This window comes from Malania oleifera, chromosome 2 (assembly GCF_029873635.1).
Source record: "Malania oleifera isolate guangnan ecotype guangnan chromosome 2, ASM2987363v1, whole genome shotgun sequence".
NCBI lineage: Eukaryota > Viridiplantae > Streptophyta > Magnoliopsida > Santalales > Ximeniaceae > Malania > Malania oleifera.
In genome coordinates, this window is record NC_080418.1 from 62181373 (window position 1) to 62325551 (window position 144179).

Genomic DNA, 144179 nt, shown 5'->3' on the forward strand with positions numbered 1-144179 from the left:
AAAACTAGGGTGAGTGTATTATTTGAGCATTTTCAATATTACCCAGTTCATTTGAGGTTAGATTTAGTATTATATGCGAATATACTGGAGTTTTGTGAAGTAAAATTTGAGTATTATATTTTCAGGAATAGGGTGTTTTGGGACCCTGCTGATATGGGTTGGGGACCCCAGTGAGTATTTTTAGGAGTTCAGGTAAATTATAATTCAAAAATTTACGAGTATGTAGGCTCGGGGAAATATAGTCGATTTATTGGTAATATGCATATGTGTATTATTTCAGGATTTTGGGGATAGTACGCTGGGAGCAGAAGGATTAAGTTTGAGGCAAGCCTCCCGGCCAATTAGGTAAGGGAAATATGCTATGTTAGGAAATTCAGAAATATTATTAGAAAGATTATAGTATTTGTTTATTAAGGTATAGAGTATAAAATTATACAGTTTTACAGATTTCAGAATATGAGTTGTATTAATTATGTGGCCTGAGTAGATATTTGCCCGATATAAGATTTATGTAACTTTTCAGAATATCATGATTTACAGTATATATATATATATATATATATATATATATATATATATATAGACAGATATATTTACCAGACAGATATTTACCAGAAAAATATTATAGATATTATACAGACCAGTATTTTACAGTAATTATAGAATGTCATGCTTTTCAAAACCATAACACTCAGATATTACAGATTATTCAGTCAGATATTACAGTCAGACATATCGTTATAACAATCATATACTACAGCTATTTTATTCAGATATGACAGTATTTACATATCAGATTTATAGTGTTATGGTTAATTTGGAAACATGATGAAAACAGTAGGATAATTATAGAAATAGTATATACAGTCTTAGACCCTGATGATTCAAGCTATGTTTAGTTAGCAGAGCACGGTACCGTTGCTATTTTCATATCAAAGTGCAACCACATATCTCAGATAGTATGTGGATTTCGTCAACCGTGTCTATGGAGAGTTTGCAGTCTCCCCAATACTCTGGGTTGAGGAGGACAGTATGACAAGGTAGTTACTAGTTCCGTGCCTAAGAGAGGATGCGGTTTGGCCGAACTGAGGATTGGTAGAGTACAGTTGACTTACCTGGTAGGCCAACTAGGATTAAGTCCAACCTACGAGCCGCACAACCTTATCATGAAGGGTTAAATCATGACGTACAGTTTTCTAGGGTAAAATCTCAGTTATGTATATATATATACAGATTTACAGAATTTCAGCAAATATAGTATGATACTAGGAGCATGAAAAGTAGAAAACTCATATGTTACAGTTATACTTTAAACTATGATAAATGTGATTTATACCATATATTGATTTACCAGCTTATACAGTTTCAAATATTATCATTATAATATTTATGCAACTCGGTCGCCACACACTAGTAATAGCATATTTCTACTTACTGAGCGTTGTCTCATTTCAGCGATTTAACATTTTTTAGGTGAATCAGTTAAGCGAGCATATCAGGTTCACAGATAAAGAGATATTTTATTTTGCCCTATTTATAGGGTAAGTGTATTCAGGGGATTACATTTTTGAGTAGATGATACTAGTGTGATGTGTAATTATATATACATATATATGGTTTGAAAACATTGAATTCTGGTAAATATGGATGTATAACTTTATGTTTTTCACTGCATAGGTGCGTTGGTTTTTGTACAGGGATACCTCAGTGTCATCTGGGCCCTGAGATGTTATAGCAGATAATACAAGGGTATCAGAGTAATTTATATTTTATATGAAGAAAAAAAAAATGGTGAAATTTTTGGATCGTTAAAAACATAAATTAATGCAAAAAGACTGGGTGGTGGAGCTTGAAAGGAGAAATATAGTACAATACAAAAATAAAATTATCAAAGAGGGTTATTGGACAATATTGTATAAGGTAGATGCAAACACTTTGTAGAATAGGATGGCTCTATTAAAAAATCACAAAAGATATTTTAAGTGAATCCAAAGGATGATTCTCGAGCAATAAAGAAAGTTGGTGGTGAGATCAAGATGCCCCAAAAATCATAAAAACAAAAAGAATTTAATATAAAACATAACAAAATTGTAGAAACATAAAAGACCTTGAAAAGTATAAAGAGTCAAATAAATGATGCAAAAAAATTCCATTAATGAAGTTAAACATAGAGCTTACAATAATTTATATGCTAGATTAGACACACGATTTAATTAGAGCTAGAGGATACTTTAATAAATTGTTTAACAAAAATCAAATTGTAAGCTTAAACTTTGAAGTGATAAATGAAGAAAGACTAAAAATATGCGATTTATTCATAAAATCAAATTCACTGGATTTTAGGTGGCTTTAAAAAAGATGAAAAGTGGGAAGTGAAAGATAAAATTTCAATTGAAGTTTGAAAATGTTTCGAGGATAATGAAAGTACATTTTTAATTAATCTAATCAACACTAATTATAAAAACCAAAAAAAGGTCAGAGGAATGGAGGAAAAACACGTCATTACATATACATAAACAAAGGTGACATACCAAATTATCTTAAAACATATACTTCCAAATACAGCTCAACAAAAATTAAATGGAATGACAAAACTTTCATTCAAAGTAACGTGTGGAAAGTTGAAACAAACCAAAAGCAGAAAGTGTGGACCGGACCAACGGCTTCAAATTGCAACGCTTGCTGGATGCGCCATTCAAGAACGCTGACTTGTAAAAGGATAATGATTCTGGAGATGCTGCATACCTGGCATTACGTCACCAGCTAAAACTGTCCACACTTCTTCCCACTAAATTACAAGAAGTTTTGTCACTCCCAAAATATAAAATGAACAAACAAATATTCAGCAAAAAAATCGGATTTTTTTTAAGATAAAATATAGTAATACCTCCCGAGCTTTCTCGGGAAAATGACACTCCACCCCTTATGCTTTTAAAATTTATTAAAAAACTTTCTCGAGTTTAATTTTATTAACAAAATAAATGTTCCATTAATTAATTAATCGTTACTCAACCATTATGTATATGCAAAAAAAATTAATTTTAGTCATAATAGAATAATTTTTTAAAATGACACATATTTAATAAAATAATTTGAAAAAAACTGATCAACATAATGTTTTAAAAACTAGTTAAGTATCTCTAATTGAGATTCTAAATTTAATTGTTCTATCTAGTCCAATTGCTTTAAATCGGCCAATTGACGTCAAAATGACAAAAAAAAATATGATCATTTTAATTTTTTGTAATAAAAAAATAAAAAAATACTAATAAGTCATAAAATATCTAATAGTTTTAATATTATAAAATGTTTATTAAATGTAATTTTCATAAAAAAAAAAATTAATGACTAAACACATCATAAAACAAATAAAATATAGTCAAAAAATTTTAAATTCAAGTAACTTCTTAAACATTGTGTCAGAAAAAGATAAACTAAAATTTCAAAAATGTGAATGCTAAATGGATAAATAAAACTCAAATTTATATTATAAAATCCCTAAGCTCACAAACGTCAGTTTAATCAACTAATAATAATAATAATAATAATAATAATCCAAAATCCAATCTCCATCTATTCGAATACCCAGAAAACATATATATCAATTTCTATAATCACATATTAAAATTTAATCGGTTAATTTATAAAAATTCCTAACATAATTTATTTCCCTTACCTGTTCCTGAAAATATGCCTAAAATGATCGAGAGATAGAAACCCTAGATTCCTTAACTCGCCACAAGAAGTAAGCCGACGAGCCGAGAGAGAAGAGAAAGGCATTCAGAGGGTGAGAGCGGATCCCGAGAAGCCTCGAAAAAGAGAGAGACCTGCGGGAGAGAGAGAGAGAGAGAGAGAGAGAGAGAGAGAGAGAGAGAGAGAGAGAGAGAGAGAATTTGAGTTTTTATAAGAAAATTTGAGCTGAAATCTATTTATAGGCAAGCTACCCTGTGGGAAACCGTCGATGGTTTTTTTGGACTTGACGAAACTGTCGATGATTTGACACTTAAAATGCTCTCGATAGTTTAAATCGTCGACAGTTTTTCTGAGATGGCCTCAAATCGTCGATGGTTTGGTGCTGAACCAAACCATTTTCATTTTTTTTCTTACTTTTCTTTCCCTTTTATTATTTTTATTTTATTTTCTTGGTTCGGGTCTCTGCATCATTAGTCCTTGATTCAAACACAAAACAAACCAATTCTAAAACTGTAAATATGGATGAACCCAAGCTAACACTCGTTTTATATTCATGATTCATGAACCTTCTCTTTCTCTTTCCTAAATCCTTAATTAATGTTGGGTCATGCCATTAGTCCTTAATTCAAACACAAAGCAAACCAATTCTAAAACTATAGATATGGATGAACCCAAGCTAACACTCGTTTTTTATTCATGATTCATGAATCTGTGGATGATGAGAATTTACTCTGTGAGCCAGCGGGGATCGTGGATGATGAGAGTTGGCTCTGTCAGCCAACAAGGACCGTGGATGGTGAGAGTTCTCTGTGAGCCAACGAGGACCGTAGATGGTAATGGAGATGTGTCCCGCGGGTCGAGTTGGCCGAACGTCCAACTGATACATAGAAGTCATGTCCGCATTCTAGATTTTACCTGATCAGTGATACCTAGGGGGATGACGATGATCTGTAGGTTTGGTGCCGCACTAGGGGGTCCAAAGGGCTTGTTGGTTTCTATGTAATCAAAAATAAATAAATAAATAAATAAATAAAAATAAAAATATGTGTATATATATATATATATAGTTAAGATGGTCTTCAAGGATTTTTAGATATTGAACTAAACAATCGAAAAATTAAATTTGTTCCTGCACCGAAATATGAAGATGATTAAATCTTAATATTGTTTAATCTTGATTGAAAAAAAAAATTACTATTAGAAATTTGTATTAGTTTTATTATTTTTTATAAATTTTATTAATTTTAGACATTAAATTTAATCATATTGACTATTGATGATTGCTTTCTTAACTTGGAACCAACTAAATGACTTAGAAAATTAATTCTAACAAAAAAAACTTAATGATGAAAGTTGACTTATATTACATTTATTTAGAGGGATTTTTTAATATAAATTTAAATATATTGAAAATAAATTTAAAATTTAAAATTAATGAATTGGTCATCAAAAATTAATCATTGCTCTTTATGAAGATAAATTAATTTTGACTAAAATTTATTTAACATATCATAATTTTGGGGTTGCTACCAATTTAATTTGTATAGCAATTACTATTTTGACTATGAAATCATATAATATATATAAGCCAAATGAGAGGCTTTTTTAAGCCTTTGAAGTTCCAATAGTGTTAAATTCTAACTATTTTAAACTAAAAATAAAATAAATTTAAAGAAACCAAATAAATAAATAATGGCATGATTATAGTGACCCGGCCCATAAAATTTGAGATGTATATTTACAACGTGAGTTTTTTTTTTTTTTTTGTTTTCAAAGCAAACAAATTCTTAATTTAAAGTTTTATTGATTAAAATTTTTCAATGAGTCTATCAATCTTGGAAATGTATTAATTAGCATTTTTTACAAAGTAATGTATCAATCTTTATATTATAATTTTTTTTCCATCCCTTCATGTTGTGATATGGATCAAATAATCAAAATGCACAGCGGATTAAAAATAACAAGTAAATGAAACACAACCAGAACAAGAACAACAACAAGATTTACATGGTTTGGCAAAACCTACATCAACGGAAGTAATGACACACAAATTTCACTATGAAAATTACAAAATACACAATACACTTTTCAAATGATCACTCTCTACATCAATATATGCCCAAAATGACATATATAACACTCTTTCAGAGGTTTCCCTCCATTTATCCAACCACCCTAGCGTTCAAATTCAAAATTCAAAAAACTGCTTGTAGCCCAGAACTTCTCGTCGATGAGAATAGGAGATTTGTCAACAAGACCAAGAAGACCACTCGTCGATAAGAACATGCTTTTGTCAATGAGTCTAGAACTCTGAGATTTTACTGCTCTCGGTATTTTCTCGTCAACGATCATAGGACATTCGTTGACGAGTCCTTGTTGTCTTCTCGTTGACGAACACAGGGTACTCGTCGACGAGCTCATACTGTGCTTCCCCTTCATGTTTTTCTTTCTTCTTTCTTTGCTTAAGAAAACCAAAGTATAAGAGCTACAATCAATAATCTCCACCTTAGCGATTATACGCCCTTTAGAAGAATCCCGAAAAACATAAGCTGCTCCACTTTGAACTTGAAAACGCTTGGTTCGGTATGTCTCCCTTCTATCACTTGGAGACATGGAGTAAGTCCGAACAATTCTTGAACTTCTCTGAAGTAATTGATTCCATCAGAATATCCACTACATTTTCATACGTATAAACTTTATCTAACACAAGTTCACCCGAAGCAATCAATTCCTAAACCCTATGGAACCTCACATCAATGTGCTTGGTTCTAGCATGGTATATCTGATTCTTCGCCAAGTAAATGGCACTCTGACTATCACAATGCAACATCACTCCATCTTACTGTAACCCCTGCTCTGACTAAATGAGTAAGTCATAAGGCTTCCTTTGCAGCTTCAGCAACTACCATATATTCTGCCTCAATCGTGGATAACGCTATTAGAGACTGTACCATAGATCTCCAACACACTGGTCCTCCTACAAAGGTAAACACAAATCCCATTGTAGACCTTCTATCATCTATATTTCCAGCATAATCAGCATCAACAAACCCCATAACTGAAGGACAACCATGTTGCTCGCCGAACATGATGTCATATCCCGATGTACCCCGTAAGTATCTAAGTATCCATTTGATGGCTTCCCAATGTTGCCTTCCTAGATTAGAAAGAAACTTACTTACCATGCTTACCGCTTGAGCCAAATTTGGCCTCGTACACACCATGGCATAGATCAAACTCCCCACAGTACTAACATAAGGGACCTTTGACATGTCTCGAATTTCCTCATCCGTACTTGGGCAATTTGCAGTAGACAACTTGAAATGATTCTTTAGAGGTGTACACACTGGTATTGCATCAGCCGTGCTAAACATCTCCAACACCTTCTGTACATAACCGCCCTGAGATAGCCATAATCTCCTTGCAGTTCTGTCACGGCGAATCTCCATCCCAAGTATTTTTTTGGTTGAGCTAAGATCCTTCATGTCAAATTCCTAATACAATAAGTCCTTTAACTGATTCACCTCAGTTAAATATTTTTGTAGCTATCAACATGTCATCGACATACAATAATAAGAAAATAAGAGAACCATCCTCAAGCTTGTTCACATATATACAATAGTCATTCCTCAAGCTTGTTCACATATATACAATAGTCATACTCGCACTTCTTCTGGCCAATCTTGATCATGTAAGAATCAAACCATTTATACCATTGCCTTGGAGACTGTTTCAGCTCATGAAGGGTTTTCTTCAACCTACAAACAAAAATTTCTTTTCCTGGTTCAATGAATCCCTCTGGCTATACCATATAGATTTGTTCCTCCAAGTCACCGAGAAGAAATGTCGTCTTCATGTTCATTTGTTCCAAATGAAGATCATAATAGACTACCAATCCCAACACAATTCTAATAGAAGTATGTTGGACCACTGGAGAAAAGATCTCATCATAATCTATCCCCTTCTTTTGTGAGTATCCTTTTGCCACCAACCATGCTTTGAATTTCTCTCATTCCTTTTTTGAAATTGTTTCCTTCTTCCTATATATCGATTTGCAACCTATCGGTATTTTCCCATTTGGAAGGTCCACCAAATCCCAACTTTGGTTCTTATGTAGCGATTCCATCTCCTCAATCATCGCACCCATCTACCTTTCTTTCTCCTGGTCGTGCACTGCCTCTTGAAAAGTATTTGGATCATTGCAACTAGTAAGGAAAGCATAAGATACTAACTCTTCAAATTCATACCTTGGTGGAGGCCTGATAGTGCGTCTGGATCTCCGTATAGGAACATCGTTGACTTGCTGATTTCCTAAGCTAGGGCTCCCTACAACCATAGGACCATGATCATTTCCATTGCCCTGAGCTTCCAACTCTACCTGCACAACATGTTCATCACTGACCCAGCTTTCTGGCTCCTATTTCTGTTCATCATACTCTTGAGTACGCTTCACCATAGCCTTTTCATCAAAGACTACATCCTTGTTGATCACCACCTTGTTTGCCATTGGTTCCCATAGCTTGTACCCATTCACACCTTGTGGATATCCCAAAAAGATGCAAGAATGAGACTTTGGGTCAAGCTTAGACCTCTCCTCACTAGATACATGAACATAGGCTGGACACCTGAATACCTTCAATCCGAAGTAGTCTATTATATTTTCCATCCAAACTTCTTCTGTCACACTACCCTCTAGTGATGCCCTTGGTGATCAGTTTATAAAAAAACAAGTCATACTCACTGCCTCGGCCCAGAATTTCTTCGGTAGCCCTGCATTTAATCTGAGACACCAAGCCTTTTCATTAAGAGTCCAATTCATTCGTTCTGCCACACCATTTTGTTGAGATGACCGGCGAACTATAAAGTGTCTCTTGATGCCTTGCTCCGCACAAAACTCCATAAACTAAGAATCAGCGTACTTGGTCCCATTATTCGACCTTAAGTATTTGATTCTCCTCCCTGTCAAGCTTTCCACTTCAGCCTTCCAAATCTTAAACTTGGCAAACGTACTTGATTTGTGACGTATGAAGTAAAACTAGACCTTCCATGAGTAATCATCAATGAAACTCACATAATACACATGTCCACCCTTTGATGCAACTCTTACCGGACCCCAAACATCTGAATGCACATAATCAAGAATACCCTTTGTCTTGTGTTTAGCTGATTTGAACTTTGTCCTATTATGTTTTCCAAGAACACAAATCCTGCAAAATTCCAGTTGACATGATTTCAAGCCCTTCAACAATTTCCTTTTATGTAGTTCTTTCATGTCATGTTCTCCTATATGCCCAAGGCGCATATGCAACAAGACAGTCTAATCTGATTCAACATCTATGGCTACAGCTTCACTTACAACGGTAGTTCCCTACAATGTGCAGATATTCCCATATAGTTTCTATACTTTCATTACAACTAGATTACCTTTCCATACCGTCAGAACTCCACCTTTGGACTTATAATTAAAGCCATTACAATCCAAAGTACCAAGTGATATCAAACTTTTCCTCAACTCTAGTATATGTATTACATTGCACAACGTTCTTACAGCACCATCAAACATTTTTATCTTTGCATTTCCTATGCCAATAATCTTGCAAGAAGCATCATTACCCATAAGAACTTATTCAGAATTCACTAACCTGTAAGTACTTAACCACTGCTCATTCGTAGATATGTGATAAGAACATGCCGAGTCAAGTATCCAAGAGTTCGTTAGATTATCCGACCCCACTGAAACTGATAGAACATCACCATCACTACACGTTGAACCTCCTTCTTGAACAACATTCACAGATTTTGAAGTACCCTCATGTTTCTCAAAATTTCCCTTCTTCCAATCCGGATACTTCGATTTCATATGCCTCTGTTTACCATATTTATAACACCGAATTTCTTTCTTCTTCTTGGATTGATTTTGGGATTTCTAACTTGATCCATGTTTGAATTTTCCCTTGCCTCGCTCGTTATTACCCTTTATCACAAGTCCTTCTCCTTCATCACATATTTTCAATCTTTGATGAAAATTTAGTAAAGCACTTGTTACCTCTTTTAGATCAAGAGATTATTTTCCCCACGTAAGAGTGGTCATAAGATTTTCATAGGTATGAGTCGATGACAAAGAGTTTAACAACATCAAAGCTTTGTCATCATCATCAAACTTAACATCAACTCTCATCAAATCACTAATAATTTAATTAAAAACATTAATGTGTTGATCTAAGTTTGATCCTTCAACCATCTTAAGCCAATACAAAAGTTGTTTAAGAAAAAGTTTATTATTAAGAGATTTGGACATGTATCGACTCTCTAACTTTCGTCATATAACCATTGGAGAATCCTCCTCCATCACCCAATAGAGTACTTTGTCGGCCAAACAAAAGTGTATTGTAGAAGCAGCATTTGCTTTCAAATCTACCCATGTTGCCTTATCTATTCCTTCCGGTTGATTTTGAAGTAGAGCCTTAGTCATTCCTTGTTACACAAGAATGTCCTTCACTCTCCTCTGCCATAAACCAAAGTTCCTGATTCCATAAAATTTGACAATGTCAATTCTTGCAGAAGACGATCCCGATGCCATAACAACAATCGCTCTAATACCAATTTGTTGTGATATAGATCAAATAATCAAGATGAATAACAAAATAAAAATAGCAAGTAAATGAAACACAACCAGAACAAGAACAACAATAAGATTTACGTGATTCGACAAAGTTTACATCCACGCAAGCAATGACACACAAATTTTACTATGGAAATCATAAAGTATACAATACACTTCTCAAATGACCACTCTTTATATCAATATATACCCAGAATGACATATATAACACTCTTTTAGAGGTTTCCCTCCGTTTACCCAACCACCCTAACGTTCAAATTCAAAATTCAAAAAAACTACTCGCAGCTCAGAACTTCTCGTCGACGAGAACTGGGGATTCGTCGATGAGACCAAGAAAACCACTGGTCAACGAGAACAGACTTTCGTCGACGAATCCAAAACTCAGAGATTTTACTGCTCTCGATATTTTCTCGTCGACGATCACAAGATATTCGTCGACGAGTCCCTGCTGTCTTCTCGTCGACGAACACAGGGTACTCGTCGACGAGCTCTTGTTGTGCTGCCCCTTCATATTTTTTTTTTCTTTCTTTGCTTAAGAAACCAAAGTATAAGAGCTGCAACCAACACTTCCCTTATGCTCCGTTTGTAACTTGAAAAATATGAATGAAAGGAAAGGAAAACATAAAGGAATCCAATTTCTCATGTTTGGTTATCAAGGAAATTAAAAAAGAAAATAAACAATATATCAAACTAATGAACAAAAGTTCAGTTTAATACATCATTCATATTTAATTTTCCTTAATTTTAAATCATATTAGAATAAATTTTTATTTTTAATAATATTTGATATAAAGAGAAAAATGCAATAAAAAATGAGTTTTTTTCTCATTTTCCTTTACTTTCTTTTCTCAATTGAAATTCTTGATCCAAACAGAGTCTCAAAGAAAAGGGAAAAAAAAAAAGACATTAAAGCTACTTCTACCACTCACACAATTTTTACAATATTTTTGGGCTATTTGGTGTCACTATTAAAATTTATGCAAATGAAAATTAAAATTAGAAACATGAGATAAGAACTAAAATTCAACAATAAGTTGGTCAAATTTTCCAAAACTAAAATAAATAAAATAGCTAATTGAAAATACATTCATTTTATCCTTGAATGAATAGCGATTAAAAAAATACAAAAACAAAACAAACTAAAACAAAATTATAATAAAATAAAAGAAAATTTTAATTATTATATATTTAATTCAATTTCTAGTGCTCCAAAAATAGAAATAGAAAGTTTATTTTAACTTTCATCGCTCTCTATCTCCCTCTAAATAATTAGGCTATTGATCTAACCTGTAATCACTACCACCACCACCACCTACCACCACCACCACCACCATCGGCCAAATTTAGTATGTATCGAAAAGTTTAATCATGTCATTTATGTCATTCATAGCCAATATTTCTAAGTTGCTTCTAATTTATTTATTCTTATTTTTGTAATATTTTTTTCTATACTAAATATTTTTCTAGTAGAGCTCTTATATTCCCAGTGTTTAGGGCTATAAATCTTGTACACATTCACCTACATCATGTTTTCTTCTTTCCTAAATATTGCCACAATGCTTTGCATCATTTGGAATAAGTGTTTTCAATAATACAATTAGATGCATAGACTAATTGTATATTTTATTTATTCTAAATTGGTTGATTTAATTTTTTTTTCACTCGGGATCTTAAATATTCGATGACACACTACTAACTACTAGAATATAATAAAAACATTTTTAATAATTTATTTAAGGATTAATTAGTTAATGCTAATTAAGCAATTCACTTTTGAGATGGAATAAGATAAAGTAAGAATTGTCTTTGCAATTCATTTTCTTGTTAGTTTTAAATTATAATTTTATATTATTTTTTATAAAAAAATCATAAAATATGTATAATATATAATTATTAGAAAACTAAATTGTTAAGCATCTTGTATCGCATTAAGTCTATACTATTTTTTTTTTCTAATTTTGTAAGGCCATTAAATTCAATCATTAATTATCACTTCAGACTTAGTTTGGTTCCCAATGATTTTTTATAAGAAACTAATGAAAAGAAACTTTCCAAATAATTACAAAAATTATTTGGCCACTTCGTGAAAAAGAACTTGTTAATAAGAAAAATTGGTGTTAAATATTTGGTAAAAAAATTATAAGTTAACTAAAATGTTTGAAATGATTAAAATAAGTATGTCAATTTATGAGTGTTTTTGTTAAATTATTTATTAAAAACTAAATAAATTTAATATTAATAACATGAGTGTTAGAAATTAATATATAGGAATAATATGATTTAAAATGGTTATTAAATTGTTTATAAAAAAATTATTTACCATTTGGATCCAAAGTTTTTGATTTGAGTTACGAAAAAGGAAGGAAAAAAAATATGGGCAAGAGAGTTGAGTGAGTAATTTTGTAATATTAAATAATTATTAGGGACATCCATGGAATAGAATTATCTTCAAATGAAAAAAGTCAATTTTTTGTTTTTAAAAGTTTCAAATTTCTACATTTTAAAAGCTCCCCAAAAAGTTAAAAGTTAGTTTTTAAAAGTTTGAAAAATCATTTACTAAACACGATAAACTCAACTTTTACTTTTAGAAAGGAGAAATTGAGGCAAAAAAGGGAGCTAGCTCTCCTTATGACAAGCATGATCATTTGAAGCCCCGATGGACATGGTGCGGTGGAAAGACATCAACAATTAAAAAAGAGGATTGTGTGTTTGATTCTCGGTTGATATACTCAACAAGCCAGCAGTTGAAGCGTGAAACCGTTTCCTGTGGATGGGTCCTAGGCTTCAGATTTGATGAAAGCCTAACTGATGGACAACTGCTGTGTCCGCATTCGGACTTTACCTTGATCAGTGAGACCTGAGGGAGGCGGACGTTGATCTGTGGGTTTGGTGCCACACTAGGTTTGAGTCATAAGGGCTCGTCAGTGGCTAGAGTTCTTGCATCATCAAAAAAAAAAAAGCACGACCATTTGATATGTGATATCATGCTACATTAAAGGCAAAAGACACTCACATCCCCAGAGGTTCAATAAAAAGATAGGAACCTCCATTGAGTTTTCAAAAATTTCATTGATGTCCCTTGAGATTTCAAAAATGACATATACTTCTCCTAATGTTTGTCAAAAAGACACAAACTTACCCTTAAAAGATTTGTCTTTTTTTTTTTTTTTTGTAAAAATATAAGGAAATATTTGTGTCATTTTAATAAATCTCAAGGAAGGGTTTTCAAATTCTTAAAACCTCATTAGAGATTTTTAGGATTTTTGAAATCTCATAATAGGTCATATCTTTTTATCAAACTTTAAGAGATGTTAATGTCTTTTGCCCTTAATCTAAATTATTTTCATTTATTTTTTTTAAATAAAAAAAATCTCCTCCATGTTAGGCTAATCATCATAATATTTTTCTTAATAGAACTATGGCAATATCGTGTATCTTGATTATAACGTAGGTTTTATAAGTTGTACTAAATAATATTAAGTTGAACTAAATTGAAAAGTTATCTTGCTCTGCGATTAATCTATTATCTTTGAAGGAGAAAATGGAATATTATTTTTCAATTTTAGATTTTTATATCTTTACCTCTTTTATCATTGACGTGGTTAATTTTTTATTGGAGTAACTTTGACTCGTGTGATCAAGAAGGTTAAAAAATTTTCTTTTAATTAGTCTTATTTGTAATTTTGTAGCATATGCCCACTTAATGCATTTCACTTTTCAAAATAAACAATTCGGACAAAAAATAAAAAATAAAAAGAGATAATTTATGAAAGATTCTAATTAATGAAAACATAAAATTATACCAAAAAAGTTTATTTAACAAGAACACCTAATTAATTAATAAAAAAATTAAAATAAAAAAACTAAAATTCATCATTAATTAAAATTTTCATGTATTTTTTTTTTCTTGACAACCTGGCAAGATCAACAACTTCCTTTTTTTTTTTTTTTTTAATGTTTTCGTTTTGTTTAAAATACTTCTCGTAATAATTGGAGTTTGAAATATGAGAAAACGACGTCATTATATATATATATACATCGTTTCATACTCTTCTCCTCTATATTTCCTTCTCTCCACGTCTTCTCTTCATCTACTGGTCTCGGTTACAGCATTAGAAGTCACCGACTTTCGATCTACTCAGCCATGGCGCCTCCCTCTGCATCGCCGTCCGATCAGGTCTCGCGACGTGTCGGAGTTCTCACCAACCATTTCAACCAAACCACCATGCAGGCGCCACCACTGACCCTGTCTCGATCCCTATGCATCCAGTTCTCTCCCTCGGAGCTTTCCGAGCCCTTCGATTTCGATCTCTTGGAGATGCGCAAGCTCATGGACGGCCACAATTTCGAGGAGAGGGACTGGCTCTTCGGGCTCATGAGGCAGAGCAAGCTCTTCAATCCCAGAAATCGCGGGGGCAGAACGTTTGTGTCGCCGGACTATAACCAATCCATGGAGCAGCAGAGAGAGATGACTATGAAGAGAATCGAGTACTTGCGCGACCGAGGCGTCTTCCGTGGCTGGCTCACGGGTAAAGGGGTCGAAGCAGAAATGCGAAAGTTCGCGCTCTTTGACGCCATAGGCGTGTACGATCATTCGCTTGCTGTTAAGCTTGGTGTTCACTTCTATCTATGGTATGCTGATACCTGCTTCCTAGTTTTTAATTTTATTTTGTTTAGTATGAGATATTTATCTATTTCTTGGGTTCTTCCGTTATCAAATTGTTCATTTTATTTCATTTCCTGAAGTTCTTCTTAGAATCATCGTCAAATACACATTTTTGTACCTCTATCAATCCCTCACCCATACTTTGACTTTTACCCTATCACTGTTGACCCACACATGTGGGTGCAATAAATGTGAGGAAGTCATATATTGCAGCCTCCCCATGAATCACGCATCATCCAGCATGATTATTTTTGGGCACCAACTCCTCCATAGTCAAGATTTGTAGTCTATTCAATTTCCGTGTCTCCGCTCTCACCTATAAAATAGGTTGTGTTTGTAAAGGAAATAAAAATGTGAGAGACATACGAGTGTAAATAGTAAGTGAGCTGTGTTGTATTTGAGAGGCAGAAAGATTGAGCTGAGAGTTGAGTTTGAGTGTGTTAATCCTCCTCCATTGTATTTCCTATTGATATAGTGTGACTCCCTCTCTCCCATGGACGTAGGCCGAGTTTGGCCGAACCATGTAACTCTTGTGATCCTTATGATTGCTTGCTTGTGTTTGTGTTCTAAACCATCCCCAATCCCCAACAACTGGTATCAGAGCATTTGAAGAGGATAAGGAGTGTTCAAAGTGGTTTTTTGCACAAAACCTGAACACTGCCAGTGAAGGCCCAAATTTTTCAAAGTGCTCTAATTGAAAATTTGAGCGTACCATCAGGTTGGCGACGACAAGACGAAGCTGGGACAGCAAATCGCGTCATAAAACTCACCTTGGGAAGTCTTCACGCGCCCAACAGAAGCGTGAATGACATCAATTAATTTTTTTTTTCATGTACCAGCTCCTCATTGCTTCTCCACGAAGATCATACGCTGTTGATCGTGTCGAAACTCTCAACCGCGAGAGTGATTGCTGTGTGTGGTGAGGGTCTTGAGGAAAATCTGCATTTCTGTGTAGAGGCGGAGCAAGAGGTGAAGGAAGAAGACATAAATTGAGTCTTCCCACACCAATTACACTAAACAGCAAAAAGGTGGAGTCTTTTATTAAATAAAAAAAAAGGGCATCTTGACTTTTCCTGCCCAATTATTACATTGAAGAAGATGCTGAAGAGTGTAGAAGGATGCGCCACATCACTTAACATATGACAACATTTGATTTGTCCACATCACTAGTGGGGCCCATTTGCAAGTCACCAGTGAGGCCCATCTGTCACGTCATCAGTAGGGTCTACATCTACCGATTCAGACCCATTCCTAGCTATTTTGGCCATTCCAGACGCACTGGTGCTATCGATTTTGCCAAAATAAACCTGTAATGGATGATAATTTATCCAAGTCAGCGTGGAGAAATTTGACGGCCAAAACAATTTTAGTTTATGGTAGAGCACAGTCAAGGATATCTTGATTCAGCATGACTTGATCAAGCCGCTAATCGGGAAGAAGTCAGATAATATCAAAGATGATGCTTGGACAGAAATGGAAATGAAAACGGTGAGTACCATTCGTTTATGTTTGTCAAATGAAGTTAAATATTCTGTGTTAGATGAATCATCACCTATTGAGCTATGAAAGAAACTAGAACAGAGTTACATGTCAAAGTCTCTAACAAACAAGCTATTTTTGAAGAAAAAAACTCTATCAGCAAAGAATGGAGGAAGGGGTAAATATTTTTGACCACATAAATGACTACAACAAGATCATGACCTAGTTAATGAGTTTTGGTGTAAAAGTTGAAGAAGAAGATAAAATACTTCTTCTCCTAGCATCTCTACCACCTTCTTATGATAGTCTTATCACGACATTGCTTGTTAGGAAGGAAACCTTGAAATTAGAAGAAGTGATGACTTCACTACAAGATATTGACACTCTGAGAAAGCCAATCGTTAACCTCCAAGGGCGTGCCTTGGTCACACAAAGTGAGAAATAGACCAAGAGCAGAAATCAAAATAGAAATTTTCCTCACAACCTTGGAAGATTGAGAAGCAGATGGTCCAAATCTAGAGCTTTAGGAAATTCTAACACTCAAAGCAAAAGGCAGATCGAGTGTTGGAATTGTGGCAAGACTAGCCACTACAAAAATCAATGTTGATCCTAGAAGAAGGAGCCAGAAAATAAGACCGAAGCAAATGTCGCATCTTCTTCAGGAGAAGGAGATGCACTGCTATGCTCTTTGGAAAGGAAGGGAGAGTTTTGGGTATTAGACTCTGGAGCCTCATTTCACGTGCTAGGAAATAAAGAAATGCTTGACAGGTATATACTGGAAACCTTGGCAATGTTTATCTTGGTGACGACAAACCTTGTGAAATTGCAGGAAAAGGAGAAGCAAAAATAAATTTAACAGGTACCACTTAGAGTTTGACTGATGTCAGATATATCTCTGATTTCAAGAAAAAATTAATATCTATTAGACAACTTGCAAGTGAAGGTTACATTACAACCTTCTGTGGCGATTGTTGGAAAATTTTCATAGGCGCAATGACATACTTGCGTGGTAAGAAAACTGGTACTCTTTATATGACCACAGATGCTTGCATGTCAATTTCAGTTGCTGCAGGGAATGTAGATTCAAACCTATGACACTAGAGACTCGGTCACATGAGTGAAAAAAGTTTGAAAATCATGAACTCAAAGGGAAAGATACTAGGTCTCCAGTGAGCCAATATCAACCAATGCGAGAGCTGCATCCTCGACAAACAAAAAAGAGTTAGCTTTCAGACATATGGTAGAACTCCAAAGAAAGAAAAATTGGAGTTGGTGCACACCGATGTTTGGGGACTGAGCCTAATTTCATCCATTGGCGGGAAATCCTATTTCGTCACCTTTATTGACGACCATTCCAGGAAAGTATGAGTTTATTTATTAAGACATAAATCCGAAGTGTATGATATTTCCAGGAAATGGAAGGCCATGGTGGAAAATGAAACAGACTTAAAAATAAAAAAACTGAGATCAGACAATGGTGGTGAATATGAAGACATAAAATTCAAAAAGTTTTGCTACGAGTATGGGATCAGACTTGAAAGAACCATGCCAAGTACAACCCAGCATAACAGCGTAGCAGATTGACTGAACAGAACCTTGACTGAGAGAGCCAGAAGCATGCGATTACAAGCAGGTTTACCAAAGCAGTTTTGGGCAGAAGCAATTAGCATAACTGCTTATCTAATCAACCAAAGTCCATTAGTACCATTGCAGTTTCAGTTACTAGATGAGGTATGGAGCAAAAAGGAGGTAAAACTTTCACATTTAAAAGTTTTCGGTTGCATTGTTTATGTTCATATTAGTGATCAGGCTAGGGGCAAGCTTGATCCAAAATCTCAAAAATGCGCACTCTTTGGATATGGTGAAGATGAGTTTGGTTACCGCAATGACCAAAACAAGAAAATAATCGGGATTCAAGATGTTGTATTCAATGAAAAGGTTATGAAGAAATATGCAACATCATCAAGTAATCCCGCACTAAATGACCCCGATATTGTAGAGTTGGATGATACCACTGATAGCAATAGTAGGGGGTGCACTGAAGCACCACAGACTCCAACTCCGACCCCTACTCCAATACTGAGGAGGTCTTCCCGACCTCATGTACCGAATAGGAGATATTTGTATTACTTGTTACTAACTGATGCAGGTGAACCAGAATGCTATGATGAAGCATGTCAGGTGGATGAGGCTAGCAATTGAGAACTTGTCATCAAAGATGAGATGAAATCCCTCACCAACAACAGAACTTGGGAGCTAGCTAGGTTACCCAAGGGAAAAGAAGCTCTTCAAAACAAATGGGTGTACCCCATAAAAGAAGAGCATGATGGTTCGAGAAGATAAAAAAGCAAGACTCGTGGTTAGGGGTGGCAAAACGGGTTCACGGGCTGGGTCTGGGCGGGTCGCAAATAGGTCGAGTTGTAAATGGATCAGGTTATAAACGGGTCGAAGTTAAATGGGTCACGATCATGTAAACCCTAACCCGCCCTTTTAACAAATGGGTGGGTCATGGGTTACTTGTTTAAAAAATATAATTTATTTATTTTAAAATTTTAAAGCAAAAAATTACAGAACGAATCTCTCGATTTTTTTTTTCATGAAATTTTTGGTTTTAACATTATTTTATTTTGAAAATAAAGAAAACAAAATTAAAGTAAATTCCTTCCCTTGTGTTTGGGATGCAATTCACAAATTCACAATGTCGCAAACAAAATTGCAGCAGCAAAATTGCAAAATCAAATAATGATGGAACTTAGAAAACAAAACCTTATCCTCACGACCTTACTCATCCTTGAAGACCAGAATCCCTAGAAACACAAAGAATTCCCACTGTTTTGAACGCAGTGCAGCAGAAGAGGCGAAGAGCATAGCATGGCAGCTGAAGTAGTTCAATTATTGAAAGAAGAAAGATCAGTTGATGTTGGAGTCATCGAAGTCGTCCTCGAAGGAATTGAAGAAGTTGGACTCGGCAAGCTTGTTGCCGATGGGGAAGACGCCCTCCCTGAACATTTCCAGTGAGTTGACGTCGTCGACATCCATCGCCACCATCGATCCCTGCTCTTCTAGGTCCGCGAAGTAGCCTTTATAGATTGCCATCTGCCATTCCCCTTTTATTTTCTTCTCTATTGTTCGCAGCAGAAGCTGCAGAATCCATTTTAATTTTCAATTAATATGGCAACTAGGGTTCTTTACTGAAGTTGGAATAATCTTCCTGCAGATCTTTGAGCTTTTGAGGGTTGTCATGGAGGGAGAGATTGAGGAGGGGACGACGACTCGAGGAGTTGAAGTAGCGCTGCAGCAATAGGATTGGAGTTTGGGGGAGGTAGCCGTGGTGGATTTAGGGTTTCCTTTTCAAGTAAAAGGGTCACCCGGCTGGTGATCCGACTTGAATCCGGATTGACTTGTTTATAAATGGGTGGGTCATAGGTTGACCCATTTTTAAACGGGTTGACTTTCATAGACTCAGATCCATTTTAATCGGGCGGGTCACGGGTGACCCATCGGGTCTGGACCCGTTTTGCCAAGCCTACTTGTGGTCAAAGGCTTCCAATAAATAGAAGGTATTGACTACTCAGAAATCTTCTCACCAGTTGTGAAACACACGACCATTCGGTTTGTTTTGAGCATTGTTGCAGCAGAGAATCTATACCTCGAGCAGTTAGATGTAAAAACTGCTTTCCTCCATGGTGATCTAGAGGAGGATATATACATGCACCAACCTGAAGGTTTTGCAGAGAAAGGCAAAGTAAAACTTGTTTGCAGGTTGAATAAGAGTCTGTATGGTTTGAAACAGGCTCCAAGAAAGTGGTATAAGAAATTTGATAGCTTCATGTAGAAGAATGACTACCGCAAATGCAACGCTGATCATTGTTGCTATTCAAGAGGTACAAATCAAGCTACATAATTCTTTTGCTTTATGTTGATGACATGCTAGTTGTAGGACTAGATATGGACGAAATCAGAAAATTGAAAAAGCAGTTGTCCATTGAATTTGAAATGAAAGACTTAGGTCTAGCAAAACAGATGCTTGGGATGAGAATCACTAGAGACAAAAAGGAGGGAACTTTGCAGTTGTCTCAGGCTGAATACATTAGGCAGATTGTTAGAAAGTTCAATATAAGTGATGCTAAGGCAGTTAGCACACCATTAACCGGCCATTTCAAATTATCAAAGACTCAGTCTCCAAAGATAGAGGAAGAGAAGAAAGAAATGGAAAATATCTCATACACTTCAGCTGTAGGAAGCTTAATGTACACCATTGTTTGCATGAGACCAGATCTCGGTCATGTAGTGGGATTCGTCAGCAGATTCATGTCAAATCCAGGAAAAATCCATTGGGAAGCGATCAAATGGATATTATAATATCTCCGAGGTACAATTAACAAATGTTTATGCTTTGGCAAAAGTGATATGACATTGCAGGGATACGTAGATGCAGACTTTGCAGGAGAAATAGACCACTGAAGAAGCACTACTGGATATGTATTCACAGTAGGTGCTACTGCTGTTAGTTGGGTATCACAGATACAGAAGACTGTTGCACTATTCACTACAGAGCCAGATTATGTAGCCATGACGGAAGCCAGCAAAGAGATGATTTGGCTATAGGGTTTGTTGATAGAGTTGGGTTTCAAGCAAGTTAAGAGTGTTTTGCATATTGACAGTCAGAGCGTCATACACTTGGCGAAGAATTCAGTATTCCACTCAAAGATCAAGCACGTCGGACTCCGCTATCACTTCATCAGATCTCTTCTAGATGAAGGGGTGTTAGCAGTTGAGAAGATCTTTGGCAGCAAAAACCTGGCATACATGTTGACAAAGACAGTGACTAGAGAGAAATTGAAGCTATGCTCATATTCAATGGGTTTCCTAGATCTACTGAAATCATCCAGAAGATAATCACTGCATGAGCACCTTAGCAAGGGGATGCGGGCATTCTCGCAAGGGGGTGCAGTCGCCTAGAGACTAGGACAAGGACACAATGTTGTAGCACCAGAGCAGCCGACACTTGGTTGCCCCTATATGTTTGGAGGGGGTGATTTGTTGGCCCACACATGTGGGTGCAATAAATGTGAGGAAGTCAAATATTGCAGCCTCCCCATGAATCATGCATGATCCAGTGTGATTATTTTTTGGCACCAACTCCTCCATAGTCAAGATTTGCAGCTTGTTCAATTTCCATGTCTCCGCTCTCCCTACTATAAAATAGGTTGTGTTGTAATGGAATTAAAAATGTGAGACATACACAAGTGTAAATAACAAGTGAGCTGTGTTGTGTTTGAGAGGCAGAGAGGTTGAGCTGAGAGTTGAGTTTGAGTGTGTTACTCCTCTATTGTATTCCCTATTGATATAGTGAGACTCCCTCTCTCCTGTAGACATAGGCCGATTTTGGCTGAACCACATAACTCTTGTGTTCCTTGTGATTGCTTGCTTGTGTTTGTGTTCTGGACCATCCCCAATCCCCAACAATCACCTTTTCCCCCCCTTTTATGACAATTTTGATTTCCCTGTATACTTCTGGTTTGCAATAAATATAATTTGTTCCCTTTCCAGAGAAAAAAAAAAGAAAAAAAGAAAAAGCCTAGAGTCTACTTTGTATTGTTTACTCTTTTCGTAGTTTTAACAATTGAAAAATCCATCAGTCTTCAAACCTATTCAAGGCATAAGCACATGTTAGTTTTAGTTCAAAAACAGTCAATTAGAGATGATATTGTGGATTGCGAGCTAAAAAGTTAAATCCTTCCATTCTTTATTTATTTTTATTTTTATTTTTGGGAGGAGGCATTCATACCATGGAAAGGGGACCAGTTGTTATATGTAACTTGGTGGGATAAATGATTTTTAAGCCCACTTATAAGACTATATGGTCTTAGTGCTGAAGATGTTGGCATGTGGAGGGGGTGGACTGAAGCTGTTGCTTCTTGCAATCACCTCTTGTATCTTGAATCCGTACTCAAAATTATATAACAATGCCTATTTATTATATACTATTATCTTAATTGCATTCATGTTGTAGCTCTTAAAACCTTTTTTCCTACTTTGCCATTGGGTCACAGATTTTTTATGGTGTGGTTCTTGGTCATTTCTCTGTGTTTTTTTTTTTTTTTGCATCCTCTCGCTGAACTATTCCCTGTTTTATATCAGAAACTTCCTAAATTACTTTATAAGGCTGTATTCTTGTGCCATTTTCCTTTAAATTTTAGTTTTCTTTATGTTCTATTCTGAGGCTGCTAATTAAAGTTGTAGATACTTTAGAATGCAAATAATTTGTTATAATGGTAGATCAGCTATAAAGTGATGATTTGTTGGGGAAGATTGTGAATAAAATTGTAAATTGTTACAGCAAATCAATTTTGTAATGAACAATTCTCATCAGCCACAAAGCATCTAGTTGGCACACCAAAAACAGGAATTACTGATTATTCTGAACTTTATTTATCAATGGATATCAGGGGTGGTGCCATCCAGTTTTTTGGCACTAAGCGGCATCATGATAAGTGGTTAAGAGACACCGAAAATTATGTGATCAAAGGTTGCTTTGCAATGTCTGAGTTGGGGCATGGAAGTAATGTATGTGAAGGTTGTTCAATTATAGGGCCTGGGTTATCAGGCCTGTGTATTACTTTTCATTCTCCCATTTTGTTTAATGCTCACATACTGCTTCTGCCTTCTTGGGCTGTTTTTTTCAGGTTCGGGGAATTGAAACAGTTGCCACTTATGATTCAAACACTGGAGAGTTTGTCATTAACACTCCCTGTGAATCAGCTCAAAAATACTGGATTGGAGGAGCAGCAAATGTGATTTTTTTTTTCTCCTGAGAAAATATTGTTTTCTATACCTTTTAAGGGATTTTTTTTTTCCTGCTTTCTTGTTTTTGTTTCGACTTCAATTATACTGACTTGTTTTTCTTTTAATGTTTTTCAGCATGCGACACATACGATAGTATTTTCACAGCTTATTGTAGATGGGACCAGTCAAGGTGTCCATGCATTTATAGTTCAAATTAGAGATGAATATGGAAACATCTGCCCAAACATTCGTATAGCGGATTGTGGCCATAAGATTGGTTTGAACGGTGTCGATAATGGTAGAATCTGGTATGATTAACAGTTTTCTAATTTTAGTATTCATATTAAATTTCTATAATTGTCATGCCTCTGTAATAAGACAAAATTTTTACCTTGGAATATTTCTAAATCTGTGGAGGTTTGACAATGTCCGGATCCCTAGAGAAAATTTGTTGAATTCAGTGGCTGATGTTTCAACAGATGGACAATATCTGAGTGCAATTAAAGACCCAGATCAGGTAAGAATTGTTTTCCCCCATATGGGAAATTCCTCTCCCTTCCTTGCTTCCTCTCAACTTACATGTCTTATTTTCAGAGGTTTGCAGCATTCCTTGCTCCTTTGACATCTGGTCGTGTAACTATTGCTGTTGGTGCAGTTTACTCTGCAAAGGTAATGATTACTATGCATTATTTTCCCCCTTATGGTTTTTTGGTTTTGAATGCTGCATATTTGTGACAATGGCAGGAATAGGTTATTCGTGGAAAGCTTACTCCTAATTGAGTGTCCTGTCATTTCCTTCTCTTTGTCAGGTTGGTTTAGCGACAGCCGTAAGATATTCACTGACTAGACGGGCATTTTCTGTTGCACCAAATGAGCCAGAAGTGCTATTGCTTGATTATCGAAGTCATCAACGACGTCTGTTACCTCTTCTTGCGAAGACGTAAGTTCCCATGTGCTGGTATTAGCAGATAGCAACTATTTATTATCTAAATTTATTGAAACTCTTCATCTAAATATCTGATGTTCTCATTTGTGTCTTCTAAGCGTTATTGTGTCATATCTGGTTTGATTCTTTGCATCAAATTATCTATGGAAAAGCTTAAGCTTTGCTGTAGCTGTTGCCTCATAGTTTAATATCTGAAGGCTGAAATCTGTATTTTCAGTTGCAACTATGCTGCCTCTGATTACATCGTATTTTATACCCAACACAAAATAAATATAATTCAACTCAGAATAGGCTTGTGCATAGGTGATTTTTATAGGCTACAATGCTTGGAAAATGAGGAAACTACTTTTAGAAACTTATGTAAACTAAAATACTAGTTTCCTAAATAAAATTTTCCAAAATTTCAAAGTTATGGTTCCAAGAAAAAATACCATAAATAAAAAAAACGAAAATAACATTAATTCTCATGCTGATTGCATTATTTGCATCAATCTCCTCTAGTTGAAAAAAAGACTTCGACATCAGGTTGAAGTGACATGCACACTAGCTAACTTTACCCTTTTCATCTTCATCTCCGGAATACTTAAGTATGTTCACAATTATATTAACAGTGTAGCTCTTCCCCGTCTTAGGCTCAGCTTCTTGGTCTTCAGCAGTCTTCGCTATGAATCTATGATGATACGAGTCTTTGTACAGAAAATGCATTAAGAGATTTTTGCCCACTATAGCAGAAAGTGTTCAACTATCTTTGGATCAGGAGGCTTCGTTGGGGCTGGAGGTGGCTTGTCTGGAACTGACATTTTCTTACCAGTTCAGTGGTTTGATCAACAGAATTAAAGTTCTGGAATTTGAGCTCAATGATCGTAATGAAGTCTGAGTCTCCCAATGTAATGATGCATTGTTGTTCATCTTCATCAAAGAATAGAAGGCAACCAATTTGTGAAACTCAGCCTTTATCATTAACATCTTTATCAAGTTGTGCCAATGAACACAACTTGAAGTACATCTTTTGCTCATGGTTGATAGGGATGAGTTTTTCTTCCGTCGCATGCCCCATAAAATTCCTTTCAATAATTGGAACCTGCTTTTGAAGCCGACATTAATAAACTGGGCTACGCTACCAGTAAATGCAAAACCATTGAGACAAATAACTGCCATACCCACCAACCTCAATAAGTAAAAATATTTTTCGATTTAACTTAGCCAATTGAATAAAATATTTGGATCTCCTTCTCCAGTGAACACAGGCAAGTCACCTGATTTCATAACTCACTAGTGGCTTCTGATGGGAGATGCATATTATTATAGTTTCGGATAGTATTTCAGTTCCTAAGAGGAACCTGACATTCCCCAAGTCCCTTTTGTTTTATCGGAATCAAATAACATTTAAGAGTGGACAATTTGGAATCAAAAGCATCAAACTTATATTTGAAATTAGAGACAATTTGATTTTTAAAATTAACAACTTTAGAGTTGAGAGAAGCCACTTGAGATGGTAATCTGTGGATCTACTTTTCAGCTTGTTCCATATGCTCATACATTTGAGCAACTTTGTCAGCAACCAGATCAAAGTGGTCCTTTGTAACCTATTTTTTGGCGTCTCTGATTGGATCTCGGTTAGATTTGGTTTAATCAAGCTTGTTTGACTAGAATGGTCTGGTTCAACTTGGTTGAACTGGTTTGTTCCAGAGCTTTTAAAACTTAAACCTTTATTCTTCCAAACAAAGGTAGGGCTTGTGGTGTCATTCTTCCTCTTCATGCCTTTGTAGTTCTGGTGGACAGTAGTGAACTAGACTAGGGCAACCGCATGTCAGCTAAGTGACTCCAACAGCCTTGGATGACAATGATGCAACAAAATCAAGATCTTGTTTGCGCGAACACGGATGTCAAGTAGTGAAAAAAGACAAATAAGATCCAAAGAAGAATCAAAGATCATCAGTGAGGGGTTTTGGTTCTGTTGGTAGCTCTGATTGTGGAATAGTTGAGGATTAATCTGACATAGACAGGTCTTTGACTACAGCACTGGTGGGTTTGAGAGATGCTAGAGGTGACAACACTGAGCCCTCTGGGATTTTGGAATGATGCTGGCAACTAGAAGCTGAGATGACTTGATGATAATGCTAATTATCTAGTTGACAGCGAAGAAGATGAAGGCTTTTGATTGCTTAGAAGGACTTGAACTGAGGTGTTTTTTTTTGGTGTGTGTGCGCGTGTTTAGGTCTGACGTGGGTTGGGGTTCATGGATTATTGTTATTATTATTATTAGTATTATCAATGTTTTGAAAGGCTTAATGGAGGCTCGCGTTGAGGTGAGGTTAATGCATTACACACTAAGGCTTACGCATTTGCACAAAATGCATGCCTTTTGCGCCTTTTTAGTTGAGGCTTATGCATTTTGGGTTTTGATATCACATTAGATTTGGCTAGAAAATTTTAACTACATGTTTATATAAATGAATGTCATAATATGAGTTGACTTCTAAAACTCTTGAACCTAAACCTTTCCAAAATAACTGAGTTGTATCTTAGATCATGAAAATAATTTGAATTTTGTAATTACTAGCTATCTCTTATCATGATTTATGTCATGAATTCATGTTAGCAGATTTGAGTGGCCAACAAGTTGTTTGCAAAGTATGTTTAATTTTCTGTCCATTATATATGTGCTCTTCTTAATTTTTTTCTTAAATTTTAAAATATATGTAATTTATTTACATATTTTTTTTTATCTAAAAATAAAATTCTCAAAAATGCTTACGTTCCAACGCCTTAAGGCTTATGCCATGCCTCTTAAGGATTAAAACGCCTCGCCTTACGCCTTCGCCTTTTAGATTATTATTATTATTATTATTATTATTATTATTATCCTGTGGCTGTGAGTGAAGAGGGTCGAGAGGGAAGGCTAGAGAAAGGACAGTTGTGGTTTGGTGGTGAAGATGGTGGCAGAGAGAATGGTAGTGCAAGGTGATTTAAGTTGAAATTGGTTATCTCGAGAGTTTGAGTTGAACTTGCAGACTGTCCAGTCAACTGACACTGACTCTTGTATTGGGTCAAAATCTGCTCTGATACTTGAAGCAGGACAGTTGTGCAGCACAAAATGACTATAATTGAACTTTGTATAAAATAGTACATAGGAGGCTTTTCATGGGTTTACAATGCTTGGAAATAGGAAAACTACTTTTATAAACTTAAATAAATTAAAATACTGTTTTCCTAAATAAAAATATTATCAAATTTTAAATATGATCCCAAAAAAAATATTATGAGTAACAAAAAAATGAAAATAACACTAATTTCCCAATCCCTATGCCAACTGCATCACATGTATTTCTTGCTGTTCCCAGCTTTACGGTTCGAAAAAGCTTAGATATTATAATTGTTATCTGTGAGCCTTTTTTCTGAGTCAATTTTCAAAAATGATTTTATGGTTACAAATGCTGATAATGAGCTATGATTGATTCAGGGGTTATTTTGAAAACAGATCAAAGTTATGCCAATTAAAGAATTGCTGACTGTCCTCTTTCTCTGCAGATATGTTGTGAGTTTTGCTGCAAATTACTTGAAACTGATTTATGCAAAAAGGACACCTGAATCAAATAAGACAATCCATATTGTTTCGAGTGCATTCAAGGTTGCCTTGACCTGGCATAACATGCAAACTCTTCAGGTGAGGAATTAGTAGAATTATAGGCAGGGTTAGATATACTAATTGTTGACTTTTGCTCAATTTTGATAAATGTTTATGTCAGGAATGTCGTGAAGCCTGTGGAGGACAAGGTCTGAAAACAGAAAATCGAATTGGTCAATTGAAGAGTGAATATGATGTCCAATCTACTTTTGAGGGGGACAACAATGTCCTGATGCAACAGGTAGTGTTGGTATATGATCTCTCTGATGCAATCTACCGCAATTGTGGATTTTTGACAGAAGCACAAGTTGTCTAACAAGACAACTGTGAGTATTCATGGGTGAAACAGTGTCTAGCGTGTTGGTGTGTCAGACATTGTGAACTGTGGTAAAATAGGGGTTACTTTTGTTGCATAGGGTGATGTGTATGGTTATTTGGTGTCATTTATGGGTCAGTCAGAACTTTTAATGGCTAGTTTCTAGGAGCCGGGATAAGGCTTAGAGTTGTAAAAATGGTTTTGAATTTGGTTAGAAGTGTCATAACCATTAGTTTGTGAACTCAATTGGTAGAATACTAATACTTCCCAACTGGATAGTTGATACTTTGTGTTGATGCTGTCAACCAAGCAACAGTCTATGGGAAAACTAACCATTTAAATTTTTAGTTATTTCTTTCAAATTGTTTACTTTGATCAGCATAAATTGGCACCAATCTGTTGTTTTTTCGAATTTATTGTTGTCATTTAATTGTTGCTATATTTCATTTCTTGTACCTAAAAATTGGTATGGATCAGAGGAATTTATGGATTGGATATGTGAACTCAGGTTAGCAAGGCACTCATGGCAGAATTCATAGCAGCTAAGAAGAGGAGTAAGCCATTTAAAGGATTAGGATTAGAACACATGAACAAACCTTGTCCTGTAATCCCATCTCAACTCACAAGTTCTACCCTTAGGAGCAGCCAATTCCAGGTAATGTATTTTTGGTTTTGACAGTTGCAATTTCTAGATTAGTCCTGGAGAATGAGGCGGTTATTTCTTACATGGCTCTGTATCAGACTGACATATTCTGCTTAAGAGAGCGAGATCTATTGAATCGTTTTGTCAATGAAGTGTCACAGCTTCAAGCTCAGGGACAAAGCAAGGAGCATGCATTTATTTTGGTGAGGATGCTATTGTATAGCTGAAATCTCTCTCTCTCTCTCTCTCTCTCACATTTTGTTATTTTTTTTTCTCCTTTGTGGGATTAGAGTTATCAGCTTGCAGAAGACTTGGGCAGAGCTTTCACACACCGAGCGATTCTGCAGACCTTCATAGAAGCTGAGGCCAAAGTATCTGCTGGCCCAGTGAAGGTAAACCTCATTTACTGCAATGACATGGGCAAAATAGTTCTCTAAACATCTGAAACAAGTATGTGATAGTCCTGTTGTGCATTGTGGAGCAAATAGGAGCTATTATCCCTCTAAAGAGGTAGGCTGTGAAATCATACACAGTAAACACTTTGGCCATAATTGGATTTGGAGGAAGAGTTGTATGGCATTTTGAGTAAACTTGAATGTGCTTGTTGCATGTGTATTGATCATATTTGCCAAACCTCAATTTGTTTAGGATGTTGGGACAGCATGCATGCATTCTTCGTGCTCCATACCCCATTTTCATATGCTGACTTTCCTCGATGAAATAGGATATGTATTGGGGTTTGCATGTTGAAAATAATTACAAATTTTAAGCTTTTTCATATTGAGAATAATTACAATTTTTTCTATAACTGACTTTTATTTCCTAACAAAGCTTCACGGATTGCTATAATTACAGTTTATGCTTGGTAAACTATAAACGCAGTGAAGATTTGCATAGTGGGAGTTTGATTTGCCATTCCCTATGCCTCGCTTGGTACTTGCCTACAGGAAACGTGCACAACTAGAATTGTGTGTCCTATGTTTGCATGTGTGAGTGCATGAGAACAATGAAAACTTGAAAATCAAATTGCTGAAAATCTTGATTTTTTTGTTCGCAGAATGTGTTGGGATTGTTGAGATCCATGTATGTTTTGGTCTGCTTAGATGAAGATGCTGCATTCCTCCGATATGGGTACTTATCAGTGGAGAATGCTGCTGCAGTAAGAAAAGAAGTAATGAAACTCTGCGGTGAACTTCGACCACACGCACTTGCCTTGGTCAGTTCCTTCGGCATTCCTGATGCCTTCTTGGGCCCTATAGCTTTCAACTGGACTGATGCTAATTCTTGGTCCTCAGTTCAACAATAGGCAGGCAATCACAACAGTATTTTGCCATATGAAGTTTTCCTTTTAATCCCCCGTGTGTTGAATTGTATCGCTGTATTATCTGTGGGGCATTATGGACTTGCTCATATGAGAAGCCTGTAATTTATTCCCCTCCCCATTACAATAAATCGAAGGCTTCTTTGTAAAACCTTTTTGTTAATAAATTATTCGATGGGTTCTTTCTCTTGCACAATGCAAGTGATTTGGGGCCATGAGTGCGTTTGTTCACCCTTATATAACACACAAAGAAACTTGTTCATGCTGCATGCTGCGGATTATAGATTGATAAACAAACTAGATCTGGGTGGGGCCATGGTAAAAGGTTGTGATGACATTAATGATTTGCTTGGTAGCAAAGATGGAATGGACTAAAATGGATTGATCTTTATAATTTTACATGTTCACTATAATTTTTCTTTTCATTTCATTTCCCAAATTTCGTTCTATTTTAAGGTACTAAACATTGTGTAAGTGGTGTGATGAAAATTTCATAGTAAATGGCAAGTGGCTTTTGAAAATACAAAATGTGAGAAAATTGCATTTCCTTTTTTTGAAAAAAGAGGTTGGCACCTTTTATCTTTATTAGAAAATCCCTCATTTATGATGAAGGAATACTGTGATTCCAACTTTGAGATTTGGGGAAAAAAAAAATAAATAAATCTCAAGTAAATAAGAACTAAACAACTATAAGTGGAAAACAAACAAAATTTCGGAAGATCTCGAGAAATAAACCAAATACTTGTACAAAGCATTATGAGCGCAAGGAAGGAAATTCCAATAAATCCAATTGAATCATTCCCCTGACTTGTTGTGGAAGCTCATCCTAGTAATTATATGATTGAGATATACTAGATTTACCTTAATTGGCAAAGAAATCCGCACTTTGATTTGCCTTCTTGTAAACATGTTCCACTTTGTAATGTATGTCTCTCAATGCTAACACAAGCTCTTCCCACAATTTCCTTAGGTTCCAAATCGAACACTTCTTAGAATTAATCCACTGAACCAACAAAGCAGAGCCATAGGCATAGGCAATCTCCACTTGATCAAATCCGAGATCTTTGCACAGATTAATCCTTATAATAATCGCTTTCATCTTTTATCATGCATCCACCACTACAATTACCTGGGTTACCTCTACAGCTTCCATCCACATTCAAATTAACCCAACCTATCCCAAGTTTACACCATTTGACTACACAAGGAAGACGATCCCTCGCATTTTTTACTTGAATATCCAAAGCACGAAGGACTGCAATATCTGTGCAAGAAGCAGGTGCACATTCAGTTAACTTGTCCGAAATGGATCTCAGCTAATATTTAATATTAAGCCACACAGTTCTCACCGAATCATGAATTGATTCCATCCTGGCTCTACGTCGACGAGTCCAAAGTCTCCAAATTATGAGACTAGGTATGAGACCTACCAAAATGCCTAATTGAGAGGCTTGTCTTGCACAACTAAACCAGAAATTAACTCTGACTTTCCATGTATTCGTTACCATTCAACTAACACCCAACACCACTGCTGCTTGTTTCCATACCTCCTGAGAAAAAGATCCCATGTAAAACACATGGTCTAGAGATTTAATCTTGGCATCTGAACAACAATCACACTGAGAGGTCATCTGAACACCTACTTCTTGAATACGAGTATCAATCGGAAGACAAGCGAATTAAGACTTCCACATACAAATTGACACCCATTTTGGCAACATAGGATGTCATATCCATTTTGAAACTAAGAAATCCTCTTTATGCTCCCTTATAATTTCCCAAACACTTGCTGTGGTAAATTTCCCATTTGTTGAAGTTTCCCAAATTATTGTATCTAGACCCTCCTTGCAAGAAATAGTAAAGTTCATTACTTCCTCAGCCTGTTCTTCACCCAATAAATCCACTAATAAATCGACATTCCACCCATTTCTATCCCAACAATCTCGTGTTCGTAACTCATGGTTTCTGATTTCCTGAACCTTAGCACAAAGGGGACCGGAGGCTAACCATCGATCAAACCAAAAATAGGCCGACCCTTCTTTAATTTGAACACGAACATGCTCTAATACTTTAAGTATCACACGAGCAATCGATCTCCAAAATCTGATTCCTTTATATGAACTTATTTCTCTTAAGTGGTGTATATTATTCAAATGCTTGGCTTTAAAGAATTGAGTCCACAGATTATCCATTGTTGACTCTATGAGTCTAATCCGATTTTGATAATGAAAAATCATTTGGTATTTGATCTGTGCATTGAGTTTGTGAACATGAACTATATTAAGCTCACGGAAGGATAACGAGTCATGGAAGCCTTAAAGTAAAGCACACAAATTTTGGCAAGATCCATAGAACTCAAAGAATACGAGAATTAAGATGCAAGCGACAAAGTTCAAAGACATCTTGGGAATGGGTACTTAGATCTCATGTATTTACATTTTTGTATGATTTAATTTGAGGCTCAACATAACTTAGAAAGACTTTAGGACTCATGCATTTCATGTATATCATTAGGGGACCTTCATGGACTTAGAAATACTTTTAAAATCATGGAAAATATATTTTATAAAAGACCCAAGAAGGAGAGCAAAACAGAATTTTAAATTAGAAAATTAAAATTCAGAAAATGGAGACTTCGGTTGATTGAACTTTAAGTTCGGTCAGCTGAAGAATTTCCTCAGACGTCTGAAGAATAAGTTTAGTCGTCTGAAGATTTTTGGGTAAAAAATAGAAACTGGTAGAAGCACCTCAGATGACTGAACCTTGACCTCGATCGTCTGAACTCGACACTTCGGTCATCTGAACCTTGACTTTGGTTGTCTGACCCTGTGTCCAGGCTATTTTTTCGAAGGATAAAAGTGACTTCGGTCGTCTAGGCCTTAGACATCAAACGTCTGAACTTGCTGAAAGATTAAAAATTTAATTTTTATTGTGTAAACACACGAGCTATCTTTTGATTCAACGGTTGAGATCAATTCTAAGGGTAAGACACTATAAATACTGATTGTCTAAACCCTAGTACGCAAGCAAAACACAAGAAGATCAACGTAAAGCGAAGAACACATCTTGTTGAAAAGAAAACTGAGATACTTGAGTTAATTGTTATATGTTTGCCTACACTATAGTTTCTACACATCATCTTTGGGCAAATCATCTCAGAAAATCTAAAAAGATTTCTATTATACATCTTGTGCTTCAACTTGTTTGAGGTTTGGTTATTACATTTAGTTTTGTTAAAGAATCTCATATCATCATCTGTTTTGATATCTTTAGAGAAACTTGAATTTGAGTTTTCACATTCATATAAAGATCGTTTTTGACAAACTCAATACTTGAGAAAGTTTTTATTTGGCCATTGTTTAAAGAGTGATTGTTCAAGTGTGTTTAAAGTTAAAGACGTGATTTTTGGGTTACCTCTAAACTAGTTGATTAGATATCCTAAGAAGTGCATAACTAGATCTATGCATATTGAAGGATATTTTCTGAAAATCATATTTTAAGTATTTGATACTTGGTATTCTCATCACATAAATATATATTAGGGAAAATGCTACCAAGATCACATTGAGATCGAACTCTTGAGAGAAATATTGTTTTAGACAAAGTGTAACGACCCACTCCTTTTTCGCATATTATTTTTTTATATAAATAAATTATCATCACATCATACATTCCAGCTCAGTAGGTCACAATCCACCTGGACCCATGGGCACCAGGGATATAACAAAACATACAGCAGAAGCCTACGCAGCAGAAAGTACAAAATTATATACATCTCATCACAATGTGCATAACACATACCAGAGTCACTACAATTACTATCTCACAGTATATACATCCCAAAAATGAAATCTAGGGACAATCCCCACAAAAACCTAACTGTCCCTACCAAAAACTTACCCTTCCAAAGAGGGCAACCAACTGATCTAGATCAGCGGGGCTTTTCCCGCTCTCCTATCAGGGGCTCCTGAAAAATGTATAAGATTTAGGGGTGAGACACCTCTCAGTAAGGGAAATAAACTAATACCAGTGTGTGGCAACATGAGTATTCTGCGTTCTACATATACCATACATAACATATTCAATACTGTTTATCAAATCTGGGAAAACATATGCATATCAACACATAGCAGAATATACTGCATTTTCATAAACATATCTCATCTCATACACTAATAATAACATAAAACAATCCTGGTAGGTTAGCTGGCTGTTGTCATGTATTACCCCCACATGACTGGGTTGTGTGGCCCGAAGGCGGGACTTGACAATAGTTGGCCGACCATTGCCAAGTCAAACAGTAGTCTGTAGGTCCGATGGGTCTACCCAGACTGGTCCGTACACCAGGGGCGATAACAGCACACTTCTTGAAAATAACCACATCGACCATCCAATCTCACACCACTCCGTACAGCGGCGTTAACACAGATATCATGATCACGAAGACCATGGACACATAACAACGGTACCGTGCAAGTGCTAGCCTAGACCAAGCCAACCAGGTTCTGATATCATATACATATACTAAAATCGTGATACATAAATATCTCATATCATTTATTTTCGCATCAATCATATCATTTCACATATATACGTGTATCATAAAAATCATCGGCCCGTACGCTGGTATTACACATTTTAATATAGCACGGCCCGTACGCCGGCAAATCACATAGCACAGCCCGTACGCTGGCAATCCACATAGCACGGCCCATACGCCGGCAATCACATAGCACAGCCCGTATGCTGGCAAATCACATAGCACAGCCCATACGCTGGCAAATCTCATCCACATAGCACGGCCCATACGCCGGCAAATCACATATACATATAAAAATATCTCGGCCCGTACGCCGGTTTTCCATCATAGAAATCCATATCATCCCCATTCCAAAAAAAAAACAGTACAAAACATTTTTATACTCATGCCACACTAAACAAATTTTCCTCGTATTCAACATATCATCATTTAAATAGTATTTTTCAAATATAAATCATATATATAAATATATTTATTTTTCCTAAAACCAGATGCTACATATATGTATACATGCATTTTCTTAAACAAAACTAGCTTAGTTTATCCCCTTACCTGATTCCTGAAAAGCCCCTAAGAAAATCTCCCCCGTACCCACAAGGTTCTCAACTCAACACCCTGAAAATAAAAACTCGCAGAATTAAAGTTCAGTATTTTCGTACGTACAACATTTTCTATAACTACCACTAAGTCAAATTCGACTTTAAAAAGTCTTACCTCAACTTAGGGATGATTTCCCACGTTCCCAATCAAAACCCTGGAACTGAAAATTTCCAGTATTAAAGTTCAGTATTTTTACGCGTATATCACTTTCTTCAACTGTCAAAAATCCAAATATTGAATATAAAGCCTTACCTTGGATTTGGGATGAAATCCAATTTCGTTTTCCTGACGATCCGTTCCGGCAAACTTGTAGAGAATTTCGCCAGGAGCGTCGTGGTGGTTTCGGTTTGTCGATCCGGCGTAAAACTAACCCGAAATCGAAGAGAGAGAGAGAGTTGTAGGAGAGAGAGAGAGAGAGAAAGTGAGAGAGAAGAGAGACACGGCCAACAAATCCAAAAATTGGATTTCCTTCCAAAGCTTCTTAAAGAAGCTTGCTAATTTAATAATATATATATATATATAATAAACCTAAAGTAAAGTAAAGAAGCTTTCATAAATTTATATATATATATATATATATATATATATATATATATATATACACACACACACACACAAGTATATATATATATATATATTTGTTCCTTATCATACTGTTTATTTTATTTATTAATTTAATTAATTAATTTTATTTTATTATTTTATTATTATTATTATTATTATTATATTTTTTTTTTCGGTTACTACATTCCTCCCCCCTTAAAAGAATTTCGTCCTCGAAATTTACTGTTTCCGTTCTCGCCATCCTTTAATCAGGAAAAAAAAAGGTCTACTCATTTTATTACCTATCCTCACTTATGGCGGAGGAATACCGTGGTTACATCTCGAGTCTTGGAAGATTACATATAAAAAAAAAAAGAAAACCATTCTCCCAAAACTAAAGTACTACACTATTCAACCATTACATGTACCTGCAACAGAAAACTACTTAACTATTTACATTTATTCACTCAGACTTCTTGAAATAAATGCGGATACCTTTGCTTCATCTGCTCCTCAGACTCCCAAGAAGCCTCTTCTACTGCATGATTCCTCCACAAGACTTTTACTTGAGGAATCATCCTGTTACGTAGCTCTTGCACTTTCCTATCCAGAATCTGTATTGGTACCTCCTCATATCCCAGTGAATCACTAAGCTCTAACTCATCATAATTGATGACATGAGAAGGGTCTGGGACGTATTTCCTCAACATAGCTACATGAAATACGCTGTGAATCCTGGACAATACAGGTGGCAAAGCTAGCCTGTAGGCTACCGGTCCCACTTTATCTAGAATCTCAAATGGACCGATAAACCTAGGACTAAGTTTACCCTTCCTCCCAAATCGCATAACCCCTTTCATCGGAGCTATCTTCAAAAATACGTGATCACCTACGTCAAACTCTAAATTCCTGCGGCGATGGTCGGCATAACTCTTCTGTCGGCTCTGAGCTGCACTGATCCTGTCCCTGATAAGACGAACTTTATCACACGCCTGCTGAACCAGCTCTGGTCCCACTACTCGCCGCTCACCCACTTCATCCCAAAACAAAGGAGAACGACATCTCCTACCGTATAAAGCCTCAAATGGTGCCATGCCAATGCTAGATTGATAACTGTTATTATACGCAAATTCTACTAATGACATGAACTGAGTCCAACTACCCCCAAAGTCTAGTACACACGCTCTGAGCATGTCCTCTAATATTTGTATCGTCCTCTCAGTCTGCCCGTCTGACTGAGGATGGAATGCCGTACTAAACGATAACTGAGACCCCAGAGCCTCCTGCAGACTCCTCCAAAATCGTGATGTGAATCGTGGGTCTCGATCCGACACAATAGATACAGGCACCCCATGAGAACGTACTATCTCCTGAATGTAAATCTCCGCTAAACGGCTGAGGGAGTAGCTGATCTTGATGGAAATAAAGTGGGCCGTCTTTGTCAATCGATCAACAATCACCCAGATGGCATTATGACCATGTAATGCCGTCGGCAGTCCTGACACAAAGTCCATCGATATGTGATCCCACTTCCACTCCGGGATGAATAACGGCTGCAACTGCCCTGCCGGTCTCTGGTGCTCAGCCTTTACCTGCTGGCACGTCAAACACTGCGCTACATACTCAGCAATCTCTCTCTTCATACCACTCCACCAGTATGACTCTCGCAGATCTCTGTACATCTTCGTACTACCGGGATGAACTGTATACAAAGATCTGTGAGCCTCCTCTAGAATAGTCTTCCTGATCTCAGTATCGGCAGGAACACATAATCTGGAACGGAACCGCAAAGCTCCGTCATCTGCAATACTGAACTCCTCCCCCTGTCCACTCTGTACTCTGTCTATCACCTCCACTAGCTCTGGATCTTCCTTCTGGGCAGCTTTAATTCTCTCCTGTAGAGTAGGCTGTACCACTAGGCTGGCAATACATACTGGGAGATCACTCTCCACCAACTCTATGCCGAGTCTCTCCAGATCCATTATGATCGAATGCTGGATCCCCATAGCCGCCAACACCGGCTCCCTGGATTTCCTGCTCAACGCATCAGCTACCACGTTTGCTTTCCCTGGGTGATAACTGATGGTACAATCAAAATCCTTAATCAGCTCCAACCACCTTCTCTGCCTCATATTCAGTTCTTTCTGTGTAAAGAAATACTTCAAACTTTTATGGTCGGAGAAGATCTCACACTGCTCACCGTACAGGTAATGCCTCCAAATCTTCAGTGCGTGTACCACTGCAGCCAACTCAAGATCATGGGTAGGGTAGTTCTTCTCATATTCTTTCAACTGCCTAGATGCATACGCCACTACCCTGCCATGCTGCATTAATACACAGCCAAGTCCCTTCAAGGACGCATCACTATAAATGGTATACCCTTCACCCCCACATGGGATGATCAACACTGGTGCTGTGACTAGTCTCTGCTTCAGCTCCTGAAAACTCTGCTCACAACTATCGTCCCACTCAAATCTAACATTCTTCCTCGTCAATCGTGTCAAGGGCCCTGACAAAGTTGAGAATCCCTCAACAAAACGACGGTAATAGCCTGCTAGCCCCAAGAAACTCCTGATCTCCTGGACATTTCTCGGTCTAGCCCAATTCACTATAGCCTCAATCTTGCTAGGATCCACAGAAATACCGCCTCCAGATACAACATGCCCCAAGAACACGACCTTCTCCAGCCAAAATTCACATTTACTGAACTTGGCGTACAACTTCTTTTCCCGAAGTGTCTGCAAAACCTGCCTCAAGTGCGTCTCATGCTCCTCATAGGTCCTAGAATAGACCAGTACATCATCAATAAAAACAACAACAAACTGGTCTAGGTATTGGTGGAAGACTCTATTCATCAAGTCCATAAATACCGCAGGAGCATTCGTCAAACCAAACGGCATCACTAGAAACTCGTAATGCCCATACCTAGTCCTGAAGGCCGTCTTTGAGACGTCTTCTGCTTTCACCTTCACCTGATGGTAGCCAGATCTGAGGTCAATCTTCGAATACACCCGTGTACCCTGGAGCTGGTCAAACAAATCATCGATACGGGGTAGAGGATACTTATTCTTGATTGTCACTTTATTTATCTCCCTATAGTCTATACACATCCTCATAGTCCCGTCTTTCTTTTTCACAAATAAAACTGGAGCTCCCCACGGAGATACACTGGGCCGTATGAAGCCCTTATCTAGCAGATCTTGCAACTGATTCTTCAATTCTGCTAACTCCACTGGCGCCATTCGATAAGGTACTTTAGAAATCGGCGCTGTACCGGGAGGTAGATCAATAGAGAAATCCACCTCACGGTCGGGTGGCAAGCCTGGTAACTCATCTGGAAAAACATCCACAAACTCCTTCACTACAAGCGTGCTAGCAAGTTTTGACTCATTCTCTGACATCTCTTTCACAACCGCCACAAACCCCTGACAACCACTCAGCAGTAGTCTCCTGGCCTGAATAGCTGAAACTAGCTGAGGCGGGGATTGTACATGTGACCCTACAAACTTGAATTCTGCTTCCCCCGGGGGTCTAAATATCACCTCTCGTGCACGACAATCTATGCTGGCAAAATTAGCTGCTAGCCAATCCATACCAAATATAACGTCAAACCCATGCATGTCTAACACTATCAAATCAGCAGACAATGTTTTCCCCTGAATCTCTACTGGGCAGTCGCGGAGTACCCTACCACACCTCACTACCGACCCAGTCGGTGTAGATACCAACAGTTCAACATCTAATGATTGTGTTTCAGCCTCACATAATTTAATACACCCCAAGGACACAAACGAGTGTGTAGCTCCTGAATCAAATAATGCAATAACTTTAAAAGAAAGCATAATGACCATACCTGTCACCACGTCACCTGATGCCTCAGCCTCACCCGGCGTCAGAGTAAACACCCTGGCTGGAGCCGTATTCCTCTGCTGGCCCCCCCGTGGTGCTTGATAACCTCCCCGGTATGGTCTAGGAGCTGGAACTGCATCTGGTGGAGTAGGGCAGTCTCGTACCATGTGCCCCGATCTACCGCAGCGATAGCACACCGGAGCTGCATCTGGCGGGGTAGGACAATCTCGCACTATATGTCCCGATCTACCGCAGCGGTAGCACACTACACCACCAGCTCGACACTCTCCCCAGTGCCTCCTACCACAAGTCTGACAAACTGGAGGACCCTGCACTGTCTGCACCTCGCGTCCTCCCGTCTCCTGTCTCCGCCCTCTACCATGATTACCTCTCCTCCACTGACCCGGCCTGTGACCCTGCTGGTAGCTCGTAGATGCAGATCTCTTCCTCTGTCCCTGCTCATCCGCATCAAGACGCTCACCAATCTCTGCCAAGGACGCCCTGTCGACCAACTCAGCGAAGTCCTGGATCCGCAGCACCACCACCTGCCTAAATATACTCCGCCTCAAGCCTCTCTCAAACTGCCTCGCCTTCTTCACCTCATCAGGAACAATGTATGGGGCAAATCGAGAGAGCTCGATAAAACGTGCTGCATATTGCTGAACGGATAGCTGTCCCTGCTTCAGACTCAGGAACTCTTCTACCTTAGCCTCCCTCACAGTAGCTGGAAAATATCTGTCAAAGAACAAATCTTTAAACCGGTCCCATGTCATAGCTATTGGAGTCACCCTTTGCTGCTCTAATAGTTTCACCGCAGTCCACCACCTCTCAGCCTCTCCTGTCAATTTATAGGTGGCAAAGAGGACCCTCTGTTCCTCAATACATTGCAGCACAGCCAAGATTTTCTCAATCTCCTGCATCCAGTTCTCAGCGGCTACAGGATCAACTCCACCTGAGAACGCCGGAGGATTCATCTTCGTAAATTTCTCTATAGTGCACCCATGGCCTGTAGATGGACCACTCTGCTCCCTCGAGCTCCTAGCAATCTCAGCCATAACCTGCTGAGCCACGCTACGTAATACCGCATCAGAGTCGGTCCCAGCTGCACCTGATGGTCCTGCTCCATCACTGCCACTCGCATGGGCACTATTTCCTTCTGGATCCATCCTGGAAAATAGCAGTTGCAATTCAGTAATCCTATCCTCATAATTTACCTACCTAACCTCACCACTCATCTCAACATTTCTAACTCATTGTTAATCCCCAGTCCTACATTCTAGGAACACAACCCGATAATAGCTTACTGTGGTTTTCCTGAAATCGTCACCCCAGGAAAAACACAGAAACTACCACGGAAGTCCTGCTTCTAGACTGTAGAACAAAACCTCAAATCATTTCCTAAACTCTGGTATTGTTCCTGCTGCACTCTAAAGTCTACAGAACCTAGCAACCTAGGCTCTGATACCAACTGTAACGACCCACTCCTTTTTCGCATATTATTTTTTTATATAAATAAATTATCATCACATCATACATTCCAGCTCAGTAGGTCACAATCCACCTGGACCCATGGGCACCAGGGATATAACAAAACATACAGCAGAAGCCTACGCAGCAGAAAGTACAAAATTATATACATCTCATCACAATGTGCATAACACATACCAGAGTCACTACAATTACTATCTCACAGTATATACATCCCAAAAATGAAATCTAGGGACAATCCCCACAAAAACCTAACTGTCCCTACCAAAAACTTACCCTTCCAAAGAGGGCAACCAACTGATCTAGATCAGCGGGGCTTTTCCCGCTCTCCTATCAGGGGCTCCTGAAAAATGTATAAGATTTAGGGGTGAGACACCTCTCAGTAAGGGAAATAAACTAATACCAGTGTGTGGCAACATGAGTATTCTGCGTTCTACATATACCATACATAACATATTCAATACTGTTTATCAAATCTGGGAAAACATATGCATATCAACACATAGCAGAATATACTGCATTTTCATAAACATATCTCATCTCATACACTAATAATAACATAAAACAATCCTGGTAGGTTAGCTGGCTGTTGTCATGTATTACCCCCACATGACTGGGTTGTGTGGCCCGAAGGCGGGACTTGACAATAGTTGGCCGACCATTGCCAAGTCAAACAGTAGTCTGTAGGTCCGATGGGTCTACCCAGACTGGTCCGTACACCAGGGGCGATAACAGCACACTTCTTGAAAATAACCACATCGACCATCCAATCTCACACCACTCCGTACAGCGGCGTTAACACAGATATCATGATCACGAAGACCATGGACACATAACAACGGTACCGTGCAAGTGCTAGCCTAGACCAAGCCAACCAGGTTCTGATATCATATACATATACTAAAATCGTGATACATAAATATCTCATATCATTTATTTTCGCATCAATCATATCATTTCACATATATACGTGTATCATAAAAATCATCGGCCCGTACGCTGGTATTACACATTTTAATATAGCACGGCCCGTACGCCGGCAAATCACATAGCACAGCCCGTACGCTGGCAATCCACATAGCACGGCCCATACGCCGGCAATCACATAGCACAGCCCGTATGCTGGCAAATCACATAGCACAGCCCATACGCTGGCAAATCTCATCCACATAGCACGGCCCATACGCCGGCAAATCACATATACATATAAAAATATCTCGGCCCGTACGCCGGTTTTCCATCATAGAAATCCATATCATCCCCATTCCAAAAAAAAAACAGTACAAAACATTTTTATACTCATGCCACACTAAACAAATTTTCCTCGTATTCAACATATCATCATTTAAATAGTATTTTTCAAATATAAATCATATATATAAATATATTTATTTTTCCTAAAACCAGATGCTACATATATGTATACATGCATTTTCTTAAACAAAACTAGCTTAGTTTATCCCCTTACCTGATTCCTGAAAAGCCCCTAAGAAAATCTCCCCCGTACCCACAAGGTTCTCAACTCAACACCCTGAAAATAAAAACTCGCAGAATTAAAGTTCAGTATTTTCGTACGTACAACATTTTCTATAACTACCACTAAGTCAAATTCGACTTTAAAAAGTCTTACCTCAACTTAGGGATGATTTCCCACGTTCCCAATCAAAACCCTGGAACTGAAAATTTCCAGTATTAAAGTTCAGTATTTTTACGCGTATATCACTTTCTTCAACTGTCAAAAATCCAAATATTGAATATAAAGCCTTACCTTGGATTTGGGATGAAATCCAATTTCGTTTTCCTGACGATCCGTTCCGGCAAACTTGTAGAGAATTTCGCCAGGAGCGTCGTGGTGGTTTCGGTTTGTCGATCCGGCGTAAAACTAACCCGAAATCGAAGAGAGAGAGAGAGTTGTAGGAGAGAGAGAGAGAGAGAAAGTGAGAGAGAAGAGAGACACGGCCAACAAATCCAAAAATTGGATTTCCTTCCAAAGCTTCTTAAAGAAGCTTGCTAATTTAATAATATATATATATATATAATAAACCTAAAGTAAAGTAAAGAAGCTTTCATACCTTTATATATATATATATATATATATATATATATATATATATATACACACACACACACACAAGTATATATATATATATATATTTGTTCCTTATCATACTGTTTATTTTATTTATTAATTTAATTAATTAATTTTATTTTATTATTTTATTATTATTATTATTATTATTATATTTTTTTTTTCGGTTACTACACAAAGTGTGTATCAAATCTTTGCAATCTTCAAAGCTATTTTTATATTCAAAGATTTAACCTAAGTTTCTCCAAAATATTGATTCATACAAACATTTTGGGAGATTTGATAAAAAGAGAATTGTGTGTTGAAGCATATCACACATAAACGATTGTATCGTTTCATACATTTTGAGTTTCAAGTTATATCATATGTTAAATGTATTAGGAATTTGAATTGTACTCACGAGCTTTTGTTTGGAAGCATTTTTGAGTATTTATACAGATTCTATTGTATTCATGGTTCGGTGTTTAAACCGGGGTTGAGGAGAGAGCTGTATCTCTTATAAGCAGTGGAGTAGGAGGGAGCTGTGCCTCTTGTAAGCAGCGGTTTGTAAGGGAAGCTCCATCCCAATTTAAGGAGCAGAGATTTTAGTGAAATCCTTGAGTGGTTGCTCAAGGCGACAACGTAGGTCAAGTTGGCTAAACCTCGTAAAAACTGTGTTTGTCTTCTCTCTTCCCTTTACTCTTTACTTTTAGCATTACATTTAAATTGGTCATATTGCATGTGTAGGTTGAATAACATTGCACACAATTAATTGGGTAATAAGAACTCATTGGTAAATTAAATTAAATTTTGTAATAAATCCCTAAAATTGATTAGTTAAATATACAAATAGGGATTAAGTGGTAAATAGATTCAAAGAATTTTAAAATACCCAATTCACCCCCCTCTTGGGATTACATCTAATTCAACATCCATAGTTAACAATCTCCACGCAAACTTCATATGCAATGGTTTTTTTACTTCCTCAAAATCTATAATACCCAAACCACTCTCACAAACAGACTTACATATATTAGGCTAGGAACACAATTTCCTTTTTCTTTTATCATTTACTCCACTCCAAAAAAAAAAACTAATAACATAGAATTTAACTTTGTGAAAACAATATTAGGAATGTCAATTACAGCCAATTGATGAACCGCCATTGATGATAATACATGCTTAATTAAAACTAAGCGGCCCCCTTGAGATAAAAACTTAAATTTCCAACCCGCTATCTTTTTCCTTAATTTAGCAACTAGAGGCTCTAAACTACGGGCCATAAGACAACCTGATACCAAAGGAACACCCAAGTATGTAGCAGGGAACCCTCCTTCCGCAAAGCTAGCCATCCTTAACAAGGATCGCTTCCAAGCATAAGCAATTTTCTTTGATAGAAAAATACTTGACTTGTCTTTATTTATCATTTGGCTAGACCAATTCTCATATTTATTAAGAGTCTTGATAAGTATTCGAATGAAGCTTCTCTTACCATTGGAAAAAATAAGAATGTCATCTGCATAGAGTAGGTGAGATACCAAAGGCGCCCCACGAGGATGATAGCAAACCCCTATCTTATTTTCCATAAATTTTTTCTTTAGAAGCCGAGAAAGAACTTCCTATAAAATAATAAATAGATAAGGAAATAGAGGGTCTCCTTGGCAAAGCCCTCGGGAAGGTTTAAAGAAACCTTTGTAAGTGACATTCATCATAATGGAGAACCAAGAAGAGGAAACACAATCCGAAAATAACTAAGCCATAGCTAAATCCAATCATGGTAGGGAGGTGAGGAAGGAAACACATCTATCATAATTTATGTTTGCATTTGTCTTTCCAAAGTAGTAGGAGGTATTACTAGGGTTGGGAATAAATCGAGTCACTTACAAGAGATTTGGGAGATCGACTTAATAAGAGCTCGTTTAGACATTTATTTTCTAAGTAAGCAATTCTCAAGTTTAATTTTGCAACTTGTTTAGACCTAAAAATGAATGGGTTAGGCTTGTGAACGATTTGATTATAAGATCGGTTTGGACTTATTAAAAGCTTGGATTAAACTTATTCATGAGATAAAATAAGATCGAATTAGGCTTGATAGAGTGAAATGGATTTAAAAGTAGGGACTATTTGGGTGTGGTCTTATTTAGTTCAAATTCCTTAACCTCATTTTTGTGACAACACCAATATCGAAGGCCAATAGGCTAGCTTGGTGGAGATAAAAATTTTAGGGCTACATTATTAAGAATCCCTTTTTACTTGTTTGTCCATCTTAAGAGCCCTTTGCCTTTCAGAGTAAAGAGGCTCCAAAAGAACAAAACAGTTTGTGAGCATCTTGATAATTCGATCGGGTAAGGGATCCTAAGTTCTTTCATTTGCATAATAAATGAGATTGAGCAAGTATATTGAATTTTTTTTTGAGTTTTACTTCGAGTTTGAGTTGGGTTCAAAATTTAATAAACATGCTCCACCATGGTAAAAACTCTAATTGATTTGACTAGTTTGTAGTCCTAGGTATTATAAGAGGATGAGGTACAAGCCAAAAATACAGAATGGTTCTAGGTTGTGAATTGTACACTTAAATAAGTGCAATAATGGATTGAAGCATCCATGAGCAATACCTTCAGCAGTTGATTCCGAAAACTGTATTTAGTACCAGTACATGGTGTCTGTAAAAGTGATGCAATGCAGTGGGTTTTGATGGATGGAGGCTGCCTCCCAACCCTACGGATTTTATTTTCCAAGCGGAGGGATTGGGTTGGAGTCAAAGCGGATGGGGAGTTTTGAAAGCAAACCCATGAATCGTTGGGGGTGGTTGGTGGATTAATTGCCATCTACATAGGCGTTTGTTCTTCTCTTGCAGCGAAACTGTGGCCTATAAAAATTCTAGGCATTGTAATACTACCATGCTCAAGGATCCGATGGAAAGAAGTCCTTGAATCAGATTCTGTCTCAGCTATCTGGTGCATCAATCATATTGTAATAGTCCTTGTATTGCTTTTGTGAGGCGATGTAGAACACTGATCAGCAAAGAGTGGGAAATTTCAGTAATGCATTTTTATGTTTACTGGGCAAGTAATAGTGCAACATGCCACTAGGACAATGCGAGAAGAGAAAAAAGTGGCCTCGTCAACATTGAAATGACCATTGTGCTGTTTATTTATTTATTTATTTTGTTTTGAATATCGCTGGGTGTCCACAACTGTCAACGACGTCCGTTTTACGGTCCGCTGCACAGATCATGACTAATCCCATGCCCTGTAGCGGTGGCCCACACACACCATTGTGCTGTTTTTGATAACTATTTAGATTGATTTCTTAATGTTAAAGATTTAAAGAGCACCCTGGTCCGCATTTATCATGTAGTTGTAATCATTAGATGCTGACTCTAAATATCAAGGCATTACAATCAATTGATGGATGTCAAAGAATCATTGTTACTCTAGAAATATGTCTTCAAAGTCCAAAGAGTCCAAATAGTCCGATGGGCAAGAAGATTGGATTGTAGTCAGCCAGTCAATGAGTCTAAATTAAAAAATGCTCTATTTGAAGAGCCCTACCAAATGACTAGATGGAGATCTTTGTTGAAATAATAGGCCACCCATACATCAAGATCGTCCAACCTTACGTCCTAGTAATAGGCGCATGACTTGACAATTATGAGAATTTGAAACATATTTTGACATGATAATGATTCTACACTCGTAGCCACATTACATTTTATGCCTACTTGGCTAAGATTGTTGTCTTATGTAATTTCAATTACAAAATCGCATGCCACCAACTAATTTTGGGAAGGACAAAAGCCAATACAGTTATATTACATGTTTATAATTTCCCACCAAAATTAAGCACAAACGCCTTGTTAAGTGTTAGAAATAATATAAAAAATTTAAAATCGAACATTAAAAAGACACTTATAGCTTGCTAGTAGATGTAGAGGATCTCTCCTCTTATATGTGAGAGTGACATAGCCCTCCAACCCTATAACTTAGTTTGGATGTGGGTGAACCAAAACTCCAAATTCACAACTTTTTATGTAAGTGCACGTCATGGATACACCAAGATATCTATTATGGGATCATATCCACTTGACCTTATATCGACAATGAAATAATTCTCTAAAATTTGTATCGTGTTATAACTGAAGAAAATGTTAATGTTTTTTTTTTTTTTTTTGATAAATTCACCATGGCAGGCTTATCATAAGATTTTTGTCAGGATAGCATTGTTCTCAAACATTAGCCAAAAAAAGAGAAAAAATGTCATTAATGAACATTAAATGGTTGACAATAGTAATATTGCACTTAATTACCCACATTGGGTTTGGATTTAGTATATTTGTGTGTGTGTGTGTGTGTTTAAGAGAGAGAGAGAGAGAGAGAGAGAGATTTCATTTGTTGAGAAAAATATCTACTATAAAGTAAACCCATATTGAAAAGGAGTGGAAGAAATTATTTTATATAAATAGATGAGCCAAGCTATCGTCACTTAATGCTTTTGGATCAAGTTATTACTTAAGATTTGATTGATAGATAGTTCTAAGCAAGTGAGATAGTCTCACAAGAAAGAAAATATTAAAAATATCAACTTTTGAGTTGTCTCACATGGAAAGAAAGTCAAAGAGGAGCCCATTGGACAGATGAAAGAGCCCAATATCTAATAGATTAAACCTTGAGTTATTGTAGAACTCCCATATATATATCAATATCAAGTTCTCACTAAGACTCTCCAATGCTAATAACTATTTGCCATACTGAAAAATTCAAGATCTAATAACTTAAACTTCTTAGTAACCACCCAAGCATACCAAGCCCACACATGGACACTCTGGTGCTGACGGTTGTTTGTTACACAAATGCAAAAATCATGCAGTTTATTTTTATTTTTATTTCTTGTTTTGTTTTGTTTTAAATATTATTCTACATAGAACATCTTATAGAATAAAATAAGTTGCCTCCCTTAAATTATTCTCACAGCTCTCTCCCTCTTTTTGTTTCTTGTTAATGTTGGTTGCCTAGCAAGGGTAGCTGGGTTATCCTAGGTAAGGACAAGGGCACTAACTTGAGAAAGACAAAGGCATTGGATTTGTTTTGTATCCTAACAATTAAAGCTTAACACCTTCATATTGCAAATCTTGGGTTCAAACCATGAAAGAAAGTGAAGAGGATAAGACAAAAGATGAGCATCAAGGCCTAATAAACCTCCATGAACACAAAAAAAGAGAAGTTGTCTAGTCTTGGATGGACATAAGCATCTTCAAGGCAGGGGAAGCTCTACTGGCAGATAACAATGAGGCTTTGATGTCAAGGTTGGAGCCAACCCTGCTATAGGTTAATTGAGAGAACGTAAAATGAAACAAAATTAACCATGGAAGGATGTTCAGTTCTATACAAAACCTATTAGGACTATCGTCTTCAATGAAGCGGGATGCTCGGGAGTCAGGCCTATCATCTTCAAGGCAAGGGGTGCTCTGGAGGAACATATAATGGCAGAAGTAACTAGCAAAGAATTATGTTCCAAAAATCGTCAGAATTATATTTAGATTTCAGAGAAAGTTTCCCTATCACTGAAAATTTATACAGATATCCAATCAGTTTGGAATTTATGATCAGGACTATGCATCAAATTACCATCTCTGAATCCAACAATAACTCTCAAAATTTTTGACAAATGAGAAACTTACCACCCTACTCCAGACTTGTTATAACCATGTTACCCTGCAATGAAAAACACACAAGAATTCCAATTTAATGGTGCATCAACAACATGAGGCCTAAGGGACTTGGCAGTGTCAAATTCAGTACATCGAGTTGACATCTAGTCTATATAATTGTCATTCCAACAGACCATAACGAGCAGAGGTAGGATGAAGAATCCTGCCAAGACCTTGAATATATTGTGCTCCTTCCCACCGCACGGACTTGTGTAATCCTTATACGATTCTGGTGAACATTAATTTTCATGTTCTTGCCTGTAGTTAAGTTAATACAAGTAAATACAGCCATTTATACCGTCTGACACAAGTAAACACAGCCATATGTACTGCTGAGTTAAGCATCTATCAGCAATTAGAGACTTTGCCAGCATCCAGAAGGAAGCTCTAATGCAGTTATCCCAGATGAAAATAAACCTTGCAAGATGTCCCGCATGACAAACAAAAAAAAGGGGTCCACTTATGTCATCAAAGACCTGAAACCCAATACTGATGACCATGTCCTTAATTTGGAGCAACTAGAAAATTGTCCACAGGGACAACAGCTGCTATAGACGAGCTTATAAAATTATATTAGTTTCCAGTCAACCCATATTTCCTCAATTATGTTCCATAATAGTTGGTAACATTCTCAGCACGATAATTGTATGGCCCACGCAATCCATATCCAAAAGTTTCAGTTGCAGCAGTCATCTGATTTGGAGCTGAATAATCATTTCCACCATCAACCTTGACATTAACCTTCATCCTACCCTTAACAGAACGTTTGTTATCAGCAGGAAACTCAGCAGTGAGCCTCCCCATCTGCCTCTGCAGATCAGCAAGTGAATCATTTGTCACCTTTCCTTTGGGACTTTTCTTCCCATCAACAAGTTTGAGTTCCAACCTATATAATGCGCATGCATCACAGTTGTTGTTCTCATATTCATACAAATGCCACTCAAAACAGCTTACAGGCTGCGGGTCCATGTAATAGGACCTCTTCAGCCCCCCAAATTCCTTCATCACCTGCTTTCTTGATTCATGCCAACCACGTCCACTGTAATCTGGCAATGATCTCTGCTTTCTATTTCCACTTTCAAATGCTCTACGAGGCTTATCAAAAAACAGCCACTCCCTAATTGTTTCACCTTCAAGAACAGTGAGATCAAAAAGCTCTGCAAGATTCAAAGATACAAGTCAAATCAAAACAATACACATCATCAAACTTTTTCATACCAGGTCACCCACATGAACTAAGCACAACATAGCATGACAAAATTCAATTACACAAATAACTGAACTACATCATTGCAGCTCTGCCATAATTTGGCATAGCATGCGGCAAAATAAATAATGCTAGTAGAGGGTAACTTGAAATGCAAATGTAAAAAAAAAAAAATATATGAAGACAAAAGGCAGCATAAGCTCACCAGGAGCATTCCATGGAGATTTAGTAGTAGCAGCCCCCTCACATTCAGGAATGCCAACATCTTTTCCCTGTGTCTTTGCACTGAGAGCAGCAAATAATGGGCCATCCTTCAACCCAATTCCCCCAGGTCTCAGAACTGGAGTCATACCAGGGGGGCTTTCATTTAATGCTAGAGCAGCATGAAAATTACTGCAATAGTCCTGGTACCATTCAGATCCTTGAGCAGGCCTGGGACAATCCCAGAGAGCACATTTTGGCCCCAAGAAGGCAGATGGTGGAGGGCAGATGTTTGGTAGAAAATCAGGAATGTTAAGCATGACATCCTGTCCACACTGCCTCAGGCCATTAGAATCAATAAACAGCTCTAGGTTGAAGTCTTCAGGTAAATTGAGCTGATTGTAGTCCAACTGGTTACTCACTTCAAAATGGTCAAAACTTGTAGCAAAGCCTTTGCATTGATCAAACCCTTGAAAGTTGTTATCTTCAGGCATGTGATTCATGAAGTAGTCCTGAAACCATACCCATTTTAAGCTTATAAGTTATAACAAAGTATGCTTCCATGACTCAGACACTAAACAATGACAAAAAAGAAAAAACTAGAGGCCCTCGAAACTCAAAAACATGTATATAATGAAAGTTATGCAGAATGAACAATGTGTGCAGGCATTTTTAGGTTTAATGATGCAGAGAATGGGGAGCTCGACTCATTTCAATCTGAATGTTACAAACAAAATAGTGTTGGACAGTGTGACTCATTTCTCGACCAGTTAAATCAAATGGACCTGATACTAGTAATTCCCAGGAAAAAAAAAAGCACAACGACGTGTTAGGTGTAGGAAGTAAGATGAATTTCACGTTGGTTTGTAATGGGTGATTTGATATGTTCTGTTTTTGGACAGTTTCTTCTCCTAGGTCTGTATTTGTTTTATTGAATGAAGTTTTTTAAGAAGAAAAATTAACTGCAGAATACATTTTGTGCTCCAATAATCTAAAAGGGTACCTTGTAGACAACTAGAGAAGGATTAATATAGCTCAAACTCATAGCAAAACAATCACCACCGCTAGAAAAAAGCAAGAAGAAAAAGAAGCACCACCACCACCTCTTGAAAGAATGTTGAATTGCCCGCGTTCGTGCCTTTAGCCTCAGGCTCGGGCTTCAAAGCTGCTGGTTCAGCCAATGCACTAGTTGCATCGTCTTCCTCATCATACCGCTCTAACAGACGCCCTATGTCTGCCGAGAAAGATCCGAGACTACCGCCCTATGCAATACCAATTAAAAATTTCAAACATCTGTGAAAGATTACTGCATCCAATTACCCCATATAAAATACAAGAAGGGAGAACCACTATCAACTTTTTTTTTTTTCCCCAGATCGCTAAATTAGCAGTACCCACAAGTAAAGATGATGCTGATGACGGCTCATTGAGCTCGGATTTCCACTCACGGAGCATCTGATGCACTTGCTCCTCCAGTACGGCGACATCACTGGTTCGACTCTCCTTCCTGGCAAATTGAAGATCAGTGAACATCCCCTGAAGATCATCGACCCGGCTCTTTGCCCTGTCCTTGAAGAGCTGGTGCGATACCGATTTGCAATTATTCTTCGATCCCTTCCGCATCGATCTTCCTCCCCGAAACCTTAAAAACCAGATTCAAATGCCCCCAATTGTTAAAATCCGAAAATCATCCAAAATACAAATTTCTAGTAAATCACCGTTTGGCTGCAGAGAAAATTTATGAAAAAAAATAAAAATAAAGGAGAAAAAAATTAATAGGGACTTCTATTGTACTTGCTTTGGGAAACGAGAAATTCCCCTCAGCTGCGCTAAATACAACTAATTGGATTATATCAGATGTCTTTATCCCTTTTCTTTTACCATCTCAGAAAGGAAAAACAGAGGATTCAAAATCCGAGCAGAGAATATAAAATCAGATCAGTTAACTAGCCAAAATCCTTCCAAAACCCTAAAAACAGAGATGACTTTACTCGAATTAAAGCATGAAAATTACTGAATTCACCGAGAGTAGACTGGATTACCTGAAAGATAACACAAAATTGCTCCGGGATTGGGGAGAGAAAGAGAGAGACGATGCGATTTAGCTCTACAGCTTTTTTCTTACATATATATAGATCATGCAGTGCAGCACAAAAAAATAGTGAAGTTGGCGAAAAAGCGAAATGAACATATTCTAAATTGGGGATGTAATTACAATCCTGCCCAATAGATTGAGAAAAGCATAGCAGTCTCCCGCAAAAAAAAAAAACTATTTACAGTATAAATAATATTTAAAATATTAAATGATAATTTCTTTTTTTTTTTATTTCTTAATTTTTATTTTATAAGCTAAAAGATGGGACAAACTTCCCATTCATCATGTTTAAAAACATGATATAGTAGTTTTTAAGGTACATATAACATATCCTAAATTAATATTTGCTATTAGAGTTGACCCGGACTTTGAAGCGAACATATATGTATATTTTTAATAATTAATTTTAACAATAATATTATAATTTAGCACTATATTTTATATAATTTATTTAATATTATTGACAAATATTAATAAATTTATATGAATACTATAATATTTATAAAAATTACGTATAATACGTTAAACTTTTAAAATATTATGGACATGTACATATGATATAAATTTATTTGTGACGAATCAATTTAAATGTAAAATTAATTAAGAAAAATAAAATACAGGTATAAACTATAATAATATTGAATGAGGATTTAAAATGTAAAATTTGAATACAATTTAAATATTTTATTTTATAACATATGAAAAGTTGAACACTTCATTAGATTACATGCATTTATGTATTTATATATAAATATATGTTTACATATAATTGTTATATAAGAACTTTTTAGTGAAAGGTAGGTGAGAAAACAATCATTTATTCAAATTTTAATATATATATATATATATATATATATAAAATATGTAAATGGAAATGTAACACTGTATATATATTTCTATATTTTTGAATAATATAAATAAACATTAATTCTAAAAATTGTATTAAACAATATATATTATATTGAGTATTCTACAATAATTCCAATCATTTATGCTAATTTTAATGTGTATAATGTATATAAACAGAAATGTAACACATTATATATATTTCCATATTTTCAAACAATATAAATTAAAATTAATTCTATAATTTTAGTAAATGTAAATATAAAAAAGGAGGAGCTAATAATTTGAATTAATTTTATAATATAAAATTATTGAGAAAGAAAGTGATAGAAAGTTGTACAGTTGGGATCATTTTTCCAAAAAACTTTTTATGGAATTCATTAATGTTGGAATTTTTAAATTTTGTCTAATAAAAAAAAAAGAAAAGACTTTTAAAAATAATTTTAAAAAAATTAATGGAATCAATGTAAAGAGAGGAATTTAGTGGGGCTCACGTGGACCAAATAGAAATGGAGGAGTTTAAAAACTAAATTAAAAATGATTAAAATTTTGGTGGAGCCCTTGTGGGCCCCTTTACCTCTGGAGAGAGAGGAGGGGGGAAAATGAAAATGTTAAAAAATTTGTGGGACTCATTTGCCAAAGAGAAGAATATTTTTAAAAATAGTGGAGCCTGCATGGGGCCTCCCTTTGCTGCACAAAGGATTGAGCGAAAAAAAAAAAGATAAAAAAAGTGCTAGGTTCAAAAATCATATATATATATATATATATATATATATATATATATATATATATATATTTGATTCATTCAGAGTTAAAGTATTCAAAATGAAAGGGTTCACTTCGATATTTAAGAGTAGGTAACTCATTCCTTGTCTTTATTTCAATTGCACTATGTTTCATAGCATCACATTCTATTTTGCAATTTTAGAATCACCACTTCAATAGGCAAAGATTCCCTTATAAAGCCTAATCAAAAGAAATTGCTGTACAAAGAATGCTACAAACTTGACCGGATAAGTGTAATGAAAATGTAACACTAATACACTCTTAAAAGATTATGAATGAAGTTCAAGGAGTAACTAAAAGGTCTCTCTTCAATCAATGAATTTCAAGAATGATATATGAGAAAGAGAGTAAGTATGCACTTGAAATGAACTAGAAAAACAAAGTGCTTGAAAAAGATTTTCAATTAAGATAAAAAAACTTGGATGTGTATAATAGATGTATATCTCTCTTTCTTTCTTCCTAAAACAAGTTAGAAACCTTGTATTTATAGGTAAGATGGTCTACTAGCCGTTTTATGGTCATTGGACGTTAAAGGTAATTAATTATTTTGAACACTAGCTATTTTCTAGCTGTTGCGGCTTTTTGCCGTAGGGTTCGGTCGACTGAATTGGGGACTTGGTCGATTGAATGGCTAAGAGATTTCAGCCGCGATTTTCTTGAAATACCCTTCAGTATTTGGAGCATAACATTTGTTAGAGGACTCCAAAAAGAGCAATCTAATATCAACATAAAGTTAAGAAAAAATTTCACAACTTTCATGTTGAAGATTTTTAAAGATGGGAAGTTATTGATAGAGAAAATCGCACATCAACGCGGAGGTAGAAAAAAAAAGGGATTTGGAGAATCTTGTTTTGGAGTTTTTCATTCCAAAAATGATTTTAATACTTAGAAATAATTTTTGCACATTTATAAAATGATTTTTAATGAAATATAGAGTGTTTAGGGTCCAACTAAGGTCACCTATGAGTTTTTTCATATAATCAATGATAGTGTACTCGCATAGGTCCTATTTGCAAAGTACATGAGATAAATTCTTTTAATTCTTCAAACTTGGACTTCATGAGTTCCATAATCATAGTCATAGTCTTCAAACTTGGTCTTTATAAGCTCCATGTTCATAGCCAAATATCATCGTCTTGTGTGCTTCATGACTTTCCAATTTGCATCTGTTATTGTGCTTAATACCTTAATGCCTATGTATACACTTAGTAGCACAATTAGATGTCTTAATTTGTCATTATTAAAACTGGATGAAACCTAGAAAAACCAACAGTCTAATGAACAATACTAATGAATTATAATTATAACTTAGCTTTGATTGATTGATCCTTCTTGGATTTGTTTTTCCTTAGAAATATTTTATTTTAGCTATCATATATTGAATTATTGATACTTCTAATCATGAATAAAGGATCTTTTGGCACCACCTATTGATGAGTGAAAAATTGGGGGAAAAAAAAAGAACTTTGGTAAGTGTTGATAATAAATGCTAAATTGGATAAGTTCTAAAAGTTATAGGTATTATTTGTTTGTGTTAGAAAATAAGTACTTGTTCAGGTAATTACTCATTTGATGCTTTTTACTACTGAGTTTGGGCATCCTTAAAAATTTTCTTTTTAGTCACAGAATTAGGGTGACCTAAAGGGAGCTACGGGAAAATCCTTCAATACCTAAGTTAGTAAGACCCAAATAGTTACTTGAAAAGTTCATAGAATGACCTAAAATAGCCACCGATTGTTCTTACCTTCTCCTCCATTGTTTTCCCTCTTTTATTCATCTTTTACACTTCCTTATGGTCACCAAGAGTTTCATACTATCCCTTTGTCACTCTTAATGAGGTGTTTTATATCCTGATTGGGGTTCCATAAAGGTTATATTGGTGGGCTTCCTCCATGATAGGGCAAACCTACATTATTCTAGGACTGATTTCTAGTAGGAATTTCTTAATAGATCATATGGTTGTTTGTCATGACATTTGGGATACCAAGGCACATGCATATGTGTATGAGATCCCTATGCCCATTTTGGCCCTCCATGTGGCCTCCTTAGGATGATTTATCAACACCTCCTTTCTCATCCCTTGGGTATTTAAACCCCAAGTACTTTTATTCATCCCTTTCCTTCATGGTTGTTTCTCACACATTTTCTTTTTTCCTTATATAAGATTGTAGTTCCTTCTTGTTCATGTTAATCTTCAATGTTTGTCTACTTTCCTTTACTGTATTAGGCTCTTTTCACCCCCTCACATATTTAAGTACTTATTTTAGTTTACCTTGTTTTCTCTCTTTTTTTTTTCTTGAGAGTTTTTCCCACCTTGTGTGTAGCACTTCTTTTAGGTTACAAAAAATCTCAAGACTAGAACTAAGATCAACTTGATGTCCCACTATTAGAGAACAGTTTGATTCCTCTGATTATGACCAAGATGTCAGTGATTCTCTATAATTGTAGTGATCTCTATAATTTTAGTGATTCTCCATAATTGTAGATATTTGCCTTCTTTGTATATTTGTTCCATATTTGTAATTGATACTATGTCTATAAATTCATATCTCCTCACAGCATATTGCTTGATCCATTTCCTTTACATGATATCAGAGCCAATCAGTCAAACCTTTGTTGATATATTTTTTTTCTTTCCATGGCCGAACCCGATACCTCTCAGCTTCTGCTCAATACAATGGTTCACATGGTGAACATCAAACTCACTCCCACAAATTTTATTTTTTGGCGTCGCCAATTTGTTCCCTTGGTTGAAAGTCGGGATCTTATGGGTTTTTTTGGATAGGTCTTCACCTGCACCTATTGCTCAAGTTCGTGCTAGAAATGATCTTGTTCCTAATCCCGCCTACAAGAAATGGCACACACAATATAGAATTTTATTCAACCTGCTTTATACCTCTCTCACTGAGGAATGTATGGTTGAAGTTGTTAATTGCACCACTGCTCGTGATGCTTGTCTAGCTCTTGAAATTTCATTTTTTCACAGTTAAAAAACTAGAGAACTCCGACTGAAAGATGAACTCCAGTTGATGCAATGCGACTCTTGTGGTGTTGCTGAATATGCCCACTCTTTTCGGTCATTATGTGATCAACTGAGTGCTATTGGCAAATCAGTTGATGACACTGATATGGTACATTGGTTTCTTTGTGGACTTGGTTCTAATTTTAATTTTTTTTTTTCCACTTCCATCTTGTCACAGTTGCCACTGCCCTCCTTAGCAAATCTGTTTCCGAAAGCTATCAGTCATGAGCTCTTTTCTCGGTCAACCCTTGGGGATTCCTCTTCTCAATCGGCTATGGTTGTCCAACGTGGTTATGTTTCTGGTCATTCTAAACCAAATTCTCCTTTTCCAGCATCAAGACAATCTTTTAAGACCCTTGTAACTACTTGCCAATGGTGGGGCAAATAATGGCACACTACCAAGAAATGCCATAAACTCGGAAAACTCTTAAAGAAAGCTAAGGTTGTAGGTTTGATTGAAGCCTTTGCTGCCACTTCCCTTGATGATTCTCAAGATACCGAGTGGTACACGGACATGGGTCCAACTTCTCACATGACTAATGATGTTGCTAGTATTGACAAATCCATCTTTTACATTGGTAATCAATGGGGTCAATCTTTGTATTTTTCTTGCATTGGTTCTACCTCCTCTCTTGTTTCTTCTCATCCTATAAAAATGTCTGATGTTCTTCTTGTTCCTCACATTACTAAAAATCTCTTGTGCATTAGTAAGTTAACTAATGCACAAGATTATTCAAAATCAAATAATTCTTAATTGTAAAAATATTAATTACAGCCAACATATTTATATTTTTACGATAAATCCTTGACTTATGTCCAATAAAATAGCCTTTAGTAGGGTCTAATGTCATCATATAAAATTTTTCCTCCCCAACTTCATCACTCTAACTAAACACAAATGAAACACATCTACCAATCCAAGCTCGTTTGTACCTTCCACAACATGTAAGCAATCCTCTAGTACTTCATACCTACAATTCACCTCTAGGCTAGGGGCTTCTTCTTTAGCTGTTTCTCTAACTATTCCCCATTTTTTAGTATTATGAATTATGATCGATAGTGCTTATGTATTTTCATTCCCAATTGGCTTAAACCCTGGGACTGACATCGTTGGAACAAATGGATATGGGCTTGATCCCAAGCCTGTTGTCACATTAATCGGCTACCAGGAGGGATGTCCACTAACTAGTGTAAACCCTGGTGGAAGCAAAGGATCATCTTCAACCAAGGGCTCTGAAGCTTGCACAACTTTCCCTATACTCATAGTAGTAAGCATCTCCACTAACTTATTCATTTGATCCTTAATCTTACGAACATCCTAACGGACCTCCTCATTGCTTTGCTCAAGTCCCAACATGTGGTTTTCCAAATTCTCTCCCATGATTCTAACCTTTTGTCTAGTGTTATAAGGATGTAGAGATATTGACTAGTTTTGCTCAATATTGAATTCCAAAAGTCCAAGTTATCTCAATAATCTTCTTATCACTAGAACTTTAATCTACCGACTCTCTCTTTAAGCAAATGTATATTGTGAGCAAGCTCCCACTAGCAATACTTTTGCATGCATGATTATGCATGAATGCTTATGCAATGCAACCTACACAACTACTTTTCCAAAATTCTTAGAAAAACCCCATCACTTCACTTTTTAAAGTGAGGGCTAAAGAAAATACAAAGACAAATTCAAAAAGAACGCTCACTCTTTTTTTTTTTTTTTTTTTTCATTTTTTTCAGCTAATTTTATTACAACAAACATTTATCCTTAATGGAAATGCCCAAAACAACCCAGCTCTTAATGTACATCATGTATAATCTTCGTAGTTTTAGAATCAATCTATTTAGGATACACCCCATGCTCCACTTGCTTCATTTTTTTAGCCACAATTCTTGTCATGTCAGAAGCATCCTGTACTTGACGAGCCGTCTCAAATGTCTGATGATTCAATCATCGAAACTCAGTTTCTCAATATCGTGCCTTTTGTATATAAGGCACAACTTTCTGATACTTGGCCTGTACTTGTTTGTATTCACTGTCTCCTTTTTGCAATTAGGCCTCAAGTTCTTACAAGATCTGAGACTTTCCTTCATTTATGGATTTAACGGCTCTTAGTAATTCTCTATTTAGCTTGGCTTCTAATTGGAGTACTTTTTTTTCACCTTAAGGTTATCATTTCCTTTTCGGCTAGCAAGAACATGTCTTTTTTCTATTTAACATTCCGCTAACACCTAAGAATTATCCCATGTTCCTTTTGCTTCATTTTTCAAGCACTCAATTTTGCTCCCATAGTTCTTTCCTTAACTAAATGAAGTTTTTCCTATAGCTCTATCTTTTCCTATAACCATTCTATTTCTTAAGCTTCCCTTTTCATTCGAGACTGAGCAAAAATTGAAGATTCTATTTGAAAAGCAGGAATCCCCTAAGTCAATGGTAGTTGGAAACATGTAACCTAAGGATTTACCTAGTTAGTGCACCAACCATTATAATTTCCTTGGACCTTGGTGGTATGATTGCCTAAATCTATCAAATAAACGACTTTCCAAGTTGCCAAAAATGTCCTAATTTGCTTGCGAACCCCTTCCTAATCATAAGCAAATTCTAAATCAGCTAAACCACACTTGTATAGCATATCAGCATATCCCATCCATGGTGCTTGCCATACAAACCCCTCGGTACCCAGTTTTGCATCTTTTAGTCCATTTAAACTTGTTTGGTTGCTCCTCCTACTTAGCCCCCTCAAAATTAGTTAAAGGAATTTGGAGCCCAGAGAACATAGGATAGAAGTAACTATCTCTACACAATAAGTGGTTTATAAAATAGAAATATAGCAGCAGAACACAATATCTCAGTCTACCCTTCCCTTTTATTCTACAATAATTAATAGATTGGAATGTTTCTACTAGAATGCTAGGCATTGGGTTAGTCCCGTCCTGAACTTGGATAATAAAAGAGACTGCTTCCTAGTCAATATACCCCAATTCCTTATGAAAAACAACCAGTCCATAAATAGCAAGTGCCATAACAACACCCATGTGGACTTGTTCTTTTTCCTCTCCTTCCATTAGGGTCTTTGGGCTTTCCCAACTAATCCTTTTATCACCTTTTTTAATCTTCCGATCCACTTTTTGAGCTTTGATCCTTATTACCTTATATATCACTTTTGTAAATGATGCTTTAGGATTGTACATGTACGTCCTATATGGTGTATGAAGCTTCATAAAATGCAAAAATAATGTATATTCTTCAACAGTTGGAGTCATATCTACCCCCCTCAAAAGTGAAGCAGCAATAAGAAGGACTCCAAAAATCCACCAAGATACTTATCACTTCTTGGTTCACTGTTATATGCAACAAGAATCCAATGTGGTTGTATAATTAAGAGAACTTCAATCGCCTTTCAGCTATCCAACCTGCCTAGATTGTCTTCAACTCCTCTAGAGAGTTTAATCGAGTGTCAACCCTGACTTGAGCTAGTAGCGTCACATTAGTTACTTAGATCAAACTATCACCCTAATATCTTGGTTGGTTTCCAGAATACAACTGTACTTGTGTTTCTTCCTCTCTGTACACCACTACTGAGCTATCCATGGGGCAATTTGAGGCAAATCTAGAATTATGTATGCCTAAATGAATGGAATAGAATGCAACAAGATATTTAACAATACTAAATTTACAACCAAAGGGACTCAAAATAATATACAGCAGAAGAACACAAGAGTATATGAAAAAGGATGAAGCTCCTATCCCAACCTAGGTGGATTTATTACTTACAGGTTTTCTCCGAGACTTTATCTTAGGGGAGGAAATTAGAGTCCCATATGTGTGGTTAAAGCTATATTCCCTAGGTTCTCATGATGTCCCCTACCCTTGCTCAATGGGCTTTGAAAAACTAGAAACTAAGCAGAGTGATTCACGTGCTCCCGATGACCTTTGCCTCACAGAAGCTAACGCTACTACACCCCTAGGGTAAAACCTAGGTATAAGGCTCGTGAAAGTGAGTGTGCTCACATAAATTTAAAATCCTATGCACTCATTCTAACACATCATCACACCCTCTACATACTTATCCATTCATCCACAACATTTATACAAGAGCTATACACATAGGTAAAATATTCACAAGTACTCAATAGTTATTCATATTTACAAGTAAAATATCATGGAGTAATAAAAAATATCATTAAATTCATATTTGGGATAATTTATAATTAATTTATGGCTCAACTCTCTATGTCCTTAGTGGAGTCATCAATCTGTCACAACATCTAGAAGAAGGGTCTAGAATGGGGAGGAATAATAATATTAAAGGTTCAATGGAGTCGTCACTAACCTCTTATTTTCATAGGTGTGATTATTTTACCTAATTACTACTTGTTGATTGGTCTTTAGACTACTTCTGGGCCTAGGAACCAATAGCCTCAGTTTGGATTTACTAGAATTGAGATCGGGAGTTCAATTATGTGAGGGGAGGGTACTAGCACCTCCTACACACCCGTTTTATGAATAATACCTAATTAACCACGAATTATCCCTAAATTGAATCTAGTGGTCTTTTATTAGCTCTTTAAAAAGTAATTAAATATTAAAAATTTAAAATAAAATATGAAATAAGGTTCAATTTAGTAATGTCTAATAAGATCTCCAAAGGAGGGGATCTTATTAGATAACCTCCTCTCAAAATTAATATAGATGAGGTCTGAAACACCTATTTACCTTTTGTTCAATCATTAGGAAACACACATATAAAATAAAATATATAAAGATATTTAAACATGAAATAATTTAACTTATTCATCAAAATCAAACAAAAAATCTTTACAATATTCCCAAAATGTTTTAAGATTTTTTTTGAATTTTTTAGCATTTTCTTGCAATCTTCTTAAATTTTTAAAGAATTTTTTTTCTCATTATATTTATTTTTGCATTTTTTTTCAATTTTTTTTATTTGGGTAAAAAAATAGCACAAATATTATTTATTTATTTATTCTGATTTGTAAATATTTTCCCTATTTTTTTTATTTTTTGCTTTTCCCTATTTTTAAAAATTGTTAAAACTAAAAATTAATTTTTAAATTTAAAAATGAATCAGACAATTCAATGAAGTTAACTGATTCAATTGGTCCAAACGAGTCAATTCAAGTCAAGCCACACTAACTTGTTTAGTGAACAAGCCCAACAATGTGCTTGTTACCTCTTCCATATTCAGGGTTTCTTTACGCCATGTTAGAGTCGTAACCAAGTTTTCATATGCGTGAGACGCAGGTAGGGAATTCAATAGCATCAACGCTTTGTCATCTTCCTATAATTTCACATTAATCCGGATTAAATCACTTATAATTTGATAGAATGCATTGATGTGTTGGTTCAAATCCGAACCTTCCACCATCTTAAGCCAATACAATCTTTGCTTAAGAAATAATTTATTTGTAAGAGACTTAGACATATACCGACTTTCAAGTTTCTCCCAAATAGCTGCAGGAGAATCCTTTTCCTTGACATGATACAACACATCATTGGCCAAACAAAGCCTGATAGTTGTCATAACCTTTGCTTCTAATTCCTTCCAACTTGTGTCATCTATGCCTTCCAATTGAATTTCGTATAAAGCCCTCACCATACCTTGTTGCACTAACAAATCCTTCGCCCTTCTCCACCATAAATCAAAGTTTCCGATTCCATCAAACTTGACAACATAAAATTTTGCAAAAGAAGTTTCAGAGACCATTACAATAATGCTCTGATACCAATTTGTTGTGAAAAATGAATGCACAGCGGAATAAATCGATCTTACAATGCAACACTCTACGGTGAAAAATATAGAACAAAAATCATGCAGATTATAAGGAAAGCAATAACAAAGACACAAATAATTACGTGATTCGGCAATGCCTACATTCACAGGAGCAAACGGTAATGTGATTTTACTATCTTGTGTTCAAAGACACAAACTACTACCTAGTTACAACATATACAACGTATATATAAAGTTCCCGAAGGCTTTCCCTCCAAAAGCCAACCTCTTCAATGTTCCAATTCAAAAATTGAAAACAAACTCCGAGTTCTCGAGCCAAACAGTTAATGGTTTGTAGAAATACCATCGACAATTTAATACTGAGGGCAAACAGTTGAAGTGCACCTAGGCCAAACTATTGATGGTTATAGGGAAATCGTTGATGGTTTCCTCCCACATACTAGTATTCTGTTTTCCATCATATTTTCTCTTTGTACATGCATTCCACTCAATATATGAGCTACATATCACAACATTATTTTCATTAAAACAATAAAACCTTTCAAATTATTTTTCCACACTCCAACATCAATCGACTAAATATAAGTTTTCATATGGGTTTTCTAATAAGTATAATTTGAACAATTAAAAAATGGAGGTGAGTTGATAGATTGTCCTTCAAAAAGACCTTGGCTTGCCATGGATGCCTTTGAATCTACTCTAAGGTACAAATGAAAATGAGTACAATAGCCCTGCTTTGATACCAAATGCTAGTGCAATCATGCACCCTAGAGGGAGGTGAATTTGGTGACTTTTAGAATTTTTTAAAACTTGTTTAAATTTCTTTTCAAACAAATATTAGATACACATTGAAATTAAGTAAATTATATATCACAAAACAAACACATCCACACAAGATAAGATAATAAACAATCACAAATGAGAAAGGACACAAGATTTAGAGGTTCAGTTATCAAATCTACATTCACTCCTCAAACAAATCCAAATGCATATTTTCACTATGATCTATTATCAATAACACTTAGTATCTCACAACTAGGATAACTGTCCTATCTTTCACTCACTCTTTTTGGCATGTTAACCAATAGTCAGTGTAATTGCACTTAGCACAACACAATCTCTATGGGAATACTTTCTTAATGACAAGTTTCAAAAATAAAAACAAGAAACCTCCAAGGTTTCTAGCTCATAATATAAGTAACTAAATAAATAAAGGGCAACCGAATGAACAAAGCTCTTGTGTATGTGAGGTCTTGGGAAGGGGCAGACCGTGACGTATGAATTTCATGCAAAGATCATAAGAATTTCATAATTTGTGAGCTTAAAAAGAATTAATAGAGTCTCAACCTATTAGGATGATTTATCAAAGAATATATGAGAATTAGAAATACTAAGAAATCTTTTTCAAATAAGATAAAGGTGAATGCTCAATCGAATGTTTGTTCCAATTACTTTCTTCAAGTTGGTTGAACTTAATTTAATTGATCAACTGGCATCTTTGAACATTAATTGTCCACAACACCAGCTTTAGCTTCGAATAAATGTCCAATGGATGGAATCCTTCAAGATATGAAACTCTAAAGCCCAAGAGTTCCCATAAACTGATCTTTCAAGAATATTGCAATTTCCAATAGCACAAAGTCAAACATAAGCCTAATCTTTGATAAATAAATGTTAAAACTCAATGCATTAGTTTAAATCTGATATATAAGCAAGAGAATAATCATGATTAATCATTAGATTAAACATAATAAACTCTATTTTCTATAACAAGGATACAAATAGATGTCTATTACAACATTTATAAATGCATGCGTAATTGCATATGTCAATGCATCTATAAGTATATCTATAATTACACTTGTAATATCATCTATTAACACTTCATCTAAATAATATCAAACATATAAAGAGAAGTTTTTTCACACATCAAAATCTAACTCCAACATTAACCAATAAAGAAAAATATAATACCAAATTTTGAATGATTAAATTTTGAGCATTGTCAGTTACTCCCACTTCAAAAGAAATGACCAAATCTAGTTTAGAATGTTTGGGGATCTGTAGGCCTAATAGGTTTAAGATGAGAGTGGTCAATTTAGAATATCGAAGGAATTCAACTGATTAACATATGGGGATTTGCTAAACATCGGTTCATTCAAGGTGAGGGTGGTACAAATGGAAAATCAAGAGGATTATCCATTGGTTAATGTGCAAGGGCGTGTAGGATTTCAAGTGGGAGAGATTTTTTTTGTTGGAAATAAAAGAAATTATGCATCAATTAATGTATTATATATACCAGGGTTAACGAAGTAGGAGCAATTCAAATGGAATAGGAAAGATATATTTAATCGGTATAAATGTCATGCAATTTAAAAATAAAATGTCGAAATATTGAAGCTCGACTCATGGGACAAATATCGTATGTTGTTTCATAACACTAGGAATACGAAGGAACGATACTTTCTTTTGGTTTGATTGCTCATCCAAAACAACGAATGAAATGAAAATGATATGAATATGGATCATTGAATAAGAAAATAAATAGTGAGCGCTATTACACTTCATAGAGGTTTGACAAATTACGGCTTTTATGATTTTTACCTAAACTTGTTTTTAGCCTAAAAGAAAATTTTAAAGTTATTTCATAATCCTGAAAATTGAATATTTTGTTGTGTCTTCATTTTTAGAATAAATGGACTATCAAAAAGGTAATATTTAAGTATTATTTTTTTCAAACCTAGTTTTTGAAAAGTCGAGGAATCCACTTGTACGCTGATAAGACAACTAATGAGGGAAATTCTAACAATTACTTGGACACCAAAAGGAATTTAATCAAAAAGGATCTTTTATATTATGGAATATTGTGTCGAGTATAAAGATTTTTTTCCTGTTCTCCTTTGACATATGTGTTCATAGCATATTATGAAACTATCAAATGAGATTTTCATTTTCTCTAAAGTCGTACTATCTCTTCCCTAAAGGTAGCATAATGGGTCAACATAGTATTGAGTATCAAACAAGTTCAAATTATAATTGGTTGAATAAAATAGAAGCTCATCATGTCTAGTTATTTAACAGGTTAGGATTGAGTGCCTAATAATAAAATATAATAAATTTTGTTTTATACATTTTTTATATTGGTTTTCACAAATAACATCTCTCTCTCTCTCTCTCTCTCTCTCTCTCTCTCTCTCTCTCTCTCTAAATTCATGAAGTCCCTATAAATAAAGTAATTAAATTTAAATTTACATTAATGTCACCACAATGCAAATTTCCTATATTATTTTTTTTCCTTTTAATATCAGCATGGCAGTACCACTAAACTATTCATAACCAAAATAATTTTTTCACATCCAAAGATTATTCAAAATCAAATAATTTTTCAGTCATCATCATGTATCAAGTGTTTTTTTACTGGTAATGAATTTAATTAAGTAATCAATCCATCATAAGCAAAGATGGCAAATTTTTAGGTGGGTAAAGAGCATGTGCCAAGGATTTAATTAAGTAATGAATTTGGTAAAAGGACATGTAAATAATATTACTTTTCCCTTAATACCAAACAAAAATTAAATTTTTTAAGAATCCTTTCATTTTTCCCTTTTCTTTTCCTCAACAACCAAACAACATTGGGATTTTTTTTTGTTTTTTTGTTTTTTTTTTCCTTTCCTTTTCCTCTCCACTTTCCTCTCATTGTCATTTTCCAAGTTCCAAACATAGCCCAAGGAAATAGAGCCACCATACCTTGTTGTATTTATGCTTTAGCATTCTCTACCCAAATTTCCAACTAAACCAAATTATTTTGCAAGAGAAGTTACGAACCCAGCTACATGAGGAGATTGACCCAACGCAACGAGCTCTCGAGGCTCTACAAGCTTTAGCTCAACATAACAAGTAATAAAAGAATTTTGCAAGAACCCTAAAGACACCATATCAAAGTTGCCTCAAACCCTATACCTCAAGGTGCAATCAGAATTCACAAATGGTGAAGAATGGAAAAACTAACCACTAACAATAATAGCTGGTTTAAACATAATTCTGACAATTAAATGACAAACATCAACACCTAAATCATCACAGGAAACCAAATGGAATCTGTATCCATTTGCATTCCTGTAGAGAGCTAATGGACTGTTCACTCCTTAAATAAGAGGAATGGGCATTCCGAAAGAATCAATATTCCATTCATCTAGTAATTAACCAAACGAACTAGAACTAAAATTAAGACTCCATTGCAACTGAGTCTTTTCAACCAAACAAGTCGTTTACTGCAAATGAGGCCATTAGGGAGCAGGGAACTTAGGCATTCATTTAAAGTTATAATACATTTTCTACTCTTTTATCCTTCAGAAGGTCATCAGAAATGGCTATTATAACTCATTGTGATGCAGCATTAAAAATGAATTTCAAAAATGTCCAAGAAGCCAGTCAAACCTTGCTTAACATGAGAACACAAAGAATACAACCACAAATACCAAATTTTAGTGAAAACAATTATGTTTACAACAACAATCCTATAGTACAGTTTACATAATGTTTGATTTGCAGGAAATGAGGCAGCGATAGAATGCAATGAAAATCTGTGCGGATGACACAATCTGATTTTCTATCGCTACATTCAAAAGTATTCCCATTAACCTATTCAAATTTTTGACAAATACAGCATAAACTGAATATATTTGTTTGAGAACTATGCTACAATCACTAGTGGAACTAAGCATGCCCCACCCAAATACAACACATACAATGCTGCACTGTTGCGCAATGAAAGATTACTATTGAAATCTGGAAGAAATGCGAGCCTGTTTGCTCAGATCCCACGAGCAAGCAACCCAGGTCATCATTTGCAGCTTTCTGTGTGTTGTTGGTTTTCTGAAAAAAATAATAATAATTCAATTAATAAATTAAAAAATATTAGGACAAAAAAGGGAGAGGATTAGTTCAATGAATGCCTTAATTTCATTTTGTTATTTCTACAAACAGAATCCATCGAGCCAAAGCTCAATCAATAAATAGAAATCAATTCCACAACAGAAATTAAATTCAAATTCCCTAGTTGAGATGTATCGAAACTAATCAGTCAGGTAATAATACTCACAGAACTCGTTTGTGCTTTATTCTGTACATGGTCAAGAGGAGCTTGCTTCTCTTTCTTCAGCAGCATGAGCATGCCTAAAATTGAAGATACCACCAAGTCCTCGTCCCTTGTTAAGTTGCTCCAGTTCTTGGGCTTTGTTTTTAAGAATCTCAAGTTCTCTTGCTAAATCTTCATCTCTCTGCTTCAGAGCCTAAAATAGAGGATAAAGGAATATCAAATTCTAATTAGAAAAAGCACGGACACAGATATGAGAACCATAATTGACAAGCACCAATGAAATCATTTATCCATCCAGAAGCAATATGTGCACTTCTTATAAATTCAATAGCTAAAAAATAACCTTCATATTTGTAATCTCTCTGTAGGGGACAATAATTAAACTCCATTGAAAGAAAGAGATCAACAGAAAAATCAATAAGCAATGAAGAGAACCAGTACTGATTTTCCACCTCCAACCCTCTAATTGCATCTCAATTCAAATTCATACATGGACCATCCATTTTCCTTGTATTTTCTGACTATAGAGTTCACAAATTAGCCACTCAATTGCTAGATGACTATATCCATAAATAAAGAAACAGCATTTTCTTTTAGATCATTAGTTCACACCAATTTTAGAAAGGAAAACATTGATGTTCTCCGCAGTTTGATGCTCATAAAAGTATTCATAAGAGATTGTTCATAAAATATATTGCATCAATGAAGTTATATGATGCTGCCCTCGTAACATTTCCATAATCATCAGAAATTTCCTTTTCTTCCTTCTATGTTTTTTAAGGTAGGCAGGCAGCATAGAAGGGAGGCAGTGGAACAATAAAAAAGTGTGGATGTCTCAGTCCTTTTTGCCATTCTGCACAATATAGAGAAACATCTTCTGAACAGTCAAGTGGCATTAATATTTTTTCTTAATTTCTCAGTTGAGTTGGTCCAACTTATTCTAGGTCTACATCTCCCCATTCTACAATCTCTAAAAGGGAGAGCAGAAATCATCTATTTTCCTCTTGCCTCCATATGTTAGATCTATATGAAAGTTGCAGAGATTATGAGAGTGCCTACTCCTTCCTGTATCTGGTAAGATGAATTGGATAGGCTTACGAAGCTTGATGGTGGTCCTTTAGCTGATTTAAGCAGGCGTATTCTGGCTGCTTAAACAGGAGGATCTTTGAAGAAGTGAACTGAAGGGTGAATGAAACTATTAGTAGCATTGTAAATGACATTAAAAGCTATATCTCTCTAGTTAAGAGATTTGGCAAATTTTGTTAGTTGCTTGTATTGTACCCTTTGTTGTATCCCCTATTATCTAAATATATGGACATCAAAGGCTATATCGTTCTAGTTAAGAGATTTGGCAAATTTTGTTTGTTGCTTGTCTTGAACTCTTGTCGCATCCCCTATGGACTCTTTCCTCTTTCTGAAGAAAAAAATGTCAATTAAATCATTTTTCTACTAAGCATTATTTTGTCTGCATTGCAAGTGCCTAGACCATCTTAACTGCCCTACCCTTGCCATATCTTCTCAATTGCAACTCTAACTTACTAAGGGTTCACAGGAAATGCAACTATATTCTAAAGCAAATGACCATACAAAAGTTGGTTTATTCCAACCAACACAAACATGGGATAGAATAGGAATAGTTATTCCTAGTCTATTTTATGTTCCTTGAAAAGCAATTCGTCAATGTCATATGCCTTGTAACAACACCAATTTTATTTTCTGAACTATTATACTCCTATATAATAGCTTTTTCATTCTCACTCCCTCCATTCTGGACACCAATCATTATGTGTCATACCACTCATACACCTTAACCTTCTCCTTTCAGTTTTATGTGTGTTTTTAATATGGTGCTTAGTTTCCCAAAATTTTGATCTATATAATAACATAGCAAGTCTTACATCCTTCCCATGAAATTTTCCTTTCTAGATGTATTTTACAAAGACAGAACATATTCTTCAGTTTTTCCTTCTTGCACAATGGATCCAAGATAATAATATCTAGTACTAAGAATTTCTTAACCATCAAGCTTAACCTTTTGTCCGCTATTCGCCATAGAATTACTCAAACTGCAGCTTATATATTTTGTCTAATACTTATCTTGAAGCATCTAGATTCTAAACCTTTCATTCATAGTTCAAGCTTAGATTTTAGAAATGTTTTAAAAGGCTCAATTAAGGCTTGCCTCGAGGCTTGCCTCAAGGCAATGCAAGTCTAAAATGCATCTAGGCTCCATCTAAAATGCTAAATCCCAAAGAGGTTAATGCATTGAATGCTGAGGCTTATGCATTTGTATGAAAAGCATGCCTATTGCGCTTTTTAAGTTAAGGCTTACACATTTTGGCTGCGTGATTTTCATGTTAGATTTGGCTAAAAAATTTAAACTCTGATTTTAACGTTGGATTTGGCTAAAAAATTTAACTCCATCTTTATGCAAAAGGAATGAAATTGTATGAGTTGATTTCTTAAACTCTTGACCTTCAACTTTTCCAAAATAATTGAGAGTTGAATCTTAGATATTGAAAATAATTTGAACTTTGTGATGTTATAACTACCACTTGCCATGATTTATGTAATGAATTCAAGTTCTTAATTTCTGACTGGCCAACAAATAGTTTGCAACTTATATTTGATTTTTTTTCCTCTTTTTTTTTTTTTTTTTGCAGTATACTTGTGGTTTTCTTCATTTTTTCACTTTATTTTTAAATTATATGCAATTTATTTATATATTTTATCTAAAAATAAAATTCTCATAAGGCATAGCTTCGCCTCTTAAAGGTTAAAGTGCCTCAGCTTATGCCTTCGCATTTTAAAACACTGGATTCTAGAGATGGATATGGTACTCAGGCCTATAAAATGAACCAAATTAACTGAGTCTCTTGTGTTGCTCTTTACAAACCTAGCCAGCAAATGTAGCAGGTTTGGCATCTTCAACTCCACTTCTTGTTAATTCAGGGAACTAAATCCTCATTATCATCTTAAAAATGAACAAATGCCCTGAATTACTAAATAGCATTTACAGTTTAACACCACCCCATTGCAGCTCCTCATCATCTTCACTTAAGAGAAAATAATACCAAATAAATGGGAGGGGAAAAAAAAGAAAGAAAAAACACCTTCCTAGGCTACTTTATAGTAATTTATTGGTGTATTAGGAAAGGCAAAGGGTGTTCCCAGTGTTTCTAGAAGGTCTTATGACAAGAAGTGGAGGATTTTGTGGTAGTGTGCTTTGGTAGTCTTTGAGAGTTGGTGGTGGGATAAAGATGTACAAAAAATCATAAAGACAAAAAGAATTTGTATAAAACGTGGCAAAATTGTAAAAACAGAGATAACTTTGATAAATATAAGGAGGCAAGAAAAGATGCAAAAAAGGCCGTTAGTGAAGCTAAATGTAGATCAGTTAATAGTTTGTATGATAGATTAGGTACAAAAGAAGGAGAAAAAGATATATTTAAACTTACTAAAGCGACAGAAAGGAAGAGCAAGGACTTAGGAAATGTAAAATGTATAAAAAGTGAGGATGATATTGTCTTGGTTAAGGACAAAGATATTAAAGAAATATGGCGAAGTTACTTTAGTAAGTTGTTTAACGAAAACCAAATAGAAGACTTAAACTTAGAATTGTCAAATGAGAAAAAGACTAAAAATATAAGATTTATTCGCAAAATTAGAGTTAACGAAGTTAAGTTTGCACTAAAATAAATGAAAATTGGGAAAGCTATGGGACTAGATAGCATCCCAATTGAAGTTTGGAAATGCTTGGGTGATAACGGAATTATATGGTTAACTAATTTAATTAATAAATTATAAAAACTAAGAAAATGCCAGATGAATGGAGGAAAAGCACTTTAATACCTCTCTACAAAAATAAAGAAGATATTCAAAATTGTAATAACTATCGTGGAATTAAATTTATGAGTCATACGATAAAAGTATGGGAAAGGGTAGTTGAACAAAGATTAAGATTAGAAACGAAGATCTTAGAAAATCAATTTGGTTTTATGCCTGGGAGATCTACCACAGAAGCTATTTATCTTTTAAGAAGATTAATGGAAAAATTTAGGAAAAAAAAGAGGGACTTGCATATGATATTTATTGACCTTGAGAAAGCATATGATAAGATACCTAGGGAAGTTCTATGGTGGGTTTTAGTAAAAAAAGGAGAATGTTGTAGGTATACCGATGTCACTAAGGATATGTACGATAGAGTAATGACTAGTGTAAGGACTATAGATAAAGAAACTAGAGAATTTCCAATTAACATAGGTGCACATCAAGGATCTACTTTGAGTCCTTATCTTTTTGCTTTAGTGATGGACCAATTGACTAAGAGTATTCAAAAAGAGGTTCCATGGTGCATGTTGTTTACAGATGATATTGTATTTATTGACGAAACTAGGGACAGAGTAGAGGCTGAGTTAGAATTATGGAGAGAAGCTTTGTAATCTAGAGGCTTTAGGATAAGTAGAAATAAAACAGAATATAAGAAATGTAATTTTAATAATGATAGGAGGAATATTGGAGACGAAGTTAAACTTGATGATGAAAAAATAAAAAAGACTTGTAGATTTCGATACCTTGGATCTATTATGCAAGTTGAAGGAGAAATTGAAGATGATGTAATGTATAGAGTTAAAGCAAGTTGAATAAAATGGAGAAGTGCTTCGAGTGTGCTATGTGATCATAGAATACCCTTAAAATTGAAAGGAAAGTTTTATAGGACAGCTACAAGACCAACTATGCTATATCGATCGGAATGTTGGGCGATGAAGAAACATAATATCCAAAATGTAAAAGTTGCCAAGATGAAAATGATTTGATGGATGAGTGGTAGAATACCCTTAAAATTGAAAGGAAAGTTTTATAAGACAGCTATAAGACCAGTTATGTTATATGGATCGGAATGTTGGGCGATGAAGAAACATAATATCCAAAAGGTAAAAATTATCGAAATGAGAATGCTTAGATGGATGAGTGGTATAACATTGAAAGATAAATTAAGAAATGAACATATTTGTGGTAAGTTAGGTGTAGCTCCTATAGAAGATAAGGGAGGGACGACTCAAATGGTATAGATACTTGCAACTTGAGCTACATAGTGCACCTATGAGGAAGAGTGACTTAGTTTCTATGGGGGGCAGTAAAAAGGTAGGGATAGACCTAAAATAACTAGGGAAGAGATAGTGAGTAAAGATTTAATATCCTTGAATCTATCAAAAGAAATGGTTCATGATCGCATAAATTGGCGGAAAATGATTCATATAGCCAACCCCACTTAGTGGGACTAAGGCTTGGTTTTGTTGTTGTTGTTGGGCTTTGGTAGTCTTTGGCTGCTGTGGGAAGAATTTTTTTGGGGGTAAAATTCACTCCTCTTTTCCCTTGCCATAGGAACATTCTAGCATCTTCTAGCTAGTTCTTTTGGCTTTTTTGAAGCTACATCTGCGATTCAAGAGTTACTTTGATGTAGTTTTGTTTGTCCTTTGGATAGTATTGTGTCTACTCTTTTGTTTGTTTTAAGAGGATGTATTGCACTCACCAATCTTTCCTTTGCTTTTTCTTCTCTCTTCGATAAACATTTTTTTTATTTTTTATTTTTTAAAAAGGAACAACAGCCAAGGGCAATAGGGAAGAAAGCAAAACTAAAAATTCAATAGCCTAGCATCCTTGAACTGAGAAGAATATCATTACCTACCTGCAATTCCTGTTTGCGCAATTCCTCTTTTCTAGCTTCTGCCTTGGAACTTCTTTGTACCTCAAAAATAACAGCAGCTCCTGCCACCTAAATAAAATGAAAGGGGCATATTAGTTCACTATATATTGTTAACAGTCTAGTCCATGGAAAGCATCCTTCCAAACCTATGCCACATGCACAAAGCAGAAGACTTAAATCACTATTAAAGGTCCAACAAAAATACTATTCAGCTGGACATCTTCTTGAATTCAATGTACCTTAAGTTATAAAATAAAAACAAAAGTGAATTTAATATTTGGGATCATCCAGCATATTAACTGGTTTTCCCAGAATAAACTTGCCAAGTTGTAAACTCATTAACTGACATGCACATTATGATACTACAATGAAATCTTCCTACGGTATTATGTCAACACCATCAACATGTCTGTGCATAGAAGAATAGTTCATCAAATAGAAGTGGACAATTGAGAGGTCTCCAACAGCATGCCTCTTTAATACAATATGAAATGATAAAACATGCTATTCCTCAATGTCATTTGGTTGGAAAAAGAAAACTGGCAACAAGCATATATTTCTGTCAGCATCATCTTTTGCCCAAAGAAATGCATCCTAAAATTTTCGTAAGGCCCAAGGATGGCCTTATGAGATTCATTTACTTCCGTGCCCCTCTGAACCAATATATATATATACATTTAAATATACTCCAGATAAAATGTGTTGGAACGAAATACCAAATATCTCATGTTATAATGTTAAAATGTTTCCACAACATTTAATCCTGTATAAAGCCTAATCCACTAGAACTGCATGCCGTGGACCATCACTATGGTTGAAACATAAATGCACATCCACTTGTAACCACACAATCCGGCCTATTAGAAGCATAGATGTACCATGGCTGATACAGAAGTTCTTGCCTTTATGGCTTTCACAGGTGTCAAGCATCCAGAAAGTAGATATGGCATGCTTGCTTTCTGTACTTACCTGAAAATTCCTCACTACCTCCATACTCATCAAAGGTGTGCCTAGGTGACACTGAGGTGATGGCCTCTGTGCCTTACAAGGTCGAGGTGAGGCAACTTTGCTGAGGTGCAGTGCGGCATTTGCCTTGAGCACCAGGTGCAAGGCTGTTACAGGCATGATTCAATCATTTTTTATTTATTCTCATCATTTTTTCTCTCTTTCAATCAAAGGTTTCCAATGCATGTCTATATGAAAATGTGAGCACAGGATCATTATTTATTTATTTATTTTGACAGAAAAAGAAGAGAATTCATTGAAGGCGAAAGAATGCACATGAAGGAGCATATGAATCCTCATTTGACGATATGAGAATAAAGAAGAAAAAAACAATGAAAATAAGACAGCCAGCCAGTGTCACTGTAAATCTGAAAACACGCCCTTTTAAACAACCAGCTGCAACAACCTGAAGCAAAGTCAAATAAAAAATCCTATCCCAGAGCAAAGAACATGTCATCTCCTCCCCTGTGAAGATATGAGCATTTTGTTCCAATCAAATAACCAACAAATCGGCAAAAAACTACACCTCCACAAAGCCAAGGTATCTCCACTTCCCCAAAATCTGTAAAGGAAATTGCCAACAAATCCTACACCAATTATGGGCAAACCCAGCTCATTTAGAACCCACAAGAAAAAGCCCCTCCTATCGTGTGGATAACAACCTCCAATAAACACAACAAAGAAGAGAGGTCCTCCACCTTCCTACAATTAAGAGACCTACAGAAATTGAAATCCTAACAGCTGCTGCAGCTGCTGCGGAGCTGGTGCTGTTGACCTGCTGCTCATGACACAGCTGCTCTAATCTATCTTCTTCTTCTCCTGCTGCTGTTGCTGGCCTGCTTCTCAGAATCAGAACTGCTGATCTCCTTTTTCTTCTCATTTCCTTCTCTCCCAGTCTGGAGCCTTTTTTATGGCATATCTGGTACTTTTTCTGGCATTTCTGCTGTTTTTTTGGGAAACACCCCCTCCACCTTTACTGAACAATGCTCAGCAGTATCCATTTTCTCTGTGCTCTTACATATGTTGAATTATGTTGGTAGTCGTATTTTTTATATGTTATAATATTGAATATTTTCTTACTTTTTAATTCAATTATTAGAGTTATGTGTTTACAAATAGGAATCCACTATATAGGGCATACACACAATTTTACTTATGAGGGGCATGACCTTGCCTTGCAGCTGGCACCTAGGGTCCAGGTACAATTATGCCCAAGTGTGCCTTGAACCTTAAACAGCTATAATTACATCTAAAGAATTAATTTTTTCTGCATATCTGAACACCACATTATCAATGAAGAGAGAGATTTAATTTTGAATGGCAACTAGATATAGATTTTTCCCTAGATTTGGAATATTAAAGAAACTAAAAATAGGTTCACCAAAACTTTCTAATGTTAGAAACTCGCAACAGCAATACAATCCTGTTATTTTCCCCATAATATTTCCCAATCTTTCCCCTTCAGCATTTGACGTAGGACAGCAATAGAATATCAGGAATAGAGAGAGAATTGAGATAATTGTGGGAGAGAATTAGAAAGTAGAAGAGAAGAACAGAGAAGAAGATAGAAGAAAAGTGGCTGCTGGACAGCAGAGAACAGAGCAGAGAAAGAAAGAATAGAATTAGAGAAAGAATAGAGAAGAAGAGCATAGAAGGAAAAAGAAGAAAGGAGGAGGAGGAGGAGGAGGAGGAAGAAGAAGAAGAAGAAGAGAGGAAGGGCTGCATGAGAGAGAGAGAGAGAGAGAGGGAGAAAGCAAAACTGAATAAGAAGAGAGGAGGAAGACAAAGGAAGAATAAGAAAAAGAAAGGAGAAGAGAGGGAAGCATGCACGAGAGAGAGAGAGAGAGCAAGTCAAAATGATAAATGTTTAGTACATTACAACAAAGTATTTACACCGCAACATCACAACTAAAACAAATATTTACAAAATAGCCCCAACTAAAACATATCATTACAAAATAAACCTGAAAGTACTTAAAATACACAAAGTTAACGTAAATTAACTAAACTTCTAAAACAACCAGAGTTTCCCAAACTTAAACAAAAATTACAGGCAAAATATCAACAAGAGTTTCCCATTGGTGGTTCTCCATCAAACACCCCTCGTTAGAGAAAACTCAACTTTGAGTCCTGAAATGCCTCAGTAGCTTTAACTCCATGCGTGGGTAAAAAGTTAATAGGCAAATCAAGAGGTTGCATTAACTGCATTGCATCATCAATCATCAAGAGTATCTAAAAGATCCTCCATCTCAGAGTAGCATAGAAGGCTGAAATATCCTATGATAAAATTACAAGTCCTCCAAACAATCTAATGGCAGTTCAAGCAAATAAGCATTCAATCAATATTCTAGAATGATGGACAATGTTTCACTATATTTGGTCAAAGAAGATGTGGAGGAAGAAGAAGCAAGGAATGGAGGCACATTTACTGGATGTAGGAGCAATAATCTCAAGGGGATTTTCAACAATAGGATTTTAAAGAATTCTCAGCAAACTCTAAAGCACCCAACTTTTCCTCATTCTAAGTTTGAAATGGGATGTTGAGGTTGAAGAGTGAGGTTGTTTACAAACTTATATGTCCTTGTAGTTGGCAACTCATCTTGAAGTTCATTGAAAGTCTCAACAACCAAGTTTGGTGGCAAGCCAAGGTCCATCTGAGGCAAAGGGGCACCACCAGTGCTTAGGGTCACTAAAGACAAGTCTAAGGCCTTATTTTGATAAGATTCATGACTCATGTCTGCTGAAAAGTCCAAAATTTGTGCATTAATAATATGCAAATCATTTATGTAGTCATGATACTCAATTATGCAAGAATTTGCGAGGGCACTTCTAATATTTGGTTGTTCATCCTTGATAATTTGAGTTTTCTCTTGAACATCTTGGGTGGGTCTAGGACTACCTCATGACCATTAAGAAATTGATCTAGACCAATGAAACTACTGGTGTTAAGGGTTGGTAGCTAGAGAAATCTCTGAGCTTCCAAAGCCATTTGGTAAGCCTCAAATAAAGTAGTTGGACACATTCGAATTTGCAAAATCATATGCTTACTAATTTCATCCCTCAACCCCTTTTTGAACATAATCAGCAATCTAGGTTCCTCACTAGGTCTCTAAATTTAAGGTAATAATCAATGATAATAGAAGAAGGTAGCCTAAGTCTAACAGTTGGTCTACTAACTGCTTCCTGTAAGAATATGGGGTATATTTCTCTCTTAAAATATATCTCATTTCAGACCAAGTGGTAACAAGAGGTTCTCCAATACACTTTTTGCCCCTTTCAAATTTTTGCTAGACCAAGAAGTTTTGGTTTAGCTTAGTAGAAACTTTGGCGATCACCCAATTCATACCAATTAAAATAACTCCCCATGTCATCCAACCAATCTAAGAAAAACTGAGGATGTGAACAACCATCAAAATCCAGCTAGTAGAGAACTCATCGTTTTTTTTTGTTTTTTTTTTTTTTGAAACTCTAAACAAGTACCAAATAGATGAGCAACATTAAATCACTTTCTGTGAAGTATAGTGTATGTTCATCCAATGTTACTGAAAAGATCCTTATGCGGCACTTTGCAGTTGTAGAAGATTCTTCAACTATTTCCCTTCAATTTCTCACAGATGCTCCAAGAAAATTCCTCCAAAGGGTGTCGGCAGTGCAAGTTCTCATTCTAAAATGTCAGTGGCACAATAGTAACCCAATTTTCTTGCAAAATATAACCAAAAACACAATGAACAAGTTTTCTTTCAAAAACAACTTCAAATTCTCTGGATGAAAGAACACCAAAATATGATGGATGGAATTGAAATATCACGCTGCATATCAAAATTTCAATTTCTGAAAGTTTCACAAGCTTCTGGCAACTTGAGTTTATCCTCCAAAATATATTTCAAGAACTCAACATCAGATTTCTTCAGACCAACATCAAAATCTCAGGAAGGAAAACTAATTTGTCGCAGTAAATCTCAAAATACTAGCTGGGCCTCAGTCTGAATGCTGCAGACCTTCAAGACTCTGAAATATGCATTGGCAGTCCAAGATCTTATAGTGGCTAAATACAAAGCCACTAACGTGGCTAAATTTGTACAGGTCAAAATATCTCAAGAACAAGCCAAAATCTCATGAAAATTCCAAAATATAGTGGCTAAACACAATTTCTTGCAATTCAGGAAAATGCATAAGAGTTCTGGAACACTCCATGCACACACATTGCTGGCGCATGGGGTGCATGTGCCAACAGCTAGATGCCTCCAGTGATGGTACTCAGGCTGGTAGCAGATCAGGGGATGATCAGTCTGTTGGTGGTGGCAGTGTGTCAAGAAAAAATGGCAAATATGGGATTTTGAAGGGTGGTTGGCAGGGAAAGTTTTAGTCGGTGCATGAGGGTTCTCCAGTGACCAGAGGACGAGGAAATTTCAGGTGATGGATTTTCCGTGGTGTCTTTCTTCAGTGGTAGTGGAGGTGTTGTGAAATGAAGCCTGGAAAGGGACTTTGGAACTCAGGGCCACAACTGTAATTTTCAGCCGAGGAATGGGGGGTATTACAGATTATCAATGCTTCGGTTTCTGGGATTTTCCCATGATTCTGAACTCAGTTGTTGCAGCAATTGATGCCTGTGGAAGCAAATTGCAGTTGTTTGGTGGATGTGCTTCAAATGTTTGGATGATCCTTCAGTGGAGATTGTAGTACGAGTTAGAATTTGATGGATCAGTCACACAGGAAAATTGTGGATGAATCGAAGGCTGCTCTGATATGAAAATGATGTAGGAAAGTAATAGAATCTCATAAATAGAGAGAGGAATTGAGAGAAATATGGGAGAAAATTAGAAAGGAAAAGAGAAGAAGAAAGAAAAGTGGCTGCTGGACAGCAGTCAACAGAACCGAACAGAGAAAGAAAGAAGAGAGTCAGAGACAGAATAGAGAAGAACAGATAGGCAAAAGGGGAAAAAAGGGAGGCAGGAGAAGAGAGGGAGGGCCCGAGAGAGAGGAAGAGAGACTGTTTTTCAATATCACACAAAATGTGTGTGTGTGAGAGAGAAAGAGAGAGAGAGAGAGAGAGAGAGAGAGAGAGAGAGAGAGAGACTGATCTGCAATCTGATTGAAAATGACAACCGTTTAATACATTATGAAATGAGTATTTAGACCCAACATTACAACAACACAACTAAAACAAATATTTACAAAATAACCTTAACTTAAACATTTAATTGCAAAATAATTCAAAATCACTTTAAATACATTAAAATATACCTAAATTGACTAAACTTTTAAAATAAGAATTTCCCAAATGAAAATAAAAATCCTAGATACGATATCAACATCTAAAGTCTCCATTGGTTCTGGCTGGTTGATATTCTCAATGGATTTCAATTTTTGATCCTAGCAAATTCATCATAAGCATTTAATCTCCATTTCTATCCTTAACCAGAGATAGATTCAAAACTCACACTTCAACTTAAAAGTCTTGTTTTCTGGACACATATAACCTTATTGATTGTAAAATTTGACCGCTAGTTTGGCTTGATTCTTTTAGAGATAGATCCACAACAATTCAGTTTTTCAGAAACTTCCAGACAATGCCATAGCACACACTGAATTTTGTGTACAAGAATTCATAAAGGTGATCCTTGAATGAGTGGACGCAAGACGAAGGAGAAACAAAAGAAAGTATCATCAACAATAATTCTGAACAATGTCCAAGCCACTTACTCTTTTGATAGCATATGATGCAGTCACACCTGCAAGTTTATTGTAACCAGGAATCATTCCATCAATTGCAATGGAACAGCTTACACGAAAGAGGAACTCCTTTAAAAACTTGTATAAGCATCAAACATCCAAATCATTGAGCATGAACGAGCAACAAGTTGGCAAAGTGTTTCTTTTGGGTTAGCAACAAAGCATTTTTACTAGTTGCGTACAACACATTGATTACGCGCCGAAACTGCGTAATTTGACGTTTAACCCGGGCTTTACCGTTTATATTTTTAATTAAATGTCCAAATTTATTCAATATTTTAATAAAATGCCAAAATCATCATTCTTGAACTTTATTGCACTATTTATGAGATTTTGGTAATTTTTTGTCACAGGAAAATTTCCGGGAATCAAAACCAACACCTGTTCGTATTTTGTGCATAACTTTTCCGTCCGAGCTCCGATCGAGACGATTCAAATTTCTGGAGAAATAGGAAAGGATCATCTACAACTTTTGTGTTTTGAGTTTTGTGAGATACAGGCCCCAGAAGAGCAGAATTTGCAACGAACAGAGAACAAATAAAATGAAAAAAAATTAAAAAAATGGATAGTTGATGTGACCCGGCCATGCATAGCCGGGTCGGGTTGGCTAATTGGGTAGGGCTTCTTCTTTTTTTTTCTCTTTTTAAACCCCTCCTCCAGCGCAGTCTCTCTCTCTCTCTCTCTCACGCTGCCTCTGTTCCTCTTCTTCTTCTTCTTCTTCTTCTTTAGTTTGCTTTGTTTTTTTTTTTATCTTGCTCTCTTCTCTTCCCTTTACTTTCTCTCCCTCAAACTCTCCTCTCTTCCCCTGCTCTTCCTCTCCCTCTGGTTCTCATCCCAGCTCCTCTGTACCAGCCTCTCCTCCTCAGCCCTCTGCACAGCAGCCACCACAGCAGGACAACCGCAGCCTGCAGCAACTCTTGCAGCAGCCTGCTGCACACGGCCAGCAACACAGCCCCCTGTTACAGCACAGCAGAGCTCCTTCCCCTCTGCTGCAACCCGCAGAAGAACAGCACAGCAGAGCTCTTTCCCCTCTACAGCAACCCGCAGAAGAACACACAGCAAACACTCGGGCACCATCCACACAGGCCCCTGCTCTCTCTCTCTTTCTCTCCATTTATTGTAGTTGAATAATGTTTGTTTTTATTTATTTATTACAGATTATTGAAAAGTTAGAGTTTGGATACTTGCTAAGTAATTTTAATTTCTTTCTATTTACTTATCTTGTATTTAATTCAAGTTATTAGATTTAATTTAGTAGTTTTATTTATCATTTGTTTAATTTAAATACCGTTTTAATTTAGTTGATCTTTTCAAATTTAAATTTTTTTGTCGAAACTTGTTTTAGTTTAGGGTCAAGTCATATTAAAGCTTCCATCTTTATTGTGTTCAGTCTAGTTTAGGTTGTTAGGGATAATTTCTGTCTGAGTTCTTGGTTCCCCTTGAAGTTTGGTTTTGATTCAATTTCTTAACTTTGTTAAAGGTTTGATTTTTACTGTTTGTGAGTGTGTTTTATTTTGATTGCATCTCTATTGCGTATGTAATTGCTTATTTGCAGTTTCCATTTTTAATTAGTGCGTGTGTCGATGTTTCCTTAGGTAGATTAGAGTTTCTATTCTAGCGTGTTTTAATTCCTTATTTGTAGTTTCCATTTTAATTAGTGCGTGTCCCAATGTTTCTTTAAGCAAACTAGGATTTCTATTCTTGTTTCTTTTATTTGGTACATGTTAGTTTTAGAGTTTTTAAATTACGTGTCATCTAAATCGGCAAAAGTGAAATTGAACCATCTTGAAAAACCCGAATCTGAACTGAGTTCAGTGCATATTTAATTTTGATTGGAAGAACGTAAAATCTGAGATTAAACGCATTCCCTGAGGAGACGATCTAGCCCTTGGGCTTAATATTACACGACAGAACTCCTATACTTGGGATAGCTTCCGAGCTGCTCATTTTTCGAGTGAGTCACACATCACATACCCCCATTGAAATGAGCATTATCTAACACAAGTATAGAGCACCTAACAAAGTTGAGTGTTGAACAATCCTTTTTTGGACTCCTAACTCTGCAAAAAGAAAACGCAGAGACATTACCAGTATAAAAGCAGAACCAATAAAATATATTAGACAGAAAATAAGTGTACAATTGATTCCTAACAGTCCCTAAAAACAAGGCATAAAAGTCCAATAGGGCATGTTAACCAAAATAATTACAATCCAAACATGAAACTAAAAGATTCAAAATAAAAGACAGTGCTGCTCAAGAATGACACAAACTGCAGAATAAAATCCACATTAACTTGAGAATAAAATCCAGAATTTTAATCCTATCCACATACAAGCACATTAGTCACTTTTAAATAAGAAAAATGTTAGGAATTGCATGGCCACATATTCAGTATTTACAGAGATAAAAGTAAGGGAATGAAAGAAAATAATTCACATGGAGAGCATAAACCAAAAGATATGTGCACAAATGACTAGATCCTAGCATCGCAACATATCTCCATAATAAACATACCGCTCAAAAGAACCTACTTATTGAAGCACAAGAAGGCACATGCCAATAGCATGTATCTATATGAGTATGTGCATAAATAAGATAATTCAAAAAATTATAAGAACCTAAATCGAATATTAAAAAAAAAAAAAAAGCAATTGGTACAACCGTGAAAACAAAGAGTTCACCAAGAAGATCTGCAGCAGCTTGAACAGCTCTCTCCTCATTTAGAGGGCGGATTTCAACATTAGTTGCACGACCATAAATGCGTCTTTGCATTTGTGTGGTGAATCGATGATTTTCCTGGTTCAATATCAGTAACAACAGATTATGAAACTAAAAAAATGCTATGTTTTCTAAAAACAGAATATAATTTCTGTATTTCTTGAATTCTACACTTTCTGTACATCCCAATCTTACATTGTATAGTACAATCACCTATTCTAAACAAGGAAATAATCTCCCTACAGAATAATATAAAATCTTCTACATTTACCCACTTTCCTAATTTATTCATTATTCACAAAGATACTTGGGATTTTAACACTCCCCCTCAAGTTGGATCATATAGATATTAATCATCTCCAACTTGCTAATGAGATAATCAAAATTCTGTCATGTCAACCCTTTAGTAAAGATATCTGCAGTTTGTTCCTTGGTAGGTACATAAGTCATACAGATAGTTCCTTCTTCAACTTTTTCTTTGATAAAGTGTCGGTCCACTTCCACATGTTTAGTCTTGTCATGTTGAACTAGATTGAGAGAGATACTGATGGCTACTTTGTTGTCACAATAGAGTTTGACAGGAAATTTTACCAGGACCTGCAGTTCTTCCAAGAGTTCCCATAACCACAGTCCTTCACATATTCCTTGAGCAACTACCCTAAACTCAACTTCAACACTACTACGAGCCACTACATTCTGTTTTTTGCTTCTCCAAGTTACTAGATTTCCCCAAACGAATGTGCAATAACTGGTGGTGGACCTTCTATCTTCCACTGATCCTGCCCAATCTGTATCTGTAAAGATCTCTACTTCCTTTCTTTCACATTTCTTGAAGAAGAGTCCTTTGCCCGAGAACCCTTGAGAGAAGAATCTTGTACACAGCATCTGAGCTTCTTTTGGTGAATGCATGTGTTGGCTTATCACATTGCAAATGCAATATCTGGTCTAGTATGTGATAGGTAGATTAGCTTACCAACCAATCTCTGATACCTCTCTTTTTCAGCTGGTATTCCACAGTCTTCGACCCTCTTTACTGCTTCAATCGGGGTTTCACTAGGTTTGCATCCAAGCATGCCAGTTTCAATTAGGAGATCAGTAATATACTTTCGCTAAGAGACACTAATACCCTTTTTCGTTCTAGCAACTTCCATGCCCAAGAAGTACCGCATTTGTTCCAAGTCTTTAACTTCAAATTCAGTAGCCAGAACTTTCTTCAATCTTTCCATCTCTACTGTATCATCCCCAGTTAGGATTACATCATCAACATACACTATTAGAATTGTTCTTTTAACCCTTTCAAACTATTGGAAGAACAGGGTGTGATCTGATTGCCCTTGTCGATATCCTTGATTCTTTATTACTTTTGCAAATCTGTTGAATCATGCTCTGAGAGATTGTTTGAGTCCATACAAGGACTTTTTGAGTTTACACACTCTGTTTTCTTCACCTTTCTTACTGAAGCCTGGTGGTATAGTCATTTAGACTTCTTCTTCTTCTAACTCGCCATTTAGAAATGCATTCTTAATGTCAAGTTGTTGTAATAGCCAATCTAAGTTGGCTGTTAAGGACAAGAGGACCCAAACTGTATTCAAGTTTGCTACCGGTGCAAATGTCTTCGTATAGTCAATGCCATAAGTCTGTGTAAATCCTTTTGCAACAAGTTTGGCTTTATATCGTTCAACTGTTCCATCAGATTTATATTTCACTGTGAAGGCCCATTTACAACCAATTGGCTTCTTCCCTCTCAGCAAATTCATTACATCCCAAGTTCCATTTTTTTCCAGAGCCCACATTTCCTCCATGACTGCCTCCCTCCATTTAGAAATTTCCAGGGCTTCCTAAATATTCTTTAGAATTCTCATCCTGTCAAGGTTAGAGGCAAAAACACGATATCTTGTAGACAAGCTTTTATAAGACATGTTATTAGACCAGGGATATTAAGTACATGACCTGGTTTGTTTTCTGATTGCAATAGGTAAATTGATGTCATCAAGTATAGGATTATCAGAAGAGAGCTCATGACTATCTATTACTAGATCGGGATTGGGCGTGGACTCATGGTTGTTCGGAGCCATCACCGGTTCCAATGCTCTTGGTGCCTTAGGTATGAGATTCTCGCTGTTCTTCGTGTTCATCTTTCTTGAGTAAACGAGTATGTCTGCGTTGTTTCGCTTTCATGCATCTCCCCCTGAGGTTAAGTGTTCTTTTGTGTTCGAAGGGTCAGGAAGTGATGCAATGGAAGGTTCAATAGATGGGTCAGGGAATGAAGCAATAGGAGGCTCAATAGATGGCACAGATTCAGTAGTAAAAGAGTCAAAGAACCGATCTTCAATCCATTTCTCCCCTTGAAGAGAGGTCTTTGGGAAATAAGGAGTGATTTCAAAGAATGTGACGTCAAGGCTAACAAATATCCTTTTTGAGATAGGGTCATAGCATTTGTAGCCTCTCTGGGTAGGGGAGTAACCAATGAAGACACATTTAACAACATGAAGATCCAACTTATCCTGATGGTGAGCATGAACATGAACAAAGGCAATACAGCTAAAGATTTTAGGCGGAAAACTGGAGGTGAGTCGAGAGGTAGGAAAATGTTCTTGGAATTTCTAGAGAGGAGTGGCAAAGGTAAGTACCCGACTCGACATTCGATGAATGAGATGGGTAGCTGTTAAGATGGCATCGCCCCAAAAAAAGTTTTTCATGTTTGTAGTGAACATCAATGCTCGGGCTACTTCAAGTATATGTCTGTTTTTTCATTCAACAACCCCATTTTGTTGAGGAGTATCCACATAAGAACTCTGATGAACAATCACATTTTCTTGAAGATAAGTTCCAAGAATATCATTAAAATACTCCGTACCATTATCAGTACGTAAAATTTGAATGTGAGTCTGGAATTGTGTTTGAATCATTGAATGAAAATTGACGAAAATGGAACGAACTTCAGTTTTATCTTTCAACAAGAAAACCCAACAAAGACGAGTATGGTCATCAATAAAAGTAACAAAACATTTCGTATGGGTGTGATTAAAGGATCCTGAGGGTCCCCACAAATCACTGTGAATCATAGTAAATGGGTGGGATGGTTTGTATATGCATGGTGGGAAAGAAGCACGCTGATGTTTTGCAAGCTCACACACTTCACATTGAAACTCAAAAGACATTTTATTTGAACAAATAGACGGAAACAAACGTTTTAAATATTGAAAATTTGGATGACCCATCCTAGAATGCCATAACAAAAGTTCACTATCTCTAGAAATAGATGCAGAATCACAAATTGCAGTATTACATCATTCACTCAAGCTTGCCTCCTCAAAGTAGTAGAGTCCCTCATATGCCTTAGCAGTGCCAATCGCCTTCCCCGATGTTAGGTCCTGAAAAACACAATGAGATGAATCAAATTTAGCAGAGCAATTGGAGTCTTTTGTTAACTGACTGATGGATAAAAAGTTGCAAGATAACTTGGGAACATGTAGGACAAATTTTAAAGTTAGAGAGTCAAATATGCGAGTACTTCCTTTACCGGCAACTGGTGATAGAGAACCATCTGCAATTTTGACTCTTAGATTTCCAGCATATGGTGAGTAGGATGAAAACAATTGATAAGAACCAGTCATATGATCAAATGCACCCGAGTCAATTATCCATGGTAATTTGTAACAAAATATAGTATTTAAGGCTGACAAATAATTACCTCGGTGAGCCAAAGAACCAGTGGAAAACTGACCCAATGTTTGAATTGAGGAAAACATTTTATATAGCTGATCCATCTGCTCTGGATTGAATACGATATTAGGAGTGGTATTGTTATTTTTTTTCGCCTTGTGACTTCTCATCAAAATATCAATAGTTGCCTGATATCCACGATTTTTTTTATTTTGTCTCGGCTTCCAATCTGCAAGCTTTCCATGAATTTCCCAACAGGTATCTTTTGAATGGCTTGGCTTGCGACAATGCTCACACCATAATATGTGATTTTTGCCCAAATCCCATAGGGCCTTTTGAAATTAGGGCCGAAACTTTAGGCTCATTTGGTTTCGAATTTAGGGCTGATATTTCCGGCCCAATATGGCCCATAGGTATCTCCAACATCACCTTTCTTCTGCTCTCCTCGCGCCTGACCTCTACAAATACCTCTCGGGTTGATGGAAGGGGTCGCCGGCCAAGTATTCGTCCTTGCACATCACCCAGATCACGGTTGAGGCACCCAGATCACGGTTGAGGCCGGCCAAGAACTCGAAGACCCTTTGGTTCTCGAGTCGTTTCTTGTAGCAGGTGCTGTCTCCGGAGCATTCCCACTCCTCCTCGACGCTCTGGTCGAGCTCCTTCCAAAGTTGTGTCATCTCCATGAAGTACTCGGTGACGTCTCTCTCACCTTGCCTCATCTGCCACAATCGAGTCTTTATCTCGAAGATTTGAGAGTAACTCTCGACATCGGAGTATGTCTCGTGAACGACGTCTCATACGTAATTCGCCATTGGTAAGAATAGGTAGATTTTTCCGATTGAAGGCTTCATCGAATTTACAAGCCATGCAGTTACCATGGAATTTTCGGACTTCCATTTTTGCAGGGCTGCAACATCAGTTGAGGCGGGCTTCTTCCTCTCATCGGTAAGATAACCTAACCTCCCTTTGCCTTCGATCACAAGTTTAATGGATTGAGCCCACTCACGGAAAATTTTTCCATTCAATTTCTCCACCGAGAGTGGAAAGGCTGAGTTTTCTAGCCCATTTGAACCCACGTGGACATGGCTTCAGAGTCGACATCGAGATTTTCAGAGGATCTTGAACCTCTACTGTTGATGGTGTCGTTGGCCATTGTTAGCTAAGGTTTAGAAACCCTAGCTCTGATACCATGAAAACAGAATATAATTTCTGTATTTCTTGAATTCTACACTTTCTGTACATCCCAATCTTACATTATATAGTACAATCACCTACTCTAAACAAGGAAATAATCTTCCTACAAAATAATATAAAATCTTCCACATTTACCCACTTTCCTAATTTATTCATTATTCACAAAGATACTTGGGATTTTAACATTTTCCCAAATTAAAAAGCAAAATAGGATAAGTTAAAAAAAAAAAAACTGTTTTAACAGAATAAACAATACAAGATGCACTTTTTTCATATATATATATATATGATGATTACCAGATATTTTTAAAGATTTATAAAGAATAGAAGGCTTAATCGATATAGAACTGCTAATAGAAATTTGACCATATGGCCACAATGTAAAATTTACCATATGTATCCATTGAAACATCAGCAATGTTTCTGTTTCTGATGCAATTCTCAAATATGAAACTACATCTTTTGAAGATCCCAACTAGTGCAGGAATTTGGGAGGAAAACGACCCTTAAGTATGATGTGAGAACAAATATTTAGCAAGGACCCATTTTGTAAGTTATTTTTCTCTTTTTGTTCTTTCAAAATTTTCACCTATCAATGTATTTGTATCATTTTGGTTCAATTTAGCAAGCATTCATTCTCATACCATTTGGGTCAAGTTGTATCATTGATCCAATAGCCAACAACCATTTCGTGTTACATAAGATATGTTGCTGGTCCATTTTAAGATCCTTGAGTTTGATTCAAGAATTCCATACTTATGGGTATAGCAAGATAATTCCACCAAAAAGTCAAATTGATCGGGGCCATAGACTGCCAAAACCCCAACAATCTAATCATCACTTCATCTAAGTTTAACAAACACAACACAACTTGTTTAGAAGATTAAACTTACCAGAGGCAGGTTCTTTTTCATCTCAGTTCTCAAACTATTAACATCAATGAAAGTTGGAAGAGATCCAATTCCTAGGTGCTCAAGCATGGCTGATTATTTCATAAAATTTCTATAAACAGCTTGCTAAATGATCGATGATGAGAGAATGGGTGTAACAAATAACAAGCTAATCTTCATTTCCAAACCTGTCAACAGATATTTTGCTTGTGCGCCACACTTATTGGTTGGGTTTATGAGGATCATCTTTCACTTTATACCGTTATGAGTATTATCTCCGAAGATGCTTTAGGTACAAGACCAAAATCATGTGACTTTCTACTTATGTGGGCTTACACTGATCATAATTTGTTCATGGTTTTAGAACAAATGGAATGAATAGTAGCTTAAAAAAGAGTGCCTATTTTCTTATTATAAGGGTTGTGAATCTTGTGTTCATAATTGTTAATTGAGCTATGGTGCACCATAGCAACGGACCTTGCATATGGATGTGAGATTGAGTGTGGAAGCCTAGGCCAAATTGAAGTCTATCGGGGGGACTATAGTTGTAGTGTATCTTTAACTGTACAAAAATTTAGCTGGCTCAGTACCCTTTCTACTCCTATACGGACTCTCAAAAGGAAAAGAGGCTAGCCCCATTGATAGGCCATTGAGGGAGAGAACAAGAGGAAGCCTTAACCCAGGATTTTGACTTGTGCAAGAGAAGGATCCAGCATCCAGCATTCAGCATTCAGGTGTTCGTTAAAGCATCAATTAATCTAAATGGTTGTCTTATAGTTCAGTAGTTCCTAACAATTATTCTTAATTGTACGTTATAGTTTGGCATATATCACCAGCATCTTGTTAACCAAGGGTAATAGAGGAGTACTCTCCTCTCAACATCGAACCAAACCATGTGGTCAATCACATCTTTTTGATTTTCAAGATTGCAAGAATTCAAAGGTACTATCAAAATTTATAGAAACATGAACGAAAAAACAAGAACTAAAAAATGAAAACTAGCTACCTGTTTGGTTAATATTTCAAAAACTAAAATAAATTAAAAACCTAAGTGAATGCATGCTCACTTTGCCCTTGAATCAAATAATAATCAAAGAATATGATTAAAATATTGAAAATGCAAAAGAATACAAATAAGAAAAAAAATTGTAATTAGAAATAGAAATTACTTATAGCTTTTTTTTTTTTTAATTATTACATTTGTTAAACTTTTTTTTTTACTTATCTAAGAACAATTCTATTGTGTATGATAAAAATATTCTTTGACTGTCTTTCATTTAAAAAAAGAATTAGAAATTTATAGATAATTTCACTTTTTTTTATTTTTTATTATATATATATTATAGCAAAATAAGATATTTCATTAGAAAGAGAAGAATTTACAAAGAGGAGAATAAAATATCTCCAATCAAAATTCTGGAAAAATCCAGAAAAAGGAAACTGAAAACCAAAAAAAAAAATATAATACTTTGGAATATCGAAGCAAAAAATTATCAAACAAATTATAATCCTTCAATGGTCTCTTGATTTGCAACAAATTATCTGTATTGATGCTATTGACCACAGTCGACCAAATAAAAGCCTTAATCTTTTGGGGAGATTTGGCATTCCAAATACATGAGAATAAAGGAAAAAAAGAGTTGGAATAGGTCAAAAAACTCAAAAAAATATTTACAAGAATATAATCCCAAATGATCTAAAACCCAAGACCGGGTTGTTGGTCCCTTAGGAAACCCAAGAGGGGGCGTCAATTGGGTCTTTTCCTAATTTTAATGACACTTACTCCTTTTATCAAACTCTTGGTGAGTAATAGTATAGTATGTATATTCTAATAAATGCGTTGCGGAAGCTTAGATAAGAATAAGTTTATGTTCACTCACATCTCACCCTATATGCTTTAATAACCCAAGATAGTGTATGAAATATGCACAAACACAATTGAGCAACTAATTCAATCAAATAATAAGTACTATAAGAGAGTAAGGAGAGAAATGCTCAAACTCTTTTATAGTGGTTCAGTCTCCTTCACGAGCACCTACGTCCACTCTCAACCGAATCCAAGTCGAGATTCTACTAGCAGACTTCTTACCTTTCAACCGGGACAAAAGCACAATTACAAGACCTAACCTTTCAGCGGGACTAGAATACAAAACAAGCCTTTCACCAGAGCTCAAACAACACTTACAATGATGAGAAATTACAAATGATATGTGGCTTAATATCTCTAAGTAGATTGATGCCACAACTCAAGCATACAACTCAAACTCTCTCAAAGGAATAAGACTAGAAACTTGAAGAGAGCTAAAACTAATGAAAAGAAATTTTATAAGAAAGCGCTCTCTTAACTAAGAACAAAACACTCTGTCACTTAGAAATATGGAGGAGAATGGGAGACCACTTTTATAGCGATTTCTCGTCTTTCTTCCTTGAAATTGTCCTTTTATAGCCAAAATTGTCCACTAGACGTTGGAGAGGTTTTGACTCCATGTGATTAAAGTTGAAGTTAAACAATGAATGATATGACAAGAAATTTGATTTTCAAGTGAGATGATATATTTTATAAAACCACAAATAGTCATGTAAATACCAAATAAAATTCTATAAAAATTCATTTTGATTTATAAACGAGTCTTGTTTCTAATAAAAAAAAAAAGTCATGCCAATTAAAGTAACCGTTGAAGAAATAAAATTCAAACACTACAGATATGTTGAGCTGCTTTTATGACAAAGGTCGGAATCTGTTGGCTGACTTGAACAATTCATAACAATTAGATTATTTATTCATATTAAGTGTGCCATATCGTTCTGGAAGCCCCAAAACATCTCGTTTCATAAAAAAAAAACAAAAACAAAAACAAATTGAAATATTTTCAAAGTTTCTGCAATAAGATATGTCTAATTTAATATATGCACTAATTCTTATTTGTTTTGTCATCTTCAAAATCAACATGAAACCTAATGAGCTAACATGAATATCCCTAACTGAAGGGAGCTGACAATTGTTCAATAACGACAACAAGGATGAAAGTTCGATCAATTCTCTTATCATTTAGAGATCTTCTGAAATGAAAGTTCCAAGAAACTAGAGGGCTAACCGAATCAACCACAAAGAAAGATATTTTTATTTTAAAATTTATCTTCAAAAGCATATGGTCATTTTATTTTTATTGTCTGTTAAAACTTCTTTATATAATGATTTAACCCATAAAAGTGAATTTTTGGAAATCATAAAATATGATTTTCAGCTTTGCCGCAAAAACATCTGCCCCTTCCCTGGACCCTGCATGCGCAGGAGCTTTTGTGCACCGGGCTGCCCTTTTTTTACTCTAGACATCAAAAGTCATAAATGAAATCTCCAAGTGTTAGTATCAAAATCCTTCAGGAGTCCTACTCATGGCACGAAAATTGTTAAATTTATTAAATTATTACATTCCTAGAGTTGGACATAGGGATGAGCAGCAGCACTCCTATCAATTCAATAGAATTGTGTTGTGGTCCCTACTTCATAAATGAAATCTCCAAGTGTTAATATCAAAATCCTTTAGGAGTCCAGTAAAGCATGATTAAATCATTTAATTGCATGTCAAATGAGATTTTTGGAGCAAAAACTTGGAAAACAAGTCTCTCTTATCATTAGGTTGTCATGCTAAAGTTAGGATTTACAATCTATCTTAGAAGAAACTTGACCCTAGGGCAACTTCTCGACACTTCATTGGCCACCTGCAAAGCTCTAAGGGACCGTCAAGCAACTTTGACTGTAATATCAAGTATGGAGAGAAAGATGAACTATATAGATTCTATTGTCCTACTCATAACACGAAAATTGTTAAATTTATTAAATTATTACATTCCTAGAGTTGGACGTAGGGATGAGCGGCAGCACTCCTATCAATTCAACAGAATCGTGTTGTGGTCCCTACTTCTATCGTGGAAGAAAGGCCTATTATTCAGCCATCTAAGAGAGTTGGATCAACATGTTCCATTTCCTCAACCTGCTAGCACAAATGAGGAGGTTGCACCTACAAATCTCCTCGCGCCACGCGCGCGCGGGGGGGGGGGGGGTGTTGTGGTGGGGTTGGGGTTTGAAGAGAGTAAATCAGCAATATCAGACAATTATTATGTGCACCTACAAAAAATGGTTTTAATTGAGCAAATGCATATGATCCAATTTCATTCACTTAGGCCATGGAGAGTACTAGATCTAATAGGTGCCTGATGCTTCGAGGGATGAGTAATAGTCAATGCACCATAATGGTGATTTGGAATTGGTTAACCTTCAGATTGCAAGTGCATTAAAACTAAGGACTCAAAAGAACTATTGGGACTTAAAGCGAGATTGGTTGCCAAAGGGTTCATTGAGAGACAAGGTATAGATTACAATAATATTTTCACTCCCTTGTCCTTTAAAGATTGATTTAGAATTATCATGGATTTGCTTGCTCATTAGAGTTTGGAGCTTCATCAAATGAATATCTAGACACTTTTTTTGAATGGAAATCTGCATAAAGAACTTCATATAGCAGTCTCAAGGATTATTGAAGGAAAGGAACATATGATGTGTAGTATTGTGATCTAGAGAGATAGATCTCATGGGCAATTAGGAGTGTCATGGAAAGCGCACACAGATCACACGCTTTGTAGATTTGGTATGTAGAATAGTATTCCTAGTGGCTTCCCCTAAAGGTGGTAGACTCAAAAGAATAAATCTCCAAAGACTGAACTTGAGAATTTGATGAAGAATGTGCATCGTGCAGCTAATGATGGGAGTCTCATGCGTGCTCAATTTTGCATTACACCAGATTTAGCATTTTGCATAAGTGTTCTATGCAAGTTTCAATATAATATTGGTATAGAGCACTAGAAAGCGAGAAAGAGGGTAAATTAGTATCTTCAGAGGGCAAAAGCTTCATACCAGTTCATCAACATGTTGATTGAGCGGAGGTGACTGGGTATGTGGACTCATTTTCCAAGTTGGTTGGACCATATCAAGTCAACTTTTGGGTACATTTTATGTTTGCTAAAGGAGCCATATCATGGAAGAGCGTGAAACAGAACATAAGAATATCATTGACCATGCAAGCCAAGCTCTTAGCTTATGAAGTTAGTTATTGATACTAGTTGGCTGTAGAGTATAATTTCATTACGTTCCATTTATAAGCCACTAAAATATTATGTGATAACAATGTAGCAATGTTCTTTTCTAAAAGCAAGAGTTAACGGGCTCAAAGCATCTAAAAATAAGAGACATGGTGAAAGAGGCGCAGAGTAAGAGAGAGACACACACACACACACACACAAAACCAAACAGAAAATCTGGATTCAAGTCATTCAACTCTGACAACAAATTGATTCATACATTACAAACAAAGGACTCATATATCTAACATTACAAATAAAACAAATATTTAAAAAATAACACCAATTAAAACAAGAAATTACAAAATAATCCAAAGTACTAAAAATAAAATAACCAGATTTTTTTCCCAAACAAAAATAAAAATCCTAGCTACAATACAAACATCTAAAGTTCTCCATTGGTGATTCTCCATCTCATATATTTGTGCACAACAATTGTAGAGACCCGAACCAAGAAAAATAAATAAAAGAAAAGAGAAATAAATGGAAAGAAATGAAAAGAAAGAAGAAGAAAAGAAAAGAAGGAAATGGGTTTGGAACAGGCCAAACAGTCGACGGTTTAAACTACCGAGAGCGTTTATAAAGGGTCACAAGGCCAAACAATCAACGATTTTAGGAAAACCGTCGACGGTTTTGTTGTTGGGGCGCCCCCGGGGGGGGGGAGGGGGGCAGCTTGCCTATAAATAGAAGTTAGGTTTATTTTTTTTTTAGAAATTTCGTACTCTCTCTCTCTCTCTAAAAGCTAGGGTTTCGGTTCCTCTCATCCTTCACGGGTTTTTCTCACTCCTAAGGCTCCCCGGGATCCACTCTTGCTCTCCGATCATCTCTCTCTCTCCTCTCTCGACTCGCCAGCTTACTTTTCGCGGTAGTTTCGAAAAGCTAGAGTTTCCATCTTCCAAGTATAATAGGCATATTTTCAAGAATAGGTAAGGGGAATAGATTATCTCAAGTTGTTTTATGAATTGAACCGATTAAACTGCAGTAATGGATATATGAATAATATGATAGTTTTATTGTGAAAACCAACCAGTTAAAGTTGAGTATAAGTAAAGAAATTGGATTAAATCAGTTTATTTCAAAAATTGAACCGTTTAGTACGGAGTATGTGATTACAGAAATACTAAGTATGATTTTCAGAATGAATTAGGCATGTAGAAATGAGAACTATGGTTTATCGACGTATATTAAGAATGATCAAAGTGAGTTGGGTTCGTTATCTCCATTTTCCTGTAAACTATATATTTTGAGTTAGGATAAAATGGTAAAGGTGATTATACCCTGGTTTTCATTAAAGTATACTAAGTATTATATGATATGATTTCTTTGGTCAAAATTATTATGTTATGTTAGGACATTCAAATTTTGTAGCATGAGATTTATTATATTAATAAACAAGTTGTAATTTTCAGAAGGTTGTACTGTAAATGTATAGTATCATATTGATTTTACCGGAACTGTTGAAAAGAGTCCACGGATATTGAAATGATAAATGGTATGAATGGACGTACGGGTCAGCATGGGATTATTCCTCCCGTATACAGGCCAGCATGAGAATAAATGGATAAATAAGGATAAATGGATACGGTAATGTACGGATCACGTGAAAACTTGGTACCGAGGCTACTAGAGGAAGTATAGTGCAGCCACACTGTGGAGTAAAAGTGTTGGTATGGGATAGTCGACTTGGCCTGAGAAGAGTAGAGTACCCTCCCGATATACGTAGGTCAGTATGGGATTGTATCCTCCCGATACGGGAGAGCATGGGGTTACCCTCTCGTTATACGCAAGTCAGCATGGGATTTTTATCCTCCCAATATACGAGTTAGCATGGGGTGGCAAGTCGTACTTACAGACAGGATTTTATTGATTTAGCTTTGGGTTGATCACCCAAACTAAGTCCAACCTTCGGGCCGCACAACCCAATCATGTGGAGTGAACTCATGATGCTACAGGATTGATAGACAAAAAGGTTTTTATATGTATACTTATTGAACTGTGTTGTTAACAAATTGAAAGCATGTATTTTCAATTACATAGGCGTGAGTTACCATTAAATGCAGTCTCCTTAAAGTTAAATGTTATATTTTATCTATACGAAATTCATGTTAGCCACACACTGATGATAATATATTCCTTCTTACTGAGAGGTGTCTCACCCCAGCAAATTATTAAATATTCAGGACCTGCAGGAGACCGAGCTTAGAGAGCTGGGGACGGGTTTAGTTATTGTAGTTACTATAAGTGGTTGTAAGATATGGAATTTTACATGTTTTGTTTTAAATCCATGGGTTGTAATAATGTTGTTTGGAGGTACTAATGTGGAAATGGTATAGAACTCTGGTAATGTATTTGAGGTGTTTTAAATTATTTCTGCTACGTATATGCTAATTGTAATATCATAGACTATAGTATACAGAAAAAACACCCTAGACCCCACTTGCGGGTTTGGGCCGTTACATGTGGTATCAGAGATTTATTTAATATAACCCTCCGGGCCCATTCTCGAGTTCGGGGCATCACAACAATTATGAAAGTTATTTCTAAGGCTTGAGATACTAAAAGTCTAGTTCAAAGCATGACAAATGTCGTAAAGAAATTATGTCATGGACATCTATGGTACTCTAAAGATACAATATGATATGACATATAATGTCTTATTGGGGACATGGGTTGCTTCAATAGCGAAAGTATCAAGGGATTTCATGTTGAAAGCATAGAGAAAAAGTGGAATGAAATTAATATTAACAGAAATTAATCACATGTTGACAAATGATGCAGCCAACACAATAATTCGTTGTTACTGGACTTGTTGAAATAAATCATGAACAATGTTATCATTTTAAGTCGTACAATGCCATAAAGTAATTTTCATCCCAAGAGTTGTTTTCAAGATCTTAAAAGTTTTAAATTTTGTTTTTTTTTATATAGAAAAATAAATATATTAAGAATGATAATAGAGAAAGTTACAAAGCTATGGGAGGACGAGAGATCCTCAAAACCCAAAAAACAAACAATAAAAAATAGAAGTTAAAAAAATGCCTAGAAAAAAAAAATAAAAACAAATAAAAAACTAAAAACAAATCCTAATTAAGAAACCCCTCTTAAAACCCTTCCCTTCATAATTGACAGAACTTTGAAGCCTTGCCAATTCCCGCTTAACTTTATTAGATTTACTTTTAGCTCCATCCAATCAAACTTCATTCCCTCCATGATCAGTCAGTCATCCACAATCCCATTCTATCCAAAAGATTTTGAACAGAAACATCTTGTTCACTGATCTTCTCCACAGGAGTTAGTATCCCGTCCTTAAAGCTGATTATTCACAGCAATATTCTGCTCACTAATCTTCTCAACAGGGATAGATAGTACCATGGTCTTAAATTTCCATGAAATTGTCAAAATTTCCATCGAAATTTAAATGGTAGTCAATTTCCTTCTTACAGGAGTTAGTATCCCCTCCTTAACGCTGATTATGCAACTTGCTGATTTGTTTACCAAAGCTTTGGGGGGTGCTCGTGTTAAATTTAATTGTAACAAGCTAGAAGAATAGGGTATTCATGCTCCAGCTTGCGGGGGAGCATTAGAAGGTTATTTTAGTCTTTTTGTATTGCTATTAAGTGCGTTAGAATGTTAATTAGTGAGAAGTAAGTGTATTATGGTCATTAAAATGTATTTGATTTGTATTATAAATAGAGGGAGGGACCTATCTTCAAGTTAGGTCATTCATTTAATCAAAAAAGACTAAAATAACTAATAGCATAGGATCACTCCACATATGAATAAAACACACACACAACACAACCAAGCCTTAAGTCCCACTAGGTGGGGTTAGCTACATTAATCTTTTTCCGCCAATTTATGCTATCATGGACACTTTCCTTTGACAAACTCAGGGCCATTAAATCATTACTCACTATCTCATTTCAAGTTATCTTAGGTCCACCCCTACCCCTTCTACTGCCCCTCATAGTAACTAACTCACTCTTCCTCACTAACGCACTATTTGGCCTACGTTGCAAGTTTCCAAACCATTTGAGTCGTCCTTCCTTTATCTTATCTTCTACAGGAGCTATGCCTAACTTACCATGAATATGTTCATTTCTTAATTTATCTTTCAATGTTATACCACTCATCCATCTAAGCATTCTCATCTCGGAAAATTTTACATTTTGGATATGTTGTTTCGTATTATCCCAACATTTTGATCCATATAGCATAGATGGTCTTATAGTCATCCTATAAAACTTCCCAATTAATTTTAAGGGTATTCTACGATCACAAAGCACACTTGAAGTACTTCTCCATTTTACCCAACCTCCTTTAACTCTATGCACTACATCCTCTTCAATTTCTCCTTCAGGTTGCATAATAAATCCAAGGTATCAAATTCTACTAGTGCTATTTATTTCTTCATCATCAAGTTTAACTTCGTCTCCAATATTCCTCCTACTATCACTGAAATTACATTTTATATATTTTGTCTTATTTCTACTTATCCTAAAGCCTCTAGATTCTAAAGCTTCTCTCCATAATTCAAACTTAGTCTCTACTCCATCCCTAGTTTCATCAATTAAGACAATATCATCTGCAAACAACATATACCATGGAACCTCATTTTCGATACTCCTAGTCAATTGATCCATCACTAACGCAAAAAGATAAGGGTTCAAAGCAAATCCTTGATGTACACCATTTGTGATTGGAAATTTTGTAGTATCTCCACCTATAGTCCTTACAATAATCATTACTCCATCATACATATCCTTAATGATATAAGTATACCTATTCCATACACTCTTTTTTTCTAAAACCCACCATAAAACTTCCCTAGGTACCATATCATACGCTTTCTCTAAGCCAATGAATACCATTTACAAATCCCTCTTCTTTTCTCAAACTTTTTCTTTAATCTTCTTACAATATATATAGCATCTGTAGTAGATCTACCAGGTATAAAACCAAATTGATTTTCTGAGACTTTCATTTCTTGCCTTAATCTTTGTTCAACTACCATTTCCTTTAGTTTCATCGTATGACTCATAAGTTTAATTCCACAATCAATTTTGAATATATCCTTTATTTTTGTACATAGGTATTAAAGTGTTTTTCCTCCATTCATCTAGCATTTTCTTAGTTTTTATAATTGTGTTAAATAAATTAGTTACCATATAATTCCATTATCACCCAAGCATTTCTGAACTTCAATTGGGATGATATTCGCTCATATAACTTTTCCATTTTTCATCTTTTTAGTGCAAACTTAACTTCATTAACTTTAATCTTGCGAATAAATCTCATATTTTTAGTTTTTTCCTCATTTTTCAATTCTAAGTTTAAGCTTTCTATTTGATTTTCATTAAATAGCTTACTAAAGTAACTTCGTCATCTTTCTTTTATATCTTCATCCTTAACTAAGACAATATCATCCTCACTACATTTTACATTAGCTAAGTCCATACTTTTTCTTTCTCTAACTCTAGCAAGTTTAAATATATCTCTTTCTCTTTCTTTTGTATCTAATCTATCATACAAATTATTAAATGATCTAGGTTTAGCTTCACTAATGGCCTTTTTTGCATCTTTTCTCGCCTCTTTATACTTTTCAAAGTTAACCATGTTTATACATTATTGTCATGTTTTAAACCAAATTCTTTTGTCTTTACAACTTTTTGGGCATCTTGATCCCACCACCAACTTTTTTTGCTATTCGAGAATCTTCCTCTTGATTCACCTAAAATATTTTTTGCCGTCTTTTTAATAGAGCTAGCTATCCTTCTCCAAAGAGTATTTGTGTCTACACCATTCTCTATAGTCCAATCACCATCTTCGATCATTTTTTATTTTTATTATATATTCTCGCTTTAGGTTCGACCATCTATTTCTCATACACTAGTTTATTTTATCCTTTCTCTTCCATTTTTTAATACATATATCTAACACTAAAACTCTATGTTGTGTGGTTAAGCTTTCACCTTAGATAACTTTACTATCCTTACATGATAAACGATCTACCCTCCTGGTTAAGAAAAATTCTATTTCACTTTTATTTTGTCCACTTTTGAAGGTAATTAAGTGTTCTTCTCTCTTCTTAAAGTATTCATTGTATAAAATCATATGACATAGTAAAGTCTAGGGGTGTGCAAACGGTCAGTTTGGCCAAATTCGGTTAATTAACCGAATTAACCAAATTTTTTTATTAACACTAATCCCTAACCAAACCGATCGAATTAGTTGCTGTAACCGAACCGTACTCAACTGAACCAAATTTTCGGGTAATTTGGTTAACAGAATTTGACTGAATAAATTTAAAATTAATTATGAAAAACAAAATATGATTGCAAATTCGGTTAACCAATTGCCGAAGAGGGATTTAGGGCTGGCCTTCCTAAAAAGTAAAAAACATTAAACATTTAACATATATCATATATTAATATTACTAATTTATATTGGTTAACCGAGTTAAAGATTCCCTATACCCGAACCGAAAACCGAATACCTGAAACTATCCAATTCTGGAACCGAACCGAACCTAACCTATACATTAACCTAACCAAACTAACCGAACTCAGTTGGTTAATTCGGTTAAACCCGAATTATGCTTACCCCTCGTAAAATTTAAGATCATCTCCTTAGACTCATTTTTGTCTCCATATCCATATCCTCTATGTATCCTCTCTTAACTTTTATTATCCCTTCCAACGTGTCCACTCTTATCTGCTCTTATGAATATTTTCTAAATCCCTTATATGCCTTGTATAATACTATCCATATCTTTCCAAAATTGTCACTTAAAATTTTATGCTAAGCTTATTTACATCTACAACACTATCTTTTAAGTTTTTGTATACAATAATTCCTACCCCATTCTTATATTTTTCTTTTCCAGTGTGCCAAAGTTTAAATCTTGACTTATCAATTTCTCTAGCTTTCTTCCTCACCCTCTTAGTTTCTTGAAGGCAAATTATATTAATTTTTCTTCTAATCATTGTGTCCACAATTTTCATGTTTTTACCCATAAGTGTCCCTATATTCCACCCACGTCCAAAATGATGCAAGAACCTTGTCATATTTGACACTGTACCCTGGATGCTAACATGGCGCGCTACTTCAAGACGACAACCTAGCCCACCCTCGCACACTTTTCGCTACACCTGGGTGGTAAAAGTGCAATGCATCGCTCATAGGGACGACCCAACGAATATTCAGTAAGGATTCGTATCATAGTGATCTGAAAAATTTTACGCTACCTGTCAGCTACCTAACACAACCCTCCTCCTTTACCCGGGCTTGGGACCGGATATGTGTGAAAATATTAGGACATTATATACATCACAGGCAGAGTTCACTCCACATATGAATGTGGTAAAAAATTAGAAACACCTAAACATAATTGGAGAGTCTATAGTGAGTAAGGTAGTGCGACTATATTTCTAACTCTATAAAAGGCTAGGTCTCTCTTGTAAAGCCAAGCTAACCCCATTGATAGGCCACCCTAGCCCATGTTTCTCATTTTCGCAAGAGAAGGATCCCAATTTATGGTTTTGGATCAATGGCGTCCGCACGCATGCCTAAAACCCCTAATATACACGATCATGTATTCTATGTTTCAGCAATTATTATTCATTGTGTATTTCATATGATAGATTACTTGGTCACTACTCCCAAGCAGGCTTAAAGACCATTTGAAGAGTTTCACAAGGCTAATCTCCTAATTAGTAGGTTTCCAAATACAAAATCAGTCAGAATTGTAGGTGATGTACATAATGGCAAATCAGTAATAATTGTTTGTAACGAACATAATTCCAGATTAGTCGTAACTTCCGGTAAGCACCTAACGACAAATTAGTGACTATTGGTGGTAATGGACAGAATGGCCACTTAAATACAATTGCATGTAATTAAAAATGATTTAACGACATTCTCATAACAGACATGGTCACCTATCAAATGCCAGGGATTATCATCACAGGGCCCCATGCTCATGCATTTCATACAATTGCTACCATTATAGTATGAAGACTTTTTTGATTTTTTTTTTTGGGGTGATGGGGAAAAAAAAAACTTCACTAACATAAATGAGGGAAAATTAAAAAGAGTGGAGGATAAGATACCCTCCTAAAAAACAGTTACAATAAAGCACCCCCTTCAATGCCCCTGAAGATCAGACAGCAAAACTCCCAGAAAGAAACACAAGTGCAAGGAAGCTGTTCTTCCATTAAAAATTCTTGCATTCCATTCAGTCCACAAAGTCCAAAAAAGGAGCAAAAATAGCACATATTTATAATATTATCCCTCTTTTACTCCTTCCAAAACCTCAAAACCACACCAACAAAAAAGCGTCAACAGTCCGTGGAAGCACCAGTGTCTCATCAAAAACTGAGAACGATAAGCTCAAAAGCTGCTTTGCCAACCAACAATGGAGAAACAAGTGATCACTAGTTTCACTTGACTCTAAACACATAATACTAATCTCTGGATCAGTACCCTTATACCTCCCCATATACAAACATATCATTGGTATTGAGACAATGTCCATGATATTGAATGGAACCTTGGCCTTCCAGACAAAGTTGTTCAAGGGAAAATAAGAAGGGTTTGGGGTCATCAAAAAATGAGAAAGAAAAGATTTTTTGGAAAAAGAACTGAAAAAAACCCCAATCCAAATCCTCAAAATCAGTTCTTGTTTATGGAACAAAAGAATCCAGCACTCAACAAAATGGTCAGATCATCAACCTCTCTCGCATTAAGGTATCTAAAAAAATGAAAAACCCAAAAAAAAAGAGCCCATCCAAAGAATAAAGTACATTAATCAGGGCATTATGCATGGAGGACCTCCTAGAGAGAGGAGGGACCAAAGATTCCAATGAGATTTCACCCACCCAATTGTCCTCCCAAAACCAAATTAGATACTCGTTTCCAACTAAGAATAGGGTCAGAGGATAGAAGAAGGGAACAACCTGTGAAATAAACTTTCAAAGGCTTAAATAAAAAGCATTGCCACTACCTCTAGTATCCCAAGCATTCTGATGCAAACCGTACTTGCTTCTAATTACCATGCCCCGTAAGGAATCAACCTCCACGAAGAACCACCATAACCATTTTCCAACTAGAGAAATGTTTTTAGACACATCCCTGAGGCCTAAACTCCCTTTAGGCTTAGGTCTTCTAACCCCATCCCAACTAAAAAAATGATCCCTCTTCTCCTCCCCAATACCCAACAACCCAAAAAAAAATCATAAGCCTCTCTGGGGCAGCATCCACTCCCTCATGAACAAAGAGCGAAAAAATAAATGGGGATATTAATAAGATCCACATTGATGAGAGTAATGCAACCCCCTCTACGGTATGGTCTTAAATTTCCACAAAATTGTCGAAATTTCCGGTTTCCATCACCCTCGAAATGAAAATGGGAGTCGATTTATGTCGAAATTTCAAAGAATCATCCGAAATTTACTGAAATCTCAAAAATCTTAGTGAAACTTGTTGAAATTTTAACTATAAAATGAAATTTCCTCGGAATTCAAATGAGATACTTAGGAGTGAAGTGAAATTTTCCTCTTTTAATTTATTTTACTTTTTTTATCGAAATAAATTATTATTACAAGGGCTTTTAAAGTTATATAAAAAAATAAACTTATAGCGACATTTTATTCAACCATTAATGTATAATTTACCACTATTTGTATAATAAATAAATATTTAAATAATTTATGAATTTCATTTGTATTAACTAAATATGTTTAATACACATTATCTTACAAAAATGTTTGATAGACATTGTACTACAACTTTTCCGCCTCATACACAAATAGATGTATTTAACTTGTAATATATTAGTCCTGAAACTTACATTATTATGTCTATTAACCATTTATAAAGTTTCATAAAAGAATTCCATGTTTTACTACTATTTTTGTTATTTTTTCAAATCGAAATCGAAATTGACATCAAAATTGAAATTTCCAAATTTTTGCACCTTTGAAATTTGAGAGGAAATCAAAATTTAAAACCTTGCTCTAAGGATAAATATGCCCTTTTTCCAATCCTCCAATCTACTACCTACTCTCTCCACCACACAATCCCAAAAGGTAGAGAAATTAGGATTCTCACTAAGAGGACAACCCAAATACATGGCCAATTTAAATTAGTACAACCATCAGAGACAGCAAAACCCTCTTAACTCACCCCTCCTCATATCAATGCCCACCATCCCACTTGTAGATATGTTGATCTTCAATCCTAAAATTTTCTCAAAAATTTTAAACCTAAAACCTCTCAAAATTTCACAACACCATCCTGTAAAAAGGAAGGGTATCATCAAGAAAACTAAAGATGACAAAGAAATCATCTCAAGGCATTGAGCATGACTAAGCATTCTACTCAATCTATCAACTACTAGTGCAAGGGGAGGAAAAAAAAAAGGAGAGGGACTCCCTCATCTCAACCTCACAAGGCCTTGAACAACTCCCTTGGTTGAACATTCACTATGACAGACAGTTAGTGGATAAACAATCTTCAACCAACTCCTTCAAACCTGTCCAAACACTTCTTAGCCATCACATAGTCCAAAATACATCAACTCATGATATAATAGGCTTTTTCAAAATCCAAATTAAGCAAGACACCCCTCCCTCCCCGCCTCCTCACACCCTCCACCAATTTGCTGGCAACCAAAACATCTAAAATCTATCCTTAATGAAAGAAGATTGTTCCAAAGTATACCTCCTAACACCTCTCCCAGCCTCTTAGATAAAACCCTAGCCAAGATTTTATAAAGACTAAAGTCTCTCACCCTCTTATAACACTTCTTAGAAACAAGGACGATAAAAGCAAAACTTACCCCCCCCACCCCCCCCCCCTTCTCCACACCACCCCATGCCAATGAAACTCATGAAAAAATCCCATAATATCCTCTAGAATCACCTCCCAACTATCTTGAAAGAAAGCCATACTGCCATACTAAAACCATCAAGGCCCAAAGCCTGTTCTCTCTCCACGTCAAACATATGCCCCCTAACCTCCTCTATATCAAAAGGTCTCTCCAACCAAACAGCAAGTTCCTAACGAACTAGATACTAATTGAAGCCCTCTAAGATCAAAATGTTTGCAAAATTCTCACAAAAAGCCTCTCATAGAATCTATAATTGCCTCCCCAATTGGTTTGGACTCTTGTGCCACACTTCCCTAGCCTAACTCCCAACTCCTTAATAAAGCTCTTCCTCATTCTCCCATTGGCAATCCTATGGAACAAGTTGGTATTACAATCTTCATCCTTCACCCACTTAACCCAAGATTTCCATCCCCAACTAAAACCTTCTTGAAAAAGGATTAAATCCAAGTCATTAATAAAGTAACTCCTTGTAGCCATATCCACTTCACTAGCCAAACTACACTCCTCCCACCTATCCCAACACTCGATCTTAGCAAGTATCCCATTCTTTTTCTCTTCTAAGTTACCAAAACATCTTTATTCCACAATATCAAGTTGTTTTTCATGAAATTTAACTCATTCATTTTTAAACCTGCCCACCCCTCGACACTACTGTCTTTCCACCAAATCTTAACGGACTGAAAGAATGATGCCTTTACCATATTTCCAATTTTTAAATGAGGTAGAGCCCCATTGACTAGGACTAGCATCCAACAGATCTAGGCAATGATCCAAGGCTTGCCTAACTAAAGCATTCACAGAAATGGAAAAAGATTTAACTACAAATCATCGATACATGCTACTCTAGTGTCCCATACAATGACCCCCCCCCCCTTTGTAAAAACCCCAAAAAGAGATATAAAATATTAGTGGAATGAATTCCAAAAAAAATAAAAAAAAATTTAAAAAAAAATTAAATTAATTTTAATTAATTAATTAATTAATTAAACATATTTAAAAAAATGAAAAAAATAATAATTAAAATTAATTTTTATTTTATTAATAAAAATATAATAATAATATTATTATTATTATATTCATCCTCCTGAAGCTTCAGCAAGCTTCAGGAGATTCAAATTCAATTTAATCTTCTTCTTCTTCTTCTTCTTTACCTTTTTTTTTCTTTTCTTTTCTCTGCAACTTCTGTAATCTCTCTCTCTCTCCTCACGTTCTCTCTCCCTCTCTAATCGATTTCGTAACGGATTTTCGCCCGATCGAAAATATGAAGATACCACTGGACTCCATTCGCCGCTGCCGTCATTTCTACCGGAGCGGATCGGTGGTAGGAGCGGCATAGGCGTATTCCCTGAGGTAAACCATTTTTCCCTTTTTCTTTAATTTCTTGCAAAATATAAGTCCAATTGACGAACGGACACCACCACGAGAATCTAGGGATGATTCTCTACAAGTCTAGTGGGACGGAATTCTCGTGGGGGTGTCGGGTCAAAACCCCAAATTTGAGGTGCAGCAATTATTAAGGGGCTTATTTTTAATTAATTAGCATTAATTTAGAAATACTAAAATATTAAGCATCTAGGACTGAAGTAAGATTTATGAAATTTAGGGCTCGGGTGAGCACCGTGGGTGTAATTTTAGGACCCGCAGGTAAAATTTGAAAAATTAAGTACGGATATTAAATAATAGTTTAAATATTAATTTGAGGTATATGAAGCTTAGGAAATGCTAGATGAGTATTATTTTGGAGAAACAGATTAATTAATCTGGGGAAATGTAAATTTCAGGAGTTGAATTTCGGGCACTAAGGGCGTAGGATTTGGGTCCTAAAGAATTTCTCAATAGTCAGGTAAGGGAATAAATTAAAACAGTAATTTTTCATGCAAATTATTATTGATTATGAGTAAATTTATTTTCAGAAAAGCATATGTTATATTGTGTATTACGAATGAAATGTACGATTGGGAAAATACTGCTATGATGATTAAAATGTATATGTATGTATGAAATATAAGGAAATCACGATTTTAGAATATGAAGTATGACTTTTAACAGCATATGTGTGGCATGAATATTATTTTATGTGAAATGTATTATAATGTAAAAGATTTTACGAACAAAACATGTTTTCAGGTATTATGAAAAGGTGAATTATGTTGTGATGGTTTTGACGATTATATGATAAATGATGTATTTTCAGAATATATATACCTGAAACAATTTTGGCGCAAGGCCATATATTTATGTTATCGGCACGAGACCGTATTTATGTTATTGGCGCGAGGCCATGTATTTATGTTTTCGGCACGAGGCCGTATCTATGTTTTCAGCACGAGGCCGTAATGATGTTATGTATGATCATGTATTATATGTTTTCACAACCAGGATATTAGTTTAGTTCAAACCAGGAGCTCGGTACCGTAGCTATGGGTTAATTTTGGCACGAAGCCTTATTAGTGCTACCGTCCCACGAGGGGATGGGAGATGGATAGTCGATGTGACTTTCAGTAGAGTGTGGACGTCCACCTGGCAGTCCGGACTAGGGTGTGGCGGGCCCATTGTACTTACAGACATATTTGATTCGGCAGTGGTCGGCCAGCCATTGTCGGGTCCCACCTTCGGGTTGCACAACCCGTCATGGAGGGTAATACATGACACCAGCTAGCTATTCATCTTGGGTTTGTTTTCAGTATTACAATTATAACAGATGATTTTATGTATGTTATGATTTATTAACAGATGTGAAAATATATGTTTACCTAGTATGATATGATGATGTTTATAGAATTATGAAATGTACTGTATACGTATAAATGCATTAAATATTCATGTTCCACACAACTGTATTTAGTTTATTTTCCCTTACTGAGAAGTGTCTCACCCCCAAAATTAATTAATTTTTCAGGAGCCCCTGAGGGACCGGCGGGTCAGGGCCGCCGTTGAGCTAGTGAAATTACCCTGTGAGAAGGGTAAGATTTTGTAATAGGGTCAGAGTAATTTTGTGTTTGACCCTAGAGATATTTTGATATATGTGAGGATGTATAGAATGCTCTGGTATTATGTCTTATGATTGGATGTTTAAGATTTTATGTTTACTGCTACTAGGTTTTCTGCTGTATTTGACAGGTGTCCCCGCTACCCACAGGTTCGGGTTGACCATTTTATTTATTATGTGATATTTTATGTTAAGAAATTGTGGGACGTTACACCCCCCCCCCCCCCAAAAAAAAAAAAAAAAACCCCAAAAAACCCACTTTAGAGGAAGAGCAAAACGCCCAATCTTTGAACCTAGAATTGCAAATACTTCTCACCAAAAAACTATCCACCACCCCTTGCCTTGGATTCCTAAAGGAACAAGATATCAAGGGAAACTCTATTGATTAACTCACTGAAACTCTACGCTCCCTACTACTCCATAACCCCCAAGCATTCCAAGAGAGAATCTTCATTAACTAATTAAGGCAAGCTACTAGCTCTCTACTCAACTTCAAAGGTTTTTCACCTCTACCAATTTCCTCGTTATGGTTCATTATGTTGAGGCTTAACTTATCAAGAAGGGTCTGCCCAGCTATCCCTCTCATCTCCTCGAAAGTCCATAGCATGATGCTAGTGCCACTATTTGGTTGAACCCCTTAAGCTCAACAAAGAATTAAAAGAAGTGAAAAAAAAATTTTAAAAATGAGTGGGAAGAATACATTGAGAAGTAGCAACATTTATTGAGCAAGCCCCAAGAAGTTCATTACCAAGATTACAAGCCGCATCATCTTGAAGACTTGAGAATCAAATGTGGGACTATAAACAAAGACGCACTAGAATTAACCATGTATAATTTTGACTTGGTTCCTCCAAAATCCATGCCTCATCAATGCTCTAAACTCCCATTAAAGCATTATTACCATGAATGACAAATATTGGGGCCTCACAGTTCAGTCCCTACCCTTCCTTCTCCAACTTCTAACATTATACTTGTTGTTTTTTTGCGAAATTCCCTGGCATTGGTAGTCTGAGATGTCTATGTGCTTCAATGGTTATAGTAGTAAACCCTCCTCAAAATCATTAGATTGAAGAGATATGTTCTCCTCACCTCTACTTCAAGGGAGAGAGGCTCCAATTGATCAAATGACAGAGGCCCTTCTCCTCCCACTTCAATTCATCACCCCAATCCTCATCATCTCATTTTGCCTTCATGTGAGCCTCCGAAAAGCAATGTAACACCAAATTAGGTTCCATCACATCTCCATTTCAATCGTCTTCAACAAGCTTTTTGAGTTCCTCTATCTACTCTCATATTCCCCAAATTCTAAAACAATACAGCTCTACGAGACCCCAACCTTCTGCTTGGAGTTACCATTAAATCAAGGCGACCTCTCTAGCTCTACTACGAACCTAGAGAATCCTAGGCCCACCCAAAAATCCATTAGGCTAGGAACTATTCAATTGAGTGATCTCCGTAATTGGGCTTAAAATAGCTAGCTCATTACTTGTTGGATTTGGCTAGGTCCAACCCCCATTAAGACACCTTATGCTAGGCCTTCCTACATAGTTTTGGTAACCTAACATGCAAGATGGGCCTCACCATCCTACCCCAAATTAATGGCTTTTCTTCACTCAACCTTAGGTTATGAGCTCTAGTGATGTGCCATGCATATCTCCATTCACAACTTTTAAGAAGTTTCCCCTTATAACAATAGAATCTAATGGAAGAACCACTAATTTCTTGCCTTGACGAAGAATGCCAAAATTGTGTTCTTGCCTTCCATATCTCTCTTTGTCAAAAAACCTCCATCACCATATCCAAGGAACCTATAAACGATTTGCCTACACTATGGCTGCTATTAGGCAACTCCGTGAACCATAACCTATGACTCACGTTCATAGAACCATCATCCAAACACCTAGGCTTCTTCTCTTCAACTACATTTTGCAATGCAATTCTTGCTTCACTTGCTTTGCTTCCCTCTAGTCAACCCTCCACCGAGTCAAGAATGTTCTTCCGCCCTATGGCCCCCTTACCATCCAACACACAAATCATTTGAATAGCCCCTATTTAGAATTAGAGGTATAAATGAGTCAAGCCTACTCGCAAGCTACTAAAACTCAACTCATCCCCTAACTCGACTTAACTTGACTCAATTCTACTCGAGTTTGAGTCGAGCTCGAACTACTTGAGTATTTTAATAAGTTGAGTTTGAGCTTGACAATAGTATTCAAGTCAAGTTTCAAGACTAACTGAGCTTTTTAATTTTATTATTTTTATATTACATAGGTCATATAGTATATATTTTATAAATATATTCAATATTATATGTACATAATATATATTTATGCATGTATTTAATATTAATTTATAATTAATTTAGGCATAATCAAGTCAAGCTCGAGTTTTAATAACTGCCGAATCAAGTTCGAGTATCTTACTATGTTGACTCAACTTGACTCAAATACACCCCTATTTAGAATCTTCTCCAAAGAAAAAAACAACAAAAGTTGTTTGCTTTTAACCATAGAAAATGAAATGAGTTGGTGCCCTAAAGGACCTCACCAATGGAGTTGGGGTTTTGGATAACTCCTTCATAAGCTATTATATTCCTCAATCAAAATAAGAATAGAATAACAACATGCTCATTGATCTCATTGAAAGAACTTCCTTTTTCCTTGTAAGAAAACCGTTTTGTTGATTAAAATAACTAAATCCCACATGAAACCTTGAAAAAAATTGTCAAAGAGAAAAAATGATCTTGACGATCAAAAGCTCTATGGAAATCTTATCCAACAATTAGAAAAATGCAACAGATACTCCCTACAAGCCATCAACGAAGAGAGTCACATAATTTGTGTCATTGCTTCCAACTAAGATGATTAGTTTTCAAATCTAGACCATATGAAATCTATAAGGGGTTCATCGAACATATTCTCCACATAGTAACTATCATTTATAGTTACGAATAATGGTTAAACTCTTATCATCCTAATACACTCATTGCATTTTTCATTTTCCTAAAACTGTTTTTTGCATTTGCAAGCAGCACCCTGCCAAACACACATAATGGATTCCCAGAAAAAATGCTTGAGTATATACATAGAAGATGATCCTACTCTAGATGGTGAGATAATGAGAAGTAAAATCTAAATTATGCAGGGGAATAATTAGCCTTAAGACTAGCGATTTTAGTTTTTAGCCTAGGACATTTAAATCATATGGCTCAGTGCACAGTTTTATTCATTAACCAGAACCACAATCCAGCACATTAAATTAGTTAGCCTGGACAACAATTTTTCAGACCGGTGCATTAATAATTTAACTTAGCGTACAGATTTCAGCATGGCATATTAAATCATGTGGCCCATTGCACAGTTTTCAGCCTAGCATATTTTGAGACAATTAGCCTAAAGCATAGCTTGGTGCATTAAATCATTTAGCTTAGAGAACAATCTTTCATCCCAGTGCATTCAATAGTTTACATCAGTGCACAATTTTTAGCATGATGTATTAAGTCATGTAATCTAGTGCATGGTTTTCAGCCAGTGCATTTAAATTATTGAGTCTTAAGCATAGTTTTTTTAGCTCAATATGCATAAACTGTCCAGCATGTAAGCTCGTGACATTCTAGTGAGACCTTCATCTCAAAAAAGCTCAGCCATAGATCAAGCTAACGTCAAGTCAGCTCAATACAACCCCAAACCAGCCCAGCCACATGTCAATTTAGGTAGACTTCAAACTAGTCTAGCCTCAAGTCAACGTAACCCAAACAAAAATTTTGTTCCAACCTCAAGTTAGCTCCACCCAAACTCAACTTAGCCCGAATTCAAAACAAGTTTGACTCACAGATTAGCTTGACATCAAACAACTCTTCCTTAGAAGTCAGCTCAGCTCAACCTTAAATTAGCTCAATTCAACTCTGCCTCTGAGTCAGCTCTATCCCATTAGTGCAGCACGTACACTCACACATGACACATTAATAAGTCTAGCATTTAGGCTCGGCATAAGGGTGAAAAGAACTCACGAAGACCTATTTCTCAGTTCTTACTCTTGATCGAAGGGTCATGTCCCAACTTAAGGGTAAAAGGTGCTGGTGTAAACCTTTTCTCAACTCCTTACTCCTAATCCAAGCATAGAAGGAAGTGGCAAAGACTGATTCTCGGTTCTTAATCCCAATCTAAGAGTTGCATCTAGACATAAGTAAAAGGGGTTGGTCATGAATTATTCTCAATTTTTTACTCTCAAAACAAGGGTAAAAGGAACTTGTGATTTATTGCTGATCTAAGGGTTGCTCCTAACTTAAGGCTACAAGGGCTTGCTGTTGCTGAAGACACGTTCACAACTTCCGACTCCCAACCAAAGGGTCAAAGAAGCTAGTAAAGGTCTATCAACAACTTGGTTCCCGAGTTGTTGATGATCAAGGATAGACACCCAAGCAAAGTCAACTTTTGACATCAAAAAATTACAAACTAAAGTTGTGTCTCAATCAACTTCTTCCCACAAAAGGAAAGAGGGAAAAATGGAAAAGACAAAGTGAGGAATTGAGGAAATGGGCATGCAGATCCCCCGCCCAGCAGAAGACATGCAAGCACCAAGCCATTCCAACGTTCTGCTATCTGCACAAATCGAGAAAGAATTCTACAAACACTCCAGAATTAATTGATCATGATAAAGACATAGTAACCCTGGCAGTGATAAATCAGCCAAGAAAACAAAAAGAGAAAAAGAAAAATAAAATAAAATAAAAAAAGCTACAGACCAAATGCAAGTAACCAAAACAAGTAAACCCACATCAATTGCGAAGCATCAGTGCCATATTAATGTCTAATCAGACATATGGCCACCAGAAGAAGATGTTACAAAAGATAACCTGAGCAAAGCTGACAATGAGGTGGCGGAACTTGGGGTGCCAGAGTGCCTCTTTCTTGAGCCGATTAGCTATGGGTTTAGACAGGGTTTTGAGAGCGAGGGTTCCCAGCTTCACCACAGGTAAAATCATCCCTTTCTCTCTGTACAGGTGCGCGCGTTCACAGGTTTTTTGAGTTCGTATTGGGACTTGTAGAGGCAGAAGCAGGGAACGATTATGAGCAAAGTTGAAGACAGCATCTGAGAGGACTCAGGAATCGAACCGCGCTGGCACACCGCATATGGTCCCGCACAAGGCATTTTACGCATGGATGCCTCAAGAAGCTGAGGAACAGAGGAAGATCATTGCGCTTTTTGTTCTCTCTTTAGCTCATGAATTAATGTTTGATTATTAAGAAAAGTAAATTAATAAATAAAAATATGATTTTTTTGAATTATTTATATTTAATTTTTTAAAATTTTAATTAATTTTTTAATAATATTTAGTGTAGAAAGAAAATATAATAAAAAATGAGTTTTATTTTTATTTTTCTTTCCATTCATTTTCCCAATTAAAACTCTTGATCCAAACAGATTCAAATGGTTCTATTTATAAATTCAGAATTTGAAACAACTTATAAAAAAATATTTATTTAAAAATATATCTTAAAAAAATTTTAATAATAAGTATTTATTTCTAAGAAAATAATTTTAAAATATATACTTAATTAAATGTAAATTAAATATTAACTATTGGCACAAATATTTAATAATAAGTATTTTAAAAAAACATTTTAAACAGTAGCTAAGCCCTTTCTACTGTTTCGCAAACTTCTAATCTACTCTGCAATTGGTTCATGGAATGAAATTAAAGAAGAAAAATAATTAAGAAAGAAATATGATCAAAAATAGAAATACTTCTACAACAATTTTGATGATTTATTCCTATTAGCATTATGCCAAAGCAAATTAGGTTCCAAAGGGAGTTGCCATGACCATTTACCAATTATGTAAATGTATTAGACAAAAAATTACCTATCTTAGTGAAGCACTTCAATCTCTAGTGATATCCTGAAAAGGATAGAATCTCTTAAAACAGACAACACGATAAGTCCAAAAAAAATGTCAAAGTAACAAATCATATCCAAATGAATTCTATTGAAAAACTCTCCCCTAAAAGAATTCTAGCATTTATTCCCAGCCAAATTCCTCACAATATACCAATAATGAATTTTGATTACTTGATATTCAGTAAAACCATCAAGATTCCACTCATAAAGTGATCCTCCACTAAAACTTCTTTCCTCTTTTATAGGTTCATTTTCAAATAATAAACTTTGAAAAGTTAGTTTCTTGTAATAAGTTCTTTGACTTTTGTTCTTTCAAAAATTATTGTTTATTTTGTTAAGCACAACTGCTACAAGTATTATTCAAGATCAAACTGGAAATGTCAAGATTAATTTTCAACCTTTATTAACAATAAGTAGAAGTGTAGGTCAATCTTCAATGTCAAACATAATAGAAGACTTAGGAAGAAAAAGTATTTCAAGCATATTATAAACTTAAAGGAATTAATTTCGAACCAGAAGTTCCTCAAGGATATTACTCTGAAGAACTTAACTCACCAACAATGTCTCAAGCCTTAGATGAAGAACAAAGAAAAGCCTTAAAAGAAGAAGGTCAAAGAAGAAATTTATTAACAATAGATAAAAAGTTTGAACCAAACATGGAAATCTTAAGAAAAGATTATAAACATAAATTGAATAAGAAAAATAGAGATGAATTTTTGGAAAAATACAGTAAGGAAGAAAGAGAAAAAATAAGAGAAGATTGGATAGAAGAAATACAAAAAACTCAAAGAGATATCTTATTTTTTTACGTATGTTAAGAAAAGGCAAGAAGTCAATGTTGTTCATAATAATAAGTGGAAATTATTAGATAATAACTATGTATCATCTACACATCCACCAAAAGATTTTTTCAAAATTCCATACAAAGGAACAGAAGTTATTGCATCACCTTATAAAGAAACCAAGAATACCAATAATGAATTTGATCAATTAGTTAGTCAAATAATTACGTCAATCAAATGTTACAATCACTTGCAAACCAAATAACAAGGATGGAAAATCTTTTGGAAGAGAAATTAGAAGTTAAAAATAATAATGTTTACGAAAAAGGAGAATCAAGTAAAATTAATAAACAACCACCTTTATTCAAAACTTTCTCAATACCTAATATAGACTTTAAACTTGAATCTAAAGAAGAAAAGATTATAGGAAAGATTGAAGAAATGTTTAAAAAATGTAATTTGAATGTTTTAAGTAAAGAAGAAGCTATTCATAATTTAGAAGAAAATTTTAAAGAAGAAAATTATGAGATTAACAAAATAAACAATAATTCTTGGAAGAACAAAAGTCAAAGAACTTATTACAAGAAACCAACTTTTCCAAGTTTATTATTTGAAGATGAACCTATAAAAGAGGAAAGAAGTTTTAGTGGAGGATCACTTTATGAGTGGAATCTTGATGATTTCACTGAATATCAAGTAATCAAAATTGTTCAACAAATGTCATTAGTAGCCGCCGCTTATAAATACAATGATCATAGAACATCAGAAATTACTATTGTTGAATTATTAGTTCAAGGTTTCAATGGATCATTAAGATCTTGGTGGGACAATTATCTCACTCAAAATGAAAAAGAAAGTATTTTTGGAGCAATCAAAATAAAATAAGAAAATGGTCAACCAACCCAGGTTAGTGATGCTGTCTCAGCATTACTGTGGACCATATTAAAAGCTTTTGTGGGAGAATCAAATGATTTAGTTGAGAAAAATAGTGTCATTCTTGTTATTCTAACTTGTCCAAAATTATCAGTCTTTTCATGGTACAAAGACATTTGTTTTGCAAAAGTTTTAAGTAGACCAGATGGAAGAAGTGGATTTTGGAAAGAAAAATTCATAGGAGGATTACTAAAATTATTTGCTCAAAGAGTTTGTGACATACTTAAAGACAACTTAGGAATAGACTATGAAAGAATTACTTATGGTCAAATAATTAGTGTCATTAATTATGAAGGATTAAGACTTTGTAATGAATTAAAAATACAATCTCAAATGAAGAGTGAATTTAAAAGAAATAAAGGAGAATTAGGATATTTGTGTACTCAATATGGATACGAAAAGATCCAAGCTCCTTCAAAATGACATAAGCATCATAAGAAATTTCATAAGAAGACAACTAGAAGATATTATAAAAATTATGATAAAGAATATTACAAGAAGAAAAAGAGAAAATATTCAAATCCTTCCAAATCTTATATAAAGGGAAAACAAAATATAAAGATAAAAAAGAAATAACTTGTTACAAATGTGGAAAGAAAGGACATTATGCAAAAGATTGAAGAGTGAAGCAAGAAATAAAAGAATTAAATTGTGGAGAGGATCTCAAAAGAAAAATAATCTTATTAATCATAAGTAGTTCATCAGAATTTGAATTAGTTGAAACATCTTCTAAGCCAGAAGAAATTATTCATAATATTCAAGAGACATCATTAGATTATTCAAAATCTTCATCCGAAGAAGAATGCTATGAAGAAATTGGATTTTTCCATTGTAATAAATGCTCAAAAAACATTAATGTTATTACAAAGGAAAGTGAAGATAGGCTTGAAATGATTGAATATATTAAAGATCCTAAGATTAGAAATAAATATTTAACAAAATTAAAAGAAAGATTAACTAAGCAAAAGACACCAAAATTTGAAGAAGGGTATAATCTTAACAAAATAATCAAAAGATATAATAAAAAAGAATCATTAGAAGAAAATAAGACTAATCAACCCACTATCCAAGACTTACAAAGAGAAGTAAACAATACAAAAGAAGAAATAAAAAAGATAAAAAATGAAATGGATAAGTTACAAACAAAAATTAAAACTTTAGAAAAAGGAAAAGCAAAAGTTGAGTTGATAGAATCAGAAGATGAAGAAGAAGATTATACACCACCAGATTATGAAAAAGAAATTTTCTTTGGATACTTATCAAAAGTAAATATACACAAATGGTATACAGAAGTAAAAATAGTTATTAATAAGACATTTGTATTAGTTGCTCATGCCTTATTAGACACAGGCGCTGATATGAATTGTGTACAAGAAGGACTAATACCTACTTCATATTACGAAAAAACAAATACACAACTTTATGGTGCCAATGATTCAAAATTACACATAAATTACAAGATAACAGATGTTCATATATGTAACCAAGAAATATGTTTGAAGACAACCTTCATACTTGTCAAAAATATACAACAGGAAATTATTTTAAGAACACCTTTCTTTACGTTGATATACCCATTTTAAGTTGAGAAAAGGGAATACATACAAAAATTAGTGGTCAAAAGATTACGTTTGAATTCATAGAAAAAATGAAAGAAAAAGAAGTCAATACTTTAAAAGATTTGGCTATTAAAAGAGTTAATTTGATCAAACAAAAAGAAAAACATATTAAACAATTATCAAAAGAAATTTATCATAAAAAGGTTGAAGAAAGAATTCAAACACCAGAGATCAAAAGTAAAATTGATCAATTTAAAGAAAAATTAGAAAAAGAAGTTTGTTCAAACTTACCTAATGCATTTTTGTCAAGAAAGAAACATATGGTACGATTATCGTATGTAAAAGATTTTACTGAAGACAAAATACCTACAAAAGTAAGACCTATACAAATGAATGATGGGTTATTAAAATACTGTAAAAAGGAAATCAAAGATTTATTAGACAAAAAATTAATTAGAAGAAGTAAATCTCCTTGGAGTTGCTCTGCTTTCTACGTTCAAAATCAAGTTGAAATAGAAAGAGGAGCCCCTAGAATTGTCATAAACTACAAACCTTTAAATAAAGCCCTTCAATGGATTAGGTATCCAATACCTAATAAAAAGGATTTATTGAATAGGCTTTGCATAGTTGTAGTTTATTTAAAATTAGATATGAAGTCAAGATTTTGGCAAATACAGATTGCTGAAGAAGATAAATACAAAACTGCTTTTACTGTCCCAGTTGACCATTACGAATTGAATGTAATGCTCTTTGGGTTAAAGAATGCTCCATCTGCATTTCGAAACATTATGAATGAGATTTTCAATCCCTATACAAAATTTACAATTGTATACATTGACGATGTCCTTGTATACTCTGAATCAATAGAACAACATTTTAAGCATTTAAACATTTTTTATGAAGTTATTAAAAGAAATGGTCTGGTTGTCTCACAACCAAAAATCAAATTATTTCAAGTTAATATAAGATTTCTTGGTCATAACATTTATCAAAACACTATTACATCAATCCAAAGATCATTAGAATTTGCAAACAAATTTTCAGATGAAATTAAAGACAAAAATCAACTTAAAAATTTTTTAGGATGTCTTAATTATGTTGCAAACTTTATTCCTAATATATAAATTTTACTAAAACCCTTGTTCAAAAGATTAAAGAAGAATCCATCTGCGTGGACAGAAGAACTTACGCAAGTTGTTATAAAGGTCAAAAATTTAGTCAAAAGTCTACCATGCCTCAGTTAACCTGACCTAAAAGCCTTTCTGATCGTAGAAACAGATGCCTCTGATGTTGGATTTGGAGGTATTCTCAAATAGAGAATGGATTCTAAAGAAACCCTGGTTAGGTTTCATTCAGGTGCTTGGTCAGGTTCTCAAACTAATTACTCAACGGTTAAAAAATAAATTTTATCAATTGTTTTATGCATACAAAAATTTCAAGATGATTTGTTTAACAAAGAATTTTTACTTCGAGTTGATTGCAAAAGTGCAAAAGATATTTTAGAAAATGATGTTAAAAATTTGGTTTCAAAACATATTTTTGCCAGGTGGCGAGCCATTCTTTCTGTTTTTGATTTCCAGATTGAATTTATCAAAGGTTCTTCAAATTCAATACTAGATTTTTTAACAAGAGATTTTCTATGGGGAAAAAATGGCTAGAAGATAGAAGGCCAGTGACTATTATTCAAAAGAAATCCCCCCTTCAAAAGCTTCACCCTCAAAACCTTCAGAAGTTATTCCTGTATACAACAGGTACTCACCTCTCATAAGGCCACCAAACCTACAAACACCATCCTTCAGAGAAATTATGGAAGGACAAGTACCTTCCCCTCAACAGTCTCCTTCTCAAAAGTTTTCAAAAGGATATTTTATCAAAGATATCTTCGAAGATCGATTTCCCATTGAACCTAAATGGGATTCATCTTCCCCCTTTAAAGTTATCAAGAAATGTTTCTTTCTTGGTTGTCAGTTTGATACTCCAGACACCCTAAAGAACAGAAGATTTTATGAACTTATTTTGGTTGAAACAAATTCAGCCATAATCGATTATACTTATGATCTACAAGATGCTTCAAAAATAAAGATTTTAAAAATCATTACTCCTTCTGAGTGGGGTCAGCACCCACGCGTCTCCAAGAAGTTTAAGGGAGTTTGTCCTTCAAACTTACGATTATCAAGATTACGTCAAAGCCTAGTTCTTTTCCTTGTATGTCAGAAATTTTTCTCATTCTTGGTTTATCCACTTTGATCAAAAAATTATCAAACACTTTCCCAGATGGTTCCTCTTATGGTTCAATTTCTTCAAACCAGAAAGAGAAAATTTCTCAAAAGTTATTCAAGATGATTTTGACCTATTTCAAAAGAATTTCAAGTTCCCTCCTAATTATTGAAAAGACTCTGCAAGTTTACTATATTTCTGCCCAATATTCATGATCACCTGGATCACCTGCTAGGACTATGTAATAGTTCCTCTTGAAGACAACCCCTCAGGACACACAAAAGTGTTGCGAAGAATTTTCAAAGTGCGTTGGTGGGATAAGTTCTCCATGCTTGAAGGAAAGGTCCAAGCATGGCTGGTTCAGTCTCTTACTCATGAAAACCCTTATCTTATTTCCAAAGACAAAAAGAAGGTTTTTGAAGACAATGATACTATGTCAATAGTATCATCAAGAAATTCAAAATCAAGCACAAAGTCAAAATTACTCAAGAAGCTCGCACAACTTGAATCAGACAATTTTGATTCATCAAAGGATCAAGAGTCTCCCAGAGCCGTTGATTTCAATCTACTTAGATCTGACATCGACACCTGGTACAAATTTATTCATGATGACCAGGAGGAAACCTCCTTGAAGAAGCTTGCTTCAAGAAATGACATCCTGACAATTTTATCAAGCAGAGACCAGCAGCTGAACCCAATTGTCAAAAGTTGCTACTCTCCTTTATCAAAAGCAAGATTCCAGTTTTCTGTTATTTTATTCAAAAGATGAAGACTTTTTACACCCGTCCACCTTTCGGCCAGGGTTGTAATTTCTTTCTATAGTAAATTAATTGTTTAGTTAAAGGTGGTGGGTCTCCACACAAATGTAGTCATCCATGTGCTATCACATTTAATTAAAGCCTTTTGTCTTATTGCGTCGGCTCGCTTATCTTGTAAGGATTCTTTGATGACTTTAGTGGACAATGGGGCCCAAAAAGCACCCGCACTAATTCACCCCGGATTCCAAATGGTTTCAATTTCGATCCTTTGTTTCTATAAATAGGTGTCCTCTAGTCTGTAACATCTCGCACCAAGTTGAGGGTTTAATTTCCTTAGGAAAGCATGTGTGATGCCCTGATTTTTTTCGTACAATTTTTTTTAAAAAAAAATCAATAATAAATAAATTTTCACTCATCATCCACAATATCCATAATCGGCCACGTCAACAATCCTATTATCATTGATACAACCTGACTCGCATTGGGTACTGGGTAAAAAGTCATTTTATTTATACAACCTAACAGTGGAAGATAGTATATTTATATCATCCAGAATACAATACTTAGAGTATCTACACACACATATATACATCACTATCACAAACTCAAATCAACCCAAATCTAGGGGAAATTACACATCCCCTAATCCAAAAACTCACCCTGTGTGTCAGGGTATCAGCTCCTTATGATCACAGAGCTCTATCATCTGGTCTATCCCTATTCCCTGAAAGATTTAGATAGTTTGGGTGAGACACATCTTAGTAAGAAGGAATAAATCATTTACAGTGTGTGACCATATGAGTTCAATTATAACATGCTCTATTTTTCAAAACAACACTTCATCTAAGAAAATACACTGATATTCACATTCACATAATCATATAGATATACAACACAAACTTTTATAAGCTATAAAACCATTTTTCAATTTTATTCATTTCCAACACACATAATTACCCGCGAAGTTCTTAAGAATAGGGAAGATTACCCGCCCATACAAGTAGCTTCCCTTTACCCTAACACGTTATGCAGCTAAGAATGACCACATCTGATACCTATCAGGGCACTCACCTTACTCAGTAAGCTCTCAGGCGGAGAGTTTCACTTCACCTCATTTATTTATTTTATAAAACACACACTCTTTCATTTCTCATAATCATTTCCCATTTTAATTCATTACATATCTATGTATGCATAAATTCACATTTATGTACTTTACATAATTCAATAGATTACATAATTCCAATTCTCAACACATTCACAATTCCCATACTGAGCATACCTCTCCAACAACATCAGTAGAAATCTCACAACACAATTTTCATACTGAGCATACCTCCCCAACGGCATCAGTACGAACTTCACAACACAATTTCCATACTGAGCATACCTCCCAAACAACATCAGTAGGAACTTCACCACACAATTTCCATACCAAGCTTACCTCCGCAACGACATTAGTAGGAACTTCACACACACAATCTCCCTATTGAGCATTCCTCCCCAACGACATTAATAGGAACTTCACACACGCACACAGTCTCCATACTGAGCATACCTCCCCAACGGCATCAGTAAGAACTTCACACACACACACACACACACACACACACACACAGTCTCCATACTGAGTATACCTCCCCAACGGCATCAGTAGGAACTTCACACACACACACAGAGTCTCCATACTGAGCATACCTCCCCAACGGCATCAGTAGGAACTTCACACACATACACAGTCTCCATACTGAGCATACCTCCCCAACGACATCAGTAAAAACTTCACACACACACACACACACACACACACACAGAGACAGTCTCCATACTGAGCATACCTCCCCAACGGTATCAGTAGGAACTTCACACACACACACACACACACACACACACACACACACACACACACAGTTTCCATACTGAGCATACCTCCCCAACCACATCAGTAGGAAAGGAATACCACCCACCCGCAATTATTGTGCGGTATTGGCATATCATCAATCATATTTTAGTATATCTCAATTCAATTTAATATTAAATATTCTCATCATTTTTTGTGTACATTTCATCATCTCATAATAATATATATCATATTTCACATATTTCCACATTTCCCAAAATACACATATCAGTAATTTGTATAAACTCATTTTTCGTGCAAATAATTTTACTCACGTATAAATATCATATCAATCATTCTCATTTTAATATTTTCTCAGAAAATACACATCATTATATTTCATATTTTTCAACACATGTCATGTGCCATACAATTTTCGTCTAATATTCATAATATGTTAATTTCACACTCCAAAATATCACAATTTAAAATTACTCAAATGTCACACAATTTATCTAATATTTATATCATAATAATTTTGAGACAAAATATCATATGCTCATTTTCACATATTAATTCAAATAGTAATTCTAAAAACACTGTTATAATTTATTCCCCTTACTTGGCTTACTAAGAGTCTTGTTAACACCCCAACTCCTACGCCCTTAGCGCCCGAAACTCAAATCCTAAAATTTGCATTTTCCTCAGATTAATTAATCTATTTCTCTAAAATAATACTCATCTAACATTACCTAAGCTCCATATACTTCAAATTAATATTTAAACTAAAATTTAACAGTTCTACTTAATTTTCTAAATTTTGCCCGCGAGTCCCCAAAATTACACCCGTGGCGCTCACCCGAGCGCTAAATTCCTGAAATTCTACTTCAATTTTAGATGCTCAACATTTTAGCATTTTTAAATTAATCCTAATTAATTAAAAATAAGCCCCTTAATAACCCTCATACCCCAAATTTGAGGTTTTGCCTACGATGACCCCACAAGAATTCCGTTCTGCTAGACTTGTAGAGAATCATCCCTAGATTCTCATGGTGGTGTCTGTTCATCAATTAGACTTATAATTTGCAAAAAATTAAAGAAAAAATGTAAAATTGACTTACCCCAAAAGATACGTTTACACCACTCCTACCACCAATCCACTTCAGTAGAAATGATGGCAGCGAAAGATGGAGTCTAGTGGTATCTTCCGATTTTCGATTGGGCAAAAATCCGTCACAAAATCGAGGAGAGAGGGGGAGAGAATGAGAGGAGAGAAAGAGAGTGTCTTCGACAGCAGAAGAAAAGAAAAGAAAAAAAGAAGAAGAAGAAGAAGAAGAAGAATAAAAAACATCCTGAAGCTTCTCAGCTTTAGGATGATTAATAATAATAATAATAATAATATATTTAATTAATATTAATAATAATATATTTTATTAATAAAAATAAAAATAAATTTTAATTATTATTATTTTTAACTCTGATTAATTAATTAATTAATTAATTAATTAATTTTTTTTTGGGAATCACTCCACTAATCTTATATAGCCCTTTTTGGGGTTATTATAGCCTGAGTTTCGAGCTCCACTCAACTTCTCTCTTCTCCGTCTTCTCTCTCTAACCTTCTGTTTTAGGTTTCTGTCATGTAAAAGAAATTAATAAAAAATTTAATCAAGTAAGCTTTCAATTGTTTTTAATATTCAAATTTGTTTGTTTGTTAAATTTGATTATTAAGTATGCTCTGCAGTTGCATCATTTGGATGATCCTCTGCAACAAAAATTTGTTTTGAATGTTTTGTTCTGAAAGTTCTTTACTTATCAAAAACCACTTTACAACGGATACCCGTAACCTAGCCTTTGAGGCTTAACATCAGGTTTAACGAAGTTGTAATGGGGTCTATTATTCAATTGCTTTAATTGCATGATTTTTTGCATGATTTAGGCTTAATTTTTCCATAATACTTTCTGAATAAAACAATCAAGGGAATTTGGTATCAGAGCTAGAATTGTTCATTATCTTTTCAAAATTTTTTCTAAAAATTGCATGTTTTGTTTTCACTAAGCATTGGTTAGCCAGTGAAAATCCGATGGTCAGCCCGTTAAGCTAGGAGAGCGTCAAGGGAATGGCACACCACCTATGGAAATGATTATGAGCAAAGTTGAAGACAGCATCTGAGAGGACTCAGGAATCGAACCGTGCTGGCATACTGCATACGATCTCGGACAAGGCACTTTACACATCGATGGCTCAAGAAGCTGAGGAACAGAGGAAGATCATTGCGCTTTTTGTTCTCTCTTTCCCATTGGAGCTCATGAATTTTTAATGTTTGATTATTAAGAAAAGTAAATTAAAAAATAAAAATATGATTTTTTGAATTATTTATATTTAATTTTTTAAAATTTTAATTATTTTTTTAATAGTATTTGGTATAGAAAGAGAATATAATAAAAAACGAGTTTTGTTTTTTTTTTTCTTTCCTTTCATTTTCCTAATTAAAATTCTTGATCCAAGCAAATTCAAATGGTTCTATTTTTAGATTCAGTTCGAGTGTTAATAAGTGAATTTGAAACTACTTATAAAAAAATATTTATTTAAAAATATATTTTTTAAAAATTTTAATAATAAGTGTTTATTTCTAAGAAAATAATTAAAATAAATACTTCCTTAAATGTAAATTAAATATTAACAATTGGCACAAATATTTAATAATAAGTATTTAAAAAAAAAAAAACATTTTAAACAGTAGCTAAGCCCTTTCTATTGTTTCGCAAACTTCTAATCTCATTTGCATTTGGTTCATGGAATGAAATTAAAGAAGAAAAATAATTAAGAAAGAAATAAGATAAAAAATATAAATACTTCTACAACAATTTTGATGATTTACTCCTATTAGCATTATGCCAAAGCAAATTAGGCTCCAAAGGGAGTTGCCATGACCATTTACCAACCATGTAAATGTATTAGACAAAAAATTACCTTAGTGAAACACTCCAATCTCTGGCGATATCCTAAAGGCATAGAATCTCTTAAAACAGACAACACTATAAGCCCAAAAAAAATGTCAAAGTGACAAATCATGTCCAAATGAATCCTACTGAAAAACTCTCCCCTAAAAGAATTCTAGCATTTATTCCCAACCAAATTCCTCACGATATACAGCACAAGGAGCACATCTCCATAACCTCTTATCATCCATTTGTTTCCCATAACCAGCAGATCTTCCAATGGTTTTTGGCAAACCATTTCACCAAGCACCCAAACAAAAATTCTAAGCAAAAGAACAATGAATAAACAAATGAGACAACTTTAGAACAATTTTCACACATAAAATACGTATTTGGTTTAGACACCCCATTTGTCTATGACTTTATATAAGCTTTTGGATTCTTTATTTAATTAATTTTGGTTTAATTTTGATACTCTTTAAGGTCTTCTCATAGACACAGTCTCTCCCCCACCCCCTCATCATCACCTGGTTCAACCGTGTATACATTAGATCATTTTATAATAATTTATTAATACAATCAAAAAAATTTTCTAGAGTTATCAAAGGTAGTCAACTTCTTAGAGTTATCAAAGGTTTGTATATATTGGATAAGATGGGTACGGCTTATATGAGATATGTTTAGTTGGTTTCCTTTTGATTTTGGTATAAGTGTATTTTCTTCTTTTTGTTTGATTTGATGTATGGGGTGTTTTATCGATTGTTATGTAAGCCTCAAGTGTTTTTTTATTTCTACGGTATTCCTCCGCCATAAGTGAGGGTTATTAATAAACTTGGAAAGGGACCGCTATGTGGATAGCTTCTGGTTCTTTCCAAAAAAAAAAAAAAACACAATCAAAAAAATTTAAAAATAATAATAAATACACAAAAAAAAAAAAGTTTCAGGAGCCCTAGAGTTCCAATGGGCCAGCCTCTCAAAGTTCCATTTTTGCACCCACAAAAGAGAAGAGGGAAATTTTTCATTAGTGGTGGGAAGGAACAATGTCTTGATGAATGAAATAAAGGGAAAAAAATCAATCAATCAATCAAACCAATTACTCCAACTGGAAAAAGTTCAATCAATCAATCAAATCAATAATTCCCAATTGGTTATTCCCACCCTGTCTATTTAGAAGGGAAGAAAAATTGATTTCTCATATTAAGAAAGAAAGACAAAAAAGTAAGGTAGAGAGATTGGAAGGAATAGGCAGAACTTTGGCAAGAAAATAAGAAGTAAGAAGCAAAAGCTTCTTAGAGAAGAAAGAAGAAGCAACAAGGAACTGTTGAAAGACAAGGAAGGAAGCAAAAGAAGTAGAAAGGAGCATGAAGAAAAATGAAGCAGAAATAAAGAGGAAAAGAGAAGGAGCTAAAGATTAAAGGGAGATCAAATGGAGGTTGAGTAAGTAGGTTGCTGAATTTCAGGAAAAAAAAAAATATCCAGTTACAGCAACAAAAGAAGGATGCAATAGCCTAGGTTCCCTCATCCAGAAGGAAGGTATCATCTCTACAATCATGTTCAGTTTGTTGTACTCATGATTTAATGTTTCCAGCATAACTTAAAGCACTCCCCTACAGTCAAAAATGCTTTGTCAGATTGAAATTTTGAGTCTCATATTGGAAATTCTGTTGAAAAATTAGTTAGATGATTAAAAGTAAATTTGAAGTTGATCTGTGAAAAGAATTCTGGTTGAATTTCGGGTGTTCAGATTTATAGGATTAATCCATAAAAACCAATTTGGTTGGATCATATGAGTGAAATTGTTTTGAGAACACAACTTTGGCTGAATATAGAAAATGTTATAGTCACTTAAAAATCAAGCCAAGATGAAAATTAATCTATATTTAAATTATTTGACATTCGATTAGGTTGGAAAATTATTTGTGTTGAAAATCAACATGAGTGTAGATTCAAAATATCCTTTGGAACCTGTAGGTGTATTGATTGTGAGATTTATAATCAATTTTAAAAATAATTTTGGATCTAATATTTGGTTTGCAACTGAAAATTGATTGTGGGTTTGGAAAACTTATTCACAATGGAAAAATCATTTTTGAGTCAAAATTTGTCTAGGGTTTGAAAATCAATTCAAGGTTTAAAGCATAAATTAGAAGAGAAATTAGAAGGGAAAAAGTAAAATCCTAAAAAAGGGAGAAACAAAAATTAAAAATAAAAAATAAAAATTTAGAAATTTTCTTTAAAATTTCATAAAAATCCAAAAAATAAGAAAAAAAAAATAGAAAACTTTTTAGACCATTTTTGCTTAATTTTGGTCTTTTCTTAGTAGTTTATCTTGTGTGTGCATGTGTACTTTGTATGCTGCATGTGCATTATGTTGTGTGTGTGTGTGTGTGTGTGTTCGTGGAATAATTGGCATGTTGGTATATGTATAGTCATGTGTATGTATGTAGATATGTGTATGTGTAGTAATATTAGTGTATGTGTTGTATGTTTTAGCATGTGTGTATTACTACGTATTTTAACCTACCTTTATTGAAATTAAAAAAAAAAAAAATTGTTGAAAAATACCAAAAAAAATATGTTTTTGCAACATTTTTCTTGTTTTTAAGTAAGGTCAATGTTGAAACCCTAGATTTTCAAAAATCATGCACCTTACCACATTTTTCAAACTAACACTTTTCAAAACTCACTTATTTCATTCACTTTTTCATTTACAATAATACAAGCTTGATTTTCTTTTTTTAAAATTTTGGTTTCAACAATGTAAATATGACGTTTTCAAAACCAACTATTTTTATACATTTATTAGTTGTCACCATCAACGTCATCTCATTTTCATCAAAACTTATGGTTCTAAGGCCAACCCCTTTAAAGCAATACACTGGGTTTCATGAAGTCGTATTAGATTGCTCGGATAGTGATTTCATCACTGGATGACCAAAAGTGGTATTTTCTCCCTTTTATTTTATTTTTTTCTTTTTGAAGGCAAGTAATCATTTTGCAAGTGGGTGTCATAGGGAGTGCTAATACCTTCCCCTTCTACAAATGTACTCCTAAACTCGTTTTCTGATTTTCAAGCACCTTTTGGAGTTTTTTTTTTCTTTAATCTTTCCTACGTTTTCCAAAAAAAAAAAAAACTAAGGTGGTGATTATGTTTTTAACTATTTGATCATTTTCATCGAAACATATTTTGTTCTTGTTTGGGAACCGCCATTCCCTCTTCGTTGGCATCCCAAGCAAAACCCGACGTTGACATCTGGTAGTAAATTTTAGAGATCCTGCTACTCTACAACAAATTGTTGTTGTTATCCCTATTAAAGGCCACCAACAAAACAAAAGAAGTCCTGCTTGCTAGCTATTTGTTTGCTTCAGTTATCCTAAGATCATGCAGAATAAATTCCTACTAATTCAAAGTATTTTCTAATGCAACGTACAAGGACTTAAGGAATCCAAGAAAAGAAAGGGAAAAAAATGAATGACCTTTTCACAACATATAACCCAATAGGGAAAATCAAATCTCCTCCAATGCACCAAGTGCAATGTTAAGTATACCCTATCCCTAGACCAATGCCACAAATCAAAAAGTGTAGCATTCCATTTAATTATCACATGGACACAAGCACACAAACATCTCTCTTCATTATATATGTCTGTCTATAATGTAATACTCCAACTTAGATTTGTCAGGGAACATTGCGTCTCTTCTCCTCCACCTAGACTAGACAATAAGGGGCGGACCTTATCAGACTAATAACTGGCCTCACAGACCAACACGTGTCCTTTTCAGTGTGTTTTGTCCTCACTCACACACTTCTTGAGAAAACTTCCAAGAAGGTCACCCATCCTAAGATTACTCCAAGCTAAGCACGCTTAATCGTGGAGTTCTTATAGGAAGACTCCCGAAAAGAAAGGTGTACCTTGTTGATATGGGTAGTAAAATCTAATCCTTTTAAATATTTCTTCCACAGGGTATCACATTCTCCCTTACTTACGGAACGCAACATCCTCGTTGCGAACCCACATTTTCAAACCCAGACGATGTGAATCTCATCACACTTTCGACTAGGTAATTGCTCTGATATCATTTTGTAACACCCTAACTTGGGTTTATCTGGGAGCACTAGATCTCTCCTTCTCCACTTGGACCAGGCAATAGGGGGCAGACCTTATCGGACTAATAACTGACCCCACAGACTAACACGTGTCCTTTTCAGTGTATTTTGTTCTCACTCACACACTTCCTGAGAAAACTTCCCCGAAGGTCACTCATCCCAAGATTACTCCAAGTTATGCACGGTTAACCGTGGAGTTCTTATATAATGGGAAGGCTCCCGAAAAGAAATGTGCATCTTGTTGATATGGGTAGTAACATCTAATCCTTTTAAACCTTTCTTCCATAGAATATCACATATAATGATTCAAAAGATTTATTCAACCATAAGATGTGATACCCCACTAGTCTATTTTGCACATTTCTAATTTTTTCATGTGCAACACACGTAACAAACTACTAGTGTAATTAAATTTATGAGTTGAATTAATAAAATACAACTAGAGACACATAAAAAATCCTTGACTAGCTCAATTTAGTAATTGGGAACAATGGAACTTCTAGCTCTACTAATGATGGTGAAGGGAGCAATGCTAAAAGTGGTAGTTGGAATAACGGGACCTTAGGATGGAAAATAGAAGCATCTCATTGGACAAAGTATATTTTGCAAAATTCTAATTTTTAACATATAGTACACATAACAAACATATTGATGTAATTAAATTTATTAGCTGAATTAACAAAGTGCAACTGGAGACACATAAAAAAGCCTTGACTAGCTCAATCCAATAGTTGGAACAAAGGAACTTCTAACTCTACTAATGATGGTGAAGGGAGCAATGCTACAAGTGGTAGTTGGAAAGCGGGACGTTAGGTTGGAAAACAAAAGTAATTCATCAAAGAAAAGGCAGAGTTGGGGTTGGGAACCAAAGGAACTAGAAACCAACCTAATTGTTTAATTTGGATTGTCGGTGGTTGGGGTGGAATCAAATGGTTGGGAATAAAGATGCAAGTGCAAGTGATGCTCAAGCTGGAGGTTGGAACAAGTGCCCATACATATGGATTATATCAAAAATCTCATTTTCCTAATTAATCAATCCAACTAATAATATATATCGCACCATCCACAGAAGCAGCAACTAAGATGACTACAACCATATGGAGACACAAAGATATAACTTTTTCTGCCAATCACACCACTACAACTTTTTCAACTAATACAAAAAATATATGAAAACTATAAGTTTCAAAGCCAATAACCAACAACTCTATTTATCTTAGTCACTAGTATTAAATCATAGAATACAACAACCAATAAACACAAGTTGCTAGCTTAGCTGCTAATAAATATTCACCCGTAGCTACTCTATGAAAGAAACATTTAAAGAATAATGAAGATGATAACTATAGGATTTAATCCTTGTTAATCTACTCTGAATTTAATGAATTTTACATTTATTAAACTACAAATTCAATGAATTTTACATGTATTAAACTACAAATTCAACATAAAATGTGAATATGTTGTGCAAATAGAGATTGAATTAGCATAGCAAGCTATCTCAGTAGTTTCTACAAACTATTTTATCAAATTTAGCATCATCGACAATAAGATTTGCATTGCAACATATCAGTGGAATGTAAAAAGGCAATAATGTCAGAATCCAACCAACCAAGGGCAGAATCAACTATAGAGTTCTCTAACCACTAGTGTTTGTTTCACTTGGCCATGTAGTTTAAATATAAAGGATACTTATTGTAGTATGCAAATGGTTTTGTTGTTGCATTTGCTTAAATTATTACACCATCCTTACCATGTTCTCTTCATACTCTTTCAAATGAGTATTCACATTTTTCAGCTCAACTCTAAGCTGATTGACCCTTTGGGTTTGAGAACTAGAGGTAGGACACATATTTGTTACTTTGTAGAAAAAACCTTAACTATTAACATGACATAATCGTCTCCCAAGCGCTTCTTGTAGTATGTAGTCTGAAGATGGTGGAGACATATCATCTTCAACTAACCAATTTTTCAATGCTAATTATATAATTCTATATAAAAAAAACAAACAAACAAACAAAATAAGAAAGACTATCAAGTGTTACATACAAATAAGAATTGTTGATCGTAATTTTTTGCTAAACAAAATTTAACACATATGAAGACATCAAAAGTCAAAGAAAAGTTAGGAGAAACAAAATTTTCACTAGGTAGTCAACCGACCTTCCCTCGAATTCCTAGTATAGGCGCCACCCATAGACAATCAACCAGCTTCTACAACGGCTGAGGGGCCTTGTCAATTTTTAATTTTTTGAGTTGTTTGCATGTGATTGGTTAGGGATTTTGGGCTTGCCACCTAATCCAATTATGCCACACGTCAACCTTCAATTTGAGCAGTTGGTGGTTGGTAGTTATCAGAAATTATTTTTGAATTTAAACTTTTAAAATTCAAATCCAAAGAGGCTTTTCTCTCCATTCCATTGGAGGTCTATAAAAGGATATCTTGGGGGAGAGATTGGGGCATGTCTAAGTGGGGGTAAGGTAAGGTTTTCAAAGTCTTTCGTGGAGTAAAAAGAGGATTTCTATTGAAAGAAGGAAAAGAGAGAAGACCACATATCTCTTCTTTTAAGAGAGGGGGGAGGGGGGGGGGGGGGGGGTTAGGGGTGTGAATCAAGGTGAGGGTGTCTTCCACTTGATCTATAAAGGATTATTTTTTAATAAGTTCAATGTCTAACCCTCAACTTCATTCATGTAATTTTGGTATGTTGATGTATATTGATAATTCTTTGAATATTATGATCAATGCTTCATTAAAACTCCATTAATTCATATCAAAATGCATGGTAGAAGTAGTAGGACATGCTTTTATCTTGATTACATAGAAAAAAAAGTACATTTGAAGATCAAAATTTGACATATTTGTGGAAATACACATTTAGCCAGTCGATCGATATATGTATTCAATTGACTAACCCATGCAAGTGGTCAACTAACCCCCTTTCATTTAGAAAAAGTAGTAGTTGGCTACAAGTGGTTAATTGGCCCTTACAAGTGGCCGATTGCCAAATTTACATAGTGTTATTTTTTGCACTTTTTCTTGATTTTCTTCAGCGTTTTAAGTGTTTTTTAGTCTCTACATTTGGTAGAACACATTTGATTGAGATTGAATGACTTATATTATAGTTTTTCGAGGTTTCTCCACACACAGAAAAAGAAAAAAACCAACTTTTTCATCAAGAGAATAATTTTGTGTGATGTTTTCATAGAAGTTTCCATGCTTTTGCATATTTTTTCAAAACATTTTGGAGTCATATAACCATGATGTGGCATTTGGATGTTCTCAAACTTTTGTTAATCAAATGTTAAGGCGGGTTTGTGGTTCTCCCTTTAAAAATCCATACTTTTCAAACTAGGTTTTATAGTTTTCCTTCCAAAGAAACCAACATACTTTTTCTAAAAAAAATAACTTTTTTAATGAACCATTCATGATATGATTATTGAATTGATTAAATAGTCTCTTTTCTAAAAGGTAAATGAGAGTTTTCAAGTCGGCTTTTATGGTTTTCCTCCTAAAGAAACCAAAATCATGCAAACTCAAGAGTTTTTAACAAAATAATCCAAAAAAATATTTTTAATATTGATATTTAAATTTTTTTTTGAGAACTACTGATGACTTGATTCCTCTTTTGAAAATATGTAAGCAGTTTACTTTGTAGATCTAGCTATACCGAACAAAAAAACCAAAAATATCGTTGTTTCTTTTCTAATCTGAGCATATTTGTATGTTCACTTCAACTAGGCATTAAATAGTAGGATTTTCATGAGATTAGGTCCTCTATATGGATCTTGCAAAAGCCTTTTAAATGAGTTAAAGACTAAAAATTTTCTAAAATGAGTAAGCAAAAGAGAAAAAACTTGTAAAGGGGCAATTAACCGACCTCCCCAGGCGATAGACCACCTGATCCATTTGATATTGTATTTCTAACTTGTCATTTTATTTTAAAAAATGGAGCCACTAGTTTATTTTTAATTTTTGAAAAGGCAAATTAAAAGAAAACCTATGGAAATTCTTTTGAAAAGAGATTAGGTTCGGGAGTACTTTTGCGAATAGGGAAGGTAATACTTTAAATCCCTTTTATTGGAATTTAAAGAATTAGCACCCTAAAATACCCATTTTATGAATGACTACCGTGTTTACCTTGTGTGTGCATATCTCCCTTTTTTGAAAAAAAAAAATCGAAAGAAATGATTGAATTTTGTTGGAAAAATATGTAAAACATCATTTAATTAATTTAAGGTTCAAACTAAGTTCGACCTAAATAATCCAACTTGTGTAGCCTAGTTGGGCTTGACTTAATTTAACCCAACCTAGCCAGTAACCCTCAAACCAATAGTCCATTCAACATGCAATCTAGACCAAGCCCAACCAGGCATAAACTTATTTAGCCCAAACAAGAATATCCTAGCCCAAAAAACATTTAACCCAATGAAACCTTACCTTTAAATGGGCTTAGCAGCTTAACCTAACCTTATCCCTGCCTAAACCCCAACCTAAGTTTTAAACTAGTTAACCAAAGCCCTAATTTCCCCCTGTTTGGATTTTGAAAAAATCCATGAAAAAAATCCACCAACAAGTTTTCCAAATAATTTTAGGAAAAGACATGGAAATCACAAAAAATAAATAAATAAATAAATAAAAGGACAACTTAACTATGAAGTTTTGGTTGGAAGAGAATAAAATAGAGTGAAAATCAAAATGAGAAATCAAAAGTGAAAGCATAAAGAGGGGAATCGAAAGAGAAAAGAAAAGGAAAATAGGAAGAGTCAAAGCGAAAAGAGGTATAATTGAGGGGGATCATACGAATCTAGCTTGGATTTGGTTTTAGGGAGGCTAGGCAGAGAGCTCAAAGCTCTCTACCTTCGGGGCTTTGTGACCAAATTGTAGAGACAAAAGCAAAGGAGGGGGGGGGGGGGGAGGGATTAAAAAGAGAAATTAGAGAGTGATAGGAAAGAAATAGCATTAGAGAGAGAGTGAAAAGACGGAGAGAGAACTATGAGAGAGAGAAAAAGAACTAGGAGGTGAGGGAGAAGAGGGAGCTGAGATAAGAAAGTGAAAAGAGAGAGAGAGAACTATGAGGGAAAATAGAGTGATGAGAAGGGAGGTGAGAGATCAAGGGAGAGTAGAGGTGAGAGAGATGAGAGAATAGCGAGCAGAGAGTGCAGAGATGAGAGAGGTGAGAGACAGAACTGGGAAGTGAGAGAGATGAGAAAGAGCCGAGGAGAGAGACAAAAGCATTTGGGAGAAGAACAGAGGAAATAAAAGAAAAGAATGGAAAAGAAAAAAAAGTTTTACGTTAATATTTTCCAAAAAAAAAAAAATTAGTGTTACACATGTCACCATATAGTTGGTGACACATGACATGCCCAGGACCATGCGTTTGGGGAACAATAAGGCATGACCCTTGTAATGACCTAATTATTTATTTATTTTTTATTTATATATACCATAAAATTATACTACTTTGATACCTTGAATAAAATCTATAACTTCATCCCGATCCAAGTGGGAACCGGGAAGCCTAAACATCCATAAAATTTCCTATGCAGCGGTAAACAAAAAGGCATACATCCACATTTACAATACCAAAGTTTTAGTATTCCCAAAATATACATATAACATGAACATTCCCAAAAATCTTCCATCTAATCTCCTAGGGACCATTCAAAAATGCATCTTTCCTAAAAATACTTACCCTACAAACATGGCAGTACTGTAGTCCCCCTACCTTCGAGCCTGATCTGCTTATCTATCTGGTTCACCTGTAAAGTGATAAATTATTGGGATGAGACAACTCTCAGTAAGACGAAATATGCTATTACCAATGTGTGGCAGATGAGTTTGCATAACTGTAATATCTGATTTAAAAGTACTGTATGCTGTAAACAACCGAGTCTAAGAAAACACATATAAATAAAACACCGTATAATTCACACCTATGTTATAAACTGTTTTCCTGAATATTCTATTCAAAATACTTTTAATATCTATAGGTATGATTGGAGCTTCTATAAATCTTGATATATAATAATATTTGAGAAAACTTCCCTGGATGGATAACAAAAAGTCATGAATTAACCCCTCATGACAAGGTTGTGCGGCCCGTAGGCGAGATTTAACACTAGTTGGCCGATCAAGATAAGTTAACTGAACTTTGATGGTTAGATCAACCACCTCAACCCTAATTGACGGGGAGCCTGTCCACAACAAAGGCATGATCGATTGCTGAAAATCCACATACTATTTGAGATATGTGGTTACACTTTGAACTGAAATAGCTACGATACCGTGCTTTTTAAAACTGATATGGTCCATCAGGGTCTGATACTATATATATATATATATATATATATATATATATATATATAATACAAATATATCTATTTTACTGATTAACCATGATTCTCTTTAACTGAAATAACCATAACGTTGTAGTAAACTGATCTGAATAAACTGATATATCTGAATGTTATGGTTCTATATAAGCTGTAAAAATCATAATCTGTATAAATCATAATTCTAGCTAATACTGCATATCGTGCTTTTTTGTATAAACTGTATAATCATGGTACTAAGAAAATTGAATATTTTAACTATGTAAAATTACATAAATTCTGATAACATGAATGATGTATAAATTTTGTACTATACTGATAACTTCTCATGCCACATAATTAATTAAACAAAACACATGTACTTAAATTTGTAGAACTGTATAGTTTACTTACTCTGAAAACACCCATAATCATATATCATATTTTACTGGTAAGTATCTCTAAATCAGTTGACATAACATATTTCCCTTACCTATATGACTGGGAGGCTTGCCTCCAATTCAACCCTCACGCCCTCGGCGTACCAACCTAAAAATCCTGCAATTACATATATACAAATTTCCAGTAAAACACTGAATTTTCTAGAAAATTATCACACTCATATTTCCTGTTATTCAAAAAAAACTTGGCCCTCGGCCACAAAATACAACCCGGTGTATATCTGTAAATTAAAACTCAGCCCTCGACCGTCAAATAATAATCCTAGCCCTTGGCCAATCAAACAATACCCGACCATTAGCCGTTATTTCAAACTCCTGTATTTCATAAACAGTTCCAGTATTTTCGTAAGCATTTCTAGTATTTCTCAAACAATTCAGTATTTTATAATTTCCAACTCATTCAGATCATCTACCACACAATTTCACATTTTAACGCACTCATATATATATATATATATATATATATATATGTATGCATGTATGTATGTATGTATGTATGTATATATTCAACTGTCCACCATTCATTTTTTACAAAATTACATATCATATATCGTAATTTAATCAAATAAACCCTAAATAAAATATTATTTTAATATTTCCTATGCCTATAAATTCCAAATAAATAATTGAACTCGCAAAATAACCAATTTTCTTATTTCCCTAAATCCCATTGTCGCTTTGGAGTGGTGCCTAAGACCCCCAAATTAAAAATTTGCTTTGACCAAAATGACGACGATCGAGACTAAGACCCCATGGTGGTGCCCGATCGTCGATTTAGATGAAAATTTAAGAAGAAATTGAGAAAAGAGAGGGAGTATACCTTTCCTCAAGAGTGGGGCCTACGTTGCTCTCACAACAAATCCACTCTAGTAGGAATGTCGGTGACGGAGAGGAACCAAGCGGTATCTTCGATTTTTCGGTTGGCCGAATATTTGTTGAAAAATTAAGGAGAGTAGAAGAGAGACGAAGTGGTGAGACGAGAGAGTTGGAGAGAATAATGAGAGAGAAAAGAAAAAGAAAAGAAGAAGCGTAGGGGCGGGCTCCAAAGAGAAATTTGAAATCCAATCCATCCAATTCCATTAAAATATCATTATACATATATATATATATATATATATATATATATACATATATATATATATATTTCTTTATTCTAATTAGTTTTAGTGTTTTTTTTCATTTGAATACTATTCATTTTATTTGTTTATTTAATTTAATATAATATTAATTAATTTTAATTTTTAATTATTATTATTTTTTAAATCACTACATCCTCTTATAATAATTATTTTTGGGGCATTACAATCCTGGTCATTCAATGGGTGTTTTTTTTAAATGGTTGGATCACTGCCGTGTTGAACCCCCAATACCTGCCATATTTTGCCATGTGGTGGGTGACGTCACCTTGTGCAATAAATTTAAAAAATAATAAAAATTAAATAAAAAAATTGCGCCATTGCCATCAACGATTGACACATGGCGACTCTATTTTTGAACTGAGTTAGTCCGATTTGACCATTGACTCAGTTCAAACAGGTAAAACCAATCTGACTTCTTTTGGACCGTTGATTTTTTTTAGTTTTAAAAAATTAATTTTTAATTCTTTAAAAATTAGGAAAGATAGTAAAAAAATCATAAAAGTTAGGGAAATTTCAAAAAAATTTAAAAAATAAATAAAAGTTATTTGGGTTATTTTTTACTCAAATAAAAATAAAATACCAAAAGTAAATGAAATGGAGGAAAATTTCTTTAAAAAATTTAAAAAGTTGCACAAAAATACTAAAAAAAATTTTAGAAAAATTCTTGAAATTAAGAAAAACAAGAATATTCTAAAAACTTTTTGCTTTAGTTTAATGAATTTTATTAATCATTTCATGTACTTATTGTCGCGACGTCCCGAAGCGTGTGTGCCCCGGGGCGGCGAAAAAAAAAATATGGTTTAAATTTTTGGAAAAAACAAGAATGAAATCGCTACTAACTTTTTAGTGTGATCAGAACACTTAATTACTACCCGGTTAAGGGTAGGATTGGTCTACGTTACTAGAGCCAGGATCGGAAGTTCGGTTATACGAGGGGAAGGTATGAGCACCCCCTACGCGCCCGTTCTTACGAACGATACCTAATTAATTATGAAATTATCCCTAAGTAAATTTAAAAAATCTTTTAGGTTACTCCTTTTGTGAATTTACAAATACACATGCAAAAATAAAAAAATAAACAAATTATACAAAATTGAGAACTAAAGGTACGTCAAGCCCGAAAGAGCTTGTATCATTTTTAATTGCAATCATAGGGATAAAAATTGAGAAAATACTTTACAAAATACACTCCGAAAATTTGGAAATGTTATAGGATTTTTTTAAGTATGAAAATACTAGTTTGGGAGGTTTTTGAAACTTAAATGGTGTAAAAAAAAAATGATTTACAAGTCTCAAAATATTTTTCTTGGATTTTTCTATTTTTCTGATTTTTTTTTTAAATATTTTTCCACATTTGTCTGAATTTTGAAATAACAAAATGACAATTAGTAAGAGTCAAATCAAAAATATTTAGAATTTTCTCCTAATTTTTTATTTTTTATGATTTTTTGTATTGTACCGAAATTTCAAATAGCTAATAAAGAAAATCGTATAATACTAATACTATATATCATAATATGTAAATATCATATATCCAAATCTCAATGATACAACCCAAGTATTAACACTCAATCCAAACTTAATAATATACCCTAGTATGTAATAATTAAACCTCACGTAAATCATATATAATTTACATAAAAAAAAAGAAGTTATGGAAACAATTAGAATTATGAATCTAATTATGAAATGTACACAAAAAAGTAACATGACATAAGATGAAAACCCTAAAAATAAGTATGGAAATAAATTGAATTCAATCAAGCAATATTCAATAATACGGAAATCTTTAAAGTTAACATACCTTATATGGAAACCCTAAAAACCAATATATAATAATATGGAATTCCTAAAACTAATACACAAGCTATATGAAAGTAATTAAACCCTAGACATGCAACCTAATCAAAACCCTAAACATCAAACCTACCATATGAAGATTACATATTTAAATAAACACGACAAAACCCTACACATTAGACATACCACGTGAGCATTGCATATTTAATAAACACGACAAAATTCAAGCTTTAAATATTCACACAAACTCCAAAATTTCCACAATAATAATAATAATAATACTTTAATAAATACAACCCAAAAACACAAATATGAATATCCACTAAACGAATATTATAACATTAAAAATCCTAAAACAATATTATTAATTGCTTAATAAATACAACAAAAACTCAACCTTTAAATATAAGCAGCAACTCAATAATAATAATAATAATACTTTAATATATACAAACCAAAAAAAATAAAATAAAATACAAACTTAAATATTGAAACAAATATTATACCTTACAAATCCTTCTGGGGGAAAGATTAGTCATTTAATATATATAATAAATACAATCTAGACATATCTGTACATACCAGGGAAACCCAAAGATTCGATTAAATCAAAACAAGAAAATAAATAAAATAGGCAAGAGAAAGAAAGGAAAAAAAAAAAAAATCTATGTGCACGTGTGTGTGAGTGCGTGCATGTGAGTATGTGTGGGTTCTGTGTGTGTGCATTGGGTGTTTGAGTGTGTGTAACCGTATGTGTGAGTGTGGGTATAAACAGCATGCAGAGAGGCAGGGGACTCACCGTGGGCTAACGGAGAACGGAACGAGGAAGGATGCCAGAGACAACGACCGGGGCGGGGTTGCCAGAAACTGTGGCGGAGCAGCACCAGTGGCAGCTGCTGTTGCTGCGAGTGGCTGTGCGAGACGGAGGGAGGCCGGAGACTGTTGGAATGTTCAGTGCGTGGAGTGAAGCTGTGGTGGCCGTGGAGATCGGAGGCGAGCTAGAGACTGCCGGAGGTTCGGGTCCGGCTGGGAATCTGTTGTGGTTGCCAGACTCCAGGTGGGCGGATGGGTTGTTTAGGTTCTAGCCAGCTGTGGGTGGCTGCAGACGAAGGAGACACAGCTGAGCAGGGGATCGTCTGGTGGTGTCTCTCGGCAGTGCTGGACTTCTGGAGCAGGTGTGGTCGGCTGCTGTCGTCTGCTGGTGCGTGAGAGGATGGAGGTTGCTGGGGGTGCAGTTGTGTTGTGAGTGTGGCCAGAAACACGCTGGTTAAGGGAGAGAGGCAGTGAGGACTGGTAGGGAAGGAGAGGGTGAGGGAGATGATGGATGTGGCCGGAAGGAGGTGGTCGGGTCTTCGGGTGGTTGGAGAGTTGCATTGGCTGGAGAGTTGCAGTGGCTGGGTGGTTGGTAGAACTGAGGTAGATGGGAATAGAAGAAAGAGAAGAAGAAGGAAGGGGAGGGAGAGTAACCAAGAGAGAGCTGGGAGAAAGAGCAGGGGTGCGGGAGAGGAGCCAAAAATGGGAACTTTAGGTTTTTTTCTTGTGTTTCCGCCCCCGTGTTGTGTATGTTCTCCCCCCCTTTTCAGCCGTGTTAGCCCCCTTTCTTTTATAAAAAATTTTCAAAACCATTAAAGCATGTGCCGCCGCTACCCTCATTGGCATGGGCTTTTAATTTGCAATGGCCCATGGAATTAAATATTCAATAGCTGAGAGCCGGTAAAGAAAGTGAACTTTAATTCCGAAAAACAAATGGACTTGGACTCGATTTAATAAAAATGATTCAATAAAATACTTAATTTGAAAGACTCAATCTAAAAATTAAAAGACTTAATTTAAAAATTGAAAGACTCAAATTAAAAATTGAAAGACTCAATCTAAAAATTAAAAGATTCAATTTAAAAATTGAAAGACTCATTTTAAAAATTAAAAGACTCAATCTAAAAATTAAAATATTCGATTTAAAAATTGAAAGACTCATTTTAAAAATTGAAAAACTCAATCGAAAAATTAAAAGACTCAAATTTAGAAATCAAACTAGCCTACACTTAAATTTTAACACGACCGGAGCCTTTTTTTTTTTTTTTTTAACATCCTGGACTCGAAATTAGGGACTCAAAACTAACCGAACTCAACTAAAACACTCAAACTCAATGTAAAAACAATTTTGGATTATTTTTTAAAATACACTGGGACTCAATCGAATCCTCCCATTTCCAGGATCACAAAGTTAACTTTTTAGTACGCCGGGTCTTCCTAAAATGGCCTGATTAAAATTGGGGTGTCTACAGCTGCCCCTCTTTGTGGGCTTTGTTGTTTCAATGCAATAGTAAGAACTCTCCTATGTTATTTGTAGCAATAATCCTGCAAAGATAAAAGACACATATTTTAACCACGTCAAACAAATGCCTAAAGCTTTCAGATCAACCAAATGCAGTTTGCTTTTGCCAACTAGGGATGGGAAAATTTAAACTGGACAAAATGGGAATGTGGCACAATTCTCTAGGAAGTTAGGTAATAGAATCTCTAAAAAATGGTTACTCCATTGGGGATGATCAATCAAGTGTAAGATCCTTAGTATTCAAGTGTAAGGTCCTGAATCTTTGAAAAATGGTTACTCCAAATGATAAATCGGGTGTAAGATCCTGAATATTCAGGTGTAGGGTCCTGAGTTTTTGAAAAATGGTTACTTTGCTAGGGATGATCAATCGAGTGCAGGATCCCTAGATCCTCTAAATGTTTGACTACTCAAGTGTAAGATCCTGAGAGTCTGTTGATTGCTCGAGTGTAGGATCTCGAGGACTCCTCAGATGTAGGATTCCGAGAGTTTGCTGATTGCTTGAGTGTAGGATCTCGAGGACTTCTCAGATGTAGGATTCTGAGAGTCTGCTGATTGCTTAAGTGAAGGATCTCGAGGACTTCTCAGATGTAGGATTTTGAGAGTCAGCTCATTGCTTGAGTGTAGGATATCGACGACTTCTCAAATGTAGGATTCTGAGAGTTTGCTAATTGTTTGAGTGTAGTATCTTAAAGACTCCTCAGATGTAGGATTTCGAGAGTTTGTTGATTACTCGAGTGTAGGATCTTGAGGACTTCTCAGATGTAGGATTTTGAGAGTCTTCTAATTGCTCAAGTGTAGGATCTCGAGGACTTCTCAGATGTAGGATTCTGAGAGTCTGCTAATTGTTCGAGTGTAGGATCTCGAGGACTCCTCAGATGTAGGATTCTGAGAGTCTGTTGATTGCTCGAGTGAAGGATCTCGAGGACTTTTCAGATATAGGATTCTGAGAGTCTGCTAATTGCCCAAGTGTAAGATCTTGACAACTCCTCAGATGTAGGATTTCTAGAGTCTAATGATTGCCTGAGTGTAGGATCTTGAGGATTTCTCAGATGTAGGATTCTGAAAGTCTGTTGGTTGCTTGAGTGTAGGATCTCGAGGATTTCTCATATGTATGATTTTGAGAGTTTGATGACTATTCGATGGTTAATGACGGTTCAGGTGTAGAATCCCGGTTAGCAGGGCTTTCGAGGAGGATTTGTGCCGAGTGTAGGATCTTGATGACTTAGGAAGTGACTACTCAGGTGTAGGATCATGAGAGTCTAATGACTACTCGAGTGTAGGATCTCGAGAGCTTGATGAATTGTCTAATCGAAGATGAATACTCAAGTATAGGATCCCGAGAGCCATATGAATTGTCGAATTGAAGATGAATGCTCAGGTATAGGATCCCGAAAGCCAGGTGAATTGTCAAATTGATGATGAATGCTCAGGTATAGGATCTCGAGAGTCAGATGAATTGTTGAGTTGAAGATGCATGCTCGGGTATAGGATCCCAAGAGCCAAATGAATTGTCGAATAGACGATAAATGCTCGGGTACAGGATCCCGAAAGTCAGATGAATTGTCAAATTGAAGATGAAAGCTTGGGTCTAGGATCTCGAGAGCCAGATGAATTTTTGAATTGAGAATGAATGCTTGGGTATAGGATCCCGAGAGCCAGAAGAATTGTCGAATTAACGATGAATGCTCAGGTATAGGATCCCGAAAGCTAGATGAATTTTTGAATTGATGATGAATGCTTGAGTATAGGATCTCGAAAGTCAGATGAATTGTCAAATTGAAGATGAAAGCTCGAGTATAGGATCCCGAGGGCCAGATGAATTTTTGAATTGACGATGAATACTTGGGTATAGGATCACGAGAGCCAGACGATCTAATTTGGTCCTAAAGGCTGGTTCCCCAGCTTCAAAATGGATGCTAAAATTTGGACTAGGGTCGATTACCCCAGTTTCAAAATGGAAGACTTGACTAAGATATGGGCCAGTTGCCCCATTCTCAGGGTAGATGGATCGATTTGTACCTCGACTAGTTGCCCCGGTTTTTTTTTTTAACTGAGACATGGATTGCTTAATAAGGATGACAAGAAAAATGTGAACGAATGATGCTATGTGGTGTATGCGTGTTGCTACTTATGATGCTAGAATGCAGGGATGCATGCATGCAAGCTGTTTGATATGATACCAGAACATGAGGATATGTAGGCATGTTGCATGATATGATATGTATACATTTTTCTTTGTAATGCATGAAATGCATGAACTTCCTTTTTCCAATGCGCCTGCAATCAACCAACCAATCTTTGATCTTGGCCATATTGTCCTCGAATTGGTTCCCTTGAAATTCAATTCGAAACCTACCACAGATGAATGGATCTATAACTGATCTTGACCCTATTTCCTTAATGGAGGTGGCCGACTTGGCTTAAATGAAACTCAATCATAAATCTTGCTCCAATTGAATGGATCTATAACTGATCTTAGCCTTGTTCTCATATTTTGATTGGATATGAAGGAATCTGACTTGGCTCGACATGACATCTGCCCAAGTTAAAATGTGTCGGTAAATGCTCTCAATTTTTACTTCTGATATGAAGGCATCTAAATTGACTCCACTTGAACTTGACATGGATTCTGCCCCATTTATCTATTGTTGACCTTGTCCACATTTCCAATCTTCATGAAGGCACCTGGGCATGGGATCTGCCTCAGTTATATTTGCTGATCGTGCCCGTACTTTTTCAATAGGAAGCATACTGGTGAACCCTTTTGATTACTCTATTCTTGAGAGTTAGAAAAGGTTTTTTTTTTTTTTAAAATAATAAAACGACTATGCATTTGTGACATCTTTTTGCTAAATCAAAGGATCATATGTGCAAGATAAATGATTTACCAAGCTTAAATGCTAGTTCAAGGGGAAAACTTTATACTAGTATTCAAGAGTCAAAGTACATGGATGTTAAGTTGTCAAACTTAATCCTTACTTAGCTGATCTTTCCCTCTTTCGTTGATGGCCCCAATTGAAGGAAGCATTCCTCACTCCTTTGTCTTATTCTATTGCGAACCCCTTGGAATCCTCCTCTAACTGCTGCCTCTACTTTAATCCAATTGAATCTATGTTTTGATCTCAAGATGGTCTTTAATACACGAGATGAAACGTAGGCTTGGGAATATAAGTTTTCAGTAGAAAAGGGAAATTGAAGCTCAAAAATCCCCTCCCATAATAACATTTTTTGCCCCAGTTTGAGTTGAGGCATTTT

The 144179-nt window shown here is 35.3% G+C and overlaps 3 protein-coding genes and 2 long non-coding RNA genes across 7 annotated transcripts; 1 reads left to right on the forward strand and 4 right to left on the reverse strand.

The window, feature by feature from the left end:
• Nucleotides 1-14349: 14349 nt before the first annotated feature.
• Nucleotides 14350-30299, forward strand: LOC131148471 (acyl-coenzyme A oxidase 3, peroxisomal-like). Its single transcript, XM_058098165.1, has 13 exons — nt 14350-14947; nt 22913-23030; nt 23150-23257; nt 23385-23557; nt 23667-23766; nt 23844-23918; nt 24059-24189; nt 27727-27862; nt 27945-28064; nt 28648-28794; nt 28881-28985; nt 29073-29174; nt 29840-30299. Exons 1-13 carry the CDS (start codon nt 14460-14462, stop codon nt 30086-30088), a joined length of 2052 nt encoding a protein of 683 aa, XP_057954148.1. The 5' UTR covers nt 14350-14459; the 3' UTR covers nt 30089-30299.
• Nucleotides 30300-33859: 3560 nt separating this feature from the next.
• On the reverse strand, nt 33860-35687 carry LOC131149172 (uncharacterized). Its single transcript, XR_009135157.1, has 4 exons — nt 35496-35687; nt 35358-35403; nt 35196-35258; nt 33860-34070 (listed from the first exon to the last, which is right to left on the reverse strand). It is a non-coding gene; the product is annotated as an uncharacterized LOC131149172 (long non-coding RNA).
• A 5566-nt stretch (nt 35688-41253) lies between these two features.
• On the reverse strand, nt 41254-43092 carry LOC131149118 (uncharacterized). The gene is made up of 4 exons (XR_009135132.1): nt 42892-43092; nt 42754-42799; nt 42592-42654; nt 41254-41466 (listed from the first exon to the last, which is right to left on the reverse strand). It is a non-coding gene; the product is annotated as an uncharacterized LOC131149118 (long non-coding RNA).
• Nucleotides 43093-48886: 5794 nt separating this feature from the next.
• LOC131149158 (transcription factor VOZ1-like) lies at nt 48887-52557 on the reverse strand. 3 transcript variants are annotated; one of them, XM_058099332.1, is made up of 6 exons: nt 52352-52495; nt 51708-51951; nt 51413-51571; nt 50732-50821; nt 50314-50644; nt 48887-50058 (listed from the first exon to the last, which is right to left on the reverse strand). In XM_058099332.1, exons 2-6 carry the CDS (start codon nt 51930-51932, stop codon nt 49505-49507), a joined length of 1359 nt encoding a protein of 452 aa, XP_057955315.1. In that variant the 5' UTR covers nt 51933-51951; nt 52352-52495; the 3' UTR covers nt 48887-49504. The 3 variants fall into 3 exon arrangements, with proteins under 3 accessions (XP_057955315.1, XP_057955314.1, XP_057955316.1); XM_058099331.1 differs by having other exon boundaries at nt 50314-50821; nt 52352-52557; XM_058099333.1 differs by having other exon boundaries at nt 50314-50821; nt 51704-51951; nt 52352-52478.
• A 14714-nt stretch (nt 52558-67271) lies between these two features.
• On the reverse strand, nt 67272-113049 carry LOC131148922 (OPA3-like protein). Its single transcript, XM_058098884.1, has 5 exons — nt 112692-113049; nt 83014-83148; nt 73596-73682; nt 67910-68099; nt 67272-67683 (listed from the first exon to the last, which is right to left on the reverse strand). The coding sequence occupies exons 1-4, from the start codon at nt 112818-112820 to the stop codon at nt 67941-67943; spliced, it is 510 nt and encodes a 169-aa protein (XP_057954867.1). The 5' UTR covers nt 112821-113049; the 3' UTR covers nt 67272-67683; nt 67910-67940.
• Between the last annotated feature and the right edge of the window lie 31130 nt (nt 113050-144179).

Bases quoted from the DNA above. Each gene is read 5' to 3' on its own strand.
- LOC131148471 (XM_058098165.1), top strand. From the start codon at position 14,460: ATGGCGCCTCCCTCTGCATCGCCGTCCGATCAGGTCTCGCGACGTGTC. The intron at 23,558-23,666 runs GTATGATTAACA...AAATCTGTGGAG, and splicing joins GTCGATAATGGTAGAATCTG to GTTTGACAATGTCCGGATCC. The intron at 28,795-28,880 runs GTAATGTATTTT...GCTCTGTATCAG, and splicing joins TTAGGAGCAGCCAATTCCAG to ACTGACATATTCTGCTTAAG.
- LOC131149158 (XM_058099331.1), bottom strand. From the start codon at position 51,932: ATGCGGAAGGGATCGAAGAATAATTGCAAATCGGTATCGCACCAGCTC. The intron at 50,822-51,412 runs GTGGTGGTGGTG...GTATGGTTTCAG, and splicing joins ATTCAACATTCTTTCAAGAG to GACTACTTCATGAATCACAT. The intron at 50,059-50,313 runs GTGAGCTTATGC...TGAATCTTGCAG, and splicing joins ATCTCCATGGAATGCTCCTG to AGCTTTTTGATCTCACTGTT.
- LOC131148922 (XM_058098884.1), bottom strand. From the start codon at position 112,820: ATGATTTTACCTGTGGTGAAGCTGGGAACCCTCGCTCTCAAAACCCTG. The intron at 83,149-112,691 runs GTTATCTTTTGT...ATATTGAACCAG, and splicing joins TCATTGTCAGCTTTGCTCAG to GAAAATCATCGATTCACCAC. The intron at 73,683-83,013 runs GTTGTACCAATT...CATTTTATTTAG, and splicing joins GTGAACTCTTTGTTTTCACG to GTGGCAGGAGCTGCTGTTAT.